The sequence below is a fragment of the Sphaeramia orbicularis genome, chromosome 11 (assembly GCF_902148855.1).
Source record: "Sphaeramia orbicularis chromosome 11, fSphaOr1.1, whole genome shotgun sequence".
NCBI classification, from domain to species: Eukaryota; Metazoa; Chordata; class Actinopteri; order Kurtiformes; family Apogonidae; genus Sphaeramia; species Sphaeramia orbicularis.
In genome coordinates this window covers 45173448-45317626 of record NC_043967.1, presented here as the reverse complement: position 1 = coordinate 45317626, position 144179 = coordinate 45173448, and the positions used below count along the sequence as shown (strand labels likewise).

The 144179-nt window shown below is 38.4% G+C and overlaps 2 protein-coding genes and 1 pseudogene across 3 annotated transcripts; 1 reads left to right on the top strand and 2 right to left on the bottom strand.

Moving 5' to 3' along the window:
• Positions 1–22060: 22060 nt before the first annotated feature.
• LOC115428572 (homocysteine-responsive endoplasmic reticulum-resident ubiquitin-like domain member 2 protein) lies at positions 22061–33804 on the top strand. The gene is made up of 9 exons (XM_030147693.1): positions 22061–22148; positions 22665–23009; positions 24674–24751; positions 26208–26321; positions 26503–26633; positions 29208–29321; positions 29430–29717; positions 30311–30425; positions 32678–33804. The coding sequence occupies exons 2-9, from the start codon at positions 22863–22865 to the stop codon at positions 32843–32845; spliced, it is 1155 nt and encodes a 384-aa protein (XP_030003553.1). The 5' UTR covers positions 22061–22148; positions 22665–22862; the 3' UTR covers positions 32846–33804.
• Positions 33805–49473: 15669 nt separating this feature from the next.
• Positions 49474–101157, bottom strand: LOC115428489 (sodium bicarbonate cotransporter 3-like; annotated as a pseudogene).
• An 8591-nt stretch (positions 101158–109748) lies between these two features.
• On the bottom strand, positions 109749–113934 carry eomesa (eomesodermin homolog a). Of its 2 annotated transcripts, XM_030146548.1 has the most exons (7): positions 113061–113934; positions 112480–112634; positions 111616–111737; positions 111243–111401; positions 111037–111098; positions 110211–110929; positions 109749–110083 (listed from the first exon to the last, which is right to left on the bottom strand). In XM_030146548.1, the coding sequence occupies exons 1-7, from the start codon at positions 113768–113770 to the stop codon at positions 110070–110072; spliced, it is 1941 nt and encodes a 646-aa protein (XP_030002408.1). In that variant the 5' UTR covers positions 113771–113934; the 3' UTR covers positions 109749–110069. The 2 variants fall into 2 exon arrangements, with proteins under 2 accessions (XP_030002408.1, XP_030002407.1); XM_030146547.1 differs by having other exon boundaries at positions 109749–110929.
• Positions 113935–144179: the final 30245 nt, after the last annotated feature.

Sequence of the window (144179 nt, the reverse complement as noted above, 5' to 3'; positions counted from 1 at the left end):
CACGTCACGCGACGACACGTATATTACATGTTTATAACGCGTCACGCGACAACACCTTTATGACATGTTTATAACACATCACGCGACGACACGTTTATGACATGTTTATTACGCGTCACGCGACGACACATTTATTACATGTTTATAACGCGTCCCGCAACGACACATTTATGACATGTTTATAACGCGTCACGCGACGACACGTTTATTACATGTTTATAACGTGTCAAAAAGCGACACCTTTATGACATGTTTATAACGCATCACACGACGCATTTATCACGTGTTTACAACGCGTCACGCGACGATGCGTTTATCACGTTTATGACGCATCAAAACACAACACCTTTATGACATGTTTATAACGCGTCACGCGACGACACCTTTATGACATGTTTATAACGCGTCATGCGACGACACCTTTATGACATGTTTATAACGCGTCACGCGACGACACGTTTATGACATGTTTATAACACGTCACGCAACGACACGTTTATTACATGTTTATAACGTGTCAAACTGCGACACCTTTATGACATGTTTATAACGCGTCACACGACGCATTTATCACGTGTTTATAACGCGTCACGCGATGATGCGTTTATCACGTGTTTATGACGCATCAAAACACGACACCTTTATGACATGTTTATAACGCGTCATGCGACGACACGTTTATGACATGTTTATAACGCGTCACGCGACGACACATTTATTACATGTTTATAACACGTCACGCGACGACACGTATATTACATGTTTATAACGCGTCACGCGACGACACCTTTATGACATGTTTATAACGCGACGACGCGTGTATCACGTGTTTACAACGCGTCAAGCAACGACACCTTTATGACATGTTTATAACGCATCACACGACAACGCATTTATCACGTGTTTATAACGCGTCACGCGATGACGTGTTTATCACGTGTTTATAACGCGTCAAGCAATGACACCTTTATGACATGTTTATAACATGTCACGCGACGACACGTTTATGACATGTTTATAACACGTCACGCGACGACAAGTATATGACTTGTTTAAAACGCGTCACGCGACGACACGTTTATTACATGTTTATAACGCGTCAAACAGCGACACATTTATGACATGTTTATAACGCGTCACACGACGCATTTATCACGTGTTTATAACGTGTCACGCGACGATGCATTTATCACGTGTTTATAACGCATCAAAACACGACACCTTTATGACATGTTCATAACCCATCATGCGACGAAACGTTTATGACATGTTTATAACACGTCACGCGACGACACATTTATTACATGTTTATAACACGTCACGCGACGACACATATATTACATGTTTATAACGCGTCACGCGACAACACCTTTATGACATGTTTATAACGCGTCACGCGACGACGCGTTTATCACGTGTTTATAAAGCGTCACGTGACGACGCATTTATCACGTGTTTATGACGCATCAAAACACGACACCTTTATGACATGTTTATAACGCGTCTCACGACGACACCTTTATGACATGTTTATAACCCATCACGCGACGACATGTTTATGACACGTTTATGACACGTTTATAACGCGTCACGCGACGACACCTTTATGACATGTTTATAACGCGTCATGCGACGACACTTTTATGATACGTTTATAACGCGTCACGCGACGACATGTTTATGACACGTTTATAACGCGTCACGCGACGACGCATTTATCACGTGTTTATAACACGTCATGCGACGACGCGTTTATCGTGTTTATAACGCATCAAAACACGACACCTTTATGACATGTTTATAACGCGTCATGCGACGACACCTTTATGACATGTTTATAACGCGTCACGCAACGACACCTTTATGACATGTTTATAACGTGTCACGCGACGACACCTTTATGACATGTTTATAACGCGTCACGTGACGACACGTTTATGACATGTTTATAACGCGTTATGCGACGACACGTTTATTACATGTTTAACATGTCAAAAAGCGACACCTTTATGATTTGTTTATAACGCGTCACACGACGCATTTATCACATGTTTATAACGCGTCACGCGACGATGCGTTTATCACGTGTTTATGACGCATCAAAAAACGACACCTATAAGACATGTTTATAACGCGTCAAACAACGACATGTTTATGACATGTTTATAACCCATCACGCGACGACATGTTTATGACACGTTTATAACGCGTCACACGACGACACGTTTGACACGTTTATAATGCGTCACGCGATGACACCTTCATGACGTGTTTATAACGCGTCACGCGACGACAAGTTTATGACACGTTTATGACACGTTTATAACACGTCACGCGATGACACCTTTATGACATGTTTATCATGCGTCATGCGACGACACCTTTATGACATGTTTATAACGCGTCACGCGACGACGCATTTATCACGTGTTTATAACACGTCATGCGACGACGCGTTTATGACACGTTTATAACACGTCACGCGACGACATGTTTATGACAAGTTTATAACTCGTCACACGACAACACGTTTATGACACGTGTATAACGCGTCACGCGACGACACGTTTATGACACGTCATGCGAAGACGCATTTATTACGTGTTTGCAACGCATCACGCGACGACACGTTTATGACACGTTTATAATGCGTCATGCGACGACACGTTTATGACACATTTGTAACGCGTCACGTGATGACGCGTTTATGACTCGTTTATAACGCGTCACGCGACGACACGTTTGACACGTTTATAACACGTCACGCGATGACACGTTTATGACACGTTTATAACACGTCACGCGACGACACCTTTATGACATGTTTATAACGCGTCATGCGACGACACCTTTATGACATGTTTATAACGCGTCACGCGACGACACGTTTATGACACGTTTATAACACGTTTATAACGCGTCACGCGACGACACGTTTATGACACGTTTATAACACGTTTATAACGCGTCACGCGACGACGCATTTATCACGTGTTTATAACACGTCATGCGACGACGCGTTTATCACGTGTTTATAACGCGTCAAGCAATGACACCTTTATGACATGTTTATAACATGTCACGCGACGACACGTTTATGACATGTTTATAACACGTCACGCGACGACACGTATATGACTTGTTTAAAACGCGTCACGCGACGACACGTTTATTACATGTTTATAACGCGTCAAACAGCGACACATTTATGACATGTTTATAACGCCTCACACGACGCATTTATCACGTGTTTATAACGTGTCACGCGACGATGCATTTATCACGTGTTTATAACGCATCAAAACACGACACCTTTATGACATGTTCATAACCCATCATGCGACGAAACGTTTATGACATGTTTATAACGCGTCACGCGACGACACATTTATTACATGTTTATAACACGTCACGCGACGACACATATATTACATGTTTATAACGCGTCACGCGACAACACCTTTATGACATGTTTATAACGCGTCACGCGACGACGCGTTTATCACGTGTTTATAACGCGTCACGTGACGACGCATTTATCACGTGTTTATGACGCATCAAAACACGACACCTTTATGACATGTTTATAACACGTCTCACGACGACACGTTTATGACACGTTTATAACACGTCACGCGACGACATGTTTATGACAAGTTTATAACTCGTCACACGACAACACGTTTATGACACGTGTATAACGCGTCACGCGACGACACGTTTATGACACGTCATGCAAAGACGCATTTATTACGTGTTTGCAACGCATCACGCGACGACACGTTTATGACACGTTTATAATGCGTCATGCGACGACACGTTTATGACACATTTGTAACGCGTCACGTGATGACGCGTTTATGACTCGTTTATAACGCGTCACGCGATGACACGTTTATGACATGTTTATGACACGTTTATAACACGTCACGCGACGACACCTTTATGACATGTTTATAACGCGTCATGCGACGACACCTTTATGACATGTTTATAACGCGTCACGCGACGACACGTTTATGACACGTTTATGACACGTTTATAACACGTCACGCGACGACACCTTTATGACATGTTTATAATGCGTCATGCGACGACACCTTTATGACATGTTTATAACGCGTCACGCGACGACACGTTTATGACACGTTTATAACGCGTCACGCGACGACGCATTTATCACGTGTTTATAACACGTCATGCGACGATGCGTTTATCGTGTTTATAACGCATCAAAACACGACACCTTCATGACATGTTTATAACTTGTCACGCGACGACACGTTTATGACACGTTTATAACACGTCACGCGACGACATATTTATGACACGTTTATAACTCGTCACATGACGACAAGTTTATGACACGTGTATAACGCGTCACGCGACGACACGTTTATAACACGTCATGCGAAGACGCATTTATTACGTGTTTGGAACGCGTCACGCGACGACACGTTTATGACACGTTTATAATGCGTCATGCGACGACACGTTTATGACACATTTATGACACATTTATAACGCGTCACGCGATGACGTGTTTATGACTCGTTTATAACTCGTCACGCGACGACACGTTTATGACACGTTTATAATGCGTCACGCGATGACACGTTTATGACACGTTTATAACGCGTCACACGACGACACGTTTATTACACGTTTATAACACGTCAAGCGATGACACGTTTATTACATGTTTATAACGCGTCACGCGACGACACATTTATGACACGTTTATAACGCGTCACGCGACAACACGTTTATGACTCGTTTATAACGCGTCACGCGACGACACGTTTATGACTCGTTTATAACGCGTAAGGCGACGACACGTTTATGACTAGTTTATAACGAGTCACGCGACGACACGTTTATGACACGTTTATAACGCGTCAAGCGATGACACGTTTATTACCTGTTTATAACGCGTCACGCGACGACCCATTTATGACATGTTTATAACGCGTCACGCGACGACACATTTATAACGCATAAGGTGACTACACATTTATGACGCGTCACGCGACACGTTTATTACATGTTTATAACGTGTCACGCGACAACACGTTTATGACACGTTTATAACACGTCACGCGACGACACGTTTATGACACGTTTATAACGCATCATGCGACGAAAGGTTTATAACGCGTCACACGACGACACGTTTATGACATTTTTATAACTCGTCACGCGACGACACTTTTATGACATGTTTATAACGCGTCACGCGACGACACCTTTATGACATGTTTATAACACGTCACAAGACACCTATATGACATGTTTATAACGCGTCACACGACGACGCGTTTATCACGTGTTTAATACGCGTCAAGCGACAACACGTTTATTACACGGTTATAAGGCGTCACCCGACGACACGTTTATGACACGTTTATGACACGTTTATGACACGTTTATGACACATTTATAACACGTCACGCGACGACGCGTTTATGACACGTTTATAACGCGTCACTCGACGACGCGTTTATGACACGTTTATAACGCGTCACGCGACGACACCTTTATGACATGTTTATAATGCGTCATGCGACGACACCTTTATGACACGTTTATAGCGCGTCACGCGACGACACGTTTATGACACGTTTATGACACGTTTATAACGCGTCACGCGACGACGCATTTATCACGTGTTTATAACGCATCACACGATGACGCATTTATCACATGTTTATAACGCGTCACGCGACGACGTGTTTATCACGTGTTTATAACGCGTCAAGCAATGACACCTTTATGACATGTTTATAACACGTCACGCGACGAAACATTTATGACATGTTTAGAACGCGTCACGCGACGACACGTTTATACCTCGTTTATAACACGTCACGCGACGACACGTTTATTACATGTTTATAACGCGTCAAACAGCGACACCTTCATGACATGTTTATAACGCGTCACACGACGCATTTATCACGTGTTTATAACGTTTCACGCGACGATGCATTTATCACGTGTTTATAACGCATCAAAACACGACACCTTTATGACATGTTCATAATGCGTCATGCGACGAAACGTTTATGACACGTTTATAACGCGTCACGTGACGACACGTTTATTACATGTTTATAATGCGTCAAACAGCGACACCTTTATGACATGTTTATAACGTGTCACACGACGCATTTATCACGTGTTTATGTCACGCGACGATGCATTTATCACGTGTTTATAATGCATCAAAACAAGACACCTTTATGACATGTTCATAACGCGTCATGCGACGAAACGTTTATGACACGTTTATAACGCGTCACGCGACGACACGTTTATGACATGTTTATAACGCGTCACGCGACGACACCTTTATGACATGTTTATAACGCGACGACGCGTTTATCACGTGTTTATAACGCATCAAAACACGACACCTTTATGACATGTTCATAACGCGTCATGCGACGAAACGTTTATGACACGTTTATAATGCGTCACACAACGACACCTTAATGACATGTTTATAACGCGTCACGCAACGACACGTTTATTACATGTTTATAACGCGTCATGCGACGACACCTTTATGACATGTTTATAACACGTCATGCGACGACAGCTTTATGACATGTTTATAACGCGTCACACGACGACACATTTATGACATGTTTATAACGCGTCACGCGACGACACATATATTACATGTTTATAACGCGTCACGCGACGACGCGTTTATCACGTGTTTATAACGCATCACACGACGACGCAGTTATCACATGTTTATAATACGTCACGCGACGACGTGTTTATTACGTGTTTATAACGCGTCAAGCAACGACACCTTTATGACATGTTTATAACACGTCACGCGACGACACCTTTATGACATGTTTATAACACGTCACGCGACAAAACGTTTATGACATGTTTATAACGTGTCACGCGACGACACGTTTATGACTCGTTTATAACGCGTCACGCGACGACACGTTTATTACATGTTTATAACGCGTCAAACAGCGACACCTTTATGACATGTTTATAACGCGTCACGTGACGCATTTATCACGTGTTTATAACGTGTCACGCGACGATGCATTTATCACGTGTTTATAACGCATCAAAACACGACACTTTTATGACATGTTCATAACACGTCATGCGACGAAACGTTTATGACACGTTTATAATGCATCACGCAACGACACCTTTATGACATGTTTAAAATGTGTCACGCGACGACACGTTTATTACATGTCTATAACGCGTCATGCGAAGACACCTTTATGACGTGTTTATAACGCGTCACGCGACGACACCTTTATGACATGTTTATGACACGTCATGCGACGACACCTTTATGACATGTGTATAACGCGTCCCGCGACGACACGTTTGACATGTTTATAACGCGTCACGCGACGACACGTTTATTACATGTTTATAACGTGTCAAAAAGCGACACCTTTATGACATGTTTATAACGCATCACACGACGCATTTATCACGTGTTTACAACGCGTCACGCGACCATGCGTTTATCACGTTTATGACGCATCAAAACACGACACCTTTATGACATGTTTATAACGCGTCACGCGACAACACCTTCATGACATGTTTATAACGCGTCACGCGACGACACCTTTATGACATGTTTATAACGTGTCATGCGACGACACCTTTATGACATGTTTATAACGCGTCACGCGACGACACGTTTATGACATGTTTATAACACGTCACGCGACGACACGTTTATTACATGTTTATAACGTGTCAAACAGCGACACCTTTATGACATGTTTATAACGCGTCACACGACGCATTTATCACGTGTTTATAACGCGTCAAGCGATGATGCGTTTATCACGTGTTTATGACACATCAAAACACGACACCTTTATGACATGTTTATAACGCGTCACGCGACGACACGTTTATGACATGTTTATAACACGTCACGCGACGACACGTTTATTACATGTTTATAACGTGTCAAACAGCGACACCTTTATGACATGTTTATAACGCGTCACACGACGCATTTATCACGTGTTTATAACGCGTCAAGCGATGATGCGTTTATCACGTGTTTATGACACATCAAAACACGACACCTTTGTGACATGTTTATAACGCGTCACGCGACAACACCTTCATGACATGTTTAAAACGTGTCACGCGACGACACGTTTATGACATGTTTATAACGCGTCACGCGACGACACCTTTATGACATGTTTATAACGCGTCATGCGACGACACCTTTATGACATGTTTATAACGCGTCACGCGACGACACGTTTATGACATGTTTATAACACGTCACGCGACGACACGTTTATTACATGTTTATAACGTGTCAAACAGCGACACCTTTATGACATGTTTATAACGCGTCACACGACGCATTTATCACGTGTTTATAACGCGTCAAGCGATGATGCGTTTATCACGTGTTTATGACACATCAAAACACGACACCTTTATGACATGTTTATAACTCGTCACGCGACGACACATTTATTACATGTTTATAACACGTCAAGCGACGACACGTATATTACATGTTTAAAACGCGTCACGCGACGACACCTTTATGACATGTTTATAACGCGACGACGCGTTTATCACGTGTTTACAACGCATCAAGCAACGACACCTTTATGACATGTTTATAACGCATCACACGACAACGCATTTATCACGTGTTTAACGCGTCACGCGACGACGTGTTTATCACGTGTTTATAACGCGTCAAGCAATGACACCTTTATGAAATGTTTATAACATGTCACGCGACGACACGTTTATGACATGTTTATAACGCGTCACGCGACGACACGTTTATGACTCGTTTATAACACGTCACGCGACGACACGTTTATTACATGTTTATAACGCGTCAAACAGCGAAACCTTTATGACATGTTTATAACGCGTCACACGACGCATTTATCACGTGTTTATAACGTGTCACGCGACGATGCATTTATCACGTGTTTATAATGCATCAAAACACGACACCTTTATGACATGTTCATAACGCGTCATGCGACAAAACGTTTATGACACGTTTATAACGCGTCACGCGACGATACCTTTATGACATGTTTATAACGCGTCACGCGACGACACCTTTATGACATGTTTATAACACGTCACGCGACGACACCTTTATGACATGTTTATAACGCGTCACGCGACGACACCATTATGACATGTTTATAACGCGACGACGCGTTTATCACGTGTTTATAACGCATCAAAACACGACACCTTTATGACATGTTCATAACGCGTCATGCGACGAAACGTTTGACACGTTTATAATGCGTCACACAACGACACCTTAATGACATGTTTATAACGCATCACGCGACGACATGTTTATTACATGTTTATAACGCGTCATGCGACGACACCTTTATGACATGTTTATAACGCGTCATGCGACGACACCTTTATGACATGTTTATAACGCGTCACGCGACGACACGTTTATGACACGTTTATAACTCGTCACATGACGACACGTTTATGACACGTGTATAACGCGTCATGCGACGACCCGTTTATAACACGTAATGCGAAGACGCGTTTATTACATGTTTGGAACGCGTCACGCGACGACACGTTTATGACACGTTTATAATGCGTCATGCGACGACACGTTTATGACACATTTATGACACATTTATAACGCGTCACGCGATGATGTGTTTATGACTCGTTTATAACTCGTCACGCGACGACACGTTTATGACACGTTTATAACGCGTCACGCGACGACACGTTTATGACACATTTATAACGCGTCACACGACGACACGTTTATTACACGTTTATAACGAGTCAAGCGATGACACGTTTATTACATGTTTATAATGCGTCACGCGACGACACATTTATGACACGTTTATAACGCGTCACGCGACAACACGTTTATGACTCGTTTATAACGCGTCACGCGACGACACGTTTATGACTCGTTTATAACGCGTAAGGCGACGACACGTTTATGACTCGTTTATAACGCGTCACGCGACGACACGTTTATGACTCGTTTATAACGCGTAAGGCGACGACACGTTTATGACTCGTTTATAACGAGTCACGCGACGACACGTTTATGACACGTTTATAACGCGTCAAGCGATGACACGTTTATTACCTGTTTATAACGCGTCACGCGACGACCCATTTATGACACGTTTATAACGCGTCACGCGACGACACATTTATAACGCGTCACGCGACGACACGTTTATAACGCATAAGGTGACGACACATTTATGACGCGTCACGCGACACGTTTATTACACGTTTATAACACGTCACGCGACGACACGTTTATGACACGTTTATAACGCATCATGCGACGAAAGGTTTATAACGCGTCACGCGACGACACGTTTATGACATTTTTATAACTCGTCACGCGACGACACTTTTATGACATGTTTATAATGCGTCATGCGACGACACCTTTATGACACGTTTATAACGCGTCACGCGACGACACGTTTATGACAAGTTTATAACGCGTCACGCGACGACGCATTTATCACGTGTTTATAACGCATCACACGATGACGCATTTTTCACATGTTTATAACGCGTCACGCAACGACGTGTTTATCACGTGTTTATAACGCGTCAAGCAATGACACCTTTATGACATGTTTATAACACGTCACGCGACGACACGTTTATTACATGTTTATAACGTGTCAAACAGCGACACCTTTATGACATGTTTATAACGCGTCATGCGACGAAACGTTTATGACACGTTTATAATGCGTCACGCAACGACACCTTTATGACATGTTTAAAATGTGTCACGCGACGACACGTTTATTACATGTCTATAACGCGTCAAACAGCGACACCTTTATGACATGTTTATAACGCGTCACACGACGCATTTATCACGTGTTTATAACGTGTCACGCGACGATGCATTTATCACGTGTTTATAACGCATCAAAACACGACACCTTTATGAAATGTTCATAACCCGTCATGCGACGAAACGTTTGACACGATTATAACGCGTCACGCAACGACACCTTTGACATGTTTAAAATGTGTCACGCGACGACACGTTTATTACATGTCTATAACGCGTCATGCGACGACACCTTTATGACGTGTTTATAACGCGTCACGCGACGACACCTTTATGACATGTTTATGACGTGTCATGCGACGACACCTTTATGACATGTTTATAACGCGTCCCGCGACGACACGTTTATGACATGTTCATAACGCGTCATGCGACGAAACGTTTATGACACCTTTATAACGCGTCAAGCGATGACACGTTTATTACCTGTTTATAACGCGTCACGCGACGACCCATTTATGACACGTTTATAACGCGTCAAGCGATGACACGTTTATTACCTATTTATAACGCGTCACGCGACGACCCATTTATGACACGTTTATAACACGTCATGCGACGACGCGTTTATCGTGTTTATAACGCATCAAAACACGACACCTTTATGACATGTTTATAACGCGTCATGCGACGACACCTTTATGACATGTTTATAACGCATCACGCGACGACACCTTTATGACATGTTTATAACGCGTCATGTGACGACACGTTTATGACATGTTTATAACGTGTTATGCGACGACACGTTTATTACATGTTTATAACGTGTCAAACAGCGACACCTTTATGATTTGTTTATAACGCGTCACACGACGCATTTATCACGTGTTTATAACGCGTCACGCAACGATGCGTTTATCACGTTTTTATGACGCATCAAAACACGACACGTTTATGACATGTTTATAACCCATCACGCGACGACATGTTTATGACACGTTTATAACGCGTCACACGATGACACGTTTGACACGTTTATAATGCGTCACGCGATGACACCTTTATGACGTGTTTATAACGCGTCACGCGACGACAAGTTTATGACACGTTTATGACACGTTTATAACGCGTCACGCGACGACACCTTTATGACATGTTTATCATGCGTCATGCGACGACACCTTTATGACATGTTTATAACGCGTCACGCGACGACACGTTTGACACGTTTATAACGCGTCACGCGACGACGCATTTATCACGTGTTTATAACACGTCATGCGACGACGCGTTTATCGTGTTTATAACGCATCAAAACACGACACCTTTATGACATGTTTATAACGTGTCACGCGACGACACGTTTATGACACGTTTATAACACGTCACGCGACGACATGTTTATGACACGTTTATAACTCGTCACACGACGACACGTTTATGACACGTGTATAACGCGTCACGCGACGACACGTTTATAACACGTCATGCGAAGACGCATTTATTACGTTTTTGCAACGCATCACGCGACGACACGTTTATGACACGTTTATAATGCGTCATGCGACGACACGTTTATGACACATTTGTAACGCGTCACGTGATGACGCGTTTATGACTCGTTTATAACGCGTCACGCGACAACACGTTTATGACACGTTTATAACGCGTCACGCGATGACACGTTTATGACATGTTTATGACATGTTTATAACACGTCACGCGACGACACCTTTATGACATGTTTATAACGCGTCATGCGACGACACCTTTATGACATGTTTATAACGCGTCACGCGACGACACGTTTATGACACGTTTATAGCGCGTCACGCGACGACGCATTCATCACGTGTTTATAACACGTCATGCGACGACGCGTTTATCGTGTTTATAACGCATCAAAACACGACACCTTCATGACATGTTTATAACTTGTCACGCGACGACACGTTTATGACACGTTTATAACACGTCACGCGACGACATGTTTATGACACGTTTATAACTCGTCACATGACGACATGTTTATGACACGTGTATAACGCGTCACGCGACGACACGTTTATAACACGTCATGCGAAGACGCATTTATTACCTGTTTTGAACGCTTCACGCGACACGTTTATGACACGTTTATAACTCGTCACGCGACGACACGTTTATGACACGTTTATAACGCGTCACGCGACGACACGTTTATGACACGTTTATAACGCGTCACACGACGACACGTTTATTACACGTTTATAATGCGTCAAGCGATGACACGTTTATTACATGTTTATAACGCGTCACGCGACGACACATTTATGACACGTTTATAACGCGTCACGCGACAACACGTTTATGACTCATTTATAACGCGTAAGGCGACGACACGTTTATGACTCGTTTATAACGAGTCACGCGACGACACGTTTATGACACGTTTATAACGCGTCAAGCGATGACACGTTTATTACCTGTTTATAACGCGTCACGCGACGACCCATTTATGACACGTTTATAACGCGTCATGCGACGACACGTTTATAACGCATAAGGTGACGACACATTTATGACGCGTCACGCGACACGTTTATTACACGTTTATAACGTGTCACGCGACGACACGTTTATGACACGTTTATAACGCATCATGCGACGACAGGTTTATAACGCGTCACGCGACGACACGTTTATGACATTTTTGTAACTCGTCACGCGACGACACTTTTATGACATGTTTATAACGCGTCACGCGACGACACCTTTATGACATGTTTATAACGCGTCACAAGACGACACCTATATGACATGTTTATAACGCGTCACACGACGACGCGTTTATCACGTGTTTAATACGCGTCAAGCGACAACACGTTTATTACACGGTTATAACGCGTCACCCGACGACACGTTTATTACACGTTTATGACACGTTTATAACACGTCATGCGACGACGCGTTTATGACACGTTTATAACGCGTCACACGACGACACCTTTATGACATGTTTATGACGCGTCATGCGATGACACCTTTATGACACGTCTATAACGAGTCGCGACGACACGTTTATGACACGTTTATAACGCGTCACGCGACGACGCATTTATCACGTGTTTATAACACGTCATGCGACGACGCGTTTATCATGTTTATAACGCATCAAAACACGACACCTTTGACATGTTTATAACGCGTCATGCGACGACACCTTTATGACATGTTTATAACGCGTCACGCGACGACACCTTAATGACATGTTTATAACGCGTCACGCGACGACACCTTTATGACATGTTTATAACGCGTCATGTGACGACACGTTTATGACATGTTTATAACGCGTTATGCGACGACATGTTTATTACATGTTTATAACGTGTCAAACAGCGACACCTTTATGACATGTTTATAACGCTTCACACGACGCATTTATCATGTGTTTATGACGCACACAACGACACGTTTATGACATGTTTATAACGCGTCACACGACGCATTTATCATGTGTTTATGACGCACACAACGACATGTTTATGACATGTTTATAACCCATCACGCGACGACATGTTTATGACACGTTTATAACGCGTCACACGACACGTTTGACACGTTTATAATGCGTCACGCGATGACACCTTTATGACGTGTTTAAAACGCGTCACGCGACGACAAGTTTATGACACGTTTATGACACGTTTATAACGCGTCACGCGACGACACCTTTATGACATGTTTATCATGCGTCATGCGACGACACCTTTATGACACGTTTATAACGCGTCACGCGACGACACGTTTATGACACGTTTATAATGCGTCACACGACGACACGTTTATTACACGTTTATAATGCGTCAATCGATGACACGTTTATTACATGTTTATAACGCGTCACGCGACGACACATTCATGACACGTTTATAACGCGTCACGCGACAACACGTTTATGACTCGTTTATAACGCGTAAGGCGACGACACGTTTATGACTCGTTTATAACGAGTCACGCGACGACACGTTTGACACGTTTATAACGCGTCAAGCGATGACACGTTTATTACCTGTTTATAACGCGTCACGCGACGACCCATTTATGACACGTTTATAACGTGTCACGCGACGACACGTTTATGACACGTTTATAACACGTCACGCGACGACACGTTTATGACACGTTTATAACGCATCATGCGACGATAGGTTTATAACGCGTCACGCGACGACACGTTTATGACATTTTTATAACTCGTCACGCGACGACACTTTTATGACATGTTTATAACGCGTCACGCAACGACACCTTTATGACATGTTTATAACGCGTCACAAGACGACACCTATATGACATGTTTATAACGCGTCACACGACGACGCGTTTATCACGTGTTTAATACGCGTCAAGCGACAACACGTTTATTACACGGTTATAACGCGTCACCCGACGACACGTTTATTACACGTTTATGACATGTTTCTAACACGTCATGCGACGATGCGTTTATGACACGTTTATAACGCGTCACTCAACGACGCGTTTATGACACGTTTATAACGCGTCACGCGACGACACCTTTATGACATGTTTATAACGTGTCATGCGACGACACCTTTATGACATTTTTATAACTCGTCACGCGACGACACTTTTATGACATGTTTATAACGCGTCATGCGACGACACCTTTATGACACGTTTATAACGAGTCACGTGACGACACGTTTATGACATGTTTGTAACGCGTTATGCGACGACATGTTTATTACATGTTTATAACGTGTCAAACAGCGACACCTTTATGACACGTTTATAACGCGTCACGCGACGACGCATTTATCACGTGTTTATAACACGTCATGCGACGACGCGTTTATCATGTTTATAATGCATCAAAACACGACACCTTTGACATGTTTATAACGCGTCATGCGACGACACCTTCATGACATGTTTATAACGCGTCACGCGACGACACCTTTATGACATGTTTATAACGCGTCACGCGACGACACCTTTATGACATGTTTATAACGCGTCACGTGACGACACTTTTATGACATGTTTGTAACGCGTTATGCGACGACATGTTTATTACATGTTTATAACGTGTCAAACAGCGACACCTTTATGACATGTTTATAACGCTTCACACGACGCATTTATCACGTGTTTATGACGCACACAACGACACGTTTATGACATGTTTATAACCCATCACGCGACGACATGTTTATGACACGTTTATAACGCGTCACACGACGACACGTTTGACACGTTTATAATGCGTCACACGATCACACCTTTATGACGTGTTTAAAACGCGTCACGCGACGACAAGTTTATGACACGTTTATGACACGTTTATAACGCGTCACGCGACGACACCTTTATGACATGTTTATCATGCGTCATGCGACGACACCTTTATGACACGTTTATAACGCGTCACGCGACGACACGTTTATGACACGTTTATAACGCGTCACGCGACGACGCGTTTATGACACGTTTATAATGCGTCACGCGACGACGCTTTATGACATGTTTATTACGTGTCATGCGACGACGCGTTTATGACACATTTATAACGCGTCATGCGACAACACGTTTATGACACGTTTATAAAGCGTCACACGACGACGCGTTTATGACATGTTTATAACGCATCACACGACGACACGTTTATGACATGTTTATAACGCGTCACGCAACGTCACATTTATAACGCGTCACGCGACAACACGTTTATGACACGTTTATAACTCGTCACGCGACGACGTTTATGACGCGTTTATAATGCGTCACGCTGTGAGGCACGAGTGCTATCTACTGCACCAAAAACACACAAAAAAAACCACAACATAAGTATGCCAAACTGCAGCAATCAGATCTTTCCGGATTTTGAGTGAATCCCGAGATACACCTACACACATGCACACACAGAGGCTACTTGGCTTTTACAACATAGATAAATGGTGATAAATCACTTAAGAAAGGTTACATATAGAGGAAAAAATCATTTGGGAACAGTCAAAGTAGCAGTGGGTCTTTATGGGTTAATGGTGAAATTACACTGTAGGCCTTCAGTAATAAGGAAGAGGAAAACAGTCCTCAAAAAGACATGACCAGAAACACCAGTTTTTACCCTCGGCCTTCGCTGTGGGTTATTGTCATCAGTTTGTCATCCGTCTGTCCATCCCTCTGTTCGTCTGTATGTGTAAAAACTTTGCTATGGACGGAAGGCTGAGGGTTTTCAAGTGTGGGCGTGTTATGTTGTTGTTCTTTATCCAGTTCAGGGTCATGGACATACGTTAATGAAGACACACACTGTAAAGGTTCCAAAGCCAGAAGATGCAATATAAATTACATTCATAACTGCGAACGATTTTTCAATTCTCCTCACTATATGTGCTTGGAAAGCCTGAGAAAACTGGGCCACCTGTGGAAAATCTGGGTCTCGAAGTGCTCTATTTTCTAAAGAGGTTAAACTGTGTGGAATTTAACCTCATCCTAACCTGGAAAACTCCTGTGTATTTTGAGGAGCAATTTGTTGTGGTTTGATGTGTCCTTGTTCTGTACTTCAGTCGTCCTTACACTGATGGGCAGCATTAAAGAAGGAACCTGACAAAGACATGAATGAATCTCAGGAAATCGTAGCCTGAGACCTTTGTGTGACACGAGGGCATTCACCGTCTGTTGAGTTTTACAAAACAAGAAAAAAAAAAAAAAGGTTCTGTTTCCTGTTTTTCAATGAAAGTCTTAATGGGGCTTCATGTTACCCTTGGATTCTATTGTTGTAAGTTGGTTGATTTTTTTATTTTATTTTTTCAGGTTTAGTGTTGTGGTGCAAAACCATTTTTATAGGCATGTCATAGTTTGGGTGCACTTGCTGTAAAATGTGAAACACAATCATTCTGTGATTATGATTATGATTTTGTTTTTGGGTTTTTTTATTGATTTATTTCGAACATGGATATGATACAAGCTTCCTGATTACTACTGTTTGACTTCTTTGCACAACATAATATAGAAATGAAAATTCAAGGAAGCATAAAATAATGATACACGCAAAAAGAAAAAGAAAAAAAAGTCATATTCAAGAAGCAGTGAGAGGAAGCATAGCTTATTAGCTCTAACCCCTTTGTCTAAGCCAACAATATGTACATATATACATACATATACACATATATATACACATATATACATACATACATACATACATACACATGCACACACACACACACACACACACACACACACACACACACACATATATATATATATATATATATATATATATATATACGCATATGCACATGCACATGCGCATACACTTACATATACATGTACAAATTCATATATACACTGTTACATACATGCACATATACATTCCCATAGGCTTCTCTGCCTCTAATCCCTATGCCATATCAGTGAGTAAAGGACAATAGTCAGTAATGATAATTTATAACTGCTAAACAAAATATTTTTGTACATTTTCTTAAACTGGTTCATATTTGGACTTTGCTTGAGTTCCTCACTTAGATTGTTCCATAGCTTAACACCAGAAATAGATAAACAAAAACTTTTTAAGGTTGTTGTCCTGTTTTTGATTTTGAAGTTATGTTCCCCTCTTAACTGATAACCTCCCTCCCGATTTCTAAAAAAAATTTGGATATTTTGTGGTAATTGCCTGTTTTTTGCCTTGTACATGATTATTGCTGTTTGGTAAGATACGATGTCTGTGAGTTTCAGTAGTTTTGATTGCCTAAAAAGTGGATTTGTATGTTCCAAGTACTGAGCCTTGTGTACAGTCCTTACTGATTATGATAATGATTATAATGATTATGATTATGATGATGATGATGATAATGATTATGATTATAATGATTATGATGATGATGATTATTATTATTATTTTGTGTGTCATATCTGTCAAAACTCAAATTATCTTCCACTCTTTACCTGCAATAAAAACTAAGTCAATGATAATTTTACTGTCATCAATTTATCAACACTATTTTCACTCTAGAAGTGTAATGACTTGATTTTTGTCCAAACCCTGAAATGTATGTGTTTAAGGCACAGTATCTCAACAGGTTTCCCTTCAGATCATGCTCCATAATTCAAAATAACATGTTTAGCATTTTACATATTTGCTACTTTCTAGTGTTTTATCTGTTTTTATTATGTTTAATATTATACATGCTGTAAATAACAGGGTGCCATAGTCGCCAGCATATCTCCCTCAAAAAGAATTAGATTAGACTTTCTTCATAATGAATGCATCATAAATATGGCTGCTTATATTTGTTACAATCTAAAAATGAACAAAAATGATGCCAGACCATAGAGACACCAAATACATGATTAGATTTTACGTAGAAACTATGAGATAAAACAAGATTAGACACTTGTGAATAGGGTCACCAGGACAAAGGCATTTTCATCCCCTGCCCCACACTCCACATACTATGACAATGTCCCACATATGGACAGTTTTGAAGGGGAAACATGAGACACTCACACAGGACAATAAAAATGTGAAACTTTAGCTTCCTATAATTCTTATGTTTACTTAATGTGAGAATCAGGGACGTTGCATTCAGACAAGATATATTTGTTAAATCCTTCTCTTAGACTGAAGGTTTAATCTGTGCCCTACAAGATAATTTGAGACCATAATTTAAGACTCACAGCATTGATAACATGTCCACATAAATATCAACAAAAGGGAGATAGATTCACTTTGAAGAGCAGTCTACTTTCACACACTGCAAAATAATTTACACTCTCATTTCATTCACTCTCCTTGCTCTTGCCTCCAAACTCCTGCCTGCAAGGTGACATTATGGCATTATGACATTATTATTCAGGAGTAATGACATAATAACCAATCTAAACCCAGAAATAAACAGAGGTAAATGCGTGTGAAACACAAAAGCAGGGTGAACAATTATGAACAAAGTGATTCTAAAGAGTACATCAGCATTTAAACCAGTGTTTCCCAACCTTTTTTGGCTTGTGACCCCATTTTAACGTCACAAATTTCTGGTGACCCCAGACCTTCAAAACGGAGACTTTTTTTCTTTTGTTTTTTTTGCTAAAACTAAAATACTTTGCTATACTATGTTGCAAATAAATGTTAATTTTAGACAACATTTAGTCTATATAATGTAAAGTATTTTGGACAGAGGCAGAAAAGCCAGGTGTAGATTACTGCACAAAGTGAGAATTTAATTTTCCTTGGTCAGGATATGTACAGTCAGTCCAGCTTGGATTTACAAGGCTGACAATTAATACTGAACAAACAAGAACTCAAACTATGAATTATGAAAGAACTGCAGCATCTGAAACTGACCACAATGAACATTTGAAAGATAAACAGAACCACAGTGCTTCAGTTTCAGCTTCACAGTTTGTCATGTCTTTTATATTTTGTGATTGTCTCTCACAACTCACAAAATTTTTTTTATTAGTACGTTTTTATTTTTATCAATTACTAGAAATTTCAGGCGGCCCCATTTGAATTCCAGGCGACCCCACGTGGGGTCCCGACCCCAAGGTTGAAAAACACTGACTTAAACCATAAATACATAACTTTTAACTGTATTAATACAAATTTCTACATAGCTCAGATTCCAGCAATTTTGCAAATGAACTACTGTGTATAAATATTTAATGCTCTGGTCAGGGTTCAGGGGTCAAGGAAATGTTTATTACCCCAAAAGGTCATCAGTTTTGCAGCCAGCAGTTACTCATCCCATATACAAGGAACAAGAGATAATAAATACAGGGTGTCCTAAAAAAAAATTGACATCATTTCATCACCTAATAATTTTTTTTAAATTTGTTTGGTCTTTTTGTGTAATCATTTTCATTGTTCTGCTTTCAGGGATAGACATGCTGTTTACTAAAACAGAAAAGGCATTCTGTGTATTGAAGTATGCCCAGACTCAAATGTGAATGTGCAACGTAAATTTGTTAGAACCCTGCACTAAGGGTTAGGGTAACCTAACTGTACAGCGAATGTGGCAGGAACTGCACTACCGACTTACATTGAACAGCTGTAATAACTCTGGAACATTATAAAATTACCATCCCCCAGAATTTTTTGTTTGACATTTGTAGAATAAAACATTTTATGTCCAAAATAAATCCTATTAAGTATCATTTCTCCTGACCATGTAGTCACTCTGATATGGACATCTCAAATGATGTCAATTTTTTTGGGACAGCCTGTATATCATAATGACCTACATGGAGTTGTTTAAAAAGGCAATAGCAATAGGAATAAAAGAGGTCTTAAATCAGTTGGTCTTGCTTTTTTGGCAACATATACCAGTGGTCAGAAGGAAGAAAACTGAACTGGGCTTTTTTTTTTTTTTTTTTTAAAGTAACGTGTAATTCATTATACAAAACTTCAAATCACTACTCAAAACTCACCTGTTCAAACTTGCATTTTCTTGAGCCTCTTTCTTTTTCTCTCTGTTCTTTTTGTTTTGATTGTTTGTGAAGCGTCTTTGAGTGTCCAAAAAGCACCATATAAGTGTGGTGTATTATTATTATTATTATTATTATTATTATTATTATTATTAAAGTATCCAGGTTGTACTGTAGTATCTGTAATAGAGGCAGACATACTCCTCTACTCAGTGTAAGAGCTTTATCGTATGTTTTATTTGTGGTAATTGAAATGTGCATAAACAGCTGGATATGATCAAACCTTGTCGTATAAAATCTTGATGACTCTGTGTCTTTCAGTGCTTCATGGTTAGAATATACCTATAGACTATCATTTATTTTTTAATTTTTAATTTTTTTTATTTATTAGGGACAGTGCATATTAATGAACATCTACAACAACTGCAGCTGTAAATGTGCCAGATTGTAGCAATAGTGCTAATTTCCATCTGTAGTTCCTAGGCAAGTGACAAGAAAAACTACAGACAAAAAGACAAAACATCACAAAAACACACAAAACAACACAGTGAGTTATGATTCAACCAGTTCATTCTATCAAGAAACGTGTCATTATATCATTATATCAAGAAATGTGATATATCATCAATTTATTCAATTCAATAAAACTACCCACATGTTTTTATTTAGGCTACATAATGATCATTTCGTTATTCATTTCGTGTTCAGTTATTCTGTGCATGGCTCTGTTGTAATGCACAGATTTGTCCAGCAGGTGTCAGTATAGAGCACTAGTGTTGGTCACAGCTGAGGCGGTGTCAGTAGAAGAAGAGCAGCAGGTTCAGTCAAGGCAGGGGCTTTAAATAGGCTTTAACGCTCTGTGGGGGTAAACAAGGTAGGTAAACTGTAAGTAAAACCATTCACTTTGAGACGATTTTTTTTCTCAAACGGGGTCGTTATATTTTAGCCAGCTGTGTGAAGTGTCTAAAAACTTTTCCCGTCTGAGGTGTCAAATAGTCATAGCAGAAAACCTAAGCTAGCGTTAGCTTAGCTTGTTTTGACATAGCATTAGCGTCACCTGAGCTAGGATAGCAAAAGAACTCTCATCCCAAACATGTCAAGATCTGTTTTATATGATCGTAGAACTGTACGGATATGGTCTTATATCGGATTCAATTGGCTGTAGTGGAAATTTATGGTATTTAAATCTAAGGGGATCTAAGTCATGACACAAAGGCTTATTCGTTTCCAGTTATTGTTATTATGCTAAACATTCGACAATATATAAATAACCCAGTCCAAATATCTTCTTGTGTAGTTGTAGTAAAACCCAGTTTTGCTATTAATGTCACATTATACGTCACAAATTGTAGCTATTAAGGTCACATATTTCTTGTTCTCCTCTCCTTAGGTTCCAAGTGTTTGACATCTAAAAAGAAAAACTGCAGAGAACCTTTTGCAGTTGCTGGTTAAAGTGATTATATTGAACCATATATTGCTCTAGTGGTACCAGAACGCCACGAGAAAATTTGAAGGACTGCATTCTATACCCAACAAGGGTATTCCAGCTCTTTTGTTGGTTTCTGCTGGAGACAAATGAGTCTGAGTCATGGATCAAGCTGTTGTGGACGGTCCCGTTACCCTTGTCATCAGGGCACCAAACCAAAAGTACGGTGACCAGACCATCAACTGCTTCCAGAACTGGACTGTGGAGAAGCTCAAAGCCCATCTGTCAGATGTGTATCCAAGCAAACCAGTAAGTGTGTAGCTCTGGTGCTTTTTTTTTTTTTTTGACTTTATTGTGCAACCTCCACCCACTGATGACCTTTGAATAGCAAAGAAAAGTTACAACCTGTGTCTGTTTGTCCTTTTCTGCAGCTTAACAGTGAAATAAGTTAAAATGCAAGGGGAGAATAGTAGAAATATACATCAAATATTCCAACTACTGCTGGTCAGAATGACCAGAAACATATTTTGTTTAGCGTTATGGACAATTCACTCTCAAGAAATTTATTTCTGTCACAAGAGAACATTATTTGCTTCATGTGTGCCATGTCAATAAATCACTAGTAGGCAAGGTCTGGTGAAATAGTGAATATATTCTATTCCATGTACAGGGTGTCCCAAAAAAATGACATCGGAGTGACTACATGGTCAGGAGAAATTATGTAAAATTTTGTGGGACACCCTGTATATACCTTTTTGCCACAAACACCATTATTCACATTTTTCCAAAGCAAAAGCCTGATTAATTGCATCTGTTCTGTGCATTGCTGAGCCCTAAATCTGGTGACATCACAAACTATTAAACTCAGATATGATTTAGGTCAGAAGAAGTTAAGAGATGTCTTATATAATGCATTTAATCTCAGTTTCCACTCAGTCAGTCTCAGTATTTTACTTCAGTATATAATCCTTCTGATAGTTAAGTTAGCCCACAGTGGTATTAAGAATAACAGTAGAAATGATGGTAATTGAGCCTTTTATTTATCTTACCACATTGTCAGATGGTGAGAAGTTGACTTATACAATCTTTGCTCTCATTATAACGACATGGAAATGGAAACATTAATTAATAAACATAAGATTGTCTTTATGAGGGGTTATTTCAGTTTAAATTGGTGCTGCATTACATATAGTTTGCACTATCAGTGGTGTCATCATGTTGTGTCTTTAAACCTTGTTCCAATGTCAGACCTACAAGTACAGTTGTGTACCGATGAAATGACCTCAACATTTTCTGGCCTGAGTTTCTTTTTTTTTTTTTTCAATAGTTCTAAACCTCCTGTTTATGACTCATAATGCCATTAATAAGCACAAAACTGCTGACAAAGGCCTTGGATCTAATGTCATACTGAAAGGAGGGCTTTGACATTCCATATGCATTGTGTTTCCTAATCTCACTGTTCTTTCTTTCCTTTTCCTTTCCTCTGCTATCCTTGTCCTGATGCAATCATTGAAAACATACAGGGACAAACTGTTCCTTTGTATAACTAGAGAGTAATCTTAGCAAGGGTTGTACTTAAAGTTGGTGTAATTTACCTTTGGCATATTTAGCAGTGTATTGAAATAAGAGTTTTCCAGTTGCAAGTGGGGCAGGATTTCAAGCCGCCAATTAAAATTTCTGAATGGTTGCGCAGTGAATGTAGGCTTAGGAGGAGACACTGTGACCTTGTTGTACTAGCTGCCGTTTTAATCCGCTGTTAAGACCCACTTATCCTGATTGAGGTTACTATCATCTCATCCTCATTACTTATTTAGACAAAATTACTGCCTTTTGATCCCGTGATCTGCAAGTTCACTGTGTTTCTGCTTAAATATAATTTTGTTATGTAGTTATTTTTATAGTTTTTAGTCCTAAATGTAATTTCAAGTGAAGTGTTAATTAGATGGTAATAAATATTTTCTTTTCTGTGTCAGAGCTCCAAAGACCAGAGGCTGGTGTATTCTGGGAAACTGCTTTTGGATCATTTTACCTTAAAAGATGTACTCCGGAAGGTAAGTTTTCAGTGAAGGTCAAGGCCCGATTTTCATATTTATTGAAGTTATTGAAATCATTTAAATGTACAATTGGGTGAATGTGACTTTACTTTTATTTCATGTGTTATTACTTAAACAAGTTATAATGTTAGAATGCCTTGCAGATAAATGGAGGCTGATGCAACAGCATATATATATTTGTCTAGGGTCGATATAACCTGTGGAAGTAACTGTTTACATATTCTTTTCATCATTACATCATTTTTGAAATTCATTGGTTATGTACTACTGTGAATGTTCATATTGTTTTATTGTGCTTGAATGAATCTCACTGATGCTATTTTTAGAGTACAGTGAATACTATTGTCTTGTAGGGATTTAGACACTAACAGGTGTCTAAGGGCAGCTCACTTCAGTCCACATGAACCAGGTCTTTGCGTTTTACTGTGACAGATTCAGCCTAACTCTATTTTGCTCTTAATGTATGTTTCACTGCCGCCAGCTAGTCCTTGCACATTTATTACCTGTTAGTTTGCGTAATTATATGAACCATCTCTTTTCATTTGTATAAAAACAGCTAAGTGAACCTAATAGAAATAACATATTTCAGTCACTATTTCCACATCATTTTCTATAGTTTGAGATTTAACTGGGGCTTTTTTAATGTCTCCGTCTGCTGTAGAGGCAGATCATTTTGACTGGTGTCACCATCAGTTATTTATTAGGATATGTCAGTAATGGGCTTTACATATTTACATTCTTGATACCAAATCTGCCATGTGAAATTTTACTTTACAAACCCACAAAGACAAAAAATATTTTAATATTAAATATAAATGTTAATGTTGTTGGGTTTTTTTTTGTACAGTACATCTTAATTAGATCTATCTGTATAGTGTGACTAAAAATTTGAAGTTGTTGGTTTATACCTCAACGTAAACAGAAAAGGTCAAACTATTAATTGCATTAATTTCTACTGGACTTAATCGCCTTCTAGAACTTCAGGATAATTACAATCCAAGGTTCTATCGTAGGTCGTTGTAAATGACAGAAATGAGCAAGTTGGGTTAAGACTCTTGCATTTATATCATTTGAGACGTGATCTAATTTTTTTCCCATGTCCCATTTTTTACTGGTTAAAAACATCTAAGGAGCAAGAGAGGAAGATTGCATTATGGCAACAAAATGTTTTTTTATTTGGTTAATAAAATACTGGCTAACAGTGTACATTAGAGTTATGTCTCTTAGCCTCAGGGCCTCTGCACTATTAACAATGTAATGTGTTTTAAAGAGGATTTTACTTTTTAATGCAATTGAGTAGAGTTATTTCATTTAGAAAGTCAATGGAGTGTAATATTATCTATTTATAAATATATAATGGTTTTTACTTTTAAGTGTAAGTTCATAAGTTTATGTCTTTTCCTCTTGGATGCATGACATTGTGTTTGATAACTGGTTGTACTGGCTTCTACAGCAGGATGAATACCATATGCTCCATCTGGTCTGCGCCTCACGAACTCCCCCCAATTCCCCGAAGCCTCCCCGCAGCCACGGCAACAAGCCTCAAGAGAGCTCATCCGGTTCCACGGTGGGTTGGCCGCATGCTGTTCACACATTTCCATTCATTTCATCATCATCATGTTTCCTTTCATCAGCTCACTGCTGTAATCTAAACCTCTCGCAGGGTTTTCAAAACGTCATTCGCCTCTCTGAAGAATAATGGGAAAATTATAACAATACTGAAATTTAGATTTTTTTTTTGGTTACAGACCCTTCAGAACTCTAATAGCCCTCCTCTTCCTGGTCAAGATGCTCAGTCGGCTGCAGAAAACAGTGATGGACTCAGACACCGAGCTGGAGCCTTTCCATACCACCAGATGTACCCAGGATATATGCACAGGTACATCAAGTTCTCCTGGAATAAAGACAGTGTACCACTGATGTTCAGTATTGCAGTGTAATTATGTTATATTTCCAAAAGAATTAGAACCATGGATGTGTGTGATGGCTTTACAACCAAAGGATAATCCATGTAAAGTGGCATTTCATCTGTTGTTCATGCTTTTGCCTTCTGCCCAAAACTGTCAAAACTTTAAATATCTCACTTAACATTAATCCACAGACTGTATTCAAAGGGGTTGTATATAGTGTTTGTACTTTGAAACAGTAAAAAACAAGACCTAAAAGTATCATAAGTGTTCAGAATAAAGAGTTCTGAAGTTCTGCCCAAGATGCCATATTATTGGATCGTAACCATTAAGAAACAAGTGTTCAGAGAACGCAAACTTCCCCCGAGCACCCCGAACGGTGTGCATGTGTGGATCAACTCTTTCTTTTTAAATTCAACAGTTTCAAGGTTGTTCCATACAGCAGAAAAAGTTGACGCTTGGTACCAGTCATGTGTATGTTAAATTATATTAAATTCCAATCAATATTTGTTGAGTTATAATGAAAAATGTGTCGTAAATGGGATTTTCAATGTTAAATTGAAATGTCCACAGAGTCCACATTCCACAGTGGATGTGGACAATTTTGTGCCAGATACAAGATATTGTTATAAACTACAGGTGGATCAAATTGGAGGCTAATCGGAGTCGTCTGGAATTTTTTATGAATTTTCAAAGATTGCTCAATGATGAGAGATAGGAAAATTTGAGATTTGTGTGACCTTGCTGTGACCTTGAACTTTGGCCTACTTGGCCCAAAATTGAATGGGTTTGTCCCAGGGTCTAGGCCTATCTGTGGGTAAAATTTGGTAAAGATGGTTGGAATAGTTTTCCCGTAAAGTTACAAACAAACAAACACACACACAAAGCAAAGTGATCACAATACCTCCTGGTGGGGGTAACAACTTTTAGACACAAAGACAGTGTCACAGTGATAAAATCTAGAATCACTGTTGTTGTTTTCACCGCTGGACTGTAAATAAAAAGAATGGAGTTTGATGATGAAATGGCAGGGTTTCTTGTACACGGGAGAGTTTGTTTATGAGGCTTATGAAGGTATAAAGTTATTATGTGATGTTATTATCTTTAAGTTGGCCATTTGCTAAGTTTTTCCAGTAGTTTTTACTATTTAATTTGCTGTTTTAATTCATCTAACATGGATACCTTTTGAGATAACTGGAAATAATTGAGTTGTGGGAAGATGCAATGACAGTTAAGTTCCTTTTGTTTGTCGATCTATGGTTCAGACTAAACTGTGACAGGTCTGACTTTGTTTGGACGATTCCAAATAGATCTTTAGTGCAACTCAAACTATACAAAATACGGAGGTGATTTGTGGTTTTTACCTATCGGCCAACTTCTGGCCAAAGGGGTATTGTAACTGTTATGCTGTCTGTCTGTCTGTTCAATAACATAATCGCATTATACGAAGAATGCATTGAGATATCTGCACCAAATGTATACTGTGGATGCATCTTGTCATGGAGCACGAGCCTATTGAAAATAGGTGACCTTGACCTACTTTTTCAAGGTCCAATGGTCTTGTGCAGTTGTAATATCTGAGTACTTTCTAATATAAATATGTATGTAATAAGTTTTACACAAAGACAATCAAATCTAAATTATAGGGCAGTAACTTTCAACAGAATCTTGCACTATATTTGACTGAGGGGTATTAAAAGTGCGCAGCACGTTATGTTATTGTGGCTGTTTTGTGTCTAAAAACAGAGCTAAGCTAACAGAGCTATAAAGTAAACTATCAGCTGATGAAGAACATGAAGCTTATACAGGGGTTGGACAAAATAATGGAAACACCTTAAAAAATCAACAAAATATAATTTAATATGGTGTAGGTCCGCCTTTTGCGGCAATTACAACCTGAATTCTCCGAGGTATTGATTCATACAACTTGTGAATTGTTTCCAAAGGAATTTTAAGCCATTCTTCAGTTAGAATACCCTCCAACTCTTTTAGAGACGATGGCAGTGGAAATCGACGTCTTACTTGAATCTCTAAAACTGACCATAAATGCTCAATAATGTTGAGGTCTGGGGACTGTGCCGGCCATACGAGATGCTCAACTTCATTAGAATGTTCCTCATGCCATTCTTTAACAATTCTAGCTGTATGGATTGGGGCATTATCATCTTGAGGTGAAGGTGTTTCCATTATTTTGTCCAACCCCTGTAAGATACAGTGTTATTTTGAGGGACTATCAAAATAAACAGCTACGAGTTTTATTTCGAAGAAGAAAAACCTGATACCATAATACAGATGTGCGTAACCCATGAACTTTATACTTTATTCAGTGAGTGATACAGTCTGTGGATACATAGGGTTGATTTATTGATAGTCATAATTGTGTTCTGGTGCACAGCTTCACCTGGTGAGAGTTTGGAATATACGGGATAATACTATATACAACCCCTTTTAAGGAATGTTTCTTTCTAAACATTATATCTGTAAGTAATTAATCCTGGATGTCAGTTTTTGTCTGTGATCTAATGTCCTCATGTCTCTTTTTGTAGCTGGACTCAGTTTTCTGCTCAGTTGACTCCTCCCACAAACACGCCTGTTTATTACAGTCCCATGTCGCTGGTATGGTGGCAGCAGCTGTACGCCCAGCAATACTATATGCATTAGTAAGTCTCTCCACGTTTCTCTTGTCTCAGTTTGTGCTGAATGTTTTGCAGAGTTTCTGTCTAGGCACAAAAATCAAAACAACACGCTGTCTGTGTTTGCTCCTGCAGTCAGTTATTGGCAAATTCCTCTCAACACATGAGGCCAGATCAGCCTTCGACTCGGGCTAATCAGCCTGATTCTCAGAGTCAGAGACCTCAGGCAGATCGCCATGGCAACCCAGAAGTCCAGATGAACGCGCAGGGCGGGGAGATCCTCAACGAGGACGAGCTGAACCGGGACTGGCTGGACTGGGTGTACACATTTTCACGTGCTGCGATATTACTCAGCATAGTTTACTTCTACTCGTCCTTCAGTCGGTTTGTCATGGTGATGATGGCGATGGTGGTGCTTTACCTGTGAGTGCACCTTTTAATTCCACCAGTCATTACATATATGCTGCAATATATTACTTTGAGGTTATTTATTAGAAGTCAATACAATGCTGATACTGCTGTTTTAAGAGGTGAATAGAGACAAGTGCTTGAACACATCATTATAAAAAACCTTGAATTATTCAGTCATTCATGACAGCATACCCATGTTAACCCTTTAAAGGGCACTCATTGAAAAACTGATATTCAGAGTTTCAACCTTAGTGTGTTGTTGGATATTGTCATTTACCTCCTCTTGCCATCAAACATCTGAGCAGCACTTGCTAAAAAGTAAACACATGCAATAAATCAGCTGTTATAAGGTTATAAACTGATAAAAATCACTCATATTCACTGTTTACAGCTTCAGAATTTCTATAAAATCTCTCTGAATCGCTGTATAGTTTTAAAAAAAGCAACGTGCTTCTTGATCTCACTGAGGCACAGGATTGGCCCTATGTTTAATGTTTGCAGAAATTACCAAAAATAGTTACTTGCCCGATAAAGGGTTAATTTAATCCCTGCTTCATGTCGCACATATGCTGTTAGTCATGTCATTGTACTGCTTTTGTCCGCAGCCACCAGGCAGGCTGGTTTCCTTTCAACTTAGAAAATGAATTGCAGCTTCCTGGTGAAAGAGCCAATCAGGACGACGTGGACGGAGAACAACCAAACCAGGACTTACAAGAAATGGTAGCTATCTCACTCATCCATTAGAGGTTCACCATTCCTGATGTTCATGTTTGCAGCTCATAGCACTATTTTTGTAAAATATACTGTTAGGGTTAGATAACTGAATCTAAATGGGCTGTAGGTGTACATGTGAGAGTGAATGGTTGTTTGTCTGTATACGTCGAGAAAATGAATAGAAAATGGTAGAAAATGAGTAACTGAATGAATGAATGAATGAGTCTTGAAAAATGGCTAACAGAGGCTCTTTATTGTTTCCGCACTTTATGTTTAAATGGCCTTTTGTTGGCAGCAAATTAGTATGTTCTAATTTCTACAAATTCTAATAACATCTTCAAAGACGATGAAGTCAACCCATTTTTGTTGTTTGTGAGTTTTATATAGGGACCACTGGCTTTGATAATACTAAATCATCATCACCACATAATCATCAGTAGTCATGATGCCATGCTTGAGTGCAAACCAACATGAAAAAGCCTTCGGTAGCTGCTTGGTTGGATGTACATACAGCTGTAGTAAGACACTGTGGAGCTCATCACAGCCCTAAATGAAGGCTAAATAGACATTAGAGACAGACTGTTTTTATTCAGGATCTCCAGTACAGGTTCTCGGTGCCAGTGATGGTCATACATGACACCATCCTGATACTCATTTCCAATTCCATTGCATTTTCACATCGGTTATTTCATGCTAATTCCAGCCATTACATGACCTGAAACTCTCAAATAATGTTTATGAATGAATGACTCAACAAATATTTACACACAGTTCTATTTTTTTTTTTATTCCTCTTTGCCTACAAGTCATACATTTCAGACTGATTATTAACTGTGCGTTTTTAATGGCCTTTAGTACAGCTGTGTGGTGTTCAGCTGTTTTCAGTACTAACCAGGGTTCCTGTGTGGTCTTAAAAAGTTGTGAATTTACAAATTTGTTTTTAATACTTTATAAAAGTCTTAAAAAGTATTACATTTGATATGGTAGGGCTTCAGTTATGTTGCCTTAAACTAATTGGCTGTATTGTGTTTAAATATGTCTACTCAGTTCCAACTTGACAATTTATATTGAAATCAGGAACCAGTTATCACTAATTTTGCAGCCCCTGGTGAAAAATGACTCAGAACAGTGGGAATCAAAGCGCTAGAGTAAATAAATGCATTTTGCTAAATTGCCGGAGTTATGAATTTTTGCTAGTATGGCCGTGAAATGGGCATTAATAGTCTTAAAAAGTCTTAAATTTAACTTGTAGAAACCTGTAGGAACCCTGAGTAACACACAAAACAACAATGAAGAAACTGCACCCTCCTACTGCCACATTTCCCACTGATGTGTTTTAACCCTTTAACGCCAAACGTATCATATTTGATACATGAGTTTGGAAACCCTCTACATGATCAGTGTGATGTTTTATTTCTTTAAAAACCTGATGTGTACAATTAGATACATGCAATACACAGATAATCCACCAGGGGGAAAGAATTCATTCACCAGAGGCCTTTCCAGTGACACTACAAGATTGTCATTAATGAGGAAGAAGGCTGAACTTTGTCAATTTTGAAAAGGAATTACCAATTTGTTGGACATGTTTGTGTTACAGTGTTTTTGTTTGTTCAAAAATAATAATATTTGAGCATTGAGACCTGATGTATCAAATATGATACAACATTGAAACTCATACATGGAAATTGATATTTGAAAAAAAAAAAAAAATTGGGTTGTTCAGAAGGACCAATAAAGGCTCTAGTTTCAAAGAACTGGAATTTTCTGTCAATGATTGAAAGGTTCAGGCTTTACAGGGTTAAAGTATTTCTGTGAGTGGGTGTAGATTGTAAACACTCATGGAGGCTGATGAACACTGGAGTTTCTCTGGATGACTTTAAACCGAAAATATTTATTAGGATGAGCAAGACCTTGACAAAGTATTTTCATGTGCCCATTTTCATGTGCCCATTTTCATGTGCGTTTCCCTAGATTTTAAACATAACTAACAGTTTGCCACGTCCTTGGCCCAGATATGACTAAACTGTGCTTGTGGATTCTGTATCAGTATCTACAATGGAGCCCACAGTAGACAGATATGTGCATGTACGGTACATTCTGCTGATGTTTAGTTGCCTTGAGTTTACAACATCACTGACGTCATGGAGACCAGCAGCCAGCGGACCTGCGTTCTGATTATCTTTTAACCACAATGCAAATCTAAAATTAACACCGCTGCATTCTAAAGTCTGAAGCGCTGTACGTGTCATGTGTAGGAAGGAGCAGCGGATGACGGCTCAGATGACGACGGGGAGAGCGGAGAGGAAGGAGCAGAAGATCCAAACAGCGTCCCTCACGTGGGTTTCCTGTCGTCTACGTGGTCCTTTATCATCACCTTCTTCATGTCGCTCATCCCAGAGGGGCCGCCAAACGCCGCTAACTGAACACCCCACACCCGAACCTCTGGAGGGCGCACGGTTTTCTCCACAGAAGCACATTTGTTCTTTAAGAGGAGGGTGAATATCCTGCCTGCTTGGGGACACTGTTTCTGTTGCAGTGCAGTGTTATTTCTTCCCTGTAGTGCACTCACATCTAAGACCAGGACCGAAACGGAAACGACCGAGCTAACCTGTCACTAAGACACGCAGAGGGAGTTTTTGTTTGTGTGAAATAAAAACCGTCAGAAGAGAAGAACATTAGCCGAACAGCTGTAAACCGGGACTGTTAGTGATGCCTTGTAATCCTAGTTAAAATAATCCTAGTGTGCCATGGCGTTGTTTCTGTATAATTTATAAAATAGGGACAGCAGGCACATATTGAATATCGAATAGTAATTACAGCACTACTTGTGTTTAATAACCTGGATCTCATTTTTTCTTTGTAAAAGGCTGCAGTATTTGTTGTAATCGTTTCATCTGAATTGCAATGGATTTTTTTATTTTTTTTTTCAATTCTTGTTCTGGTTGAAAATAAGGCATTTTCAAAGTGCCGCTTTAGTTCAAAAAGTAAAAAAAAAACAGAAGCGAGTAACAGCTTCCATGAGCGATTTTTGTCTGAAACCTTTAAAAATGTGTGTGAACACATTGTAAACTGTGGTTAAGTGTATTCCAGAGTGATGTTGGCTACTGAAAGTTGAAGAGCTTTAAAAGCATAGAAGAAGCAGGAGAGGGCGAAGAATTGATTTTTCCGCTGCTCGTGGAACGTCAGAGGATGGTTGTGAAGCGTCACGAGGATGAGAAGGAGTCGGTAAATTCCCTGCCGTTGTTGTGAGATTCAGATTCATAGTTTATGCAGGAGAAAGGATGCACATTTTGAGTTTGTAAAAATGGCTGTGTCTGTTACCTTAAACATGCAGTGAATATTAAAATGCATTGTTTATTAAACTAATCTTGAAGGTAAAGTAGTCGTGGCTCTGAGTCTGGATTCTTTATATAATCATCACCTGAGTTTGGTCAGAAAAATAATGCTGATCATTATTTATGTGAACCCGTCAGCCATCGCACAGATTTAACACTTTGAGGATTTATTAGTTTATATCGAATATGCAACAAAACAAAGTAATCCTACTTAGTCCTTACAAATGAAACAGATTATAAGAAAACAAACAAAAACCTGTACACTACCGTTCCTAAGTTTTGACTCAGCTCATTTAAATGACATGAGATGGACCGCAGATGGACAACAAGTGCACAGCATCACTGGGAACTCCTTCAAGACTGTTGGAAAACATTTCAGGTGACTACCTCATGAAACTCATCGAGAAAATGCCAAGAATGTGCAGAGCAATAATAAAAGCAAAATGTGTCTATTTTGAAGAATCTAAAATATAAAACATGCTTTGAGTTATGTCACACTTTTTTTAACTACATAATTCCATATGTGTTCATTCATAGTTTCGATGCCTTCAAATCTACAATGTAAATAGTCGTGAAAATAAAGAAAAATAGGACCAATGGCCCTGTAGCTTACCGGCCAAATTAAAAGCTTTGGGAAATGTATCCGGATGGCATTTATTATCACCCAGTTCTGTGTATTTATTATATTACAGAAATAGCCCATGTTTTGGTCATATTCCAATCAGATGTGTAAAAAATTCTAATTCCAACTTGATATCATTGATACTGATTTATTGGATCAATCCACTTCCTATCTCTTATAATGGGAAACTTTTTCAAAGTCACACCAAATCCAGAATCAGATCCAGATCGAAATAATGTCAATACCTTGTGTTGACATGATCATACAGAAGCTGTATACCAAGTTTGAAGTCAATCAGAACTGGAGTTTGGGAGAAGAAGACGAAATTTTTTCCCCATAAGAGTCCATGTTAAATTTTCCGTAAGTTCTCGGATCCAGAAGAAGATCCTGATCAGCATGTGGACATTATGTTTTGGTCATCTCCCCATCACGTCTGTAGTGTAGAAATTTACACTTGATATCATTTATATTTACTGAGTTATTGCATCCATCCACTTCCTATCGCTTATAATGGGGAAATTTTTGAAAGTGGCACCAAATCCAGAATCAGATCCGGATCCAAATAATTTCACTAACTTTTGTTGACATCATCATAAAGAAGCTGTATACCAAGTTTGAAGTCAATCGGAATTGTAGTTTTGGAGAAGAAGACGATTGAAATTTTTGTAACTGACGACAGACGACGACGACGGACGCAGCATGACAACAATAGCTTACGGCCTGTCAGCTGGTAAGCTAAAAACCAGGTGAGTCCAAACTTTTGGCTGGTTGTGTACATATACATGAAAACAAAGTATGACTTCATCTGCACATTCGAAACAGAGTGGAAGGAAGTATAACTTATTTAATCCCACCCTTTCTCCACACTACAGTCTACTGTTTAGTTTCCTCTCAGCTTAATATATGAAAAGTCAAGTCCCTTGGATCAGTTCACCTCACTTATCATCATCACATATACATTCATAAATACATACACACCAAAACTGACATACCAGAAAAGTTAAAAAAAATAAAATAAAATACAGTACATACATACATCTTTGAAGACTACCAAAAGCCTCGAATGATGTAAAATATTTAGTACCTTTTGACACATTAATCTTATCAACGTATGTAAATAATTCAATTAATTGCAGTTTCACACATTTTCATCATCATCAGATATGACCCATTTGGACATTAGTGAACATGGAAACACCATCACCTCCTTTTACATGGACACTAATACTATGATCGGTACTCAATTTCTGGAGTAATCAGATTATTCAAGTCATCATGTAAGCAGCATAATATAATATAGTTTTATTTTCCATTTGTACTCAATCAGGTACATAGGATTAATAATATGCAGACGTCTATCAGAGTGCAAATATAAAGGTTTAAATATACAATCAAAAGTTAAAGATATAAGCAGTATAAAAGTAATCAGATTAACACACCTGGATCTCTCCCCACTAATCTGATGTCTTCATGCATGTATACAGGTTAATCTGATTTATTTGGTTCTACATTTCCACATGCGTAAAAACAATTACACTGGAGAAAAGGGAAGTAATATAGTCAAATGTGAGTGGAAGACAATAATAGGAAGTTTGAGTCTAACATCACTACATATGAACGTACGTGCAATAAACCTGCGGCATGATCAGCATGTGCACAGCTGTAAATGATATACACAGGGTGGGGAAGCAAAATTTACAATGAACATTTAGTTGTTTTTTTCTCAGCAGGCACTACATCAATTGTTTTGAAACCAAACATATATTGATGTCATAATCATACCTAACACTATTATCCATACCTTTTCAGAAACTTTTGCCCATATGAGTAATCAGGAAAGCAAACGTCAAAGAGTGTGTGATTTGCTGAATGCACTCGTCACACCAAAGGAGATTTCAAAAATAGTTGGAGTGTCCATAAAGACTGTTTATAATGGAAAGAAGAGAATGACTATGAACAAAACTATTACGAGAAAGTCTGGAAGATACTATTAAAGAAGAATGGGAGAAGTTGTCACCCGAATATTTGAGGAACACTTGCTCAAGTTTCAGGAAGTGTGTGAAGGCAGTTATTGAGAAAGAAGGAGGACACATAGAATAAAAACATTTTCTATTATGTAAATTTTCTTGTGGCAAATAAATTCTCATGACTTTCAATAAACTAATTGGTCATACACTGTCTTTCAATCCCTGCCTCAAAATATTGTACATTTTGCTTCCCCACCCTGTGTGTACAGCTTTCTTGTTTGTGGGTATTGTGATCACTTTGCTGTGTGTGAGTGTTTGTTTGTTAGCAAGATAACTCAAAAAGTTATGGATGGATTTTGATGAAATTTTCAGGAAATGTTGTTACTGGCACAAGGAAGAAATGATGAAATTTTGGTGGTGATCGGGGGGGCGGGGGGGGGGCAGATCTGTCTTGGCGGAGGTCTGCGCTCTCCGAGTGCTTTTCTTGTTTTGATTTTGCTCTTCTTTTGCTCTTGTGTGCTTTTGTACTTTGCTGCTGTAAACCTGGAATTTCCCCTTGTGGGACTAATAAAGGCATATCTTATATTACCTTAATTAATTAATTGTAACTTAATTTTAATGAGGACATTTTTATAATGCCAGATGATTTCATGTATAGAACATGTTTGAACCACAAGAATGTCATTAATTTTCCCCCAGGAAGACAAGCAACCACTACGGTGGAAGCAAATGGGGATCCCCAGTAAACAATAAACAACAAACCTTATCTTATCGTACTTGTAAAGAAATCCGATAATGGAGTGAAATGTCTAAACCAGAGTTTTTAATTATAGTATTCCAGATGTGATTATTACAATTATCTGATGAGTCCCAGTCTTCAGACTTTAATGGTCATGTAAACAGATGCTGCCTTCAGGTTCTGCTGATCAGGTGTGAGTGGATGCACCTGTTTCCTCCACAGCTGAGGGGGGTTGAGTGGGTGTGGATATAAAGAGGCTGACACTCACTCTTCAGTTTGGTTGTGACCACTGAGGAAACAGGACCTCTGTGTTGATCTGCCCATATTACCCAGCATTGCACTCTGCTCCATTCAACAACAACACCCCCCCCCCCCCCCAACCTTCATTTGGTTTCCACTTAGTCTTTGCTTTTGTGGCTTTAAGGACTTCTTTGTTTATTCTTCATCTGTGTGGTGAGGGGTTCTACCCAAACCACTTTTTAGAACCCTTTTTGGCCCATATTTGTATAGTGTTTTTGTAAGTTCCCCTTAGTTCTACCCCCAGCCTTCACAATGTGTGGCAAATGTAACAAACTGAGGGCTCATCAGGGATCTGAGAAATTTAAGTTGTGGGTGTTGTATGGGGTATTTAATTTACTTGCGATCACCAAGGTTATTATTGTTAATGAAAACAAAATGATGAAAACTAGAATTGGAAAAAACATTTTTAACTGAAATAAATAAAAACTATAATTTAAAGAAAAAACAATAACTAACTGAAACTGCATTGTGTGCTTAGAAAACTAATTAAAATGTCTGAAAATTATGGATAAAATTCCTTTTGTTTTCGTCTTTGTCAATGTCGGATTGATATGAAATAGCCATAGATTTATTTAGCTTGAGCAATTTTAGCTGGCGGCACCGTACGGCACTTCACGGTCCGTCACTTCTTGCCACTTGTCGTTCAGCGTTGGCTCCTCGTCCCCACTCTACCTGGAAACATGGAGACTAAAGTTAGGAGAGAGCAGCAGAGTCCTGAATGGGATTTATGTGAATATGACGACGAGAAAGATAAAAGATATAAAAAAACTAAAACTAAGCATTTAGGGAAAAAAAAAAAGAAAGAAAACTAATAAAAAACTAGCAAACGTGCTCTAAAAACTAATTAAAACTAACTGAATTACAGAAAAAAAAGTCAAAACTAAATAAAACTAAACTATAATGAAAAATCCAAAACTATTATAACCTTGGTAATAACTACACAAATATGGAGTTTATTTGGAGTCATTTATGGAAGAACCCTCATGGGAGTTACTTAACGCATGCGAAAAGCCCAAACTTATACAGACAGATGCTGCCTTCAGGTTCTGTTGATCTGGTGTGAGTGGATGCACCTGTGTTTCCACCACAGCTGAGGGTAATTGTCCTGAGTGGATGTGGGTGTCATAAGGCTGACACTGTTCAGTTTGGTTGTGACCTCTGAAGAAACAGCAGCCCTAATTTGATCTCCCCGTATTGCCCTTAAAAGAAATGAGCATATGTTTTTTAAGGTTTTTTTTTTGTTCCCCACTCACCAATTAATTTGATTTCCACCTAGGCTACAATCAGACAGCAAATCTTAATGCACAATTCAGATTTTTTGGTGAAATCCAATGTTTTTGTGTGCACATTCAATGCGACTTCTATCAGTTTTGAGTATGAACTGAATGTGACCCTGAAGTGACCCGCATGCGCAAAAGAGGTCCTGATGGAATACGTGACCACGCAGGCACGCACTGTGTTTATGGAAGGAAATATGTTTTTCCTGCCACTCCTTCTCCTGGGACGCAGAATTGTGACATTTGTTGCATTTCAATGACGTAAAGGTTGGATAAATGCGACCTGGCCGTTCAGACCGAAGTCGCATTGCAAAATACCAGATACGTATCAGATTTAGGACCACATATGAAAGTGGCCTGGGTCGGATTTAAAAAACTGGGATTTATGCTGTTGAAACAGATCGGATACAGGTCACATATGGGCAAAAAAATGGGATATAAGCCACATTAGTCTTTTTTGTGGGTCCAGTTACTTTTTTTTTTTATCTATCCTTGTGATAGATTTATTGGGTGCTGAGGGTTTTTACCACCTTTTTAGAACCATTTTTGGCGAATACTTGAATAGTGTTTTTTGTTAGCTCCCCTTAGTTCTACCTCCAGTCTTAACTTGATGTACGGGAAACATAACAAATTGGGGGCTCATCCGGGATCTGAAAGAAATCTGTTTTGTGAGTGTTTTGTGGTGTATTTAATTTACTTGTAACCTGGCCATTCAGACTGAAGTCACATTGCAAAATATCAGTTACGTATACGGATTTAGGACCACATATGAAAGAGGCCTTGGTCGGATTTGAAAAAATCCGATTTGTGCCGGCCGCTATGTCTTTAATGGATCAGATACAGGTCACATATGGGCAAAAAAATCAGATATAAGCCACATTAGTCTTTTTTGTGGGTTCACTTACTTTTTTTTTATCTATCCTTGTAATAGATTTATTGGGTGTTGAGGGTTTTTACCACCTTTTTAAAACCTTTTTGGCCCATACTTGAATAGTGTTTTTTGTTAGCCAGACAGGGTTAGACAGCACATGTCATGGCCTCACGCAACGGTTAGTTCCCCATAGTTCTACCTCCAGTCTTAACTTGATGTACGGGAAACATAACAAATTGGGGGCTCATCCGGGATCTGAAAGAAATCTGTTTTGTGAGTGTTTTGTGGTGTATTTAATTTACTTGTAACCTGGCCGTTCAGACTGAAGTCACATTGCAAAATATCAGTTACGTATACGGATTTAGGACCACATATGAAAGAGGCCTTGGTCGGATTTGAAAAAATCCGATTTGTGCCGGCCGCTATGTCTTTAATGGATCAGATACAGGTCACATATGGGCAAAAAAATCAGATATAAGCCACATTAGTCTTTTTTGTGGGTTCACTTACTTTTTTTTTATCTATCCTTGTAATAGATTTATTGGGTGTTGAGGGTTTTTACCACCTTTTTAAAACCTTTTTGGCCCATACTTGAATAGTGTTTTTTGTTAGCCAGACAGGGTTAGACAGCACATGTCATGGCCTCACGCAACGGTTAGTTCCCCATAGTTCTACCTCCAGTCTTAACTTGATGTACGGGAAACATAACAAATTGGGGGCTCATCCGGGATCTGAAAGAAATCTGTTTTGTGAGTGTTTTGTGGTGTATTTAATTTACTTGTAACCTGGCCGTTCAGACTGAAGTCACATTGCAAAATATCAGTTACGTATACGGATTTAGGACCACATATGAAAGAGGCCTTCGTCGGATTTGAAAAAATCTGATTTGTGCCGGCCGCTATGTCTTTAATGGATCGGATACAGGTCACATATGGGCAAAAAAATCGGATTTGGGCCACATTTGCCTGCAGTCTGAACATAGCTGCTGAGAAACTGCATTTTACCAGAATTCTTAACATGGGAGTACAGGTTTAAAAGTTAATACAAATTTTATATAAGTAGATAAGTTGGTTCACCAGCACATTTACATTTGTGTGGGTAGAAAACATTGATATCTATCTATCTATCTATCTATCTATCTATCTATCTATCTATCTATCTATCTATCTATCTATCTATCTATCTATCTATCTATCTATCTATCTATCTATCTATCTATCTATCTATCTATCTATCTATCTATCTCTATTTTGTGGGTGTTGTATTTAATGAACTTTTAATCACTATACATATATGGGGTTTTATTTGGAGTCATTTATGGAAGAACCCACATGGAAGTTACTTAACACATGTGGAAAAACCCAATTGTCCTTTTAAAGAAATGACCATACAACTTTTTTTTTTTTTTTTTTTTTTTTTTTGCGCCTAATCCCCCAGTAATTGGCAATTGGTAAGGGTTTCTACCACCTTTTTAGAGCCCCTTTTGGCCCATATTTGTAGAGTGTTTTTGTTTCTCTTAGTTCTATCCCAAGCCTTATCATTGTGTACCAGAAACATAACAAACCCATGGAGTTTAATAAATGACAGTAGCTGTAGAAGCTTACTTTTTATGTCAATTTAATGATATATTTTTGCTGCAAAACTCACTTCCCTCAGTTTTCCCTGTTTTGACATAACCCTTAAGTTTACTTTTATGAACATCTGCATATTCAGTAAATTAAATGTGGGAAAATACCTGATTTTTACTGAAAACTGTAAAATGCAGAGGAAAATATATAATAATACAGATAAATAACTTAGGAAAGCTTAAATGTAGTGAAAAAATAATTTGGAGATCACAAGAAAAATAGCTCTAGACAGTTAAGGGTTTAAGACAATAATCCACCTGAACATATTCATGGGTAAAATATTTCTCTCACACCCGCAAACACACATCGCACATTTATTTTACAGACTGGGAATGTGTGATCCAGTTTGATGATTCCTAAAAACAACTGCAGGCCTGTAGCAGCTGTAATAAACTAAAACTGATCTTAACCCTTTCACGCATGAATTATGAGAACCTTAGTCAATGTTTTTTTTTCTTGAGTGATTTTATTCTTCTTTAGGCATGACAAAAAAACAATGCAACTGAAATTTTTTTACAAACCTATTTTTCATGGAGTTAAAAAAAAAAAAAAAAAAAAAGTCCACTCAGCCAGACATTTTTTAACTCCATGAAAATGTAAATAACTAGTGTAAAATGCAGTTTGTCATCTTTTCATGGTCATCAGATATGACCCATTTGGACGTTCACAGGCTCTGTAGTTACCATGGAAACAATGTCATCTTCTAGAACATTGATTCACCTATAAAACCCATGGAGTTGGATCAATGACAATAATAATAATAATAATAATAATAATAATAATAATAATAACTTTGCTGTTCTTGATAAACCAAATCTAACATGTTTGAGTGTAAATCAACTCCTTGTTATCATTATTAGACTGTAATTAACAAAAGTTTTTCTTTTTTTTTCTGGCATATTATCTCCATGAAGCGACTAGTATTGGAGTTCACTACAAACAAAGTTAAGGATATTTCTTTTTTTTTTTTGTCTTTTTTTGTCTTTTTTTGTCTTTTTTTGTGTGTCATTTTTGCCATTTGTAAATAAAACTATGTCTGGTCATTTAAAAAAATGTGTTTCAATTCAATTCACACACAAAAAAAAGTTAAAAAAAAAAAAAAAAAAAAATCCCAGCTGAAAAAAACAGCCCAAAATTTTTAGATATCCATAACTTTTTGTTTGTAGTGTATGTTAAAATGTGAGAAAACATCAAATTAGCAGCATTAAAGGTTTTTATTTCATAGTTTTCACGCAGTATATCAGTAAATACACATTTCGTTGCTTTAAAAATAAACGCACACTTTTGCAACTCCATGAAAAATAGCTTAATTAAAAATAATAATAATCTCATTGTTTTTTAAATGCCTAAAGAGGAATAAAGTAAAAAAAATCTTGATTAATGTTCTCATAATTCATGCATGAAAGGGTTAATGATGGATTTGCTGAAGAAGTCACTTTTTTTTTCTTTTTTCCCTGTTTCTGATTTAATAACTTTTTGAATTTACTGAGTTTTAATGAACATGAACATGATCAGCAGATTAACCCTTTCATGCATACTGGTCACTACAGTGGACAGCTACTCTACAGCTGTTCTCTTATATTTTCATGGATTTTGTTGTTCTTTTCTGTTTTTTGTTGTTGTTGTTGTTGTTGTTGTTGTTGTTTTTGTTTACACATATCTTTATTAAAGTTTTAAGACACTACATATCTTTTCTGACATGAATTGGTAAAATTATGTAGGTCTCTCTTGAGCATAAACCCCCAGAATCACAAGCCCTCTCCATAGTTTTCACACAATTTATCAGTAAATACATGTTTCTGTGCATCAAAAATTAAATGTGTGGTGTCCAGCTGAATGGATATTTTTGCAACTTCATGAAAAATAGGTTCATTTTATATATATATATATATATATATATATATATATATATATATATATTTTTTTTTTTTTTTTTTTTTTTTTTAAACAAATTAATTATTTTTTATTTTATAATTTATTTTCCAGAAGAAAATTTTCAATCGCATTGTTGTTTTCATGTCTAAAGAGGAATAAAAACACTCAGGAAAAAATTTTGATGAAGGTTCTCATAATTCGTGCATGAAAGGGTTAAATATAGGAAAATACCTTTTCTACACTGAAAAACATGCTAAATACAGAGGATAATATAATAATAAATAGTGAAAAATACTTAAAGGTAAAATAGAGAGGAAAAAATCATTTGGGAACTGCCATCAAAGAAGTGCTGGGTCTTTATGGGTTAAATATTAATAACATTTTCCTTGCCTTTATATTCACTCATGCAGGTACTGTTATAGACGTCCAGGTTAAATTACATTGTAGAAGAGCGGTCCACTGTAGTGACCACTGTGCATGAAAGGGTTAAAGTTTAATTATTCTCCATCCCCATCTGAGACCTCATCCAAAGTAATGTCTGCAATGATTCTCAACAGTATTATTTCGACGGCAAAAGGTTTTTCTTCCACATTAAATCATCCAAAAAGGTAAAATGTAGTTGGAGTGATCATCATGGCAGTGTTTGATCAGTGGGGAGTGGTGTGTGACAGACCTCTGCTGCCATCTGATGCCTTAAATATGGAAAAACATCCTTCCATCCAACTGTGTGAACTAGTGTTTATCCCTTTTAAGATATGAGTAGAGCTATAAATCAGGAGGGCTCCAGTTGCCCCATTTCAAAAAATATTATTTTGCTGCTCAAATACGATTTATTTTATCCTTGTTTGAAGGTGACAAAGTTCCATCTTGGACATACATTGCTTTTCATTCTTTGAGAGATAATGGTTTTTGTGATTTTATATATAAGTACAACTCAAAAATCTTGCCTAAATTAACAGACAATCCAATTCTATTTCACCTTAGTAAATTATGGTATGATATACATAAAAGCACTGGACAAAAAGTCGAACTGTCGTCAAAGTCTCCTTTGAAGCAAAGCCATCTCATTCCATTGACTCTGAACAATAAGATTCTGGAAACCTGGTATCAACATGGAATACATAACCTGGAGGACTGCTTTGAGAAAGGATCTTTGACTTTGAACAACTGAAAGGCAAATATAATTTGCCAAACAAGACCTTTTTTTTGTTTTCTCCAATTACGATCCTTTCTAAGCAGCACATTGGACAAGAATACTGTTACCCAACCTCACGGAGCTTGAAAAATTGTTGCATAATGGTGACCCATGTAAATTTATTTCTAAAGTGTACTCTGTTTTGATAAAAGAATGTCCTAAACCTGGAAATTGGACCTGGAAAAAATTAGGTATACAGTCTGCGGGTTAGAGGATAAATATGATAGAACCTGGTCACAGTTTATAAATCATATCAGGAACTTGCCTTTTTCCTGACTTCTTGTTTTTACTTAATGCATTTTTTTTTGTCTTCTTTACTCTTTTACTGCCATCTTAGTCTTCTCAGTGCCCACAGTTTGACCGCTGGGACAATTTTTTTTTTTTGGTTTTTCCTTATGCAAGAGGTCCAGAATGTTGGTGATATGACCAAAATGATCAACATAAATTGGTTTGAGTCCTTTTTTTTTTTTTTTGGTGTTTTGTTTATCTCTGTTTGTATATGGATGTATTTGTGGGGATGCCACCTGGATGGGGGGGGGGGTAAGTTTAAGAGCTGGATGGGAGAGAATCTGGCGAGGAATCAAGAACTGAAACACAGATTAAACTACATGATGTGGATCTCCAAAGCTGAATGGGAGTGAGCTGCTCCAGGCCCTCACATCAGAGGGAACTAACTGAGGATCTGCAAAGCCTTGTTTACTCCCATCACAGGAGAAAAAAAAAAAAAAAAACTGGACATGTTGTTGCCAAGCACCTTTTCTGTCATTTTTAATATATTGTGGTTATTATTAAAAAAAAAAAAAAAAAAAAAAGAATGTCCTAAACCAAAGATGTATAAATCCAAAGAAAGGTGGGAATCAGACTTAAACATCACAATTGAAGACGCCCTCTGGTCCGATTTGTGTGAGAACAGCATATCAGCCACTATAAACTCAAGATATAGGCTTATCCATTACAACTTTCTGCATCAGTTATATCTGACTCCAGAAAAAATCCATAGATCTAAACCTGAACTCTCTGATGTATGCTTCCGATGTGCAGTAGATATTGGCTCATTCTTACATTGTACTTGGTCATGTGTGAAAGTCAGAGATTTTTGGCTGGGCTTGTGTGATATTTTGTCTAATGTTACCGAGAATTCAATACCCCTGGATCCTGAAATTTGTCTAATTGGAAATTTTATGAAGATTAATGAACCACTAAACAAACATCAAACAAAATTTCTCGAAATAGCCTTGGCAGTGGCTAGAAAAATTATTGCTGTTACATGGAAGTCTGATTCTCCCATTCCTTTAACCAAATGGTACACAGAGATGAACAGTTGTGTCCCTTTAGAAAAAATAACATATAGCCTAAGAAAGTCATGTAAAACTTCTGTCAGAATTTGGCAACCTTACTTAGACTATGTAGGTGCAACTGTAATTTAACTGGTCTTATTGTGTCATGCCATGTGTCCTTTTGAACAAAAAGTAAGAGCAGGAGCCTTTTTTTTTTTTTTTTTCGAGTGAGCAGAGGAGGAAGGGAGGGGGGCAGTATTTGTCACATTTGTTTGTTCCATTGTTCTTTCTTCATTTGTAAAATGAAAATTTGAAAACCAAAATAAACTAGAAGCACTCGGAGAGCGCAGACCTCCGCCAAGGCTGATCAGTGCCCCCCCCCGTGGGCCCCCCCACCCCCAATCACCACCAAAATTTAATCATTTCTTCCTTATCCCATTTCCAACAAACCCTGAAAATTTCATCCAAATCTGTCCATAACTTTTTGAGTTATGTTGCACACTAACGGACAGACAAACAAACAGACAGACAGACAAACAAACAAACAAACAAACCCTGGCAAAAACATAACCTCCTTGGCGGAGGTAACTAGAAAAGCACTCTGAGAACGCAGACCTCCGCCAAGCACAAAAATTCCCCACATAATCGGTGATACAAATCCTACATTTATTTTTTAAAATAAAATCCGCCTTCTGGATCAGATTCGGATCAGCCTTTGAAATGTGATAGAGGACCCCATTGTCAATTCCTGAGTTAAATTTCATGAGTTTTGGTCAATAATTAAGCGAGATATTGGGGAAACGAAAATTTTGGCCCCATTTACCACAATGTTAACGAAAATTTCAAAGTGATCCAGAATCCAGGATTTCTTCTGGATCACCCCCAAAAGTTAATCATTTCTTCCTTATCCCATTTCCAACAAACCCTGAAAATTTCATCAAAATCTGTCCATAACTTTTTGAGTTATGTTGCACACTAATGGACAGACAAACAAACAGACAAACAAACCCTGGCAAAAACATAACCTCCTTGGCGGAGGTAAATATTTAAAAAACAAAAGATATGAGTAGAGCTGGATCAATGCTGAAATGTGTAAATTATACATAGACCTACACATTTGTAAGACTAATATTTTAATGTTGACAAAATGCTAGTTTCGAGACTCTATGTGGACAGTTTCTGTGTCGTAGAGACGACGATTCTAGTGGATTAATCAATGAAAACCAGTTTGATGGTTCAGTATTGATCCAGATCAGTGTAGAAAACACCGTTGTGGTTCCATACTTCAACACAAACAAGACAATGACCCCAAACATACACGTAAGATCTGAGGGTTATTTAGACAGAAAACACTCGGATGCAGCCTCATCTGTCATGTCCACAGTATTAAACTGATCTGGATCACAAGGACAGAGAAAAATATCCAACTGGTCTAGAACGCTGTTGGCAAGTTCTACAAGAGGTTTTATATTTCAGCCGAACGTTTGGAGAACGTACCTGTCCAGATGACAGATGAAGTCAAACCATCACAGCTGATAATATTTGAACTGAGTTGTTATACCAGCATCTGTACAGGTATATGTTTGGTCAAGATGAATCTTCTTACTGTTAAATTACCAGTTGTGTTGCATGTAAACAAAAGGAATATGCACACATCTGTCCAAAATAAAAAGACTGTTTGAGTACAAACTAGACGTACTGTTTCCATTTTATGCACCTTTTGCACTTCTACTACAGCTTTACTTACTTTTCAGTGTTTCATTACGGTAAACTGTCTTGGGTCAAACTAACAATGCAGAAAGTAGGGAAAAAATGTTAGGCTTAAAAAAATTACAGCATTTTATACAAGACACATGAATGCAGCAGTGATATGAGTAAAAAAAAAAACCAAAAAAAAAAAAAAAACATCTCGTATAATAAAACACTGTTGAGGATAATTTTACTGCATAATAACTTTTATTTATCATCTACCTACATCTTGCAGATAATAGTGATTTGTACTTTTATTTATAAGGTGTTCAGTGTTCCACAAATAATACAAATAGTAATCAACAACAGGACAATAAAACACATGGAAAAACAAGATGAAGATTGAAGTTTGTTTACACCTTCTATTTGTGCAAATCAAGCAACCGTGACAAAAACTGTCTCCCTAGTTTCATTGAGATTTAGTTATTTATAAAGATTAAAAGCAAATGAAGTAAACAAACAAAATTTCCAAGCACTTTGGCATTTGTGATGAGTCTACGGTAACAAAAGGAGTCACAAATACACATCTAGCCTCTGTTCAAAACCACCCATGAAAAAATAGGACCAAGGGTTCTGCAGTCCAACCGCATATTTAGAGACATTGACATTTGTTTGACCTTTCAAGGTCACTCAAGGTCAAAGGTCATGGCACCAAATGAAAGCTCATATGTGACTTCCAATCTACTGACAATCCTAATTATATCAATATCTTCAACTGTTTTTCGAGTTTTAACACTTTGAAATGTTTCCCATTATAAACCAATGGGGATCTTTAAAATTGAAAAAAAATCACAAAAAATTCAAAAATTTATGTTTCTCAATTCTTTGAACAAAACTGGTAGACCTTACCCCAAGGAACCTCTGCTATGAATTTCAGTTGATTCTGGCTGACTGCTTTGGAGAAGACGTTTCTAGAAATCTGAACATAGATAACCTTGGGTTTGACCTTTCCAGGTCAAAGGTCATGGCACCAAATAAAAGCCCATATGGGATTTCATATTTACTGCCAATAGTGTTTATCAGTATCTTCAACAGTTTTGAGTTATAGCACTTTGAAATGTGTCCCATTATAAACCAATGGGGATTTTTAAAATTTCAAAAATTCATAAAAAATTTAAAATCAAGATTTCTCACTTCTTTGAATAAACTTGGTAGACCTTACCCCAAAGATGTGCCACAACAAATATCAAGTCATTTTGACTGACAGTTTCGGAGAAGATTCTTGAAAAATTGGTTATGGACAGACAGACGCCAACTGACACCGATAGTCCATCAGACCCTTTGGACCATTGGACTAAAAAAATCAACAGTATTTATGATGCAGTTTAAGGGTTAAATGAAGACAGAGGAGTCACCATGTGTACACCTTTATTGCTTTGCACCGGTCGGCCATGACAAAAAGTCATCATTCAAGCGAACAACAGGATGCTATGTGCTTCACAAATAAAACAAAAATAAATATCCTTGTCAGTGAAGATGGAGGTTACAAACTCCACCTTTCTGTTGTCGATAATTAGTTTTTATAAGTGCACATTTGATCAAGTATTAAAAGAAGGGGCGACATAATGGGGGGGGGGGGGGGGGGGGGGGGGGGGGGGGGGGGGGGGGTGGGTGTAAATTTATCATTGTGGGTTCACTAACATTTAGAGCTAAGTTCTGTTTTACTGCCAAATGGGAACATAACCTTCAAAAATGCAGGTAATGGAGATTAAAGTTGGGTCGATTGTAGATTAGGGTGACATTCATTTCAAGAAGTACCTCAAGATTGATTACAGAGCTTTTATGTGGTGAGCAAATACTAGCGATGTGACAGTAGAACACACACAAACAGTATTTAGAGTTACATTTGTAAATTGAAGGTAAATCCAGTTACATGGTTTCAGTCGGTTGTTCAGGTTACACACAGACGCAGAAGAAAACACCACAACAGACATAAGCCTCAGAGTGACGGTCTGTCTTTGGCGTTGTCATGCCACGTGTCGACCTGTACATACGCTCTGGACACTTAAATTATCAGTACAAGACTTGCACATTAAGAGCTTTGACAAGGCACATAAGCTAATGTCCGTATAGTCACAGTAGCTACACAACAGACGGAGCCGATGAAACAGACACGAAATCCTTTCACAAATAAAAATAAAAATACAAATCATCATTGCCTGAACATTAGCTAGAGTCATGGATCCATACAGTGCACAGTATGGAATACTTATTGCTAAAACAGGACTGCACGTAGCAAAATAAGAACAACTTCATAGAATATAACCATTTTTTTTTTTACATTTACTGTAGAAATATTTTGCATAAAATGATTTGCAATGCTAAACAAATTTTCTTTACATCACACGCACATACAATTACCAACAATAATACAGACAGTATAAAAACAGGTGCAGGTATTCTCCTATTTTTTTTATTTTTCTATTACGCACCCTGTTATAGTTTGTGATTTACAGTATTTCTTATTAAAATAGCGATGAAAGGAATACAGTGAACAGTTAATTATCACTGCCTTGTGACAAAAATATTGAGTGACGGCCAGAAATCCTTCGAGATTCCTGAGTTTTAATCGACATTTGAACAAGAGCTCCATAAATACTTTGGGAAAAAGAATTAACTTTTGTATTAACACGCTATATATTTCATTTTAGGTAAGAAACTATACTGGCAAACGCAAAGTGCTTACTGTACAGTACAGACTTTATATGGCCTCTGAAGTAGGTTTCTATAATGTTACAAATCAAAACAACACAGTGTACATACATACATACATACAATGATATTTCTGTAACAGCACATATGGACAGTGAGGTTTACAGTGAAAATAACTGAACTTCTGAGCAGCAATAACAGTAATACTGAGTGACCCCCCTCGTGACAGGAGACGGATTCAAAGGGAATCCAGTAAAAAGGAGCGCAGTAGTAGTGTGGTGTAGTACTAGTTGAAGTAACATCTATCTGTATGTATCAGTACCTCTGTTTTGGTTTGTGTCTTTTATCGTGCCAGACGTAATATGAAAAATAACCAGCTGACACCGGCAGTACCTGAATGGCTTTACTCGAATGGATTTTGGAGCTGGTGTTGTTAAGTGAGGACAAAACGATGAGGCATGACAAAAAAAAAAAAAAAATGTACAGTACAGTGATTGGAAAAAACAGAAAAACTGAAATGAAAATATACAGCGGGATAAAAGTAGAATTTGACTCAAACAGTCCAAGATCCCCACCAGTGAGGCCCTTACCTTTGGCATCGGAGGTTTCTATGGGTGTTTTCAACACAAATTGCTAAATGGAGACAGTTTCCCAAACAGTGAGCGTCGGTGGGCAGTAAGAGCAAACAAATAATCCATGTTTCCCCGGAGATGTGCACGATATATCGCGGCAGGCGTTTGTGTTCGCGCTGTACGTTTAGGACATGATTGGACTCAGCCCCCGGGGGAAGTCGCCTGTCGTCCTGGAGGGAGGAGCTCTGCAGGCGGGTTGTGCTTCTCCACTTCTATGCTCCTTCTCCCACTAGGACAGTGCCCGTCAGGGTAAAGTGTTGTGTGGGACGAAGGTATCTGGAGGGAAAGAAGGACCCCCTCCCCCTTCATCACAGGAAGGTCTCTGCTGTGGAACCTCCTCCTGGTGTGTCTGGGCTGACGTCCACTCTAACGCACGCCACCTTCTCCTGACTGTTGTACAGAACAGAGCAGACGGGACACGGGTGAGATGATGCTTGTGCACAGAGGGGCCAGTTTTAAGCAGCTGTCGTTATGAGGTTTGGGAAAACAGATGAAGGATGGGACTCGGTTCACGATGCTCTTAGAACATGATTCCATGGCCTAGAGAGTAAACTGTAAATGTTCTGCTTATATAAGGACTGTGTTAAAGTATGCTGCTTGTAAAAATGACTTTGAATATCTATCAGCTTCTTCTTACATTTTCTAATGAGACTAATACCTAACACTGCCTTCTCTGTGGACTTAAACACACCCTCCCTTAGTATCTTAAAGGGGCTATATGTAGTATTTCTACTTACAAATGTTAAAAAAAATGACCTACAATTTTCATTAAAGTATTAAACAGCTCTGAAGTTCAGCCAAAGATGCCAAAGTATTGGATTGTAGAGAGGCGAACTGAATATATTTGTGACCACTAGAGGGAGTAGTGAGTCACACTGCCTGTCTCCCATTGTAAAGAAAACTAACACCATGGAGCCTTTGACCAAAGTATCAGAAAGTGACCAGATGGGATGAGAACCATGAAGAAACAACTTTTACAGTCAGGAAAAAGTGCTAAAAGCTAGAAACACTGTTGTTGTTTTCTCCACTGGACACAGCTCTACATGAAAAGATGGAGTTTGATGCTGAAATAGTGCCATTTCTGTCAAAAAAAAGTTTTAGTTTGAAGAAGAAAACTTGATATGAATTTTTAAAAAAAGATGTGTGTAAATGAGCTTTATACTTTATTCAGTGAGTTCAGTCTGTGGATACATAGCATCAGAGTCCTGCCCCAGGTCAAGTACCCACGGGTACCAGACGGGTAACCAAAACACGCAACAAAAACACGCGGGGACGGGTAAAAAAAGAAAAAAAAGAATTTCCACGGGTACAGGCACGGACACAGGTAAAATTAAGTGTAATGTGGGTGGGTAGCGGGCAAGGGAGTGGAAAAATAAAAGATTCATGGTTGAAAATAATTTGCAGGACATTTAATGATGATGATCATCTGATTTCACTGTGGTTGATCCACAGCCCGTTTGTTTTATTGTGAAGTGAGCCTCACCTTTGTTTACATCTGGCCACAGATGGCATTGAGCAGCACATATTACAGATTTATTGATGGCATGTGGTTTAGCCAAAAATAAAGCCCTTAAAAGTGAGTTACTGTGTAGACGTGTTTAATCCCAGGTTGGGTCGGTTTGTGGGTCTAATGTACGTGGGTGCAGATTGGACATGAAAAAAAATGCGGGTAGCGGGTCGGGTTGCGGTACTCGGCTTTGCGGGTGCATGCAGGTTTGGAAAAGTGGACCTGTGCAGGACTCTGCATAGCGTTGATTCGCTGATGGTTTCAGTCCTAAGTGTGTTCTGGTACATGACTACCCCCTGCTGTTGACAGTTTGGAATAACAATACTACATAGAACCCCTTTAAAATGATCTTCCTGAATGTTTACTTGAAATGATTGTGAGGGTAATGCACTTTGGAGTGGGACTTCTGAAAACTGAAGCATAGCTACCTTCTGCTACGTCTCACAGGTTGGACACATGAGTCTGCACTTGAGTTTACTGCTTTCCACGCCGCACTTTTAGCCATTTCATCAGAGATATTTACAACCAAGGGGTCAGACACAGAACTACACACCAAAATGCAAAGAAACACACAAACACACACACACACACACAGACACACACGTGAACACAAAGAGAAGACGTATAAATGTCAAATCAGTGCAGGACACTTCAAACAAGCAGACACAACCATGCAAAGAAACCAGTGATTAAACCAAAGTGACGGCACAGAGCACATCCAGTATGAGCCCAAACAAGGAGTTAGCTTTACAGGCAAACCTCGTGAGACACTCATTATGGTTAGTCACACAAGAATAAGAGTAAAAAAACATTCGAGACCATTTACCCTTGAAAAAACCATAAAAAAAGATAAAAAACAGAGGCTGGTGTTTCTGTTTTTTTTGTTTTTTTTTAGCTGATCACTGACAGTGTGGGTCATGCGCTGTGTACGGATCAGTGAGCAGGGTTAGAATGCAGCCATGTGGGTCAGATGTTTGGCATCAGACACACAACCCTGCTACCTCTTTTTCCGTTGGGGGGTTGTAGGAGGGCACTAGTCCTATTCTGTATGATCTGTTCAAGATGGACATAATATCACACAGCTGACTACCAGATCCAAGTGGTAAACGACACCTACAATGTGTAATGTACAGTATTTAAACTACATCTACATTCGTCTGCACGAGTCTGGACTTGTTTTACCAATTGTTCCTAAAATAAAGATAAAGAGATTAAAAGGACATGATCATTTGTGCTTTTTCAAGGCTCTACTCACCTCCCTGAGAGGGTTTTCACTGGGATGTTGAGCCGATTTGGGTTTTCGTAACTGACCTTCAGCCCCATCTCTTCCTCCTGTTTTCTGGACTCTTCCTCCTGAGTGAAAACAACATTGTGATTATGGTTCGGCAATTACACTTATACACAATTCATCTACAACCTGTCCGTCCATGAGAGTGGTTCTCTCCATTGTGGTGCTCTCCGAGGTTTCTCTTTTCCCACTGGGTTTTTGGAGTTTTTCCTTGCTGAGAAGGAGGGTCTAAGGACGGGGGAAACCTGGAACACTATTCCATTTCCTTCATCTACTGTTTATTTGACTGTTGTTTATTTTCATATCCAATGAATTCTGTAAAGCCCTGTGAGGAAAACTTGTGATATAGGCCTCTACAAATAAAACTGAATTGAATTCTTCGAGCCTGTGAGTCTCAAGGGTGCACTCCAAAAAAAGGGTGTCTAAAAACAAGACAGAAACACTAAATCTGAGGAAGAAGGTACACAAAACAAGTGAAATATCTGTCCATGCAGCGAGATAATTTCACTTGACAAGATTTATTGAATTAAGATTGTCATATCTAGAAATAAGTGTCTACAGACGTATGGACACTTAAAATAAGAAATTAAATCTTAAAACAAGATAAATTATCTAACACTTCTAAATCTACTTTTTTTTATCTTGGTAAGAACCAAATAATTTGCAGTGTGGGTATACATGATTGCATCACTCCAATTTGTTCATACAAAGCCTGACATTACTAGTCGTATGTCTACTATCAAGATGTTTTTTAGTAGCTACAGTAATGATAGTGACTGTTACAGTGATTATCAGACTGAAAAATAAGATCTGTATGATCTGGAGTGACTTTGATTTACAGCAGTGATTTTTACCAGCTCTTCACGTGCTTTCTTCTTCTTGTCATCCTCTTTTTTCTTCTTGCTTTCTGGTATCAAGTCGTCCAGCCAGCTCAGCTCTCTTTTTGTAAAGAAAAAGTCTAGAAGCTTCCGGACAAATACTAGTGCCAGAACCTGCAGAGGGAAACATTCAAGATTCAAGAATTTTCATCATCATTATGCGAACATAAAGTTTTTCTTACAGGTAGTTCTTGGTTACATAAAAAAGAAAAATTTAAAAACACTCAAGAATATGTATATCAGGAACATGTACATTATATATAGAAACGAAAGGTAAAACACAGTATGTACAGCCCAGTGCAATAAACAGTATACACAGTTAGGATTAGAGCTGCACAATATATCATTTAAGCATCGTTATCGCGATGTATGTGTGCATAATAGTCACATTGCAGGTCCTGCGATGTAGGAGGCAAATGAACTCAATGTGCTCTCATCTAATTTCAGGGGCACCTGACACACACTGCACGCAGCGATCCACCAATCACAATCATTCTTAATCAGTTTGGAGTGAGTCGCTGGTAACAATATTGAAAAATGAGCAACGAACAAGAGAAAATCACAGTAAATGAAGACTTGGTGCCAAAATGAAAAGCAACATCAGTTATCTGGAATTATTTCAGCTACACAAAGGATGATATTGAAACACATGTTCTGTGTCGACAGTCCCTTGCACCTGTTGCCACAACAAGAGGAAACACAACTAATTTGTTTGACCATTTATGTCGGCACCACACAGCTATTATAACCTCTGGAGTATTTTTTCATATCGCAATATATATCGCAGGGTTAAAAATAATCGCAATATCAGTTTTTTCCAATATTGTGCAGCCCTAGTTAGGATGCAATTGTGTGCAAATAAGATCTCACTCTGATCTCAGAAATCACTCTGGGAATATTAATCACGTATTCTGGCAATATTCATTCCATTTATTCTATTGTAGTTCTTATGAAATCAACTGTAGTGTAACATTCAGTGATGGTACATGATTACTGTGAGTTAGTATCTGTTCTTTGTCCTTTGTGTTTTCATGTAGAGGTTAATTGACGATATTTGAAAGCATTACCATCATGGGGAACACAACAGCTGCTGCTGAGGCCTTAATGACCCACAGCAGCACCAGACAGGTGAGCTGCACCAGCGTGAAGATGTGGACCTTCCACAGCGGCACATAGCGCAAATAGATCAGATCAGGCTGATGCTTGGCAGGCATTCCAAATAACTTGATCCTGTCAAAGAACTAGAGAGAGCGAAGAAGCTTGGTGAGAGCGATAAGGAACACTCATGAAAGGGACTGTACAGATGAGGGGTGAAGAGGGATGGAGAATATGCAATGCATTATTCAGAGGAGGAGAATCACTTAACAAAAGCCTTAGAGGAGTCTGATTACACGACAATCAAAGGTTTAAACTACAAGGGCCAACCTTATCTTTACTAACAGCTGAAGACTGCAGCTGCTTTAGAATAAAACAGCATATTATCTTCAAAGACCAGCACAGCAGTCTTACTTGAATGCCTTTGAGGGAGAGACGCCCATGTAGAGAAAGACTCCATACAGTACTGGCATGGAATGAACTGCAACGAGGAGACATCCAAAGACTGATTAAAACATAAAACATTAAATATTTAACCTATAAAATAGAAGGGAATGGCAGTTGTGACATCGGATACACCAGAATCCACTGGATTGACGAAAACATATTGTGTAACATTTTTAATGGGTAACTCACTCTACAACATGATATAAATACCACTGCATTCTGTAATACCTCTGTAAATGGGATAAATGTTCACCTCATTCTGTCATGACCACATTCTGTAATCTGCTGCAGTTTGCATTCATTAACAGACTGAACATTTGCCTGCATTTAGTTACAAAATGGCTCTGGCAACTGCATTTTGATAAGATGAAGGTCTTTGTGGAAAATGGCGAAAATAAATAAAAACCCAGAGAGGCTTTTATTTCCAGCAGGGTCAAGTCTCTGAGATTAGTTGTATTTGGACGATTAATACGATAAATGCTTGACCTTCTCATTTATTTTATGTATGTATTACACATTTTTACATAAACTGAGATCAGAACTGGCCATTTCAGTGGTCTATCTTAACAACCGAGACATGTAATTGATCATAACTTTTCAAAATATGATACAGAATTATATTTACAGATGATATAAAAGTGCAACTCCTACAATAACTGTCAAAATCTTATAACCAAATAGAACTACTGAACACAATAGAATGTAGCAAAAGATAAAATACAAGTGTTATAATAATGAGGTGAAAATTCATTACATTTTTTAAGGTTATACAAAATGTGTTGTTACACCACACAAGTGAACTGTTTACTGTGAAAACAACACAGTGTTTCCATTAACAAGACTGTGGTGGCCTGCTATAGTGTATTTTACTCTGCCAGTCTTATGATAAACTAAAAACATTATGGTAAACAATCTTACTTAACTATGTTGCTAACAATGTAAATTGATTTTGGCACAAACTTATAGTGTGCTGTTAGTTACAACGCAAGGTGACAAAAATCAAACTAAGCAGCCAAACTACAATTGGTAATATACACACATGTGCAGCAAAACCAGCCTCTGATACCATGAGACCTGCAGCAATGGATTTATCTACCAATATATCAACTCAATAAAATACTCTACAAGTATCTGATGAGCAAATAAACCACAACAATAGTAATGTTGATAGTAATATTTACTCAACTCATTACTGTTTGTCGGTATTCTGTGTTTAGTTTTACAGTGAATATAAGAGCTCATCAACAGGTAACAAACAATCAGACAAACCTAACATCCAATTAAAATCAGCAAGCAGGTTATGAAGCCAACAGGTTTTCTGTGTGAGTCTGTGTGTTTATAAAAATGACTGTGTCTGTGCTTAGTTTGATTTTGCTCAAAATCTCTGACAACACTCAAACCAAAAATCAATTTTCTCACCGGGTGAAAAATAACAGCACACGCAGGCAGAAGTCAGAATTAATTATCACAGTAACAGGGATGCTGTCAGTGTGTTATGGTGCATGAGCAAAATTATGAAGACCTCAACAGTGAAATGTAATAGTTTTACAAACTAGTTTCAAACACCCTCAGGTCTTTTTAGTACATCTATGGTGTGTGCATGTTTTTTTTTTGGTTTTTTTTTTATATGATAGACATTTTGACATTGTCATTCAAACGGATGAGAAGCTAGGATGATTGAATATGTTGTTTTCTTCTCTGCATCTCACCTTGAGCACTGAAGTCATGAAAACAGAACAACCCATGAGCACAAAGATCATAAACCCAGTGACCCGCTGCTCCCGGATCCCCAGAAATTTTGGCTGTTCCCCCGGAGCCGAGCAGCCGGACTCCACCTTCAGGCTGTTGACATGGGAGATGGAGAGGACGGTAGCAGCCACAAACCACGGCAGACCCATGATGGAGCAAATACCCAGCATTACCGACACCACCAACAGGTCCAGGTGGTAGCCACAGCCTTTCTGTAAGACACACAACAGGGAGACGAGAGACGGCGAGTGAGTCCCAAAGCTCTACCGTAGTTATGAGTGACTGAGGAGCAGCTGTTCTCCTGAAGTTAAAACCAATAAAACAAAACAGGACGCAGGAAAAATTTAATTTGGCTGTGCATAGTTGGAATTTTGACTCTCGTATGATTGCCTCATGAATTTTCAAGGTGGGCTATATTTATTTTTAAACAAGCAGAACCCTGAGGCACACAAGGCAAGGATCGTGAAAATGTTAGTTCAACCAAGACGGATGAGTGAGTTAGAGAGGTAGAGAACAAAGAAACAGGCTGAGAGGGGATCAGAACAGAGGAGTTAGGCAATTATACTACGTCCGCGGAAAAAATTATTAGACCATCATAAGTCATAAAAAACAATGGTTATGCAATCAAGTACTAACTCCTGTGTGTATCATGTGACTAAAACAGACAGAAAAGAAAACATGGAATGCCTAAAAGCACTGTTTTTGTCAGTACAATGCCAAAGATACTGATGTAAGAACTGAAGTGATTTTGGTTATTATCAAGAAAACCATGGAAAATGGATAGATATCAGCTCTGACATTAAACTCTTATGATTTATTTTTGTTGTTTTCATTATATTTATCCAAACAAATGGACCTTTAGTTGTACCAGGCATTAAAATGAACAAGAAATTGAAGAAAACAAGGGGTAGTCTGATAATTTTTCAGCAACTGTATGAGGCTAATTTCTGCTAGTTCTAAGTCATATTTTTGGCCAAATTGTGATACCTGCGTAACTTTACTCTCCTAACACTGCTGCTTCATTTTATGCAAATATCACAATTTGGCCAAAAATATGACTTAGGCAATTATGCTATGAGGCAAACTCCAACATAAATAAACTTGTAAAGGTGTGTTTAACCTTGAGTTTGTGCTCCTTGCGGTTGATGATGACGGCAGTAATCTGCTGGTCCATAAATATGAGGATGGTGCAGAGCAGTGCAGGAAGTGCAGCCACCAGCAGCGTCCACCAGGGGTTTCCTCCCAGTGGGTCCATGAGCCAGCCTCTGTTCTTTGACGTTGGCTGCAGGGGAAAGCAGATTCGTGATGTTAGTGTATGTGTACATCTGTGGAGAACATGAAGAGACCAGTTTCAAATTTCAACCTTTCAAACCTTAACTACACTGAAAACATGAAGTTTGGCAAAACCCATCAAACAAAGCCAAACTGTCATATTTTGAGTGCAGCACTCAACAAAAATGTGCCAGAGAGGTGACAAATGAAAGCTGTCAGGGTCATTCAATTAAATACTGATTTCTGAACTGTTTCAACAATAAATCATTCATGTTATTGAAAAACACAAACATTTCAAGGTCTGACGAAGCATTTTTGTTATGTGGGTCAGTTTGTGCACATACATGCTCTTTATTTGGAATATGGAAAAAAGCTTGTCTTAGTAGTTTTTCAGAAGAAATTGTTTTCCTTAGACATATACCCCAATTTTAACCTAAACTAGAGATATACTGTTCTCAAGAATCCAAAAAGACTAAAAACTATTTCACAGGGAGCTACTGGTATTAGACAAACCAGAGGTGCTCATGGAGAGGAGCATGAACATAGAAAAAAAAAAGACAAAAATCCAGTGAGTTTTTAACTCCAGGCCCAAATAATTAATTACAGGCCCTCATGAAATAAAGGCTTTTCACAATTTCTAATTTTTCCAACCGAGTGCCTGGATTTTTGTCTTTTTTTTTCTAGAGATATACTGTGTTTACGAAACAATTATTGTGTAACTATCGAAGAATATATGAGGACTTGAGCGTTGGGCGACACAATGTCACTGTTTGTTTCTTTATTTAGTTTTTGTGGTTATTTATCCCCTTAACAAATAATTTTTCATTATAAATACAGACTTTCAGCCCATTTTTACATGATCTTTGAATAAACAGATTCAATCATACATATTTATGAAAAAATCTTTAATATTAACATAAATATCTGGCACTGCCATCAGGGAAAACATGTTTTTATACGCAGATACCGAGTGTTTTACAAAAGACCTTAGACCTTTGCCAGCAAAAGTATAAATTTATACAGGAAAAGTCCTCTGCTTGTCAGTTGAAGACGTAAGTCCAAGTTAATGTAATGACATATATGAAACGTTTACCTCAAAGCGGTCTGGAACATTGAGTTTAGGAGAGGGGATCCCCATTAGATAGTCCACCACCACCATGATCATGATTGTTATAAACACAGCAAAGTCACTGATGGTGGAACGTATCTGCCAAATACACAGACACACAAAGAGAACTATTTTATTAGGGACTGCAGATGAGCATACATGCTGTCACTCTATTTCAATTAATCCTCAAACACAGTCACAAATAGATGGTACATCAGTAAGCAGCATCTAGCAACAACACTCTTTTATTACAAGTAACTGTCAAGAACAACCAAAGTCATTATTACTTTTGTGTCAACAGTACAGCATTAGAAATCAGACAATACCAACACCTGCCTCCACAGAACACCAAGTGATAACAGACTGCCTGGTGCTGTGTGGGAGGACACAAGAAGATCTTTTCTTTCTCTGTGTGAGACTGCTCCTGCATATTAATGATTGATGCAATGTAAATATTTATACACAGAGGGAGGCTTTTAGCCACATCAGCAAACAGTGACAGGTACAGGGAGATAGATAGTCACCCAATATAGATGTATATCTAATCAAGTTTACATTTAATCCTGTGACCGTAAATGTCTATGGTTCAACGGAGAAATCCTACAATGTTCTCACCTTTGTGGGGAAGTATCTCTCAGTCTTGAACTGCTTGAGGAATGAGGACAGGAAGAAAGTGGTGAAGAAGAGGATGATGGACCAGAAAAGAACGTCTGGGATGTAGGGTCCGTGGTGACCACAGGCCGGACCCATGAACTCACCATGGAGCATCTTACACGTCTAAGAGAACCAAAGGACATGGATCTATAAGCTTGATTGATCACCTGGACAATTACTGTTCATGTGTCTGACTAAATCAGTATGTTTGTGAGAATGTCTGTACAAAGCATATTAATCAATGAAGTAAATAAATAAATAAATAAATAAATAAATAAAAGTGCCTGTAAGTGTAATGTCTGCCTTCATCACTAGAGGTCACTGTGTGTCCTCACCGAAACATTGAGGCTGCTCCATGGGATGGATTCTGGGCTGTATCCTGACTGGTTCCACACCTGCATTACTTTTTGGGAGGCATTGACTGGAGCAGAACACTGACACCTGGGATTCAGGGAAAAAATGCTAAGCACAGTGTTTCTACAGAAAAACCATTTGTTTTAATGTTTATTTAAAACATAGCAAATGTAATAACATCAGCCATTTTAATGTATTTTTCCCCCCGGGAGGATATCAACCATAATAATTAGTCTTAAGCAAGGGGCAGCAATCTAAGTAGAGGACCATTTCTACAAAGAAAACACTGTGATATGTAACGCTGACTAATCACACATACTGCATTCAGAATCAGCAAGCACCAACATCTGACCTAACGAGAGCGAGTCCTGGATACATGAGCAGTACATTCACACCATTTGGCTAATCAGATGAAGCCCCAGCTTGCTGTCAGCTACCCTCAGGTTAATTGGAGTCAATTTGGTTGCAACTGCAAGGGTAGCTAGCATGATGTCTGAGGAAGGACATAAGAGTGAGGAAAATGTTACTGCAACTTCCAGAGGGAAGAAATAAAATATTCAAAAGGGAGAAAAGAAAGTTTCATTCATTCATTATCTGAACCCGCTTTATCCTCACTAGGGTCACGGGGGTCACTAGAGCCTATCCCAGCTACTTATAGGCGAAGGCAGGATACACCCTGGACATGTCACCAGTTCATCGCAGGGCTGACGTATAGAGACCAACACCAATCAGTCTCACATTCACACCGATGGGTGATGTAGATTAACCAATTAACCTATCAGTGCATGTCTATGGATGGTGGGAGGAAGCCGGAAAAAAGCTGCAGAAAACACAGTTCTTGTTTATCACTGTGTTGTAGCGATGGGGAGGAAAGGGGGCTAATTGGTTTTGGTCCAGGTCCAATGTGTTAATAAACCAAGGCGCGCAGGGTTAGAGGAAAGGAAGATTCAATTTCTTATATGTGTGGCCCTATTTAAATGGATGTTTGGTTTAATAGGTTGAGGATCATGTGCAATTTCTGTTCATGTTGTGAAACAATTTATTTCATTTAATTTATTCATTTTGGCAGAGGCCTGTTTAAATATTTGGGGTCTATATTAGCATTGTATCTATAAAGCAGGAGGCATAAATATATTGAAGTGTGGTGTATATGATCTTTAAGCTAATATGCACCCTTATACGCTTACACAGTTACATCGTTGTGGAAAAAAAAATTTATTAGACCCCCCTTGTTTCTTCAATTCTTGTTCATTTAATTCCTGGTACAACTAAAGGTACATTTGTTTGGACAAATATAATGATAACAACAAAAATAGCTCATAAGAGTTTAAGTTAGAGCTGCAGATCTATCCATTTTCCATTGGTTTCTTGATATAACCAAAATCACTTCAGTTCTTACATCAATATCTATGGCATTGCACTGACAAAAACAGTGCTTTTAGGCATTGCCATGTTTTCTTTCTGTCTGTTTTAGTCACATGATACACACAGGAGTTAATACTTGATTGCATACCATTGTTTTTGATGGTCTAATATTTTTTTTCCGCAACTGTATGTATCTGTCAATTGTCACACCATCACTGTAATATTATTCTTCTAAATAAAGTTACCACAACATTACAGACTTTGATCATATAATGCAGGCCTAATCATACGCATCCCTCCTTAATGGACGACTTCTAATTAACTCTGAATTTTGATGTATAGCTTGGAAATAATTATCATCCCACTGTAACAAGGAAGTAAAAAGTCACACTGGAATTTCTTTAATGTGTAAAACTATCACTGTTTCTTGTGTGAAAATGTAAACGAACATAGCAAAACGGTTGAGAAATGTTTGTCTTACAAATTTAATAAGAAATAACCTGCATTTAAATCAATGACAGGTCTTTTTTTTTACTGTAACAAGTAACTTATAACATATGATCTCAGGTTGAAAAACAATATAGCAACAATTACTATTCCAGCCAAGCTATCAAAAGAATAGTAAATGAACGTTCTATTCTCTGTGTGGTATGAATTAAAATACAGAGGTGTACTACTTACGAATACGGGTAAGGTTGTCCAGGTCGTTGTGCATGTTAACAGGGTAGTGTTCTCCCAGGTGGAAGAGTTTCTCGAGGGCCTCGTAGATGAAGATGATGCAGATAAGTGCAGCGAAGGCCTCCTCTGTGAACCGTGTGATGTAGCAGACCAGGGAGCTGGCGTCTGTGGCCACCAGGACAATACAAAGGAAGGCTGTCCAAAGACCGATACTGGTCCGCAGAGACAGTAGGACAGGCCGTAGTCACTGAAAAGAAAGAGAAGGGTTACATGGTTCAAATGCATCATCGGATTATTCTCTTAGAATCCACTAGGTGTGTTAAACTATGTCAGCTATTCTAACTTATTAATACTTTGTAACACGTTCTAATAAGAGACACATTAACTATTAAACTCGTTGCATCTTTCTTGATAATAAAATATGTAGTAAACGTCCTATTTTTCATGACCACACACTACAATACTGAGCCAATAATTAACAGTTTTACTTCAACAACATCTTAATTCCTGTTTTACTGCATTAATATTCTTTCTTAATATCGGGCCTTCAATAAAATGTTTGAGTGTTACTAGTTTTGACATAAATAACTCAAATTGAAATCTTTCTAACTCTGAATATGATCCCCATTCGTAAATGAAGTCGTGTGAAAATTTTTAATGTCCTAGTAGCTGTAGAATATATGTTCATACAGAATAAGGCCTTAAGAAGAGCTTTATAATAACTAAATAAAGAGCCAATGTGTTACTAATTCATAAGATACTAACTACCAACTCTTAAAATCTTTGAACTATTTTGTGGCAACTCCAAATGAGTTGTTACCTAACTAATCTGCATTTTTCAGTTATTTTTTCAGCTGTATTTAATTTACTAGACATTTAGATGCCTCATAAAGTATAAATCCTAAGGTTACATATTGAAACAGAGAAAACCAAAGAAAGTGTGACTTTTTCATCAAAATCTATCACTGTACATAAAACAAGTGTCTACAACTGCTGTCATTTGTCAAATTACATGGGTTTTATTATTGAATCAATGAGCCTGTTTTATATGCACACTATACTCTGATCATTACGCAATTTCTGGAGTTATCAGATTATCAAGTGCTCACGTACACAACATAATGTGATAGCTAGTTATCTGATTATGAAAAATCGGATTAATATACTGGATTTCTCCCTAATACTACCATCACATGGTACAAATCTGGTAAATAGACCTCTAACATCCAAACCAGGGTTTTTCAGTTATTATATTTCTGAAGTACATGCAAACATGTTGAATTATTACAATTATCTGATGACTCCCAATTGTCAGATTTTTATGGTCATGTAAACAGGCTCAATGTTGCAGAGTTGATGATGTTTTCATGTTCACTACAGAATGTCTGAATGTCTAAATAAGACACATCTAATGTCACTGAAAAACTCAGAAACTGCAATTGACCTGAATATTTATTGATAGAGTTAGTGGTTCAACAGATATTTAACATTTTAGATCAGTACATGTCTTTGGTCGCTAGCAGCTGTTTAAGTCATTGAGGGGTTGATGGTTAATATGTGTACCCAAATATAAAGTGTTCCTAATATCTACTGTGTTTCACCACATCACAGGTGAACTTGCTTGAACTTACTTGCAGAACTTGAAGAGGATCTTCTCAACACTAAAACAGGCCCTGTGCTGCCAAGAATAGTGAGGGGCTGGCCTGCAAAGAGGGAGTACGCCCCTCCTGTCAGTGATGCCCCAAATAGAGACTCTATGGCACTCTGTCGACAGAGAGGAAGGAGTGAGGAGTGAGTGAGAAAGGAGGACGGGGGAGATAAACCCACACAAAGGAGGGCTGACCGGGAAAGGCTGGAGGAGAAAAAGATAGAGACGAGGAAGAGAGGACCCCGACCAGAGCACAGAGAACTTGATTAACAGACCCTCGGGGTTTACGTCTGAGAGGCTAGATAAACTGCACGAAGCATTTCCACCCTGCTGACTCTGTGTAGCCCCGCCTGCTTGAGTTTACTCAGACGCATCATACACGCCAGCACAGACTGCGCCTGTGCCCAACAGTCCCTGGTCGAGTAAGAACCATCCTTGTAAAGAAGGAAAGGCAGACAGAGAGAGCTACTTATGTAGAGAATCCTGTTCACATGAGGTTAAGGCAGCATTAAAAACAGGTAGTGACTCTGCAGTGCAGATCAGTCCAGACTCACTATGTTGCCTTTTGTTGCCTCGCCGAGCAAACCTCCGAATGTGATGACAGGAGACATGGCAGGCGCAGTAGAGGAAGAGAATGGAGGCGAGGCACTGCAGACTCAGAGAGTCTCTGATGTCGCTCCAGTAGAAGGGAGCCTTGCGCTTGACGTCAAGGACAGACCTCCAAATAACCTGGACAGAGATGAGGAAGGAAGATTTCAATGTTTCACTTTATAGAGTACAGTATAGAATTACAAAGTTTAATTATATAATGGTACTTGCTATTGGGTTCACGCATCTAGAGCCAAATATGCTCATTCTGGCCAGGGTAGAATATGTCTTGTGGCTATTACATCCACTTGAATAATCTAATCAGTTCATCCCTGAGTACCAGTGCATTTTTGTATGTGCCAAATAAAAGAAATTCCAAGAAGCCATTTATGAGATACATGTTTTAAACAAAATATGGACAGACAGACAAAACCTTCCTATATAGGATGTGCAAAGGCATCTTAAAAAACAGGAAAAACTCTCATGTGTGACTCAAAGCCTTGTGTTTCCAATGAAAGCTCTGCTGTGGAACTTAGGTGTAAACAGATACTCTGGTTTTCAATTTCTGTCTGAGAGTGAGTATTTAAATAACACGCAAAGTGGTTGTGGAGCGTATTGGGCGAGCAGCCAACATTTACACTGGCATCATGCTCAATCTGAAACACAGGCTACCACATGAGACTTAATGTTATTTATTTTAAAGAAGGTCAGTAAAAAAAGAAAAAAAAATCTTCATAAGGTCAGATCTCTCCTCGTGCACATGCTGTACCACTTCTCTGCTGTGAGTTTTGCGTCTCTAAACTTTGACTTTGAGGGAATCTATTTTTTGAAACCATTTTCTCACCTTGGATAACTTCCTCTTTTCTCTCTGACACCTGCCTGATTGCTCTGCAGTAACGTCTACTTTCATTTTTCTTCTCCCACACCTCTGGAATAACCTCTGCTGCTTTCCTCCACAGCCCCTACTGATTCTTTTTCATGGTCCCTGTTTCTTGTTGCTTTCTTTACATTAGCCTCTTGCACTTTCTTACACTTCTCGATCCCCCCAAAGACTCCCTGGAGGCATGAGCCTTTTATAGTAGTGGTGAAAAGGAGTGTAATTCTGTAAATAATAAAGATCCTCCTGACTTGTGTATGTGTGCAGAAGTGTGTGTCTGCCTGAGGTTTCACATAAACCATTCTCTTTGCTGCGTGGTCTGTTCTCTTCAAATACAGTGTGAGTTATCCATAAATGTCAGCATCTGTGGTTCACTGAGCGCAATGGAGATGCATTTCCTCAAACAGAAAGTAGTGTTACATTTCATAATTTTAAAAGAAGACCTCAAAAGCTGCATTTTTAAGGAGTCACTTTCTGATCTGCTGGTCTACATTTCAACACAAAACTACACACTGAACCTCTGATGATGCTTCATAATTAATTCCCTCTTCCTTGAAGACCTTAGTCAGGCTAGATTTGTCCTGTTAATAAAACTGCCTCATCAACATGACATATTAATATGTCCATTTGTGCAAAGAAGATGCTGATTCAACTAGGACTCATTTTAAATGTTTCAAATAGCACAAGTTGCAATTAAGTATATATTATTAAGTAAGCCATCCCCAAAAAAGGTTCTATACTTACCTTCCAGTCCTCTGCAGCTCAGGGCCTGCGTGATGGTCCATCCTCCTTTTCTAGCCTCCCCAGATGGAGATGCAGTACCATTGAGCTGGGATGGTCCTCTTCCTCTTCATCTACGGTTTCACGATGGGGTGATTTTGTGAAATGATTTGAAGGAGTTGAAAGAATGTACAAACATTAATAACTTGAAGAAAATGTACAAGGAACTTCTGCTGAAGAGGTATATGGAAGAGGGGTGGATGTTTTGTTTGCCGACGTGAATTTTCTCCAATTATCTACAGAATACAGCATACCATGATTTGCAAACATTGCATGCAAACATTACTGCATGTTTAAAATTATCCGAAATGTTATTTTTGTTATTTGCATGTTTTCTCCTTAGTATTTTAAGCTCTTTCTTCAGTTTTTTTTTTCTTTCCAAATTGCATGGCTGAAAATGAGAAATTAAAGAGTAAGTTGTTTGATTTTTCTCTTTTTTTGCAAATGATTAATTGCAGCAGTAAGTGATGGCAGGTATTGTATTACGAGGTTGATTTCACAATTCTATTTGAAATTACTACTGTAAAAGCACAATTATTTTGCTAAAGAGGGTCAGAAAATATAAGATTGTTCTATTCATTCATAATGTGGTCAATTTACTGATGCGTAAAAGCAGATTTAATTTTTCTGTCTTATCTAAAGAGTGAAATTAATAAACTGAAACTAACACTAACAATGGCATTTTAATAAACACTAAGTGGTAAAAATAACATGTTCAGTGACCTAAAGTGTTCACAGAGCATATGATTACACAAGTAACAAGGCTGACAAAGAAACAAAACCTTATAGTCACCATAACTGTTTGAGGCTTAAAGACAATTACCACTGACTTACCTTTACACCAGCATAACATCTGTGTAAACTGTATGTGTCTAACCAATATGTGCTCAGTATGCTTGTATGCTGATTGGTTATTGCGCAGCTTTGTGGTTAACTCTTGTAGTCACCTGCGATGGGACGTTCTTGGGGGGTTCAATCCGGATCGTGGGATCCCATTCTCCTGGAGGCAGCACAGTTACCTGATCAAGGAACTCATCTATCCCAGAAAGGAGATCAGTTCTGTCTTTGGCCTTGTATGCCACGTCATGGAAAATCTACAGGGTTGTGATGAAATGATGTTAGGAGTCATTTAATCAATACTATAATAATCTCTGCAAGGTTGCATTCCAAGGTTACAAATGAAAAATTTCCAGTCCAACAGGAAAGTGAAATTGAGTTGGGGAGAAAAGCTGGTGTAACTAGTGATAATAGGATCAATGTTTTCCTCTCTCACCTCATCTGTCATCAGCGTGGCCATGGATCTGCCAATCTCATGGTATGTAGGACCTTTGCCATGAGGACCCAACAGCAGGAAAAGAAACCTTTAAAGTGAGATACATAAATAAAAAAAACAAAAAAAACATTGTATTTGCTTACAGGAGCAAAAAAACTAAGTTATAACTGAAGTAACAATTCAAGAATTATGTTTACCATTGGGTCTTTCCTTCCACATGTGAAATATGAAATCATTATAAGCAGGATTTCTGGTAATAAGCCTCAGTTTTTCCAGCATCATCTCACCTCTGTCAATATTTGTCTGTGTGTATTTATCCCCCACAATATAAACATGAAAATGATCTAGAAAACTATATTTTATTTCATTTTTTTCAAGTTATAGCCAAAATGTGTCGTTATTGATATTCATTTGGCTTAAAAATTAATAAAACTATCCCCAAACAGAGGTATTTACTGCATGAACATGCATGCATGAAAGAGGTTATATCCCAAAATAAATGTACTGGAGAAGGAGAATAAATACTTGAAGACAAACAAGTGTCTGAAAGCCTATTATATTTAACCAAGACTGTTCAGGGAAAGAGATTTCTTGTATTAGTGGCAATGTTTCAATTAAATCCAAAGCAAATTTGATGTGAAGTTTTGAAAAGTCATAAAAAACTAAACTGCAAATAATGAAATTATGTACATGTCCATATGGTTTGGAACGGATAATTCAGGCTGCACTGTGTCGCCAGCAGGCAGAGCTATAGGCTACGTTATACATAGGTCTAAAAAACCCCAAAAGATGCAGAGCATTCCGTTCTCGCAAAATCTTGCAACACAAATCTTGACTCAAGGAGGAACAAACATTCAAGAAGATAAAGTAATGATACTTATGATGAAATAATGGTGGTTACCCTTAAAAATGTGATATCAGTGTAGTATTATTTAATTTAGACCTTTTTAATCTACTTTCCTTCATCCACACAATGTTTTTGACCCTTTGGCCCACGTAGGAGCGGGAAGTGAGCTGTTTTATGTAACTGGTGAAGTTTACAGTATGTCATCTCTGTAAATGGACCATCTTTGCTTCTGTTATATTTTAAACTTTGACCTGGTGTCTCATATTTTTCTTTTCATTTTCAACACTTTTCCACCCTAAGCTGCTACAGAAGGTCCATACATTGCTGCATAAAATCACTCTAAAGCAGGAAGTAAAGTACTTGACACCTAAAATTCCACAGGAATAGGAACCCCAGGTTATAAATTCATGCATAAGCAATTAAAACAAAAACTGCTTTTGAAATATGTTTAATTTACGCCTGTGTCATTGTATTTTTGCCTCATGTGCCTGATGTGCTGATGTGTTGATACTGTCTAAATTCTATACTGCCTGTATTTATGGAATTACCTTAGGTTGTTTGAGAACAAGGGTTAGGTTTTAGCTTAGGTCGAAATAGGGATTGTCTTCATAATCAATTGTACTGTTTGCTTAATGTCTTGGGCCCCTGTTTATAAACTGAATTGTTACCCCGTTGTTCAACCAAACCTACACCCATGTTTTCAGATACACCATAGTTATTATATATTGTTACATATAAAATACGGATCTTACAAATTAATATGACCAATTACTGTTAATTACAGAGTGTTGTATTACATTGATTTCTTTCATCGAATATTAATTTGAAGAATGATTGTCCTCATCTATTATTTATTTTTCTCTTTATTATCATAGTACCTTGTGGGCACAGGCACCTCAGTGAGGCCAGTAATAAGGACCGCAGGCGAGAGCCGTACAAAGGCAATTATGGGCTTCTCCAGGAAGTCCACCTCGCCCACCAGTACATTGGAGGCTTCAGCACCGGGAGGGATCTTCTTCATGAAATTCATGTCCACCTGAAACCAGTGGAAACAGGGGTGCTGAGAATTTGGATCTACGGATGAAAATTAAAAATACTCTGCAAGACCAGATAAAAAGGAAAAATAATGAGACAAGAACAGAGACGTGCAAAATGTGGATGGCAGCAGGTCGTTGGGATGCTTTGATAATGAATTACAGATAAGTTGGAAGCTAAATTAATCCTCCTAGTACTGAGCAAAGATTGTCCATGGCTGTAATGTCAGTCATTATCATGTTCCCCTAAATACAGAAACACTAGAGTTTTTTTTTTTCTCCCTGTGAGAGAAGACAGCCCTCATCTCTCCTTTGTATCCTGTGACTCATGTAAACAGCGTACCTTGTTTTTTGGCAGTCATAATGGATGGTTTTATAATAATAACTACTAATGGCGGCCTGCCATTTTACTAAATGCATGAAGAAGTACAAAATGGTAACATGGATGAAAGCCATGCGAGGGAAGAATTTAATAAGTAAACAGTTACACAACCAAAGATTTTTACTTTGGTAACCAATACTTATTCCATTAGAGATGAAGCAATGACTGGAGAAGCTTCGTATTTTGCCCAGAAGAGAAGGGCAGATGGGTAGGTGATGCTGACGGACTCATGGCCGTTTCACCGTGATGGACTGTGTCTGGCTCAGTACTGTGGTTAGGTTACCTTGCTGAAGTCGACACTGCTGCTTTCTCTACTGACCCCTACTTTGGACGGCCTCCTCTCCACTGCCTTGTTGCCATCCAGGTTGTTTGGGACAGAGTTTGGAGACACCAGTGGTCCTGGGGGGTAGACACAAGGTTGATGGACAATGTTGAGTACTAAGGAGTCAGGAGGCTGGTCAGAAATAGCTATATGGTTCATTATGACACATATGTATATCAAGCTTCTTCATGTCTTTTCTCTATGGTGTATAATGCTGACAACGAGCACCAATGACAAAGTATTTATCTACCAAAGGTTCAACACACGGGAGGCAATTTTACATAAGTTCTACTCATATTCAATCATACAACAAATACACATTTTAAAACTACTATTACATATTCACATATCTACAATTATAGAGCAGGGCTACAGGTTTTAGACAAAATGTGTTGTTTTTCTTGAGATATTTATAATGTAATGTACTTATTTCTGTTGCCAAGCGGTGCTTCCTCACTTCTTGAGGTTTAAGTTGAATTTTTGCCATTCCTCATGATTCTTTTCACTTTTTGTTAATAGTAATGTTACAGAACAATAACAAACAACACACCTGTTTGGAGGTGGAGATGTTTTAACACTGCAAATTTTTTTGTTTTAGCAGGCGCAGATTCCATGTGAGGTAGTTATGTGTTAATGTCACGTCTCCTAAGTTAGTGCATTATTCTAAGAGTATACAATACTTTTCCTCCACTTGATAGGAATGAAAATCAACTCTGACACTGTACTGAAACTGAAAGAATCCCTTTCACGACAATTTATTGCTGGATGTGATATGGAGCAACCAGACTGCGATGCCTCTCCACAGGGTAGAGGGAATATTTCACAGAATAAGAGTGATTGCTCCCCGTCTGTTGAGCTCATTACTCTGGTGCTTGAGTCAGTCGTGCTTAGCTGGGAAACATGTAAGCTTTGAGTTGAAGGTGAGTGAATGCATCTGATGGGCCTGACAGTACAAATTCATCAGACATCAGTGCATTCAAGTGTTGAAGCTTCAGTATTTTTGTGCATAACTGGCTGCACCATTCAAGAACTGGTCATTTGACTTGAGCCATACAAACGCTAGCACTTGTGATGACATGAGAGCGCAATATGAAATGAGGGAGGAATGTACTGAAACCAAAGGATAGCAAATATGTACTATCCTCTGCAATTCTGGAGTAACAGTTCTTTTACCAATTTCAGTTTCTTAAACACATTTTCTAATCGTATATCAAAATATTATCAACAAAAATACATTTCAGAAGTATAAGCAAAGTGTCAAACTGTTAATTAAGCTCAGTTAAAATCACTTGTGTCATTACTGCCAGCATGTGATTCCATGATGATCCATACCCTTGAACAGTACCCTGGAGTAACCCCAGTGGATGCTGGGTAGCTGTGACTGGTGAACAGGAGCATGATTGCTCACATACCCGACAAAGCCTCTTGGAATAAGGGAGGGATTAGCTTAGGTTGCATCCGCCAACACACTTCATTCAGTAAGGCTAAGCCCTGGAATGCTCACCCATACCAGCCTTTTAAACAGTGGCGTCACAGCGCTATCTGTTTTGTATGCAAAAGCACAGAAATAAATGATTGAAATTACACAGATTATATCACGCTGGTAGCATAGGGCTATTCAACAGAATGAAAGAAGATTAATCTTTGACGTTATGTACTGAATTTTTCTGACACACATTTCTCATTTTGCTTTCATCAAAGTGTTAAACATGGCGTTGCTGGTAATCTGTATGTCTGTATCTTCCCACAACTCTCAATCGGCAGCTATGTAATGACACTAGGTTGGCATAAGTCAAGATGCAACCATTTTCCAATAGAAAATAGAAAAATGGTACGGTCTGACTGAAGCTAACCTTGATGACATGTTCACGGCTACAAGATATATCACTGGAGAAGAAAAGTATCGGTGAAAAATCTTTAACGAGAACAATGAACATTAAATTAGACAACAGAGTGAATGTCTACCCCTAATTTCCTAAAAAAGATATTGATTTTTTTGTTCATGCTTTAGTCCAAATGAATATCGGTGCCAAATTTGAAGACTTTTTTTTTAAACCAATGCAGTTATATCACGTTTCAAGTGTAACACGGACTGACCTGACCAACTGACAGACTGACCTTCCAATACAGACATGTCATGGATGGGTCCCAAATGAGCACCTTCCCTGACTTTATCGACTTTACTGACATTGGCTTCATAATAACAGCCTGTAGACTGAGTTGCGGTTGCTTCAATGCATTGCTTCTGCTCTTTAACAGTAGCAACAGGGTGCAACCCTAGCTACTGTTATCTTAGAAATGGAGTGACGAATATTAAGTAAACGAACAGCATTTGTAAATGTTAAATACTAATCCTTTAACGTTTTAACTGTATTAACGGTATTTTACCTCTGACCATACCCATACCCATTGGTACCTGTACTATATATAAATGGCCTGTAACTGTTACAGTGTATGCTTGTGAAAAAGTGCCTGAACATTTGGCTGACACCAGTTTTTGGTAAGACAAATTGCTGCAAATAACAAAATAAGGCCACTTCTGTCTAGCCTCAAACTGTAGAGCAGTACCTTTGCTCTAGACGCAGATAAAGGTGTCAGACTGACAAGCAAACCATTTTTTTAGGTTCTACACTACACCATATTAGACTGTAATGATCATGGGTGGAATCCCTCTCTGAAAGCCCACACACTGAAGACATTGAGACGTGTGCTCTTGGGAAATACTGTGTATTTTCCTCGAAGGGGTGCAATTACAGAAGCCCGTCAGCTATAATAAGACCACCCCAACCTTTCAGATTCACCTCCTACCAAGTGATTGCTGGCTTTAATGACCCCTACTTTGAAATGGAACCATTCCCAGTATGAGACAAACGCAGACGCACATACACGCACACAGTCTATTAATAAACAGACAAGACATGGTTTGGGAAGAACAAAAAGTCACTGTAGGTGACAATTTGATTGTACATTGAGTACAACTACCCAGGTCTCAAGCATATATTTAGCCATGCTGCTGGCATGCATTTCCCTTATTACTCTCTTAATCAGGTAAAAGAATGTTTATACTTAGGAATTGATGATGAGGAGGTGCACTGGTGTCAAATGATGCAATGGGAAAAGCACAGTTGGATGGCATTTATATCACAGTATGCTCAAAATGGGACAGTCACCTGAGGATAAAACATGTTATAGATAAAAGTATTTGGGGCTTAATCTGTCATATTAAACATCACACCAAATTAAAAAGGACTACAGAGGAGGTAGTGATATCCAAAGATCCAGGCTTTGTATTCTGTTACAACAGAAGTGTTGAGATGCTTTAAGATTCTACAATAGATTAATACTCATATAGAGAATCTCTCATTGGCACATCAAACCACTGAACTAACCAGAATTTGGAGTTTTGACTTTCTTTTGTTTAACTGAACAGTGATTTACTGTGTAAAATCATCATCAGATAAGATAAAATGATGATTAAGGGGAGAAATATGAAAAAAAAATCTCATTAAATCATTAATCATCATTAAAGTCCTGTGGCTTGATTGATAGGAGTGAGGGTGGCAATAAAAAACTGAGAACATATGGTGCAGTATGCGAACAAGATACCAGATAGACTAGAATATTTTGTCAGACTGCCATGCAGCCACAATGGGGGAGGTGTTAGATGGACAGGCCCAAGCAAGGCATAGACACTGGGGGATGTTTTGGAAATGTGTATGGCAAGAGAAGCAGACAGCAGAGCAGTGAGTTATACTGGCAAAGATAGAGGATTAGTAGATTGAGAATGGGTCAGTAAAATAGATAGTAAAGGAGGAAAAGCAAAAACCATGAGGCAAAGAAGACAGTGGTGTCAACACTTTGTGGACAAATACAGTGGCAGGAGCGTCTTAGCGAGTGAGCCTTGCTGTGGGTTATAGATGAGATGGCCGCAGGATCGGGAGGGTTGGAGGTAAACGGGAAGCAGAGCTTTCATGCTAGTGCTAGTGTTCTCTGTTCAAGCCGTGACTCACACTGGCAGGCTACACAGATATTTGCCTTCTAAGGGCAGCAGCTCGAGGCCCTGGGATGCCGAGGATGCTCGACGGCTGAGCTGTGGCGATGCTGCTTCTTCCTCTGCAGAGTTGGGCAGGTCGTCGTCCTCAGGAGGTGATACCACCACCTCAGGGATGCCTTGAGGGCCGAGGCCAACGCCATAGGAGGTCGTAGGGCTTTGGGGCGGAACGCCGGAAAGACGAAGGGGTATTTTGTGGGGTGGAAAGGGGCGTGTTGGAGGAAGTAGAGGGTAGAAGGTGGTTGAGCAGGATGGAGACTTTGGACTCTCGTCTCTGGGACAGGTTGGAGCCAGCGGAGGGCTGACCTGGCTTGTGGAGAGAAAGACGGGAAGAGGACAAGCCCTCTCCTAACAGACAAGACAATGGCAAAAAGGAGAGAAAGGAGGGAAAGGAGGAGGAGGAAGGGAAAAGAGGTGGTAGAGCAGAAAGGAAAAACATATGAAGTAGGAATACATTACAGAGATGGCATCTGGAGGAGACGTAGCCAGAGGGGGTGGGCAGCACGAGCGTGGCAGAGGTGGAGTTTAGAGAGGTTTGTGCTTGCATAAAGGTGAGCGAAAAGCATGGCTGTGTGCAGAGGACACAACAAATGATTAAGTGAAGTGTGTAGGAGGGTTTGTAAGGATCCAACAACTTGTTTCCTTAACTCCAAACAAACCAATCACACAAGATATGACTGCAAGAAAGCAAAACGTAGATTCAGAGAGGCTTGCATGCAGAGAGGATCAGTATGCAGTGCGATGTCAGTGCACGTGTGCTCGACCACAAGCACATCAATCGTCATAAATGCACAGTATAGATTCAGGTGGAACAGGACACACATATTTCACACTGCAACTCTTACAATCACTCAAAAATACCCAACCATTAATATCTTCTAATCAATTTTAACATCTGACATTTGCCTTTCAGGTTTGATGATATGAAATCGCAAGCCCAACAAGGACGACAAGCACAGAAATGGATGTGATATTTGTGTCATTCTTAACACCTCAGACTGACACCCATCATCTTTAAATGCACATCACACATTAACACTGCTGTGGCCATGCCCAGTCTCAAAAACACACAATGCTGACTTAAGTTGCAGGTAAAGCCTTATTTCTTGAATGTCACCTTAAGGAGTAAAAACAATCATTATTCAAACCCCAAGCCAGGCCAGCCGTACAGGTTAGCACAATCAATAGCACCCAGATTTCTCTTTCAGTAGGGGACTGACTGCTTCAATGTAGATCATTCTCTAGATTCTACTCACTTTTCTCATCCACCTTCTACGCTGGCATTGGGGGATTTGAACATTTTTATTTAAGAAACAGTTCCCCAGACACTGATGGAAAATATGGAGGAAAAGAAATTCGAGTGCGTCACTGAGTCTCACCATTTTTTCAAGCAAGAGTGGGTCAGAATGTTTTCTTGCCTATGTCAGCAATGGAGCGCACCAGAGGGATGCGATTGGCTGAGCTTCCTCTCATTCTGGTGGTGGTGTTTCTTCAGCATGGCTTCCCGCACCTTGTCACGTAGGTCCTCTTTCAAACTGGCCTGAAGCCACCATGCTGTCCTATAACCATTTCTGAGCCACACAAACACACATGAAGAAAAACAGAAGTTAGATATGGGCCACAGTGAACATGATAAAATGCAGCAGAAATAGTAGGAAAATACACTCCATAATTACCAGCAATTTCCTCAATACTGTTGGCTCTCATATCCAGCATGACTGTGCCATTGAGTATGCAGCTGCGTAGTTCGAATAAGCTGTGTAGTGACGCGTACCACATAAGGTTTACTCCCACTCGCTCCACCGCCATCTTCTACATCCTCCTCAAACTTCAGCCATCTGTAGATAAACACCAGCCAATGTATTCAAAGGATTAGCCGCATTAGAGTTCAAGAACAACGTTTGTTTCTATGTGCACGGCTTGCCTAATTGTTTTTCTGATTTTGACTGTAACTTAAAAGCCCTGGAAGCTGAATGACTCATAAGTCCAAGTAAATCAGTGATGGAACATGTTCTTAAATTGTCAGCCAAGTGAAGTTAAAATTTTCAAACCTGCGGTTTTACTAAACTGTTCAGTATTAACCACATCTTCTGAAATTACAACTGAGCTTATGGAAGATAAATAAAATAATGTGTTCAGATTGCTGCAGATTCTGAGGGATGCAAAAGCAAACTTTAAGGCGTTCAGTGATGAAGAAAGAATTTTAATCATGCAAAGAACTTCCTACCCGCAAGCATGATTAGTTCTGCATGAAACACACATAATCTGATAAAGGTTTCCAATTTACTTGTAATTTTCAGTATACATGATTATGCTACAAAGCGATCATACAGCCACATTAAAATGGGCTTATCGTTTTGTTTCAGCGTTCACATCTTTCAGACCTGGCAGTTTTCCTTCCACTCAGTTGCACTGGCCGTCTCTGAAGGACAACTCGTCTAGCTCAGTGAAGAGGTCATGGGGGACATGCTCCAGGTCATCATCCTCCGTCCCCAGAATGAACTGGACCCGCTGGAGGGGGTATCTAGAGAGTAGGCAAAGGCAGAAGTCATATTTACAATGATTTTAACAACTACTGACAAATCCATAAGAAACAGTGGTGGATGCTTTCACATACACTTCATATACAGTCCAAGTATTTTCCTTGTAGTGACTTACCGATCTATGTATTCTCTATAAAATACAAGATCGGAGACACAGCAGGAAATATGAGCAAAGAAAAAAGAAAGCGTAGTAGATGAAAAAGAATCCTTTACAGTAAATTGGAGAGAAAGAAAGTGCGTGTGCCCGAAAGGAAAACAAATATACGAATTGCTTCTGAGACTGGAGAAAATATACTATATAAGGTCCAATAAGATCACAGCACATTTTGTAGGCACTGTAGGCATACGTCTGCGGCCTCCGGCTGGTAAAATGTTTAGAGGTGGAGTGTAAACTCAGATTCTTTCTAGCAACATTCTTTTCATGTTTAATTAAATTAAGAGGACAGTACCAGGACATCTGGAACCAGAGAGAAAACAGAAATAGATATGGTAGATTACAACTCTGTGGGGACGCACAAATTGAATGACTGGAGGCAAAAGAAAGAGTGCTAAATTACTTTACACATGGGGTACACTGTCTGGACTGATGTGTAATTTCTGACCTTATGAATGTACTTTATAGTGAAGCAATTCAATGTAACAACAATTTAAAGGTGCATTAACCTCCTGAGACCCAGTAAGTAAACATTTTCACTATTTTACATGAAATAATTCCTTAATTGGAATAGCATGATTCAACAGTTTTTTTAGATACATTTTTTTTTATTTATTTATTTATTTATTTTTTATATAATGTCCTCTCAGTGGACATTTTTATGTATTTATTTATTTATTTAAGTAACACTATGAAACTCTTGTCCACTATAGAGGACAAAAATGCATTGCTGGGTCTCCAGGAGGTTGATAAAGCTTATCAAAATGAACACATTCTACATGACTGTAATGAGTTAAAATGTATATACATGCTTGAGCATATAGAGTCTGTTTAGTATGGAGGATAAAAGAGCTGAACGCATGACCAAAACCTGTAAAAAACCTGTTTATGTACTAGAGGTAAATAAATGGGCAATGAAAATGTTTGTGGAAGCAGTGTTGGGTCCAACTTTGCATATCTCCCTTCAAAACACACACTGATGCAAAATATATATGAGGATTTCAGCTGACTGTACATCATAACTGAAGCTTCGTTGCAATATGTGATATTTATTATTATTTTCATTATCATATGCACTAGTCATCACTCAATCCTAGGGCAGTTTCAGAGCTGTCTTTGTATTTGTGCGTCGTGCAGTTCAGGTGACGCTGCAGCTTCCCACACAAAAGCATGTCCACCAAGCTGAAAATGTCACAGCCTTCAGTCACTGTCTGCGGCCTTTCCCAGCGGACTTAAAATGCCTTTTAGAATCGAATGTTTTATTCACAAGGGTATGAAAGACCGAAGGAAACAGCAGGTTCGAGCAAAGTGGTGCTATAACCTGTTAATTCGAGGGGTTGGTATGATTCATTACAAACCACAACACTGTGCTATGACGCAGCATTTTCCAGTCACTTCTTTACTGCATTGGTTGAAAGTAAAACATTATGTTGTAGTGACATTTTAATTACAATCAATCACATAAATCACACTTGTTCAGTTTATTGTCAGAGAGGAGTATTAATCCAGAAACAAAGCTTGTAATAAGAGAATTCAAATGTTTTCCTTAAAGTATTTACAAAAAAAACAATTATCGAGTTTGAAAATTAATTGTCGAAAATGTATTTTATTAATCACTGCAGCGCCAATTGGAGAGACATTCATGGTATAACTTCTAAATAGTTTCTGACCATAAGTCGGGATTCTCTGCCATCGTCCTTCCCCTCCTCTGAGTCTTTCTCTTTCTTCTTTCGGTGGTGTCTGTGTCCTCGGTGGCGATGCCGGCGCTTGCTCTCCCTACCAAGAGGAACATGGACGCCGACGTACACGGCTCTGTGGCCTGGGGAGAAAAGAAAGGACAGAACCAATGCAGACAACTTTAACAACCATCTAATTTCACAGAGAAAAACAAAGATAAACTGAGGAAATTGTGCTTTGTGACCCATTATACTATACATACTGTAAGAGACGTAAGGTGGGGTGATAAATGTGAACTCAACAGGTAAATAAACACAATCCTTTCTGCAGTGTTCCTGTAAATTCACACTTTGCCAAGACAGTGATCAGAAATGCCCACAGCCACTGAGATTTTGCTACTACTCTGGGAACGCCCCCTGTTGCTCATTGGCTGTAATAGTGGTAGATTTCACTTTTAGAGTCAGAGCTGTGGAAAAACACATCTTTTTTTTTTTTTTTTTACACATACAGGACAAATAGCTAGAAGACCGAGGGGAGATATTTGCTAAATCGAACAAGTATAGGACGGTTTACTCCATTTTTACCTTCAAAGAATATATTAATAGAACAATTTGCTTCTATACACAATTTGATTTGTCTATTTTCCTACTTTCAGAGGTTTTTGTAGATAAAAACTCATATTTTATTTGAAGCAGCTCCTTTTTGTTTCCTGGTCACCCATTATGCACATCAGATTACTGCTTCTCTTACCAAATAGAACACACAAATCAAAAGTGCAGTCGCAAGTCAGATGTCTCCCAGAAGGCTTACAATTATACAAACAGAATACTAAATTCAATAAGTGAGATTTAATTTGAGATTGTTGAACCTTTATGAAAATGACAGCTAAAGAAGGCATTTTAACCCTCCAATAGTGAAAAGCAGCACAAGCAGAAGACCGACACAGATTCCAGATACATTTTCTCCCCCTTTCTTATGACATAAAGAGTCAACTTGAAAGAATCCAGACTATAACATTTAAATTTTTCACCCATCTGTTTTCCCCCAGTGTTTAATCTACTTCCCCTCATTATTGTTACTGCCCCACAGGAACTGTGTTCTGAGATGCAAACGTCCTATTTTTGGCCTACATTCTCTGCCAATATTCATTTTACACAGATGAGTCATATCTCTTTGATTTGAGAGGAACCCAGAAGGAATGAAACCAAAACGCAGCACTCAGGGGAAGGCATAAGTGGCATCCATATGAGCAAGAGGAAGAGGTAATAGACAGAAGATGAAAGAGCATGCAGAGGAGAAAAACCTGACAACTCAGCTGGACAGAAAATAGTAACCTCTAGGGATTCACAAAAAAGAAAAAATAGTATAAATGGACACTGAATGGAGGAGTGTGGTCATTCATATAAATAAAAAGTACCAGTAGGAGGTTCAGCTCAATATGAAGGAGATACAATGATGATAATTCTGCTTCAACAGGACTGACACTAAGGGTGTTTTCACACTGGGTATCCAGATCCATGCCATACCTGGACACAATCACACCTTTCCCGCAGATGTTGCATTCACAAGCACGTACTGTGGCCAGTGCCCGAGTACAAGTGAGTGTTAAAGGGTCGAAACAGTAGGTGGCAGGGTGGAAGGAATTCTGTCGCTATCCAACAAACATGGAAGTCAGAAAAAGACAAACCCTTACGTCATTAACCGAGTGACTGTTCTGATCATTTGTCTAGACAGGCAATACTTTTCTGTTAGCCTGTTTGAAAGTGAAGAAGAGCGACCTTCGTTGTCCCAATACATCACCAAGTGGTTCGGTCGATAAGGCGAGCCCGTGCCGTGCGGATCCGAGGCTTTTTCAGGAGACAACAGGAGCGCCGTTTATGGTCTCATGGTGATTAGGTCACTTCCGAAGTCAGAGTGGTGATTAGGTCACGTCTATTCTCAGGCACAGATCGCTTTCACACTGCAACGTACTGTACTGGAGTCCACGCAGTCCATACCTGGACAACCTTTTCAGCTGGACTCGGGTACGGTACTCGAGCACGGAACGTTTGCATTCACACAGATAAAATTAAGCGGACTTTGGGGTTAAACGTATTCGGATATGGACTCGGGTACGCAGTGTGAAACGCCCTAAATCAAAAACTCCGCCTGTCCACTATGTAATCTTACTGATTTCATTTAATCCATCACTTAATCACATAGTCTTAAGATGGGGCTAGGTAATTGAAATTACTTAAATCTACACCACAGTGTTAAAAAGAAGATTTACATCAAAAGAAAAGAAAATCCCAACAAAAGAACCCCAGTATCCTAGTCCTACGTAATGTTGTAACTTCAGCATGAAAGGAAAGACAGCAAATGGAAAGGCTTGTATTTACTTTCTAACTCCTCCCTCTCGTAGTTTGTGTGAGTGGTGAAGCTGGTCTTCCCGTGGTCAACTATTGCCTCCTCATCTAGACCCTGTAAACAACAGAGAGAAAAGATAAAGATACATGATATGGTCAAGTACAGCAATTATTGTTCCATCATTGATTAGAAAAACAGTATCTCCAAAAGGGAAATTGTTAGCTGCACTTCTTCTTTTCTTTTTTTCTTCATTTTCTTTTTATGGTTAAACATAAACTCAGACATCCAAGACTGTACTAGACTGTAAAAGCTGAGTCCTTGGAGTCTAAGAGATATGTCTGCTGAGGAAAAAGATGAAGGAAGAAACATTCTCAAACATTATTATTCAGTATTCAACAGCTATTGCAAATAAACACCCATATAAAAGATTATTAAAAAGCATGTAACAAAAAATGGTACGTGATGATCATGGGCATATTGTTTATTATACCATCTATTGAAGAAGGATTTAGAATCAACAGGAAAAGTGATATGAGATGCTGAGATTCTACAGCAATTAGAAGCATGTCTGAAACTAAGTGCTGGAACATGGATCATGATTTTATCAGACTTCAGCTTTGGGTTGGCTCCAGACAGAGTGGTTTGGCTTTGATTAGACTGGAGAGAACGCAGTGCTGTTTGGGCAGTCTGTTGACAGTAACTTGAATAGCTCTAACACTACACTACATGGTGTAGAACTGTCATAGTCTACCAGTGTATCTTCTTTGGAGAAGTGACCATTTAATAGAGCCGTATAGTGTAAGTCCGATTTTTTTTCCCCAAAGGTATGTACATGTGAACAATCCATCTTGAGTAGCTGCATTGCAGGTAGGAGTGTGATGGACAACGAACTGTTTGTAAAACAAACACAGTTGTTCCTGAATGAGTCACTTGAGAAATCCATCAAGTTCGACCCAGGTAGTAAACACAGGGGAGAGGTGACTAAAGTGGTTGTGTCTTATTTAGCTAAAGAAATCAAGATGAAAGGTTGAGTTATGAAATGCTAATGTCAACTGTACAGCCACAATCTGACACAGCCATCTAAAAATATTTTCCAATTCTGACATTCTGTCATTCCTGTCACTGCCAAACCTGTTGGAAAAGGAAAATATCTACAAGTTATTTTTCACTGTCAATTACAACTTATTTTAACTCTATTATAACTCTCCAATGAACCAAGGTATTCATTTATTCATTCATTCATCTTCTGAACTGAGTAGTCCTTGAGAGGGTCATGGGGGTGCTGGAGCCTATCCCAGCTCCCTATGGGAGAAGGTGGGGTACAACCTGGACTTCCAGTTCATTGCATATAGAGACGAACAACCATCACTCTCACATTCACACCTATGGCAATTTAGATCAACCAATTAACCTATTAATGCATGTCTTTGGATGGCGGGAGGAGGCTGGACTACCTGGAGAGAACCCACGCAGACGTGGGGAGAACATGTAAACTCCACACAGAGAGGTCCCCCCAGGGAATCGAACTCAGGAACTTCTTGCTGTGAGGCTACCACCATGTGACACCGTGTTGCCCTGGTATTAATGTAACTAATATCAATAAAATAATGCCTGGAAAATAGTGGTATCTTTAAAGCAGCACTGTATTTTAATTGTGCAAACAGAGAAATCCCTCAGCTCTTTATAGTCTGTATTCTTCCAAATGCGGATGTGATCTTTTGGTCAGATTACCCACCTCTGTGAGAAAAAGGCCAGGTTTCCCTGCAATATCAAGAGACTGGCTACACTCATTAAAAGAGGGTTACAACCTTTGAGAAAATAATTAGCTTGATATTACTGTCATGGAAACATCAAGAGATGGAAAAATCCAATTAGCGCACACATACAGCTGCCAAGACAAACAGAAGTAGAGGCAGTATTCTTATCAAATTACAGCATCCTGAAACAATGACCAACACTTCTGAGGACTGTAGCATATTAAACCGATCCTGTAGGACCTAAGTGGATGCACTATCTTTACCCTGTTGTTGTCCTTATTCTAATGAATCAACCTTTAATAAAACTGAAATGGATTACAAAACCATCAATCTTTATTACCCAAACCCAGTATGGTCCAATCACTAACCTTGATATTAGCAGTCCCCTGAGTCCCTGGCCTTACGTGGAAGGACATTTAAAGCAGCGACAGAGACAGTGTCTCCAATTACTGCAGCATGTTTGGCAATAACAGAGTGTAGTGTGCTGGGAGAAGTCACTGTAGGTCTACTAACAAAATACAGAAACTGATACCCATGTTACTACAGGCCAAAACCACAAAAATAATGAGAAAACCAGGCCCTTATGACATCGAACCGTAAGAGGGCTTCAATAAAAGAAAAAATCAAGAAATAAAAAAATGACTTTAGATTCAGAAACTCAAAGAGCTGCTGCAAATTGCTTCATGCAAGACAACACAGCACACACTCCTTTGTTTGAAATTCTTGTCTCGTAGCTTAAATAAGCCAGACACTACCAGCTGCTCCTTAAGACCACAAAAAAGAGACCACACAAAGAGAATCAATATATGCTAAGCTAGCTTGGCTTCACGACCAGTTTGTATTTCAACAGGAGGAGAGGCCTATTTTAGACATGCAGTCATATAGAGTGTATAAATACCAAGGATGTATAAATACCAAAGGGGAGCAGTGAGGTAATGCTAACTTTAGGTCTGACTGTCTGACTGAGACGAGTGGGCTGACTTCAGATGACAGAGTAGGTAGGTACAATCTGACGGATGAATCGGAACTTGAACATCATTGCAAATTGCTACATACTGGCAAAACATATGACAGGTTACGTCAGGATACCGATCATCAAGGTAGAAAAGTCCAAAATAATCACACAAATTGTGGAGATTGTGTGATATTCAATCTAATATGGGGTATTGTTAAAAAATAAATTAACACCAGGGCAGATACTGGTAACAGAGCTTTGATACTAATTTTCTGTTTTAACTACAAAGGAAATTACATTATACATTACAAACACTGGTTCATTGGTTTGGCCAATTATTCAGTGCCAACAGGACATTTTGCATGTGTATTGTTGCAGACAGATGCTGCCTTCAGGTTCTGTTGATCAGGTGTGAGTGGATGCACCTGTGTTTCCACCACAGCTGAGGGTAATTGTCCTGTGTGGGTCTGGATATAAGGAGGCTGACACTCACTGCTCAGTTTGGCTGTGACATCTGAGGAGTCAACAGCCTCGTTTTGATCTCCCCATATTGGCCTTAAAAAAAGGAAAAAAAAAAAACAGCATTGCATTCTGACCCCCCCCCCCCCCCCCCCCCTCAGTCATTGGTTTTGTGGGTTTAAGGACTTTTCGGTTTTTGTCTATCACTGTGATAGATTTAGTGGGTGGTGAGGGTTTCTATCTAAACCACATCTTAAAACCCTTTCTGGCCCATATTTGTATATCGTTACTTTCCCTTGGTTCTACCCCAAGCCTTCACTTGGTGTTTGTGAAATGTAAAATTATCGAATGTTGGCTCTGATGGTGGCTGATGGCTTATATCAAACTTTTAAACAAGAAATACATACTAGGATGGAAAAATTAAAAATCAAACCTTCGGATCTTGGGATTTTGGAATTAACTGGATTTAGTTTGGTCTATTGTTGGTCTACTTGTTGTTCAGTTATCTTGGTTTCTAATGAAGCCAGGAATAGTACTACAGTGTTTTGGGTTTTTTTTTTTATATTGGTCAGCATCCTATTACACATTACAGTATAAAATGTTATATTTTACAGGTTTTTGGCAAATTTTTATACTGAAAGTTTCATCAGAAAATATCAACTCATTCATTGCAATGACAAGTCAGTAACCTGGCATTTTTCCCACTCACTGTAAAGTAGTTTTACAACATAAATGAACCTATATGGTATTACTATAGCCTGGCCAGCCATCCGGTTTTCTCAGTGTACTCAATACTGAGAAAACAGTCTTGAATTGGGCCAATCACTGTGAAATATGCACTATCTTTTCTATACCAACCAATCGCCAGTCTGGGGGTGGGTGTTTCGCAATGCGTCATACACACCGACTTCTTTTTGTAGTGAGTCAAAGTCAGTTCCAAGTCCGCAAATCTCTATACAACTGTTGTTGGTTGTTTACTGGATTCAAAAATAAGGATTGAATTACAGATTGCACTCTGTATACTCTATTTTCTCTGACAAAAGTGACAGTAATCATTCACCAAAATTTTTACTCCACCATTATCGTATGCCAAGATGAAAACATGCTGAGGTTTGACAATAGGGATCTGCTCATTGCATAACTATGTCATATCCATCTCATCTGTGATTGGCTTTGGCTGTGCGTCTATTAGTCCTGCCTTCGTATTTGGATTCAAGCCTCACGATTCCAGACAGATTTCTCATTGAGAAAGACGGCTGGGTGGCCAGGCTAGTATTAATATAAATGAAACTAGTCCTTAGGCATTCAAATTTGGCTTCATGCTAAATTTTCCCATTAACTTGAGCAATGCTGGTTTACTATCTTATGGACACTTGAATACAACACAGCCCAGAGTTTGAGAATCTTTTCAATCCATTCATCCAATCTCAGAATGGCAGGACTGTCAAGTAAGAGAAAATAGAAACAAAAGGTGGTGATGTTAGCCACATGCTCAATGGATACATGATATCTGGCTGATATTGGCTCCTTGTGTTTCTTAGTTTCAACATGCCAGTCTTTCCACTGATCTCAGAATTCTAATGGAAAGCACGTACACGTGTTCAGCACCTGCTCTCCCTTTTTCATTACTGGTTCCTACTATAAATATGTCTTCAATGACAATCCGATTTCCATATATATATATATATATATATAATATATATATATATATATATATATATATATATATATATATATATATATATATATATATATATATATATTACCATAATCATTTCCTCGCATACAATGAATGATGCAATCTATGACTGTGTGTGTGTGTGTGTGTGTGTGTGTGTGTGTGTGCATGTGTGCGCTTCCCAGCTGGTGGATTTGCATGATAATCAGCAGCATTGCTCTGTGACAGTGTCTTGATGAGCAGTGGTAATAATCAGCTGCACAGAGGCAGAAGAGCAGCAAGAAATTAATCTAAGACTTGGTGCTGGCCATTGCCACCCACAGCAGATTAAGGGCAGGGAAAACTGATCAGACTGACTGTATGAGTGGGAGTCTTGCATGATGGTGTTTCTGGAAAAAGCACTGGAAACTAGTGACAGCCTAAAATCTGACACATGCTTTAAAACAATAAGTCAGTCGAAATCTAATATCTGTAGTCTATCACACTAGCTACTGCATATACCACGCTTGGATGTATATGAATACTGTAATTACTTAATATTCTATTGACAAAAAAGAAAATTCATTAACTCAACAATTAATAATGCAGATCTCTGGCCACTGTTTGGCTAGTAGCCACAGTTCTCATTCTACTTTCCATGAATCACATGAACCATGTTTCCGATCAGGGTACAAAAAGCTGGTTTGAACCTATTCCTGCGTCATTAGCACGGTCTTATTCTTAAGCTTCTTAAAATACCACTTCCACAAATCTGTTAATTTGTTTACATGTAAACATTATTTATTATGCATAGTGTGCATGTTGTTGTCATGTGTGCTTGGGGAAATGCATGCACGTGTTAAAGTCTGTTGTGTGCCATCAGTCTCACATTGCTTGGTAGTATTTCAGAATACATGAGGCAACCTGTCACATAGCTTTGACCGAAATAGCCCCCTCGTACGACAGTCACAGCCCCTCGGCCATGGAGGTGATGGGCCATTATGCCCACAAAGCACAGCTGTGGCTGTGGGGACATGTACCACTGGGGATGGATGAGGGCCGAAGAACACCTGCCAGCTGAATATGAAAAGCCACTACAGAGTTACATCAACAGAGGCATGATAACAAAAGTCCAATTTATCTCTGGCTGTATCTGCACAGTAAAGACTAAATGCCATACTCTGCTCTATTTCCAGTTTGGATCATCATATGAGATCATGTGCATCTGCTGGCAAACACTTCAAGTTCTGTAACATTACACTACTAAACCTTAGTAAATCCAGATTAAGCATGCAGTCGCTCCCCATACATAAAATCAGCGTTTGAGCTCTGACAACTAAATTACAATGCGTAACAAACACTACAAGATACAAGCAAAAAATAATCCCAGTGGCATGAACTTAACCTATCAACTGTAAATGTAAATCTAAGCACAGTTTTCTGAATGTATGTGTGCTGCAATGCAACATTAACTTCAGTGGATACAGACATCATGCTGTTCCCTCCATAGACATATGTAAATATATTGGCCCCTAGATCACACACCAACGTCAACACTATACTGGACAGTGCCATAGTGGCCTGTAAACAGATGCATGTAAGCAGGGGAGCTTCACTTTTTCATGACGTAACCCACTATAATTACATCTCTCGACTTATTTCAGTGATTCAGTCACTGTCATATTAAAGGAGATAGAGATGATTATTACATAACACAAAAAGAAGTTTGTCTTCATTTAGCTAGAATCTGTGTTTGGGCTGTAATTGCTACTTGACACTTGAGAGAATTAGGTGGATAACAGACACCCCTGAGCACCTAGCAGTGATTAGAGATTAAATAACAGGAAGCAGAACTATTGTGTGCTCCAGATGGATCAGAAACTGCTTAATATTAGAAGAACTCATTGAAACTGGTTAAGAAATGTAACTGATGCATAGTGAATGTCACCACAGAAAATACCACAACAGTTTGGAGATGAGATCTAGTGAAAACAGTGTTTAATCCATTCTAATTCATTGTCAAAGGAATACAGCAACAGCAGGTAACTACTACATACAAACATTGTCATGTTAAAAAATGTCACTCTTCTTCATTGTCTATTTGCACCTCAAATGTGAAAGGCTTTACTTTAAATCTATTCTGCAACTGTCTTTTTTTTATTTTTTTATTGGATTTTTCCATTCACCCTGCACTGCATTATCTAGTCTGTCTTGGATCATTTTGAAAGAGTGAATGATGCTTAACAGGCTAAAATGCCCCTAGCCACCATTAAAGTAAAAATCTGCATCTGTGACAATGTAGAAGTTTTGGTTTGTTACTAAACTGAAAGGAGAGGCAGTTGTCACATCCATTCATGCTGCTTTTAAAGAATTCTGAAAATAAACACTAATTACAATTCCTGGAAATGCCTCAAACTGCTATTACAATTCTGAATATTCATGACTAATAGGACTTAATTACCACAGCATAAACTGTGAAATTCTCTGTAATAAATTATCAAGACAAATAAAAGACTATGCTGGTTTTATATGACCACGTATGCTTTTCACTCATTCAGATCATTTGACATCTAAATACCAACAAAGTTGCAGGAGCCTGAAATAACTTAAAAGTTTTTCTATTCTAACACTGATGAAAAGGCATGTATGCATGCGCCCATCAGAGAGAGACTCGCTCAATAATTAATCAAGTTTCCAATAAAAACAGACCTTTTGTGTGCCCTTTAGATAACACAAAAAGAGACCATATCATGAGCACTAGGATGAAAGTCTGGCATTATTTTAATCATGTTTGCATACAATGATTTTCAGCTTTTCTTAGGTGTGTAAAATCACATGCGTTTCTTTTGAGCTGAAGGATTTAAGGCCTGGGCTAACCTTTTTTTAGAAGTAAACTCAGGGCTTACCATGTCTCCTTTCTCTAAACAAGGAAGGTGCACAAGTTGAACTTAATGTCAGACTCAGTTCTGCTAGTATGCTGGATGTTCGTGTAATTCTGTCCAAAGTTTGCCCTTCAACAACCTGCATTTCTAAGTCTCTCTTAAACATGTGCGGTTTTTTTTGTATTTTAGAAGATCACACAAGAGCAGGACCAACAGTCCCCTCTAATTTTAGTTCCCTGCCAGCTTTGCATTACTGGGCCCTGGTCCAATTGATAAAGACTGATGTAAGATAGGTGTTACATGGTGAGACACATATCCCCTGAGATTACGGACTATCTCTGCTTCACTCTGCCAAATGCACAATTATACACTGTGGACAAGAATGATGTACTGTTACAGGCACTTAATATTACATTTTATCAATAATTGTTTTCTTATACATCAGGAAAATGAGACAAGCATATCCATTTATGACTGTGGATAAATGGCACACAACTCTAACTGTATGAGCTATGTGTATTACATAATTGGGTCAAACTTATTTAGGTACAGGTAGCAACTGGGCTTTCCAGGTGTTGAGGTAAATGTAAACAGAGAAACAACTAAAAGGATCTTGATAACAGACATACTTCCACCAAAACGCGCAGTCAAACACCTCATCTTCCAAAGTCAGAAAAAAGGAAACAATTGTTTTTAGTTTTTATGGATTTGATCTTTAAGCAATGCATTATTTTGATTAATAAAAGTGGTTTCTTCACTAACTTCTCAAACCATGTGCTACCTTGGTACCTTTTTGCTAACTCAAATGTCTTGGTCAGGGGCAGCTCCTATTGTTCTGACAAGTGGGTCTATGTCCACCATGATGTTACTAAAATTGTATTGTTTACGTGACATAAGAGAATGTAAACACACGTGAAGTCGTATTTTAGGCTATAGGGTACACTAGATTGTTTACACAGCACTGATGCACATGATGAAATGTTCTCCAAACTCATTACATGAAGTTTGGAAACAAAAGGAGATAAAATGTCTAAGATTCACTACACAGATCATGTAAGGTCAGTCATGACTGTATGTACATAAATCTTTCAGTCAAGAGCAGAAAAAAAAATGTCGGTGCAGAAACAACGGGGGAGCATAAACAAAAACAACACAATCTCCATCATTACACCAAAAACACACTTCCCTGCAGAGGCACAGCAGATGGAAACCGTGCTGGTTGCCTGCCTTACAAATATTTTCTTTTCTCTTTATGTTTACACCCATTTTTACAGTCAGTCCTTGTTTGTGACTACCACCACATCTTAATTTCGGCTTTCAGTACTTTTAGGGCGCACTGAATGGAAACAGACATTTTATTTTCTTGTCATCTATATTAACAACATGCACCTTGTTTGGATTCAGCTACCTTGGCAGACCTATTTTTCAGCCTCCTTTTCCTGACACTCTACATTGCTCTCTTTCATCCTGCTCTCCTTGTCCCGCTCCTTTAAGCAGCCATAACTGTTCCCGTTGATTTCCTCTCATTCCTGCTCCTTGAGGCGATTAAAGAGTAAAAAGAGAACACTTCCAATTCAAGAGACATGTTGGCTGAGGCAACAGCTTCTTGCTTTTTTTTTCACCTTACCCTATTTATACTCTGTTCATTTGACCAGAATAAAAAAAAAAATCTGACCACCACCTGCTCCATTCATTAGCGCACTACTCCAGTGTACAGTTGAAGAACACTGAAGGACAAACCATCATAAACAAACCAATAACACTACACGCAGCCACTGGGTCCTGCTCAAGTGCAAACCACGACTGTTGGGCACGCATAAACGCACACGCATACACACATCAGACCAGACGTACCGTAAGCACATGCTCCCCTTCGCCCTGTTCATCCATTTAGACTAAAACATCCGCAAACCAAAGGCAGCAAGGATGTTAGCCAGCTCCTTCTTTCTGATGGTTATCGCTATAGTGGTATGTGTGTGAGCTAAGCGCTAACAGAGATACTGTCGCACTTGTCTGTTCCCTCTTCCTCCGCTCATCTCTTTATACAGAGACAGGAAGAGAGAGAGAGGGAGAGGGAGTGAGCTGCTTCAGAACACAGTGCTCTGCTCCCTGTCAGCCCGCTCTTTGCTCAGCAGCCAATCCCACCATGCCACCATGAATATTTTATTCACCCAGCCAAGAGCTTAAAAATACACACATGCAAACCTTCACATGGGTGACACACACACACACACTCACATTTGGAGGACAGGCAAATGCTCACCCGCTGAGGTATTCAGGTCACAAATGAAGACCTACCACCAACACAGATAAATAGAAACAAGCACACGTGTCGGCTAGGCATTCCTCAGAGGGTGCTATGAAGTGAAAAGGGGTATATAGCGACGTATTCATTGAGATTCCAAATGCCTCCTTGACTTTGACTTTGACATTGACAACCCGAACCACAGGCTCAAGGTTAGACATGCCTGTCAACGACCTGTAATTTTACAAAGAACTATGCCTCGATTGTTTCTTGACCGTAACATGATCCATTAATTGAACATAAGGAAAATAAATCTCATACATTTTCAGAACAATACTCAAAAAAGCAGAGGAAAGAAAACGAGCCTATACTTAAATCGGTGAAACACTGGGAAACCCAGACAGATTCTGTGGCTATATGAAATGTGAGGTTGGGTTTCAACAGTCTAACCACTAAGCCATAAAGGTAAATGTGAAACCAAACCTATAATTACCATACTCCTCATAATTTGGGATATAAAACAGGAAGGCAGTTTAGTAGAAAGGGTGACACCTAATGGCTGATGTGACACTGGGCTGATGCACCAGGTAAATTTGAATGACCAACCTGAGATCTTTTATTATAGTAGACAAGTACCATATAAATGTGTAGAATGCAGCAAAACCACACAAACTGGCAATTTGCATAAAATTTTATCATTATTTTGATATGCTGCATGAACAGAAAACACAAATACAGTGTGTGCATGTGGTTCATACAGCTGCTGTCAATTCTGGTGTGGAAAGACACATTGGACTAAACATTTTTAACTTCTACAGTGAAAAATAACTTGAAATGTATGTCAAAATTGGTTTGTGGGAACACTCTTGATGAACTTAGGTAAAAAGTTGTATGAGAAGTGATGAGTGACAACTGCTATGAAAGTAACCAGTGCTTTATATTGTCCATTAAAGCATTTACTTCAAGGATATTCCGTGATTCATTGGTCGATAGGGGTGTAACGATGCACTTGTTTGCATGGGCCTTCGATACAATAGTGTACCGAACAAACACATGTAGCCTATGTGAAGAATGCAAACACTCGGGAAGCAGGGTGGATACAAGCAGAACCCATGAGCAGGGGTTCCTCTATATACATTCAGCGTATAACAGAGGCACAGAAGCCGGGTCGGACATTCGAAGTATGTTAAGTTTCACTTTTGGTTTTCGGTATGTTGCAACTCTGTGGCCCAAAAAAATTCCACGGATTCCTTTATAGCAAAATGTTTTTTTATTTTTTAACTCAGTCGCAAAATCAATTGAACCTGCTCCTCTTCTCCTTCACTGTGACGCTGCTGTGGTGTTACTGTGGGGTCATGTTCACAGCACCTTAGGGAATACTGTGAGGCATTCAAAAACAATACAGTAAATTTCAGGGTTTGCCACACTGATCATTCAAAAATGTAAAAATACATAACATGTTGGGTGCCTGTTAATGCACAAATGACTGAACAATATTTTGTAAAATGATCTTGCCCCACAGGTAGTTATGGAACACACACACCGACAATGTATCAAACCTATACCGAAAACGTGCCAAACCGAATTTTTTCTGTACCGTTACACCCCTATTATTTGACATACCCAATACTTGCAGCTTTTCATCAGATACAAATCACAGGTAAAATGTTTCTGGCACAGGTCAACATGTGCAGCTCTAAGTTCACATACAAGGAGGATTAGAGGTCAGAGAATAATTCCCCAAAGTCTCATTCATTGTCCATTCTGTTTAACAGCACCAACAACCAGAAAACGGCTACCAAGACTCTTGAAGAAGCTGGCAGTGCAGTGAGGTTGATGGGTTTTCCAAGTTTCTCTGTAATAGGATGTCCTCTCCAATCCTCTTTGTAGCTACAATAGAAAGAGGCATTACAGTATTTTGAGTATTACAATCTTGGGCCCTTCGATCAGCTTTTCTGGCTTTTACATTAATTGTTTTTTTGCATTAAATTACCTTTAATTGCACTGTCCAATAAATTCCGAAACTTAAAAATGTCAAGACGAGGCTTCTGTGTGATTTGGTGAGGAGTCTTGTTTTAATCATTGTTGGCAATATTGCAATTTGCAATTTTCAATCTGCATCTACATACCTGGTTGTCAGGGAAAATGAGCAGGGAATACTAATATCTACTGCTAGTTTCGAAAGGTTTTACAATGTCAGCTCAGAGATACAAGTAGCATAAAGAATACAACAAAAAAATATACCAATATATGTACCAACTCTTTTGCATGTTTTACATAATACTTCACAAATCCTACTAAATACAGTCCTTTGAATCACACCCTTTAGCAATTATATACTGGCGCAAGATTATAATCAATTACTTGTCTACTTCTGTTGGGAACAGTTGGAAGTATGTTGTGTGTTAATTGAAATTAAATACACTGGCTCCACAGTTAAAACTGATGAACAGTTAAGTAAACAGGAGGCAGGTCTGTTCATCATACAAATCACCTCCCAAGTAGCAATACACTTAAATGTATGTAAACATGACAAATGAATGTTGAAATAAAAATCATTGACTTTTCCTGATTAACTGGATCATTTGATGAAATACAACTAGGGCTGTGCAATTAATCGAAATTCAATTACGATTTTGATTATTACACGCAACGATTACAAAAATTATGTAATCGAGAAAAAACGATTATTAATTTTGAGTCGTTTTAATTCACGTGCACGCAAGCTACCATGAGCTGCTCTGCCCCGCCCCCCTCTAAGCTACTGCTGCCAGCTAGCCGGCAGGTCCACCCCAAGAGGAAAGTTGTACCTAGCGGTCTGGAAAAATGGCAGGAGAATCACAGCAGAAGTGCTTGGTAAACAAAAAAGGCAAGTCAAATTCAATTGTATGGAATCACTTTGGGTTTGATGAAGAAGACGAAGAGCAAAAACACATCACGTGCAAAAAGTGTTTCGTAGTTGTGTCTGCACCGACCGTTAACACAACAAACCTTTTTAACCATCTAAAGTTTAACCACCGCCACCTTTATCATAATCTTATGAAAAACCTAAAACACATAAAAACAACTCCGTCTACAACTTCGTCCGCAATGCAATCTTCAGTTTCTGAATCTCTTTACGCTGCAACTCCCGTATTAACTTAACCTAACCTAACCTAACCCGTACAACCCTAACGTACATATTCTAGATGGCTGATGTATACAGAAGGCCTTAATTGAAACCTCACGGCACGCCACTGAACTTACTATGTTTCATACTACATTGAACATACTTGAATTTATAATTTGCACTTTACGTGAGCTTTTTTTTTTTTAATTGCTACAGTTCTATGGCAAGTCTATAGCAGTTTAATTACAGTGCACTGTTTATTTACAAAAGGAAACATACTTGAATTTACAGTACACTTATTTGCATTCAAAGATTTTTTTTGTTTCGTACAAAAGTGAACATACTTTGTTTTAGTGGTTAAAAGCTTTATTTATGTTTAAAGAGTATATTTACATTGTTTTGCAAGAAAAAAATAAACAACTTTAAGGTTAACAAATAATCGTTTTTAATAATCGTGATTTCAATTATTGCTAAAATAATCGTGATTTTTTTTTTTTTTCTATAATCGAGCAGCCCTAAATACAACTGTCCTATGAATCAAATACAACTAGATTTATCTCTTATAAATGTTGTTCACTTCAAAAACCAAATGAAAGCTTGTTCCTCTCAGTTTATTACAGGCTGTTTTCATAAGGAACATTTTATTCCACCAGAAAGTGGCCTGCGCACCATATTAGCAACCTGCTGAAAGGCTCTCTGTTTTGTAGGCCTATTAGACTATACCTAATTCCTTTTATCGTATTAACATAATAGTATAGCTGAATGGAACAAAACACCACCAGAGTGGAAAAGAGGCTAATTTTGTGTAATTACCCATTCAAACTAATGCTATACACTGAGTAAGCTTCATAAAACACTCACTAACCCTGGCAGTAAGTGTCAGTTCAATAATAGTGCAGGTCAAGGAACTCACACTGGCTGGACAAAAACCCACTTCTAGTAATGGGACGACAGGATGTAAAAATCCCTTTTCCTGTAGGCAGCTTGGCAGTTCACATTAAATACAATTCAACACTTTAGCGTCGGCCCAACCCAAAAAATCAGAGCGTAAATACCATGGGAATAACTGTCAAAAAAAATAAAAAGCACTACAGTATAACATCCTGATGCCCCCAATTCAAGCTTTTTTTTTTTCCCTTAATTCAATTTTTTTTCCCAATTCAAGCTATTAAATGAATTATCTTTGAGTGAAACAAAGGAGCATAATTTTCTTGAAACCATAAGATGCTTAAGTTCATCATAAAATACTACAGTAAAGCTCAAAACGGAACACTAAAACATTATTAAGTTGCCTGACAATCAATTAAATAAAAGTTCGATGCTACATAAGCACTAAATTGTTGTGCCTGTGGGTATAATCTGTAGTGATTAAACACAACAGGCTCCAAATATATTAAAAAAAGCACTCTGCAATAAAACAGTAATAAAATAATCTGTTCCACTGTGGCCTATTAAAGGTCATTAAACCAAAGTCAAAGGGTAGCTCCTGTAAAACACCATAAAGCTGGGAGTCATCATCAGCAGAACAAAGGTATCACCAGGGTTTGAGGCGGAGGTGGCAACATTATCTTCACTTGACTGAACAAGAACAGAAAATAATAATTACCACATTTAACCTAGGATTTACCGATCCGATACTGATGTCAAACACAGATCTGATCCTGACCCAAATAATGGACCAGATATAGATGAGATAAATCAGTCTATTAATTTCTGTTTATATACTGTATTATTCAGCACACAAAAATGGCAATATCCCACTTATAAAATCTAATACTCAGCAATAAATAATTACAAACAAAAATTAATTAAATTACTTCAGTCTTGCCAGAAAGTAAATCTCATCTTTCACCAACAAAGGATCTGAACTCTATATATTATTTCACACTTGTTACACCAATAATACTTTTTACCAAGTTGTGGGTGTATCATTATTTTGCACTTTGTAAAGTTAGAAAGCAGCGTTTTCTTTGCTATTCACCCAGTCTCTTCCATACATAGTAGGGCTGCACTATATAAAAAATATTGTTAGCGTGATGACGGAGTGTGCAATATTCATGTCGCAAAGATGTGCAAGTGTTAGTGCTGGACTAACTTTATGTTTTGCACACCGTGGGGTAACAGAGTGGTTTTCTCTATCCCTCTAACATGCTAGTTTTTCTGGCAAAAAAAAAAAAAAACTGAAGTAATGCTACTGCTGCTGGTTGAATACAAGTTTACATGTTATTAATGTTGAAAAGATGTGAGTATTTTCAGAGCACGACTTTGGGCAAGGCCTGAACAATTCTATTTAAAGATTTTATTTTTATATGCAGTATTTACCAAACTAGACAAGCGATGGAATATTGTTTCGTTAAATCTTACTCTGGCACTTTTGTTACTATGAAATACATCCGTGTCATTTACACATTGTTGGGTCAAAACACAATAATGTCTCATCAGAGAGCAAACTTTGAGTGACTGTCATTCCAACATTTATTTCAATATAAAGTAGCTCCTTGTTTTGGATAATCCCTTATGGTCCGACTAAAGCAAAAATGAATTTAAAATTAAAAATGTGGGTCATTTAGCAACACTAATCTGTCAAATTGTCTCTAAAATGTCCCGTCAGAGATTTCGAATACTGTGTTCTGACTGTTATATGTGAAGAAAATGACAAAATATTTGCCTATGTTTGTGTCTGAAAGTCTAAGGCAGCAGCATCACCAGGTTCTTCGACAGAATTGTGTAACTGATTGTAGTAGCGCAGTATTTTGTCTTAAATTATAAATAATTGAGTCAGCATACAAACAATTGGCTCATTTTAACATTGTGAAGGAACATTTTTCTTAGTAGATGAAATTGGTATTTTAGGTGAACGAGAAATATCACAATAGCATCATTATTGCAATGCTGTACACCCATAATCACATATCGCAAGTTTTGCCAATATCGTGCAGCCCTAATACACAAAGACAAACAGATTAATCAAGTACTGCTACTGGATCCATACTCAGTGTTGGACCTTGTACTCAGTCAATCCCTAGCCATAACTGTACGGTAATTTAACTGTTGCTTAAATACTTAGTCACTTAATTCCCTGATTTTAATTAATTGCTAGAGATCACAGATTTACCGAGCATGTCTCGCAGTTTAGAAAAGGCTTAATGTGGTAAATGGTTTAAGGTTTTAAAGCCTTTCTACAGCACTGAACTGATGTCATAGTTAGAAACCAAGTGTTTTCCATAGACATCAGAGTTGTGTTTAGACCTGGAAGTGGCTGCTCTGCAAGTTTTAGAGTTTTAGGCGTAGCACCCATCTCGGCTTACTTTTGTGGACCTCTTTTGAAAATTTTCTTTTGTGGTTTTCAGTCTTTTTTATCATCTGTTCCAGCTTTTCCACATGCTTTATACTTAGGAACATTGGGTGTGTTTATGTATTTTCACATCATTTGGGGCAGGTATTATTAACTTATCTAAGTCTTCCACAAACTGAGGGCAGATGTGATATGACTATGTATACACTTACATGAATAAACTAATTGACTAAGTAGTGTGAAGAAGCCTTAAGCCACCTTTATCTTTGTTGCTTTGTAGACTTGAAATGAGCATACATATTTATTTCTCATTCTCTTTACTTCAAATACAATAAAATACAGGAAATATGTGCACAGCCTTAAGACACATAAACTGAACTGGGTTCTAAAGGTTAAACTAACTATTTAGTGACCCCTGACCCCATGACGACAATTAGAAACATTTGACATGTGTTGAATGAAACCTGGTATAAAACATCATAAAATGAATGTAATAAATGTCTCTTGTCTGACATCTTAAGTGCAAAGGGAGGTGACACTAAATGTTTCCACTTTGGTTTACAGAAGCCCTGAATCTTTTGTTTTTACTGGTAAACATACTTCACATATATGCAGATTGGCTCTTAATACAGAAACTGAAAGTTTAGTTTTTACTGCTGTAAATACTTCCCTGAGAAGTGAGACTGAGAAATGCACATGTGGTCATTTTAACTTTACTAAACCAACACACCTAAAGTTGACCTTGGACTTTTGCACAGTACTATATGTTGCATGCTTTGGTACAATCAACAAAACATGAGAGATCTTACATTGTTCTGTGGTAAAAGTATAAGAGGGTCCATGGGAAGGTCTTTTGGGAGATTTGTTTTCCAGTTCTCTCATTGCTCTTTGAAAATAACCTGATAATACTCAATTTATAGTTGAGTAATTTCACTCCCTACACAAGACTAACGTAAAACTCTGTATACTGGCAAAATCCTGACCACAACTACCACTCAATGCCAATAAGCTAAGACAGTGTTTCCCAACCTTTTTTTGGCTCATGACCACATTTTTAACGTCACAAATTTCTGGCGACCCCAGACATTCAAAACTAAGACTTTTTTTTTTTTTTGCTAAAATTAATTTGTTTTTGATCATGTAATAGTTTGCTATGTTGCAAGCAAATGTTAATTTTAGGCTATATAATGTATATAATGCACCTTTTTGGTGTCTGCTTCTCACTTTCTCTTGGAGATGTCTTAGCATGGCCAGGAAGGCAAAGAAATCTTTCCATTCTCTACTTGGCCCGGTCCTCTGACTGCGGCTGTGTCCGGGCAGATTGAAGCATACTAATGCACTCAGTCACATGATGGGGTCAATCAAGATATGCCCTCTCAGATATTATATCTTGCATTTTATTTGAACTTGAGTTTTATTAAGAAAAGTGTGTGGTGTTTAAATTATATTCATTTATTCATCTTCTGAACCCGCTTTATCCTCACTAGGATCACGGGGGTCGCTTGGAGCCTATCCCAGCTACTTATAGGTGAAGGCGGGGTACACCCTGGACATGTCACCAGTTCATCACTGGGCTGACATATAGAGACAAACTGTCACTCTCACATTCACACCTATGGGCAATTTAGATTTACCAATTCACCTATCTGTGGATATCTTTGGATGATGTGAGGAAGTTGGAGTACCCGGAGAGAACCCACACAGACACAGGGAGAACATGCAAACTCCACACAGAAAGGTCCCATCCCCATCAACTGGTGTTGGAATCAAACCCAGGCCCTTCTTGCTGTGAGGCACAAGTGCTATCCACTGTATAACCTTATAGCATACTGAATCACTAAAAAATATTTTTTATTAGAATTTTTTTTTTTTTTTATCAATTACTAGAAAATTCTGGGGACCCCATTTGAATTCCAAGTGACCCCATGTGGGGTTATGACCCCAAGGTTGAAAAATACTGAGCTAAGATCATTATTTGAAAAAAATATGAGCTTTTTTCTCTCAGGTTAACATCTTTAGCGAGAGTTTTTAATTATTGTGTAATAGTAAGCATACACTGGTTGAACACTCAAACTGCAGCATGACACTAGTGTGATCCTCAGGATATGCATTTTGACTGACAAAAATTAAATAAGCCAAATTTTATTTGGCATAATAAGATTGAATAACCTCCTAAACTGTCCCAGTGGCACATCAAATCCATCTACTGCTGTGCATGGGGGACAAACACACAGCTCTCCACTAACCCTTATGGGGCAGTAAACAGGGTCAAGTTTCCTCAAACACATGCATGCACATGTATGTCCAAATACCTTCACTGACATGAAACAACACTGTGGGCAACCCTGAACACAGCCTAAAAAAGAAACAGAGTTCTCATCTGTGACTGTAAAGTTACACCCAGCAGACAGGATGTGACTCTACTCCCACCCACAAAAACTGGGGTGAGACACAGACATGAGTTTGGTACTGACTCTACAACCTGTTTAACTCAGCCTGGGAAAATTACACTACTGTCAGCACACTTTCTTTTTTTCCATCGTCTACTTGCATGAGCTTTCACTGTAAATTTAGCAACATTTCCTGACTTGGAAATGTCACAAAAGAAGGTTGTTCTATTTTGGGCGGATTTGATGCAAATGAGGCTGTATTTCTGTGCTCTGAATCTACCTGCACATCTTATCAGCTGATTATTTTGGACGTATATGGTCAAGTAACGGAAGCGTGGACCTGTTAAACGTGACAGAAAATGCGACAAAGGGATTATGAGCAGTTACAAAACACTAGCTCTAATGTCAAGTTCAAGACAGCAATATTTCCAGTTAGTTTAGGAGCTACATTTTGTGTTCATTCACTACCGTATCTGAATATTTACTGTTTGTGTATAGCTACTTTATTAGCCAACTGAAAATTACAAAAGGGGTGAGCGAAACGGGCAGAAATAATACGTTTATGGAAAATATATATTTATATGAGTGGGTTCGCTGACTTTTTAAGGAACCTGTTTTATGATTTATACCCATGCCACGTGTCAAAATTAGAAAGCCGGCTAACAATAGCTGTAGCCGGATGGTGCCTCATCGGATGTGAGTCCAAGCATCCATCCCCACCAGTACTTCTCCTAATATGAGGAAAAAACGGACAAAGAGGCTCACCAATGTAACGGTGGGCGGGCTAACGGGTAAACTGGACCGGCTGGGGTACTCACTGTTCTCAAGAGTGGCCTCATTTGTTCCAGGGGTTCGTCCATTTCACCTGCCGCCGGTCCTGTGGCCACCGTTAGCTCAGGTTTTTTGGGGTTTTTTTTGCCCGTTACGCGGCGGCGGAGACCGGGCTGGCTGAACTATGAAGACTCACTCAGCTTTCCATAACGACGCCCCGAAGCCACGCCCCCACCAATATGATTGACAGTAATTGATTACCAATGCGCTTTTAATACCCGGCGTTTTCAGCCAATCGTATTTTGAAACGTCATAATAGGGCTGGAGGCTGTTTCCTGGTCGCCCCTCAGTCCCAAGCGGGCTTTTTTGTATGAGGCATTTCTTTAACCTCCATAACCTGGACTTGACCTTCCCTCAGCAGCCTGATTTCTATGTAAACTGAGCTGGAAAAAAAGGGATTTGAAATCAGAATATGTTGTTTACAAATTCTAATATGGATTATGAATTTTATTAGATCTGATGATGATGATGATGATGATGATGATGATGATGATGATGATAATACAGGGTGGGTAAGCAAAAATGTACAATATTTTGAGGCAGGGATTGAAAGACAGTGTATGACCAATTAGTTTATTGAAAGTCATGAGAATTTATATGCCACAAGAAAATGTACATAATAGAAAATGTTTTTATTCTATGTGTCCTCCTTCTTTCTCAATAACTGCCTTCACATGCTTCCTGAAACTTGCGCAAGTGTTCCTCAAATATTCGGGTGACAACTTCTCCCATTCTTCTTTAATAGTATCTTCCAGACTTTCTCGTAATAGTTTTGCTCATAGTCATTCTCTTCTTTCCATTATAAACAGTCTTTATGGACACGCCAACTGTTTTTGAAATCTCCTTTGGTGTGACGAGTGCATTCAGCAAATCACACACTCTTTGACATTTGCTTTCCTGATTACTCATATGGGCAAAAGTTTCTGAAAAGGTATGGATAATAGTGTTAGGTATGATTATGACATCAATATATGTTTGGTTTCAAAACAATTGACGTAGTGCCTGCTGAGAAAAAAACAACTAAATGTTCATTGTAAATTTTGCTTCCCCATGTCGTAGTAGTAGTAGTAGTAGTAGTAGTAGTAGTAGTAGTAGTAGTAGTAGTAGTAGTAGTAGTAGTAGTAGTAGTAGTAGTGATGATGATGATGATGATGATGATAATGATGACTGTATTTGTATAGCACCTTTAAAAACAAAGTTTACAAAGTGCTTTGACAGAGGGCACAACAGCAGGATACACGAAGCAAGTAAAAACACTAAAACAGAAGCAACACAGCTAGAGAGATGTATGAACAAATTAATAATCAAACAGGATCAAATTTAAAAATTAAAATTCAAAGTTAAAAAGGGACAGACATCACATAAAAGCAAGTCTATAAAAATGTGTTTTAAGAAGTGATTTAAAAGACGTCACTGATTCCGCAAGCCTTATATGACGATAACTTTGGAATACTTTGCACTGCAGAGCATCATTTAACCCTTGTATGGTGTTTGGATCTGTGGGATCCGTTTTAATAATTTCTTAAAAGAAAAATAGTAATTAATTTCTTTTATTAATTTTTTCATCTCATATCTTGATTATATTAGGGTTTGTTTTGTTTTTTTAAATAAAATGTAACTAAAAACTAGTAGCACTTTAATTCATAAATGTGATCTAGCAAAGGCAAATATTAAATCCTTTTTATGTTGCTTGTAATTGGGATTAAATAAACATCTGTTGTGTATTTTAACATAAAATTATTTGATTAAGTTTAATTACAAACCCACACATGCAGCAGGTCCACCACACCCATGTACACTGGGTGAATAATAAAAATCTGAACACCACACAAGGGCTAACTGAGAGGTGTCAAACATGTGGCCCACAGGTCAAAACCAGCACATACTATATGTATATATATTTAAACTTTTTTCTTTTAAACAGTTTTGCCCCACACACCACGAGAGTTGTCTCTCTTAATTTTGTTGTACATATATATGACAATAAAGACATTCTATTCTATTCTATACAGCCTAATTTGAACAAGTAAAATAAGGATAAGAATAATAACCTATAAAATATGAATAATCTGAAATGTCTTAACAAAAGTAGGTGCAATGTAATGTTTTTGTGTCTTTGTAGATCCACTGTGATCTGTAAGTTGTAATGCACATGTGTAAATGGTAAGCTGAGGCATAATTGTTAAAATTCCACTAAAGGATCATTTGTAAATGTAAAAATTTTCATAACAATTTTACTTTTTCCACAGTAAAACCTAGAGAAAAATTAGGAGCTGACATTAATTATAGGTTATTATGCTGTTATTTTACTGGTCTGGGCCACTTGAGATCATATTGGACCAAAATGAGTTTTTGTTGTGTCTTATTGTTTTATGCATATTTATGGTATTTGACTAAACTGTTTCTATCTTATAATTTAATCATACGTTTAGATGTAAAGCACTTTGGTATTCTTCATGTTGTAAAGTGCTATATACATAAACTTTGATTAAGTTTTTGTTTTTTCAATTTCACTGTGACAGATGAAATATTAGAATAGTATTTTAACCCCCCTTCTGCCCCTTCTAAAGTCCATACAAAGGCAGAATAATGTCATTATGATGCGATTAGTTCTTTACATTAGCATAATAACAATTGTAGCTTTTCTGGTCATAAGGTTACAGAGCATCTAAGTGTGGTGGCCAAATATTCACGGAATGCAGACTGATTTGTTTTTTAGTATGGGATATGTTGCTGAGATGTTGACCCATGTGCTGTTATATACCACATAATCTGAAATAAATAAGATTGCTTCTTTGGGTGAAGGATTGTGCCTCTTTTCATTTGTAGAGATGTCAGTTAATACCTGATGATGGCCACACCAGAGCAAAGATTTACAGGAAATAACCACAAAATAACTGAAAGTATAAAGATCATGTCTACACATCATGTAATAAATATTTCCCACCAGCAGATGGCAGCACTGTATCAATTACTTCTCTCCAGTCTTGTTGCACAGCAGCAGACTGTGAGAAATGTACTACTTGATCCTTTTCATTTATTTTTAAAAGTCTATGAGCTGTTTATGTTGTCTTTCATTTTTACAAAATATGCAGCCAAATTGACAGCGATACAGCTGATTTTTTTTTTTTTTTTCTGAGCAATCTTCCAATTAAAGGTCAAATGTAAAGGTTTTTCAAGTCTCTGCCAGAAACATAGATGTAAAGAAGTTACATTTTATGGTTACATGATGAAATAATCATGGTCTTTGCAATTCCTTGTATTAGTCTACACCAGAGAGCCATTATAAGTTAACTTTTCTTCTAAAAGTGTAGGGATTTGTGCAGATTCTTGAAAATAGAAAGCTCTGCCAGTCACTAAACACCTTAAGTAACAGTACAGTAAGAACAGAGATCATGCAGGTGCAAACAGTGAAAGTAGGATGCTCTTTCAGGAGAGCTCATAGGTGTCTTCCTTTAAATAGAGCCCATTCCTCACCCGCCCATCAACCTCAGGCATAATCACGCGGCAGCTCAGAAATAGAACTCTGAGGTGGGAGATCAAACTATCACCTCTTAATTGTACCCTGAGTCTTAAAGATGCTGAGAGCCCATTAGCGCACAAGAAGTGTGCTGTGTACAGCTCCTCAAACATGCATCCGCATAATGCAGCTGGGAGATGAGTCAGAAGTTAGACAAGTGGAAGAAGCACCACACTGGCATCCACCTGTGCTGGGACTCACATAAAGAGATGCAGACTGTAAGGTGTGGTGATTATGAAAAAGAAAGTTTTCTTTTTGGAGGCTTTAAAAAATGCAAAAGTAAAAGTGTGGTTTGACTTAACTCTTTGCTGAAGAAGGCTTCTGATTGCTTCCCTCAAAGTGACATCCAGTTTTGTTAAACTTTTACAACTTGTACAAAGGTTATGCATGTATTGTTCAAATAACTGAACAAAGAAAGAGGCGGTGGAACGGAAAGTGTAACATCAGTGTAAGCCACCAAATGAATATTGACTGGCATGTTTTGTCCAAGGCAACAGAAATTAAGTGTCCCCCTTTCCCAGTAGGTTTAGTGAATGCTTTTTTTTCTCTCTCCAGCAGTGAGGCCTTCTGACGGTGCCAAGAGAGAGAGAAGGGAATGTGAAATTCCCAAATCTGTTGGAGCGCTCCATCAAAGTGCCAATGCATTGATTTTGACCACAGATCTTTTCTGCCCGGCTGCCTCTGTATGCCCTTCCTCAAACATTGCTCTCTAGACCAGGGTCTAGTGGGAGCCTTAGTGCCCCTGAATCCTGCTCAACTCCTCTGGGACACAGCGGAGGAGGGGAGGGGTGGAGGCCAGTGACCAGCATGGTGTACCGAAATTGACACAGGGATGGGTAAATGGTGGGAGGGTAGGTTTGTGTAGATGGTAAATGGGGTGGTGATCAGAAGGGGAAGGTGGGAAGAGTAAAAGGAGAGGGTTCAGTCCTGTTGAGGTGCGTCCCACTGCCCTCCAGAGGGAACGAGGGTCTGAAATCAATGTGCTGTTAAGTGCAGCTTGGCTGCGGGATACTCTCCCAAACATTACCCATGCACCACTGATTCAAGGCCCTGCCTGCATGCTGCACATGTGGTCTGAGGGCACCAACACAAGGCCGTTCCACGCCTCTAGTTCCTCTCACCTCTGTGCTCTCTGCCAACACTCAACGCCCTTCTCCAAACAGTTGTGGCCCTGCTAACTTGAGACTCATCTCACACCAGGGTCTCACTCTACCAGACCTGTGAGCATTACACTCGTACTGTGGCCTGCCCACCCCCCAAATACTGATGATGAGCCAGTTCCAATTGAGGTAGTGAAACTAAATAAGACAGCGTGTTGTACACACAAACACCAAAAGTTTGCTAAACGGGATCTTTGTCACGATAATTAGGACTGTCAGTGCCTGTGACTCCTAGTTACTGATGCAAAACACGCAAGTGCAGGTATTAGCAAGATCACATTATGGCCAAGTGCAATTTCCATTTCAAAGGACCTGCATTTTTTTTTTTTTTTTTAATAAAATGTCAAAACATAGCATTGTACATTAAGTTTGTGGTGCCACAGAGATACTGACCACAGACAAAATGTGATGTGAAGGAACAAGCTTACTTGGTTCAAACTCCAGAAAAAATTACATTTTATTAAAGTAGAAACTGAAACACTCAAACAACCTCAATTATTAATATCACAGGCTTGGAAGATGTGTTAAACAATGAAATATAATGTCTTCCTTTGTAAAACACTCAGCTCTAGTGCATTCCAAATCTATAACATTATATTGGTGCCAATATACACATGATCATGAGAACATAAAATGCCAGTGTTATTTCAGATTTAATATGACCTTGAAGTAGTATCTGAAACATTCAAAGTCTGAGATGTTTAGCCATAGTAAAAAAAATAACTAAATAAAATAATGGCTGTTAATTAGATCATGGATGAATAGACAGAACAGCCACGAGACTCAAACTGTCCCATAGGAGCAGTTTTGGTGTAATGCTGACTGGCGTGATAATCATTTAACGGAGGTGACATTTATCAACACATCAAAAGGGGAAATATAGTGTGAAGAGGAAACATAATCGCCACTGTCTCCATCTTGCCTGTCGGTAGGATACTTTAAAAGGGGTGTCTACAAAATCTTGACCCAGACACACGCCTGCCTGTGGCTGCATTTAGTCAGTGAGAGCAGTAATAGTGTGTGACTTAAGGTGAGGAAAGTGCCCCAGGCCTTCATCTGTGTTTAGATGTCAGGCCTCCTTGCGTACAATGTCTCTGTAGCCTCCTTGGCCTTTCTTACATGAACTCTCGACATGGACGGCCTGAGGGAAGGACACAGACACGCGACTGTTCACACACAAAACAGAAAGTAAGAAAAGGACAACTTAAGTTTGTCTAATACACTATTAATTAAACACACACTGCTTGTTCCCCCCTCTGCCTCCACCCACGACAAACCTCAGTCAATTAGATTGAACTGTCGTTAGCAATGTCAACAACAGCAGTGCAACAGTCAATTCTTCACGACCCATCCCAATGTGCATATCTCCTTTAAGTCAACATGGTCTGAATTTGTGGAAGCATGCTTTGGAGGTGTCTATTGATTACTGTACTTCTTGCATGAATGCTTTGCAAAGGCACAATCTATTGACTTGTTGCTGGATTTTAACATCGTCAGGGATTCCCGATACTTTCTTCTTTTTCAATTATAAAAAAAAAGACTATTAATGATCAAAGGTTATTTACAAGAATACTGTAGAGAAAGTGATTTAAAGCCTGGATAAAGATATGAGACTTATGCAGTTACTGTACATATGTTCTAATATGTATTATATCAAGAAATGTTATTCTCTTTATACTGTATGCTCTTGAATTATGTTGTATTTGTCATTTGAGCCCAGTTCCAGAGACACTTTAATGCATTTTAGGTAATAAAAGGGTTGACATATTGGCTGTAGCATCATCAGACAGAGAAAAATAGTGGAGAATGCATTTGTGTACTTTTACTCATGTCATGTGGTCATAGGTTATCTATACAAGTGTCGTCATATCACTAGAAATTTATCTTTATTCTGTTTGTGTGCTGCCTCTTGGCCAGGTCGTTATTGTAAATGAGAATCAGTTCTCAACTAACTTACCTGGTTAAATAAATAAATAAATAAAGTAGTTTTTCAAATGGGAATTGCCCATTTTTACACCTGAAAACCCTCAAAGACCTAAACAGCTGCCAGTGACCAAAAGCACCTACTGATCTAAAATGTTTAATAACTCTTCAATCATGAATCCTATCAGTACAGTGAAATAATTCAGATAACATACAGTTTATCAGCTTTTCAGTGGTATCAGATGTGTCTTTACATGGAAACACCGTCATCTTCTGCAAAACCAATAAAACTCCATAGTTTGACAAATGACAGTTGTTGTAGACACTTCTTTTCACATTCAGATGATATAATTTGCCAAAAAAGCTACATTTTCTTCAATCTCCTCTTTTTTGATGTATTAACCTTTGAATTTACACTGAACATCTATGGACATCCCCATGGTATGTAACTTAATTTTACAAAAATAGTTCATTTTCTCAAAAAAATGCAAAGGGTAATATTATAATAAATGGTGACGAAATATTTAACGGTTAGATTGAGAGAAAAATACATTTAAAAGATGCCTCAAAAATGGTTCTGTCTTATCAAGACTTCCTCTTTGCATTTCTTGCTCGGTATTTTTCATGGTTTTCCTTGTCAAATTAGTCAAACTGTCTTTACAGTGATCAGTTTCTGATTGCTGTCGTGTCTCTACAACTCTCTCTCTCTCTCTAATGCCTGTTGTTGTTGTCTGGTCATGATTTCTACTCTCCTCTTCACAGCTACTAATGAGAAAAGGTCAAAACAACACGAAACAGGCACGGAAACAATCATCAGATGCTCTGAAATACAATTTGCTGACACACACAAGTGCAAACATTTTTCTTCTCCAAGCTTGAACCCCCCACCACCACCACCACCACCCCTCCACCCCCAGAGTCTTTTTCTTACAGCTTTCCTGAGAGGCCAGGGCAATCAAGCACTCTACCTTGTTAGGAGGTGTTAATTGGAGTTAGTCAGACTCCTCACTTTCTCAAGGAGTCTGACAACAGAATTAATTAGAATACGAGTATGTAAATCAATTCAAATTGGGGTCCTTATGGGGGAGGATTTGAAGTATTTTCACTGAAGAAAACAGGTGCTGAGAACATGAGCCAAGTAGTCTCTATGTGAATATTATGACTTCTCTTTTCATGGATTTTATTTCTGCTGGTTTCCACTGATCTACTTTTGGAGAGGCCAACGATGTACAGTATAAATAGAGCTGTTAAACTGTACATTGACCTCAGTTGGATGGCTAATAATTTTCTACTTGGTCTGCTTTCATATCCTCTAAGAACACACGATGCACATGAGAAGTCAGACGCATTACTTAGGTAAATTATAAAATGTGTGAAAACACCATGGCAACAACAGAAGGAATAGGTGCTTTTGTGCGCTTTGCACCTAATTGGATTTATGTTGCGAGCCATGTCATGTAAGACATGTAAATATCATGTTTAAATCACACTTTGCTCACTTGAATTGTGAGCTATGATGATACCTTGTAACACATATTTGTAGTTTTTAAAGGGATTGCTCAGCTCCGTTGTGACAAGAGCTGAAATTCTTTCAGTCTCCAAGGGCGAAAAACATGAAAATGCATAATTTAACACAGTAAGTGGTCATTTCCTACACACTGGTCTTGTTTACTGACCCATTTATATTTATAATATCTGCATGAGTGGTGCTGTGCATGTAAAAAATAATAAAAACCAAAATAACAATTGATCCCTGATAAATGAACAGTTGAGGCTGAGCTGCAAAACTCCATTAAACTGGTTATTTATGATTTACTGCTGATGCAAACTACCTCCCAAATAATTTTAATGTTAGATTCACATTGCAATATTAATGTCTTGAAGTATTTGTTGCAGGACACAAATGCACTCTTATTATAAAGCGCCATTTTAAAATCTACAAGTCAGACTTTACATTGTGCCTTGAGATGTCTTTTCTGTCCCTGCAACACTCACTGTACATTTTGCTGCATGTTCAAGTTAAAGCTAATTAAGGTGAATTAGTCTGAGAACCGTCCATGTTATATCAATAAAACAGGGAAGAACATTTGGACAATGCTTACGAAAAGCTGTTTTTATTACCCATTTAATAACACCTCCATGAAGACAATTTGTACAAGATACATCACATTCTAAAGTGCACGAATACTGTACAACAAAAATGACTTAAATACGCAGGAAGGAGGAAAAAATTTTTTAAAAAAAATCACATTTGTAAAAAAAAATAAAATAAAATATTGTGAAAGAAATTTTAAAAAGGGACATGCTTTTTTTTCTTTTTTTTCTTTTTTTTTTTTCAAAAACAACAATCACTATGCATGTTTCTGCTCAGGTATGTGAGAGGGGCTGGCCTGGGAAAATAACCTTGTGCAGCTTGCTTGGGGGAACACTAAGCTTTGGCACCTTTAGAGAAAAGAGAAAAAAGACATTAACAAGGAATGGAGAGCACTCAGTAATAAACAAAAGATTTATATTTAGTTTTAATAAATACAGTCTTAGGGGCTTGTGTAGAATGCATAATAACCCATGCCTTTTGGGTTGTCCTTGTTGTACTCCTCCGTAGTCAAGTCCTCACACTTGATGGTTGGGGAGTTCTCTGTGCTTGAGCCCCCGGGGGACATCCTACGCCTCTTGCAGACCATGGAGTAAACACCTGAATCGGTAGAGTCCACTGATTTCAGCGAGTGGGATGTCTCGATCCAGGTAGAAGCCGGGGGAGCAGTTTCTTCCAGGAGCTTGTCTTTAGTAGCCCCCAGCTGGTCCTCCGGAAAGGCTGGAGGGCTGGGACGGGGGGACCAGGGCAGGCCTGTGGTCATCTTGCGCTGATAAGTGCTTCTGGTGCCCCACCCTGCAGCCATGGACGCAAAAGCCGAGTCTGGGTAGTAGCTGAGGGCGTGGGACGTCTGCAGGGACAGGGGCTTGATGCCGTAGGACAGCAGGCTACTGGTGGAATAGTCATTCTCATAGGACAGATCCAGCTTGTTTGTGCCTGGCTGCTGGACTGGGGGGACAAACCAGCGCTGGGCAGAGGCGGCTGAGCTGGCATCCTCGCTCTGCGGCGACAGAAGGCTGTTGGTCTGAGGAACAGCCCGTTCACTGGCGTAGAAGCGGTTCTGAGGCAGGTTGTTGACAAACTGGTCCTGAAAAAAGGGTTGCATGGCGTAACGGGCCCCGGGCACAATTTGGGTGGAGCGAGGAGAGTCTGTAGGGGATGGAGTCAACCTGTCACTTTCTGGAGCTGTGTACATCCTGTTGGAAAGGTGAGAAAAAATCACAGAAAGAATTAGACACAAGCCCAAAGCCCGAGAGTGATGTACCGCATGAAGAAAAATAGTGTTTGAAGTGAGGACACGTACGAGTCATAATTGTCCCGGAAGCCTTTTGCAAATGGGTTGTGATCTATCTTCAGTTGTGTGATCTGAAAAGAAAAAGAAAAAATGGACATAAGAAATATGCGTTAATCATTTGCATCTGAAGTGGGTTAGTTGTATTACACAGAAAAAGTAAAGAAAAATGATGCATTCTGTTGCATAAAAATCAACTGTAAATGACAAACGCTTACATCTGTGTTCTGGTAAGCGGTGACGGCTATAAACTGGTTCTCAGGAAAAGTGAAGGTTTGAGTTCTGGCCTCGTTGCTCATGTCCTCGACTCCATCTTCTGTCACCTCCACAATGTGAAGTCGCGGTTGGTATTTATGAAGAGACTGCAAAACTATCATCTGCAAAAAGGAAATAAACAGTGAGTGCACGGCTGCAAAAACACAAGCTGCACACACCAACTTCTGTTATTGGATATTGTCTAATAAATGCAAACCATCTTTTAATGTCAGTTATTTATGTTCCAAATAATCATTTTCATACAATGTCACTAAAAAGGAAACCATTAAAAACAACTATACATTTAAGAAACACCACACTGACATCAGATCTGACCTGTGTGTTATTGTTGTTGGCTCCTTTATTGTTGGTCAGCTTCAATTTTCCAAAAGAGATTTCTTGCCTCATCCAATGAGCACCAGTGTTTGGAGATTCAGGATGAACATACATTTTATTACCTATAACATAAAAATAATGTCATTATTAATAATGATAACACAGAAATTCATAAGCAAAGGGGGGCTCTGTTATATCTAAGCATGCACATCTGAAATCTCAACAAAGTTCTTGAAATTGTTATTCCCCTAGCTGACATTATTTAACAAGAGTTTCATCTTATTAAAAAGTTGAGGAAATTATAATCAAAATGCAAATGCAAAGGACATTATTTAAGACTAACAAATGATAGTGAATTAGATAGTGAGGGTCTGAGGCATTTTTTTAAATTTCTGTGATAAAATTTAAAAAAAAAAAATTACTCAAATAGTTATTTTCATTTTTTCCATTTATTTTTCTTTTAAAATAATGATTTAAAATAATAAAATTCGTATCAAAGTAATTTATATCTCTTTAACACCAGTTGTTTCAGTTTCCCGAGATGATTTCACGCTTTCAAATTTTACTTAATAGGTGGAGTTTTTTTTTTGTTTGTTTGTTTGTTTTTTAGCACTAAAAATGCAACACAAAAATGCAAATAAGATTTCACAATTCAACTAAAAACTCGAATTAATAAAAAAAAAATGTAAACAAAAAAAATCTTATTTGTGATATTCACATCGAAAAATTCCTTCTCATGTCTTCAGTCGTCATCATTAAAACCCCTGTTGTTTCTGCACTCGTGTTATTAAATTCCTTTAATTTTTAAAAACACAAACTCAGATGTGCCGTTGCACACACAGTTGTGTCATTTCTCTGACTCACCTTGCATATTGTTGTCTGCTTTTCCACAAGTGACCCACTTCCCTCCTTGAAAGCGCCAGTGATTCGGGTCAGCCAAAACAATTTCTACAAAGACGTTGTAATGGGCCGTGAGGTTGAGTCCAGTGATGTTGAAACTGAGGAATGGGAACATCCGCCTGGAAAAGGAAAACACACACAATTAACAGCGGTGTTCAGAAAAGCAGAAAAAAACGAATATTAAAACAGATAGTTGTTTGTTTTTTTTGTTTTTTTTTGGGAGAATATCTGGTTGTCAACATGCGCCACTAATATAATATAATTACTAAATATTTTTACCGGTGGAAATAATGCGGCTGGTGCGTAATTGCGCATTTTTCTAATGTACTAGAAACGAAACGAAAACTTGCAGAACCCAGGGAAGATGTGAACCATGTGCGTAAAATCACACGCGTAAAGAAATGTGGAAACGTTTCTTTTCCCCCCACATAAATCTGTTTTTTGTTGACTGAATGATAGAATTCTACATATAAAAACGAACTTCATATTCTTCAAACCACACGCCTCAGATGAGGCCGTGCGTCCTTGTCAGCGCATCTTCTTACCTGCCCTGTTTGGTTATGATCATCTCGGTTTGGTGCCGGTGAAATTTGAGCCACAGAGGCCGGTTGCACAGATAGACCTGAGCTCTGGCTCCGGCCGCAGAACCCGGCAGAGACATGGACCCGATGCCAGTCCCCGTCCCGGGATAGGAGGGGTATAAACAGCCGGGCCCCTGGCTGAACTGGTACCCTCCGCTGCTAAACTGGCTCCGGCCGGTGCACACGGACGAGGAGGAGAAGCCCGTGGGCGGCAGGACTGATCCGTAATGCAGAGAGGCAGGGTACCTGGAGCTGCTGGTCCCGGTGTACACGGAGCCGGTCTGTCCTGCGTAAGGGAACAGGGAACAGGGACTCGCCATGTCGGAACTCGCTTGGGACGATGAGATGAAGTATCTGTCAGAGCCAAGTTCGTCTATGTTGTAACGCCGACCGCTCGTCAGCTCGTCCTCACCGAGCACCGGGGAGCCTTTCCTCCCATCGGGCCCAGTTTTGCTGAAAGTGTCCCCCTCCGCCTCCGCCAGCATCCCGTTCCCAACCCCGCTCAGGTATTTCTTAGGGGCGCTGCTCGACTCTGATTCGGTCCGGTCGACTTCTTGGTATTCAAGTTGAGATGATGGCCTCGGGCTGTTGTTGGCGCTGTCCGACGACGAAAGGTTGTAAAAGGTCTTGGGCAAATTGATGCTGGCGCTGGGAAGGATGTTCTCTAGCTGCATTGTTTAGATTTTGCAAATAAATAAGAAGAGTTGCAAGAGTCCAGTGAGTTTAATCTCAGCCAAGGAGGAGACGCAACCGGCGGCGCCTTGGTGGTCTCTGTGTCTGTACGCCTCCCTCCCTGACGAATGATGGAAGGAGGTTAAGCCTTCTCCTCACCTACGGATTTCAGATCAGATTCTGGGCTGGACATAAGATTTCAGCGGCTCTTATAAGATGTAGTTCTCCACACACCCAACTGACTGTGTGCGTTAGGGGAGGAGCTTTTGGAGAGCATGCGGGGGCACCAGCCCTCTCCACGGCCAATAGTCGCACTATTCTAATTCAATTACAAAGGGTTGGTATAATAAGAAATATACCAAGATAAAATCTATACAGTCTTTTCGGATTTTCTGTTTTTTTAACGCTGCAAATCCACGCGCTAAACTTATCCAAGGGAGCCATCTCCTCCAGTGGGCCTTCTACATTTTTTTTTAGATCATATTCCAATAAACTAAACAAATGACTGGAACATTGTGGTAGAAATGAAGCAAAACATTATTTCTAACATGCTTAGATAACAATCTGGATTTTTTTTTTTTTTTTACTTCTTCGAAGTCAGTCCGGTTTCCAGTTTGTTCTCCCCACCGCGCACGCACACTCAAAACTTTTTGTACAACACAACAACACAACACCCATTCAGATGTCTGCTTAGATTACATCCACTCACTTACCCCCACAACACGGATCCGTAAAGAGCAGCAAACACCGAAGCCATCCCTCCATACCCAAACACTCCGGCACTTTGAAAAAAAAAAAAAAAAAAACTCCCATATGCACCTTATTTCCTACAGTTGGCCTCCGTCGCCTCTTTTCCTTTCATTTTTTTTTCTTGAGACTAATAAAACCATCGACTGTCAAAACCGTCTGAAAAATATGCAGCCTACCTGAAAATGATTTTTTCCCCCTCCTGTTTTTGATCAAACTTTTCTCCAGCCTAATATATGGGAGGATACTATTTTTCTTGGCCCTTTAATAAACATTTATTACTAATATAAAATCGCATTAAGCTTATAAAAGCCTATATATGGGCCTGCTGTTTTATATATTTATTCAGCAACATTTATATTAATTGACAATCAATAAATGAACGCGGTAAAATATTAAAAGCATTTTTGTACATATTAATCCACGCCGTATTTTTTATTTTATTTATTTATTTTAGTTTATGGAATTAAGGCCTACACGATGAAGGTGACTTATTTTAATCACAGCACGTTTGGATGGAGACGTGTTTTGTGAAAGCGCAGTGAGAGGGTTCCTTTTTCTTTTTTAACAACTAAAATTAACATTGAAGAGGACGGAGATGCTACAAAAGCGTGAACAGCACCATAAACTGCAGCAAATATTCAATTTCCATAACGCACAGGATGGTGCAGTTTTAGTCTGGTACTACTGACAGAATACAACCTGGAATACCGGTGAGGATGCGCAATAAATACGCAATTTTACGTGTAATTTTGGAAAATAAATCTAAATCTAAAGTGATAAAATTAAACCTAACTTTTATTTTTACGCACAAAGTAATTTCAGGTTGACGTGACTGTGTGTGTGTGAGAGAGTGTGTGCGAGCCTTGAACGCGCACGCACTTGCACGCGCTAAGAGAGAGAGAGAGAAAGGGAGAGAGATGAAATAATCAAAGAAACATGTTGCACAAAAAATTGCATCTCGGTCTAACGATAAAGGAGTTTCTTAAACGTAACACGGGGACAGCGCTCTCTAGTGACAGGTTAGAGGAAAAAAACAGGACTTTGCTCCAGCGGTTTGTTTGATTTTTCCAGCGAGAAAGTATCCAATAAGCCCTCAGCAGGCCGCTAACTCTCACGTTTTTTCTTTTTTTTTTTTTTTCCTCCCTCCACACATATCTCACTTTACATCAGCTTCAACCGCAGTGAACCCGGCTCGTGCTTGTGTGCGCATTTACGCACCAGCCTCTGCGTGTGTGCGGACTGTCGTTACGTGCATGCGTGAGTCTTAAAGTAAGTTGGAGGGGGTAGGGGGTGGGGTAGGGGTAGGGGTGGGGGGTGAGATGAATTTGGGGAAAATGGGGATACAAATCTGTGAAAAGCTGAGGGAGAATCTCGGCTGGAGGCAGATTGGCTTGTGTCATAAATGGGACAGTAAAGCTGGCTATTGGGCCATCAGGGGACCGGAGCTACATGCACAGCACACAATCTGTCAATCAAGACCTAGACCCTTCCCAGACTGCACAGAGATGGAAACACCAAACATCTGACTACTGAGATGGAGCACTTTTCAAACGACTTACCATATTCATAACATATTCCTATGGGTTGAATTCTAATTTCCTGTAATATCTAACCTTTTTCCCACTTTTTGCAACAAGTAAACACCTCAGGGAAACGTAGAAAATGGAAACAGAAGCAGATCTCAGCTTTTGTGAAACAGCTTGAAGTCATCAATTACATTTTAGACAGACTTGTAATTTTCAACTTGCTGTGATGCACAAAGGATGCAAAGGGGAGTGTTTGGGCACTTACAACAAAATAAGTCAAATACAGTTATGAAAAAACACATTGTTCCATGTCTGTCTGTCTTTGTTGTAATTTCCAAACACATGGCCGGTGCTGTTCTCTGGACTATGCAGGGATGTTTCCAGAAAAATCCATAGTTGAAATGAAGCTGAGTCTGGATTCGTGGTGCACTTCACCCTTTAACTGTCAACACCTCATTAGTATATTCCAGCCGTATTGCTACTGAACAGTAATTTTCTGTAATCTGATTATAAGTGTTAAGGACAGAATTGCTATCGCTAAGGAAATTTTAGCTTCCATTAAACCTGCACTGATCTGGCCTTTTTGATGTTTGACCAGCATTCACGAGAATATAATTGAAATTGCCTTCATTGGAATTGTTTACAACTCATCACTGGACTTTATAGCCATGTTTCACAGACATTTACAATCCCAAGGAGAGAAAATTACATTTTAGACAGACTTGTAATTTTCAACTTGCTGTGATGCACAAAGGATGCAAAGGGGAGTGTTTGGGCGCTTACTACAAAATAACTAAAATACAGTTATGAAAAAAACACATTGTTCCATGTCTATTTGTCTTTGTTGTATTTTCCAAACACATGGTCGGTGCTGTTCTCTGGACTATGCAGGGATGTTTCCAGAAAAATCCATAGTTGAAATGAAGCTGAGTCTGGATTCGTGGTGCACTTCACCCTTTAACTGTCAACACCTCATTACTATATTCCAGCCATATTGCTACTGAACAGTAATTTCCTGATTAGAAGTGTTAAGGACAGAATTGCTATCACTAAGGAAATTTTAGCTTCCTTTAAACCTGCACTGATCTGGCCTTTTTGATGTTTGACCAACATTCATGAGAATATAATTGAAATTGCCTTCATTGGAATTGTTTCACAACTCATCACTGGACTTTATAGCCATGTTTCACAGACATTTACAATCCCAAGGAGAGAAAATCTTGCTAAAACAAATAGTAAAAACACAATGCTGCCCTTTTAATGGCCATGGCCTGAGGTACGTTGGTTGTTCAAAATGACTCCAAACCATCGGTTACCATTTTAAAGCTAGAAAACAAAATAAAGGTGATTTACAGGGCCCCTATAAATAAACTAATTCCAAATGAGGTGGATGTTTAGGTCTTACTCATAAAGGAGCTCCCACTTGTGACCTGTCAGCATGTTCCTTGACCACCTATAAAAGTCCAAGTGTGTCTGAGATGACCCTCTTTGGCCCCAGGCCAGGGCCCGCACGACAGGGGAAGGGAAGTCTTACCATATTGTTGTCAGAGTAGATCATCAACAGAGCACATGAAAGGAATACATTCCAGGTTTTATGGGCCAAGGTGGCTGCTGAAGCCTTTGCTCGGGAGTGAATTCATGTACCCCATTGCAAGGATTAATAACGCAAGTCTCATTAGAGATCCTCGCCACCGAGACCCCTGGAGGGAGGGGTGCTGGGAAAAGAACGGAGTGCAATGTGCACCATGCCAGTTCTGCGTTCCTCCGCAAATCATCATGCTCAAGAACATTTTTATTGGAAAGAATTTATTTCACAAGTTTATCAAAGATGTCCCCCAGTATATTTTCCAGTGTGTGTGGATTGCTAACGTTTAATCAAAGCAGTAGTCTTTGGGCAAGAAAAGCTTATGTTACAGACATGCTGCTGTCTTCAAAGATACGCAGGTGACAGGCTTCATGAATTTCTATTTGGGTACATATTGCTTTCATCAATTACTTCCAGTCTTCATTATTTCTTGTCTCCACTTTTTCCTTTGTGATTTAAACAGCAGCATGTTTTGGCTTTTAAATAACAAAGACCAAATGTGTTCGTATAAAAGAAAACCTTCACATTTTTTTGCCACCATGTTTTTTTTAAAGCAAACATCAGAGTATGTAAAATATATTCATACAGGATGTCATGTGTGCTTTTTTAGATGTCATTCCAGGAGAGTAAATTATCATGAAATGGGAATCTCCCGTCTCCAACCAGTCAGAGTAATACTCGTGGGAATTCTCTCCATATATGCAGCATGTTAGAATTCTGCAAAATACATTAAAATCCGTCAGGTTGCATAAAACCATCAGATGCTACTTTGCGTCATATCATCAGATAAGGCTCATTGTCAGCTTGTGCGTGTGTGTGTGTGTGTGTGTGTATGTGTGGTGGTGTGCATATTTTGTACATCTGACCCATGGAAGGAGCAGTGGATTACTGTGTAAATGCATCTGGGGGATACGGGAGCCCAGTATTGTTGAAATGCAGAGGTTTTCGGTGGGTAATGATAATCCACTGTGTTAAGACAAATCTTACGAAAATAAGGTATAGCATACCGACTGCATTCAGACAAATAGGATTGAAGCTGCACTCACTGTATTTGATTCCCCGAGGCTTGATAACATGATTTTTGGATTACTGCATTATAGAAAGTGTCACCCAGGTCCTGTGGGAGCAGTGGCGGATGTACAGTATGGAGCAGTGTGAGTTTCAGGCATTTGTACTGGTCTGATCTGACTTTTATCCTCTGTCACAAAGAAAATTATCTGCACCTTCTGCTATACTACAAACAAACTGTTCTATGTCTAAATCAGTGATGTTTAGCTTTTGCATTGACCCTGAAGGGACATGCATGTGGTTTTATTTGCTTGACTGCAGCTGTATACTGTGGTCTGAAAATAGACAGTTATAATATAGTGTGCATTTGTATTTTGGAGAAAATACAATTAGATGAGGAATCCTATCTGTTAGACTGTCCTGTTAGACACTTTCTAATTTATTCTGTTTAAATGGATGATGTACAGCATTCTTATTGTTTATTTTCACATGGGAGACTTTTTTTTTCACACATAACTTATATAAAAATAGATTTCGGTTTTGATAAAGCCAACCAAAACTGAACACACAAACTCAGAAGAACATATTTGTTTCCATTACATTAACCCTTTCATGCATGAATTATGAGAACCTTAATGGGTTAAAACACAGTAATGTCCCATCAGAGAGCGAACTTTAATTGATTGCCATTCCAACATTTATTTCAATATAAAGTAGTTCCTTGTTTTGGATGATCCCTTATGGTCCAACTAAAGCAAAAATGAATTTAAAAGTAAAAATATGGGTCAAATTATCTCTAAAATGTCCCGTCAGAGAGATTTTGAATACAGTGTTTTGACCCTAATCAAGTTATTTTTCCTGAGTGTTTTTATTCCTCTTTAGGCATGAAAAAACCAATGCGACTGAAATTTTTTTTATGAAACTATTTTTCATGGAGTTGCAAAAATATCCACTCAGTTGGACACCATGCATTTAATTTTTGAAGCAAAGAAACATGTATTTACTGATATACTGAGTGAAAACTATGATTTTTTTTTTTTTTAAATGCTGTTAGTCTGGTGTTTTTCACATTTTAACATACTCTAATATTAGTTAATACTCACTTCATGGATAATATGCAAAAAAAAAAAATACAGTCTAATAACAATAACAAGCATCTGATTTACACTCACACATGTTAGTGCAGATCAGGTTTATCAAGAACAGCAAAGTTACAGTAATGGTATGAATTGCAACGTATGGGATGATGCATAGGTGTCCACTGTGTTGGCTGATATGGAACTAAAACAATAAAATTCATGAACATACAAGAGAACAGCTGTAGAATAGCTGTCTACTGTAGTGACCACTATGCATGAAAGGGTTAAGGGTCACTGTAACAATAATATTAATAATGTAGTATCTGTAATACTAAGAAAATCTCATACTATTGCAGCCCTATTTACATGCGTTAGACATTATAATTGTCATTATGCACAAACCTCAAACAAATATAATATATTAAGGGATTCTGCAATAAGACTAAACATAAAACATCTAATATTCAGTGCCAAAATGCCTCCTTTAAATGCACCTTAAATCCTTCAGATTTGACTGATTCCAAAGAAAGCGCCTGCAGCAGATATGTAACTACTCCTCTCTCTCTTTGTATTGCTTAAGCAGATCACTCAACTGATTTTGACACATGCACAGTATGACTACCTTTTCTACTTTCACACACTGTGTCATCACAAGCAGAACATAAAGCAACAACGTCAAAAGTGGATTGCAGTCCATTGGCCCAGGTCTCACCCTGGTCCCAATTTTAGCATCAACCTTTGTTGACCCACTTCTTCTTCCAGCCATCCTCTCTGGAAACACCAGAGGAATTGACATAAGGGACTAAAGCAAAATAGTAGGTGCTAAAAGTTTGACAGCGCAGACTGGATATATGTGTTCCCTGGAACGTGAGGTGTAAGGGAGGGTGGCGGAGTTGTATCGACTCTGCATCAAGCCTCTGCCATCTCTGACAGGAAAACTCTCTTTACTGAGGAGAGCTGGGATAAGGATGGGAGACAGTCGTCCGTCTGAGCTCTTCAAGGAACCAACCAAACAACAAACCAACCACAGCCATCAAAAGCACAGCAGCCCAGTGCAGCACAGCCCAGCTCACCCCTGTTCGCTGTGCTTTCCCATAGCACTATTACTGCCAAACAAGCTGGGCTTTTATCACATTCCTAACCCTGACTCAGAAACTGCATTTCAGGAGGACCCTTTAATTTTTTTTTTTTTTTTTTTTTTTTTTCTTTTGGACAGGGAACACAAACAGATTTACACCACAGGAGTATTCTGCTGCTGCTCCTGCCTCAATGTGGTTAAATCAGTGAGTCAGAAGTGAGAATGTAGAGTTTTAACACTTCTCTCTCCTGGCTTCTAGAGCAACACAGAGGAAAGCCCTAACTGACTTACTGTCTACCAACCAGAGGCATATGCTAGTGGGAGGAAGGTTATGTAGACATGATTAATGGTTTAAGGTTGACCCCTCGGTGAAACAGGGATGTTGCCTTGGCATCTTCAGTCTACTCTGGGGAGTGGGAACTACATTCACAGTGCTAGAAGGCCCTCAGATGCCCCCTTTTATCTTTTTCTGTCAAATAGAAAATGCTACTGTAGCTCCTTTTTAAAGCCTCATTTACATGACAACTGGCCATGTTTAAGTAAATGTTATCCTTTCTGGTCATTGCTTTGTGTAATTAGATATTACATTTATTGATATAGTGCCAAATCATTACTGAAAAGGGTCCTATTTTTGCTCTGAAGAAATGCATCCAGCAGCCATTAGATATAATTAGAGACCACAGAATGCTTTGTATTAAAACATTTGCAGCAATTTGGCAGCTGTATAATTTAGATGTACTGGATCATGCCATGCACATACATGAAAACACACATGCACATGCAAACACGCATACTCACACACAGTCATATACACTTGTCAGCGCTTGCACACCCGCTCATATATGCACACACAGAGGGACCTCAGTGCAGCGGACACCTTCAATATTGAACCCAGACCCAGGCCTGGTCTCTGTATTTACATGTAAATGGTCTACAACAATCTGCGGCCCCTTTCGTCTGCTCTGTCCCTCCAGCCGTCTGGGCCCGGGGAAGAGAGCTGCTAGTCAGATGGGGGGACCACATCAGATGGGCTCCCGTGGTTATGGAGCCAAACGCTCTGAAGGGAGAGGGAAGAGGCTGCTTGCCTGGCAGCCACTGAAACAGCAGGGACTCCCACATAGCATGGAAGTGGTCCATGGTTTGGTCTTCTACTCTGACTGGAGAGCAACAGAAAGATGTAAAGGATGATGTAAATGGCCTTCCTGTCTGAGAACTACATGTTTTTATGTTTAAGGCAGGGTCTTCTCAGTGCAGCGTACAAATAAACTAGGTGGGACAGTTTAGTCAGCCTAGATGAGTGCCGGGAACCTGGTCTCCTTCTTGTGGGTAGAGGTGTCATATTTGACAAGTGTATATGTGGATGTGGAGGGGTGGGTGTCAATGATAAGAAATTACGAACAGCAGTGAGCATGCATATCCAAGTCACATGGTGGAGGGAAGGAGCCTGTCTGTATTTTGTTCCTTATGATCGTCTGTCAAGTGTTTGTGTGTCCTTCTGTGCTGGTGGGTCAGATATGGTGGAGGTCTAGACACATGGACCAAACATTCTGTCTGACGGGGGGAACGCTTGTTTCGAGGTTCATCTGATTGTGGAGGACCTTGATAGAACAGAACAGCCGAGACAGGCTGGACCCATCCCCAGTGTTAAGTGTCCAGACTTCGTTTCAAAAATCTGGTGAATGTTGAGCGAAAGAAACACTCAGAAGATTCAGACTTTTGGCTTTCTTTTAAACACAATGAATAGTAGCATACAAGTTTTTTTTGTTTAGTTTTTTTTTTTTTTTTTTTTATACTTTCATTGTAGAATATTACAAATCAGGGACGTTTGAGATCCACTCGTATCATGCCATAAGTAATTTAACTATTTTGATTACTGATTACTATTTGATTACTTTCATGCATATTGTTTTAAAGTGACTGAAAACACATAAAATATGAATTTAAATCAACACTGCTTGGTGTTGGAGTCCTTTTCCGATTTCACAAAGAAAATACTGTGGAATTTCTAGAACTTAAATACACAGTTTATGACATTTTCTCATTAAGATCTAAAAATGGCTGTAATGCATCATGTTGGCTTGTGCACTTACACTCGGCCTCTATTAACTGTTTCCACCAATGCTCAAAATCCAAATAAATGTTATTAAATCACTGTAGCATCACTTTGTCACCTGTGAATACTGACCCATCCTGGTTTATTAAACCAACATTAAAGTTATATGTTATTTTTAGCTGTAGCGCTAGAATGAAAAGACATCACCTGATTATACATCAATGAATGTGAAGTGAATAAGCTCTAAGTATTTTAAATGAACTTCCTCAGTGAAATAATGTGAGTGACCACAAACCCAATTTCCACAAAAGCTTGAGTCTGTGATTTGGCAAAAGCTTTATTTGGCAGTGCAGTAAAGACAGGTTTTGATGTTTTCAATGAGCGGCTTAAATATGTATGTAAATATTTACCTTTTATTTAACTTTAGATTTTATTGACTATAACACACTCAGAACATTTGAGCCTGTCATGTTTACCACTGTGTTTACATGGCCTTTCCATTATATTACATTCTGTAGTAATTTTGCAAGTGGAATTTTGTGCCCACGCTGCATATAAGACCTCAGTTCCTCAACACTCGCTGTTGTTTGATTCTCCTCTACATAATGTCTATAAATTTCCAATAGGAGACAGATGTGGACTCCAGACAGACCAGTCAATCACACGCATGTTGTGACTATGAAGCCTCCCCGTTAGAACTGTTGGAAGTCTTTCTGCACAATGAGGCCTGGCATTGTCCTGTTGAAATAACCACAGACTTCCCAGGAAAGTATGTCAACGTCATCACAGCATATGTCTCTAAACTTCCAATTCCCGTGGTACCTTCACACATATGTGGATCAGTCATGCTGTGGGTACTAATGCACCCCCATACCATCACAGATGCCACTTTTGCACCTTTTGCCGATAACAGTCTGGAAGGTTGTTTTTGTCTTTGACACGTACAGTCACGGAAAATATTATTCCACCATCAAAAGTCATCAAAAACAATGGTTATGCAATCAAGTACTAACTCCTGTGTGTATCATGTGACTAAAACAGACGGAGAAGAAAACATGGAATGCCTAAAAGCACTGTTTTTGGCAGTACAGTGACATAGCTACTGATGTAAGAACTGAAGACTACAAAGACTATTCCTCTGTCCACACTAATATGGATATTTTTAGAAACAGGTCCGTTACCTGTTTTGTTAAAAAAATAAATAAATCTGTCATCACAACCGTTGTTTCTGGTGGACCATCACATAATATTATACGTAGTGGAGGCTTTACTCAGCGAGTTATATTATAAACTTCAATTGTTAAAGGTTTGTTTTGATTGTTGAAGTGTATAGAATTATGTAGCTGTTCCTACAACACCAGCACATATGTGAATTAGTCAGTGGACGCTGCGATCTACTGCAGTTAAATCACTGACTTATTCACCTATATGACCTATAGTTAATATTTCATGTGAAAGTTCATTACACAGCCAACCCAGTCTCATGTCAAAATGTGAAATAGCTGCGTTTGTCCACAGTACAAAATGTATCAGTCTCACAATTAGGGCCTGACAATAGTAAAATTTTCACATTTTTTGTCCTATTCTTTTCCATTGGCCTGCGTCCGAGTCACATGACTTTCCAAGGTTATCATCGTTTTTTCTGGTGGGTGTGGGGTCCCAGTTGGCCCTCTCCCACTGGTTGGGATGCGGGGCTGTGTTGCTGGTGCCTGGTTGCCGGGGTCGGCGGCTGCCTCCTGGTGCGGATGGCTCCCTGAGACAGCGCCTCCTCTTTTACTTTCTTTTACTTTTATATTTTTGTTCTGGTCTACCCGTGCTCAGCCAGTCTTCTTAAGTATGTGTGAGCTTGTGGGTTTGCATATATGTGTGTGTGTGTGTGTGTGTGTGTGTGTGTGTGTGTGTGCGGATGAGTGGGTGGGTGTGGGTGGGGGGCGGTACTGATTTTTAAACTGATATGTAAAGCACTTTGTGCTACAGTTTTTAATGTATGAAAAGTGCTATATAAATAAAGATTATTATTATTGTTATTATTATCGTTAACAAAAACTAACGGAATGACGAAAACTAGAATTGTAAAAACATTTTTGTTAACTGAAATAAATAAAAATTATAATTAAAAGAAAAAAGATAACTAACTGAAACTGTATTGTGTGCTTACAAAACTAACTAAAACGTATAAAAATTCCCTTAGTTTTCGTCTTTGTCAGTGTTATATTGATATGAGATCGATTTATTTCCCTCAAGCAATTTTAGCTGCTGGCACCATATGATATTTAATGGTCCGTCACTGCTCGTCAGTTGTGGTTTAGAGTCGCCTTCTCGTCCCCACTCTACCTGGAAAAAATGGAGACTACAGTTGGGGGAAAGCAGCCGAGTCCTGTACAGGATTTATTTGAATACGACGGTGAAGAAGACAAAAGATATAAAAAAAAATAAAAATAAAAACTAAAACTAACCATTTAGAAAATAACAAAATCTAGCAAACCTGCTCTAAAAACTAATTAAAACTAACTGAATTAGAGAAAAAAAAGTCAAAACTAAATAAAATTAAACTATAATGAAAAATCCAAAACTATTATAACCTTGTGACTTTCAACATTCCTGTGAGAACAAAAAACATGGTGGACATTTCTCTAATTTCTAGTGAAAAAAACAATATTTTGAGTTAGTTTCTGCATAAAAATATGTTTTGGTTACATTTCTAGTGAGAAATATATATTTTATTTTTGTAATATTCACTCAGTGAATGTACATAATCACTTGCTTGCTCATAGTTGCGAAGATTATTCAGGTCTCACCAGAATAATGTGAAACTGCTACATTAGTTAGTTGCTAAGGTTGCTGCTCTCACTTAGCATAGCTAATATGCACGTGCAAATTAAAGTTTGACACCAGAAGTTTGTGATCTCTGTGTTCACACCACCCTTACATATTAAAAATCTCCATCTTAGTGACATAAAGTGTTGTTTATGTGCAGATGATTGGCCCAAACAATAGAAAAAAAGATTGTTTTGCAAAGTGTCCCAAGTGATTTAGACAGGGCATCAGCTTTGAGTGGATGTCGTCATGATCCCTTCATCTGGTACTAATAAACCTGCTACTTGTAAAATCCACAATACAATTCTATTCGGTGAAAATATCGACAATCTTTTCTGTTATTTTGTCAGTTCAGGTAAATTGGCAAATAACAGATCTTAATTTTTTGCAGCATGTTCTATTCTAGAACAGTGTTCCTTAAGTTCACTCCCACAGTGTAAATGCATAGGGTTTTTGTGGTGCATCTGCCAAACATGGTGATTGACATCTCGCTGTTTTGATTGAGAGATGTCTAAAGCTTCAGCAGACATAGCGTGTGATTAAAAGTCTTCTCATCCAATGATGGGACCATCTGGCTCGGTGTGGTCGGCTGTTGTATCCTACACATAAGCTTTTACATGCAACAAATATATTCAGATATAATCCATGTGATTGGAAATTCATTTAAGTACATGCAGTATTTTGTCAGTCAGTAATTATATCCTGTTAATATTATATATGTTTGGCTATTTCACTAAAATCTCACATGTAATTAGTTTCTTCGTGGCCATAACTTTCAAATAACAGAAGATTAATGTAAATGAGTCACAGTTTAGGTCTCCCACTACCTGCTGCTTCATTATAAACAACATATTAACTAGACTTCTGGATAATTTTTGCAGCATTTTCTCATTTCTGAAGGAAATAAATGATCATAACACGTAAAAAAAAAAAAGTAACTTTTTGTGTTATTCTTCCAGTAACTGTTTTTCACAGTTCTGATGGATGCATGGTGGGGATCCCCAGTAATGACCAACCTTCCATTTAAGAAGATGATTTGGCAGAGGAGGAAACACCAGTATAATACCTTCCCCCCTAATACCTCCTCCCCCTGGTTGAAGAATGTCCCCCACCTCCTCACGAGCACGACAAGCGATCACACCTTTAGTGCAGAGGCAGACAAAAGGGGAGCCCCGGGCTGATGTGGTCTTCTTATATATACGTATACAAATATATGTGTGTGTGTGTGTGTGTGCATATGTGGGTCTCTATGTGTTTCTAGTGTGTTTCTCTGTGTGTACGTGAATAGCTGTGTGGGGGACAATGCAACACGTTAAACCAATGTGGGAGGTGTGAAGACAGGGGATCTGCTGCAGTCAAAATGAACAAAGAAGAAAACTGCTTTTGCTTTGTTTGCAGGTCTTGTGAAATCGCAATTAATTATGTTCATTGTTAGGCTTTGCTCTTCGTGTTTGCTGTTTACCTATAGGGTTCTTAATTGTCAGATGTCATGAATAATAATGAGAGGTTCTGCATGTCAACAAATACTTCAAGAACATTCACCGAGGCCTGTTGTGCATCGCCTTTTCACCACAACGAAATCTCATTTTCTGTTATGATTTGAGCCTGTTTCATTATTGACACAGCAGAGCACATTGTGAAATGATCATATTAGTGTGTATTCCTGGGAACTTTGACATTTACAATCTTTTTTTTTTTTTTTAAATGTGACGTATGTAGGTGTTGGGGGCAGTTGGGGGCGCAGCTATGGTTTGTGTCACCTGTGTGGTTAGCAATAGCTGGGAATGAGTCACCAAGAAGCAGAGGATGTGAGTGGGTGGGTGGTCTCGCTGCAGCGTAAAGCTATTTTTTGTTTCAATTTCTCAACTGGATTTCACAAATAGCGATTCTAAATCACATAGAGAGCATTATTTAAAAGTCAGAATTAGACTGGCAGAAGATGAATCGTTTTTACAGGTGTGTGTTGGATAAATATAAAAATGGCATATAATGGTGTGGTGTTTGTGCTGCTTTTTGATTTAGTGATTGAGGCAAAAGAGAGATCCAAGAGTGAATCTGGGAGAATTTATTTAACCCTTAAAGACCCAGTGCTACTTTTATGTCAGTTCCCAAATGACATTTTCTCGATATCTAACCTTTCTTAAGTGATTTATCACCATTTATTATAATATTGTCCACTGTATTTTGTATTTTATCAGTATAAATCATGTATTTTCTTGTATTTAACCCTTTCATGCACGAATTATGAAAACCTTAATCAAATTTTTTTCCTGTGTGTTTTTATTCCTCTTTAGGCGTGAAAAAAAACAATGCGATTGAACATTTTCTTCCGAAAAATAAAAAAAAGGAAAAAAATTAAAATAATTTTTAAAAATTTTAAAAATACATTAAAAAAATAATAATGAAAAAAAAATTCTTATGAACCTATTTTTCATGAAGTTGCAAAAATGTCCACTCAGCTGGACACCACACATTAAAGTTTTGACGCACAGAAACATGTATTTACTGATAAATTGTGTGAAAACTATGGGGAGAGCTTTTGATTCTGGGGGTTTATGCTCAGGAGAGATCTACATAATGTTACCAATTCATGTCAGAAAAGATATGTAGTGTCTTAAAACTTTAATAAAGATATGTGTAAAAAAAAAAAAAAAACGAATAAAAAAACAACTAGAAGCACTCGGAGAGCGCAGACCTCCGCCAAGGCTGATCAGTGGCCCCCCCCCCGTGGGCCCCCCCACCCCCGATCACCACCAAAATTTAAACATTTCTTCCTTATCCCATTTCCAACAAACCCTGACAATTTCATCCAAATCTGTCCATAACTTTTTGAGTTATGTTGCACACTAACGGACAGACAAACAAACAGACAAACAAACAAACAAACCCTGGCAAAAACATAACCTCCTTGGCGGAGGTAACAAAAAGAACAACAAAATCCATGAATATACAAGAAAACAGCTGTAGAATAGCTGTCCCCCGGAGTGACCAGTATGCATGAAAGGGTTAATTTATTGATCATGTAGATCAGGGGTGTCAAACTCATTTTAGTTCAAGGGCCAAATTCAGCCTATTATGATCTAAAGTGGGCCGGACCAGTAAAATAATAGGATAAGAACTTATAAATAATGTCAACTCCAAAGTTTTCTCTATATTTTTAAGTGAAAAAAGTAAAATTCCGTAAAGAAAATGTTTCCATCTATGAACTGTATTTGAATATAACATGACCAAATATGAACAACCTGACAATTCTGAAGAAAAATAAATGCAATTTTAACAATTTTACCTTTTAGTTTATCATTTATACATATGAATCATAACTTACAGATCACAGTGGATCTACAAATACACAAAACATTTAGTAACAGGCAGAATATTGGTAAAATTCCACTTACTTCTCTTAAGAAATTTCAGGTTATTCATACTTGTTCAGGTTATTCACATTATTTGTAAAAGGCTAGTCTGTAAATGTAAACATTTTTGTGTAATTTTACTTTTTTTTAACACTAAAACAAAATGAAAAAATGGCTTTTATCATTATTTATAGGTTATTATGATAGTATTTTACTGGTTTTACCCATTTTAGATTGAATTGACCTAAAATGATTTGAACATCCTTGATGGTTAATATCTTCATTGTAATTTTTGTATTTCACAAATTCATCCCACAAGCCAAACTGAACCCTTTGATGGGCCGGATTTGGCCCCCGGGCTGCATGTTTGACACCTGTGATGTAGATGTTCATTAAAACTCAGGTTAAAGTTGAGGGTTATTATATCAAAAACAGTATTGGCTATATGCAAAGTGTCTTTGAATTCCATGAAAAGCGCTATACAAATAAAATATTTTTATTATTATTATTATTATTATTATTATTATTATTATTATTATTATTATTATTATTATTATTATTATTATTATTATCATTATTATTATCAGAGAAAACTGAAGAAATGGTGACCTTTCCAGTAAAATCTATCTTTAACTGAACATAAAACAAGCATTTCCATCCACTGTCATTGATCCAACTCCATGGGTTTTACTGGTGAATCAATGTTGTAGAAGATGACAGTGTTTCAACGTTTCCACGGTAACTACAGGGCCTCTGAACATCCACATAGGTCATATCTGATGACCATGAAAAGATGACAAACTGTATTTTACACCAATCATTTACATGTATTGATAGGATTAGTGGATCAGCACGTATTAAACAGTTTAATCAGTAGATGGTTTTGATCGTTGATGGATGTTTGTGTCTTTATTAAATCCATTTTGAGACCGTCATTTGGACAGTTTATCATACACACCATCCAAAGAATGATGTGGTTTGATGTGAAGTCCAATAATATGACATTTTATCGTTTTAAAGCTGCAGGAGCTGAAATCAGAGAGGGAAAAAAAATACATTTTGGAACTACACACCTTGTTTGTGGACTTCTCTTGTGGCCATTTCTCCACATTTCTGTGTTAGAAGTATAACTAACAGTCACTGGATTATACATGTCAGTCATATATTTATCCTACCACCTTCAAATCCCATTTTAAGACTTATTTATTCTGACAGGCCCACTCAATTCCATAATTTCACTTTAATCTGCTGCCATTTTATGTACCTATGTGTTTTATATATGTATGTGTGTAATTTTAATTGTGTATTTTTTTATTTTAACAACTTTGTACGGTGACCTTGAGTGTCCAGAAAGCCACCAATAGAATAGAATAGAATAGAATAGCCTTTATTGTCATTTGACAGCACAGTACACTGTACAGTACATCAAACGAAATTGAGTTTGATGTAGGGCATCGGGCCGCTGCTACCTAGTGCGCAGCCACACCCCCTTCTTTGAAGATTACAGTGAAAGAATAGAGAGGATAATGCAAGCACATACATAAGACATCATACATTATAAACACAGTGCACGTGGTCACATGATGGAATTGTTTCAATGGATTTGGTGGTAGTGGGGGGGGTCAGGAAGAAAGAGAGGATGAGGGCAGATGGGGTGGGAGGGGGGAGCATGCATGTGTATATGTATGCATGTATGTCTATAAATAAAATGTATTATTATTATTATTACTCTCCCTTCCTGTCTGAAAACACCTGTGATTAAGTAAAGATGAAATAAAATACAATATGCTTCAAGGTAATTATGACATTTTTGCACAATGATACCAAACAACAATCAAACTTTGCCGCTGTGAGTAATTTCAATAAATACATCTGGTTTGTTTGATTTTTGACCATACTGGTTTTTTTTTTCTTTTTAGAGATCAAAATTCCCACACAAAAAAAATAAAAAATAAAATAAAAAAAAATAAAAAAATAAAAAAAAACTTTAGTTCGATGATGGTGATATTATGTTACTGTCAGAACAGCTTGGATCCCAGTGGCTCATCACAGTAAAGACAAAAAAAATGACAGAAATAAATATATATTTGTAGTACTGCTGTCCCATATTTATTTATTCATTATTTATTTATTCATTGTTTATTTATCAGTGACAATACATACAGCATTGCCACCAAAGGGAATATGTAATCCATATAAGATGTCTAGCTTCAGCTAATTTGCAGTGTTTGTCCCTGGTCAGGCTTTTGAATATTATAAAATAATATACTGAGCACTAAAATAATATACTTAATACAATAAAATACAATAAAAACACAATGTACGTATACAATGAATAAATGCTATAAATTAATAAATACAGTGACTCATATCAGACAACTGAACACAATGTAAAGATTAAAACACTAAATAAATTAGACTTTAACATAGGAGAATAGTCAAGGCCATTGGACACACATTAGATTTTGGATGAAACTCCATATTTCATGTGAGTGTTTCAGTATCACTTATAGGGAACCCTTATAAAGAGGCCCATTCCAGTTGTGTCCTATGGGACGTTAAACTGGAAAACAATTGTATTGCAGTTAATGGTGACTCGCATTGATATTTGTCAGATTAAAGGATAATTTTAGTCAAATCAAGAAAGTCTCAGTTTGTTGCAGAGCTGTTGATGTAGCAGAATGTGAAAACACATAAATAGAAACACTACTCACCTAAGAGTCATTAAAGTCACATTATCTGAACTTTCTCTCTCCACTGTCTGAGTTCAGAGTTGCAGATCATGTCTCTGCAGCTTCAACATGACCAGACTTTTGCTGATTTTCACCTTTTATTTCATCACTTTCACCTCATTCTTGACTAATTGGGTGTAATATGCTGAGGTGACGACCATTTGAGTGTTGGTAGTGTATGTAACGTGAGATAAGAGATGCGGTCCATTGAAGAGAGGTGATCGACACGCACATCCAGAAAATGAGAGGTGTGCAGGATCCCAAAAAAACTGATGGAAAAAAAATAAAGGAAGTTCTGCGCAACCTGTGAGTTCCCAAAGAATTTATTAACTAACGTGACGTTTGGGGCCGAGGCCCTTCATCAGTCTGAGGGCAGGTAGGATTACACAGGTGATTTAGAGTGGATAATCACAGTATCACGTGACATGCAATATATGTCATCTTAGAAAAGCAAAACAAAATGTAAACTTTTCGAACATACAATTAATCATAAAAAGTCGACAGTCAAATGTTCCAAATCTCTACAAATACAGTGATCCAGCTGCTTTCAACTCATACAAATACAAACAGATATTAATCAAGTTTCTTTACATTTGTGACGCACCGTCCTCAGCGGTGCTAGTAATTTATGTTAGCTGGTTTTGTTTATTTCCTGTTTAATTTTGGTGAAGGGTTTGGTTCTGTGTGCACTGTCTGTCCTGTCTGCGTCCTGATTCCCTGATTCCTTGATTCCCTGGGGTTTATTATCTCTCCACTCTTCCTATACCCTCCTCTCCTCGTGTCTGTTGTCAGTGCATCTTTCATGCTTGTCAAGAACAGAACTCCCTCTTGTTCTGCTTGAAACATTTAGTACATTTTTTGATTCCGCATTTCGTGAAGAATTTGTATTGTACTTTGATTCCTCGTATGAGATGTATGATTCCTCGTTTTGTGTTAGATTTTTTTGATACCACGTTCGTGAAGACTTTTTTGTTAGAATTTTTAATACCTTGTTTGAGAAGATCTTGTTGTTCATTTTTTGATTCCAAACGTGTGAAGAACGCTTTGTTAGAATTTTTTGAGAAGATTTTTGTGGTCACCTTTGTTGTGAAGAAACCTTTGTCCCTTTCTTTTGAGAAATAAATACTCAAACTAAGCTTCTCTGAGTCAGTCTTGTGCATTTGGGTCCAAGCCTTGTGATTTCGTAATAACATTCATACAAGTCCATGTAACTATACTGCCCATCTGAATGTGGTGACAGAACCACAGCATAAGTGTACAGTTTTCTTATTTACAAATTTACAAAAACAAATTTACAAAAACAAAAATTGTGTTTGAGGTAACACTGAAAAGCATCCAAATAGACATCTAAACTACAGTGTTGGAGTAAAATATATATAAACTGCATACACTGGAGTGAAGTGATCTATGTGAAGAGTCGTATGAAGACATATAAAGAAATGTGAAGAGTCTATAGAAAAGGTCTGAGATCAACATCTTCATTGCACTGAGTCCACTGAGCCATACATGATACTGTCTGTACTTCTAAAATTATTATTATATCATATGTGTAGCTGACCCATGACCCCGTTAGGACTAATGGATGGATGAATGTGTAGTTGATGACACAATTCAAACAGGATCAAAACATTATGTCTTTCACCACTGACTGCAATTTTTATTTTTTTCTAAAAAAAAAAAAAAAAAGTACTCATGAAACAGTAGAACCTCTCTACATCTCTAAATATAAAACAATTCTTTTTATTCACAAGACAGAGATAACATCGTTGGCCACACCTTAATAACTTATTATTTTAAGCAGGTTCATTAACTTTCTCAAAGGTTTGATATTTGACAAGAGAATTGTTACGTTTAAGTCAAAACTAAAATTTGAACCCTAACATTGTGGACTAATATGCAAAAGAAGAATAAGTCTAAGCAGCGGTGGAGGAAAAAATGTTGTTGTTCTGTCATTTTGCAGACAAATTTAATATGATTTTTTGTGATAATCTATCCGTACACTCACGTGCATATATAAGAATTTTTTTTTTATTTTATTTTTTTTAATGAATAATAAGAGTAAGTTTATGACAGACAGAGCTCAGGAAACTCAGTGTTTGTTGATGTTCATAGGTTCCAGAGTCATTTATCTTATTATAATGATCATAGATAGATAAAACTGTATTGATCCCACAACAGGGAAATTCACTGCAAGGCAGCAACAGGACAAAGTATAAGAAAATGTACATGCATAATGTGGTGCAAAAAACAAACAATACAAAAAATAACAATAGTAATAAGTAATGACTCCACAGGCTGGAGCAGTAAAATATAACCTACAAATAATAACTACAAATTCTTTTATTGTTTTAGTGCAGAAAAGTTAAAGTGCAATTTTAACAATATTATGCCTCAGCTTCTCATTTACACATTTGCATTACAACTTTTTTATACAAAGACACAAAATATTTAATAACAGGCATGATATTGTTAAAATTCCACTTATTTTTCTTTCAGGTTGTTCATGGTTGTTTAGATTATTCACATTTTTTGTGAAAGGGTAGTCTAGACATAGAATAGTTTCATCTTGTAATTTTACTTTTTGCTCACTAAAACAAAAAATACAGAACAGAACAGAAAAATTTGAAGTTGTCATCCTCTACAGGTTATTATGCTATTATTTTATTTGTCTGATCTACTTGAGATCACATTGTTGTATATGTGACGCCTGAACTAAAATGAGATTTCACCCTTGACTGTTAATAACTTCAGTGTCATTTTTCACTTTGCAAATTCATCCCACAGGCAGGATTGGACCCTATGGCGAGTCGGTTTTGGACCACAGGCCGCATGATTGACACCCGTGCTGCAGGCTGTATACATATTTACATAAGTAGTCTGTCCACGTACTTTTTGAACCTCTGAAAAGGGAGAAGTTCTGTTTAAAATGGTTGATGCAATTAAATCGGGGGTGTCAAACTCATGTTAGTTCAGGGGCCACGTACAGTCCAATATGAACTCAAGTGGGCTGGACTAGTAAAATAATAACAATGAAAAAAGTAAAATCACATTATGAAAATGTTTACGTCTACAAAGTTACCTTAAAAATCTGAATATCATGAACAACCTGAAATGTCTTAAGAAAAATAACTACAATTTTAATAATATTATGCCACAGTTTATCATTTACATTACAACTTACAGATCACAGTGGATCTACAAATACACAAAGCATTCAGTAACAGGCAGAGGATTGTTAAAATTGGACTTCAGTTAATACATTGTAGGTTGTTTGTATTTGTTCAGGTTATTCAAATTTTTTTTGGAAAGGATGGTTGATAAATGTAAACATTTTCATGTAATTTTACTTTTTTACACTAAAACAAAGAGAAAAAAATTGGGATTGTTTTTATTTATAGATTATAATGATCATATTGTACTGGCTTGACACACTTGGTCTGTGTGTGGAATCTAAACTGATTTTCACATCCTTAATTGTTAATATCTTTGGTGTAATTTTTGCATTTCACAAATTCATCCCATTGGCCAGATTGGACCCTTTGGCTGGCCTGGTTTTGGCCCGTGGGCTGTATGTTTGACACCTGTGCCTTAAAATAAAGCCCAAAGTCCACACTTCAACCACATTTTGACTCACTGTGGGTGCATATGGAGGCAAATATTGTGTCACTCTCCAAATACAGTCATGGAAAAAATTATTAGGCCATCAAAAGTCATCAAAAACAATGGTTATGCAATCCAGTACTAACTCCTGTGTGTATCATGTGACTAAAACTCTGCGCTTTCATGAACTTGAATATATTTTCTTGCTGATTTTCATTGAAAAATACAAAATGCAAAGGCTAACATGACCATAAATGATGATAATTCATGTAGAAAAGGTTAAATGTGGGGAGTAATAATTTAGAAGAAATAGTTCTAAGTCTGTGAGCATGAACTGTCTTAGAGATATATATATATAGTTGTGGAAAAGATTATTAGACCATCAAAATTCATCAAAAACAATAGCTATGCAATCCAGTCCTAACTCCTGTGTGTATCATGTGACTAAAACAGACAGAAAAGAAAACATAGAATGCCTAAAAGCACTGTTTTTGTCAGTAAAATACCATAGATATTGATGTAAGAACTGAAGTGATTTTGGTTATTATCAAGAAAACATGGAAAATGGATAGATATCAGCTCTGAAATTAAACTCTTATGAGCAGGTTTGGTTAGAGAGTAGCTGTTTTTTCACTTCCATTTTAGTAAATAACATGTGTTTCCACCCTTGGTTAAGATACCTGAAAACAGTGCTCAAATTAAATTAGATTAAATACCATAACTACAAAAATAAGCTGGTATTAACAGTGTAAGTAGCCTGTCTGGAGGCTAATGTTAGGGGTCTTCCTTTTCTGTGTAACTTGAATCAAATCTCATTTATTCCAAACGTTTAACTGTAAAGTTGCAGAAAAAAATATTAGACCATCAAAAGTCATCAAAATAAATAGTTATGCAATCAAGTACTAACTCCTGTGTGTATCATGTGACTAAAACAGACAGAAAAGAAAACATGGAATGCCTAAAAGCACTGTTTTTGTCAGTAAAATACCATAGATATTGATGTAAGAACTGAAGTGATTTTGGTTATTATCAAGAAAACATGGAAAATGGATAGATATCAGCTCTGAAATTAAACTCTTATGAGCTATTTTTGTTGTTATCATTATAATTGTCCAAACAAATGTACCTTTAGTTGTACCAGGCATTAAAATGAACAATAAACTGAAGAAAACAAGGGGTGGTCTAATAATTTTTTTCCAAGACTGTGGATCTCAGTGTCTGATTTTTCAGAAAACAAGCTGAAACCCAGTTAGTCTCTTGGTTTGTCTGAGATGAACACGAATGAACAATTCTGCACAGAGTTTATGCTGGACTCCCTCATCAAAATACATATTCATCCAGTGATGTACCTTGTTAACCCATAAAGTCCCAAACATCCACTTTTACTTGTACCAGCCATTAAAATGAACAAGAAATTGAAGAAAACAAGGGGTGGTCTAATAATTTTTTCCACGACTGTACTTACTGTAACATGCTGCACCTCATTCCAGCTTGAAATGCATCATTCTACTAATACTGATATATACGACTGACACGGCTGTAAAAACACACAAAAGTCAGATAATTCCTGACAGTTATGAAGGTCCTGCTCTTTGTCGCTTCCTGATTTTTTACCATTAACAGGGTCACTAGTTGCTGACTCCTGTCTCATCCCCATCTTGCATGTCAGCCAGCCTGTGTGTGTGTGTGTGTGTGTGTGTGTGCGTGTGTGTGTGTGTGTGTGTGTGTATGTGTGTGACGCTGCAGCCTGCTGGCCTTCCTCCCTGCCGAGGCCAGAAGGCATGCTCCCCAAGTCCTGCCAGCTTCACCACAGTCTGAGGCCACTGATGTCAGAATGGCAGGAGCTTGTAGGCGGCTGCTATTAGTGAGTCCTCTTCACGCCGGATTCTGGAGTTCCATCAGCTGGTTGTGTAACTTGTGTCTTGTGGGACAGGGAGGGAGTGGGGGGGGGGGTTGTGTTTGGTGTAGGGGGGCAACTTTTGGCTCGGCGTTGAACCGTGCGAGCTGTCCTTCAGCCACGGTCATGACACGACATTACGCTCATATTTAAAAATCTTCCACCTGGAATATAAACGTAGAAAGCGTCTTTGAGCGAAAACACAGTCCTGATTAAAAACCACCTCTGAACAGCTGTCCTCCCCACGTCTGTGTTTATGGTTCAGTCCTGCCTCCTGTATAGAGCAGCAGCAGGGGCGAACCATCACATTTGGTGCCCAGCGTGGGGGCGGTTGGTGAGCTGTCGAGCTCCAACTATCCCATGGAGCTTTTCTTCTGTCTTTTCAGTACAATTTTGACTAACCTCATTTGCATCTGCTAATTAGATCCTGTTAGCATAATTCATACACATGACACCCTTTTGAAGCTAATGAATAGATACATCTCCAGACAACTCACAAAGAGCATTTAATGAGACTCAACTTACATAAAAAATGCCTGTTACTGTGAAGAAGAAAGTTGAGAAAGAAAATCAGAGGTATTATACTTTGTACCTAAAAGTCAGGTGGGAGTTGAATATAAAACTTGATAATTCAGTGACCTGCAATAAAGCGGATGCGGTTTCTATTCGTTTTTTTTTTTTTTTTTGCATGTACTCTTGTAGTAGGTGTGCTTTTCTTTTCACACTGAATAGGAAGTTTAAATATGTACATGCATCTATTTGTAATAATATGAAAGGACACTACAGATGGTTAGACATGGATCAAAACTGTGATAACTGACATCCATCTCAATGTAGACAAGCTATATGCAAAACATTAATTTATGAATATTCATTAGTAGAAATGGTAAATATGATTCATCTTATACAGCTGGGTATTATCACAGAAGCCTTTGGTAGAATGAGGCTTCCTGTCAGGTTGTCAAAACAGGGAGAAAAAAAAAAAAAAAGCCATACTAAGTACAACGTTGGAGCTGCTGATCTCTCCATTATCAGGACATATTCCTGATGAGAGTTCACAGCTTTCACAGTGATCCCCTTCGAGCTGTGTCACTCCAGGAGGTATGTTTCTACTACTTAACACAGCGAACCAATCTTTTTAGTCTCTGCACGCTCAAATTTGGCAGTGAAGAATTAGGATGAATATGACATTTCTTTAAAATGCATCATTTTTTGGCTCATATTGATATTTACACCATAATAATAAGTCTGTGAGATGGGTATTTAGCAGTACAGTTTATATTTTATGTGTTTAAGATCAGGACAAAAGAAATCAAATGTAACTCAGTTCTATTTATTTGTAAATCTACATACTGAGAAATACATCAAGTTTAATTACTTCCACATTTTTTTCTTCTTCTTCCTGTTTTTTTTTTTTTTTTTTTTTTTTTCCTATTCATTTATTTATTTATTTTATCACTGACTATATCACTGTACAGCCCGATTTGTGCACTTTATTTTTAGTTTCTCATGGATAAGACATGTTAATGGAAGATTATATTCTGATAACATTTCTGATGATATTTCTGTGTATTCTAAATTGTCTCTTGGATGACATAAAAAGATGATTTATTTATTTATGGAAGACTGCAGTAAAATATAATACGGAGGAGATTCTGTTTTTCAATGGTGGACTTTAATATTTGTCGTCCAAACTTTTTCAAGTTACTTTCATTTTCATTTGTGCGTGAGATCTGAAATGTAAGTTACAGAAACCCTCACTGACATGTCACATTATCTGTTGTTTTAATAATAGTTTTTTGTTCTTGACATTTTTGCAAACTTGTAAAGTATAGATAACTGAACTTATTTAATTTGTGTCCATACAAACCAGACACATCCATGTGCATTCTGTTTCATTTAACTTCAGACTGAACTGAGAATCTACTTTAAATGGACAGACATTGAGTAAAATAACATATTCAGAACAAAAGTACAAATATATTCCTTGTAAGTAACCTTAAAATATGCGTGGCTAATTCATCCGTTTCCTTAGATTAGCAGTGCACAGTAACAGAGCGTGTTGGAGTTGTACTGTCATTCTGGAGTGGTGCTCCACCTGGCTGATTGAGTGAGGACCCAGCAGGGAGTCTTGAATCATCTCAGCTGAGGCCTCATGGCTTGGCCTGGCTGGAGCCCTCATGATGTGATACCAAAGTGAGCCAGGCCTGAGTGTGCTTGTGCCGAAGTGTGGGTGTGCTTGTCTGTGTGGCTGTTTTTCTGTGCATGCTTGTGTTTGTCTCTGTGAATGTGTGTCTATACATGTGTATGCATAGTAATGTGTGTGTATAGTACATGCGCGCACTTGTGTTTATGAGGCCGAGCAAGTGCATGTGCACTCGAGTGTGTGTGTTTTGCTCCCGTCTGCTCCCTCCAACCGGTTGATCTTTCACATTTCGCACGGGCAGGAGGGACAGGAGGCTGCCAGGCTGCGCCCGGAGCCTGGGTACAGTACGGTTAGCAATGCCCGGCATTCATTAGCACCTCCCAAGCTGTCTGCACTTTACCAAACGCTCTAGCTAGCTAACATGCACTGGCTCCATGCTCCCTGCTCTCGTCACCCCAGTAAAGGCCTTCACCATGCGTTGGCTCCACTCAGCCACAGCTGAGGCCTCCAGTCTTGGCTTGGGCCATTTCAACTTTGTTACACTTCAGCTTAGTGACACACGAAGAAGTCAGCTTTGTCAGAGTTCAGGGAACTTTATAAAGAGAGGAAATGACTTTTTTTTTTTACAGTTACTTGCTTGTGTTTCACATGGGTTCATATGGAAAACCTTAAGCAGAGAATATGGATGAGAAATCACTATTGCAAATACCATGTTATGTAATTTGCCACCATCAGGTCAGTGTGTTACTCATGATATACCATATGGGTGCAAAATATTAACATGAATATGCTGTAAAGGAGGCTCGTTTTTTGGCAAAACTTCTTATTCATTAACCCTTTCATGCATAGCGGTCACTACAGTGGACAGTTATTCTCCAGCTGTTCTCTTGTAAATTTATGCGTTTTGTTGTTTTAGTTCCATATCAGCCAATATAGTGGACACTCATTTATCATCTCATACACTGTAATTCATACCATTAAGGTAACTTTACTGTTCTTGATGAACCTGATCTTCACTAACATGTGTTAAATCAATTGCTAATTGTTATTAGACTGTAATTAACAGTTTTCTTCATCAAAAAGTTTTTTTTTTTTTGCATATTATTTGCATGAAGTTAGTAATAACTAGTATTAGAGTGTGTTAAAATGTGAGAAAACATCAGATTAGCTGCATTAAAAATGTTTTTATTTCATAGTTTTCACACAGTATATCACTTTCTGATGATGGGTTTTAAATACATGTTTCTTTGCTTCACAAATTAAACTTATGGTGTCCAGCTGAGTGGACATTTTTGCATTTCCATGAAAAATAGTTTCATAAAAAAATTTCAATCACATTGTTTTTTTCATGCCTAAAGATTAATAAAAACACTCAGGAAAAAAACTCAACGAAGGTTCTCATAATTCATACATGATGGGTTAAACAAAAACTGGGGTTCAGCTCAGAACAGTCAGTGTAAGACGGGCCTTTTGAAGAACGCTGTTGCAAGTTATCCAATATTATGGGGAGGTGTCGTGTCCTTATGCAACACACTCTGGTGTAAAATGATGCAAAAATTCTACAACGAAAGATCACACCAGATGCATAAGTGTTCATATACAAACATCAACACCCATTCAGTGCACTATGTTAATGCATTACTGGCCATGAGTGGGTATAGAAGGGACACACACACACACACACACACACACATTTGGATTGACGCCGAGTGGGTACACTTGGTTTTTTTTTTACACTTTCACTGATCATATGACTTAATGACAGTTTTCATGGTGGAGAGAAAGAGCAGAGTGGGAAATGAGAGGTAAAAACTCAGACCTAAGGACTGGAGCTGTGATTGTACAACACACAGCGTTACACAAGGTGTGTCTCACCTCATCACTCATCTCCTTGTTTTACACTTCCATAACTCTCATCTCTCTCTCGCTTCCCTTTTCATATGTTCTCTCTCTCCTGTTTTTCTTGATCCTCTCTCTGTCCCTGAGGCTCCACAGGCTGGGAATACCTCCGAGAGCTGAGACCGGGGTGCAAAGAACACAGCAGGAGTGGTATTTGCCAGGCTTGGCACTTCCTTAGCCAACTCCATTACAGCCTGAACATACTCCTTCTGAAGAACTGCTGAGAATCCCTTCAAACCAAACTTCGAAAACTCTTCAGGGTTTTCTTAAAGGTGTAGGCATGTGGGATCGGTGTCATAAACATGAATTAAACATTCCAGAAAAATTAAGAGTAAAAAAATTAATACATTTTCTACATTCAAAAAGTAATAAGCTTGAGTCTGATTACCTATAGAGTCACCAGGGTATGAAACAAAGACCTGCTCAGTATAAAACCTCAATGCATCATGGGATATTAATTATGTTAATCATGTGTTCAAGTATGATTGACCAAGACAACATGGAGAAACAAGAGAAAAAATAAAACAAATAAATAAATGAAAAACTAAAATGAAATTAAATAACACGTTTTGTGTTTTCTGACCCAATGAGGCACCTATACCAGTTTTTTCTCCTAAATATTCCAGATTCAGAGTCAAATATTTGTGTGTCATATTATCATATTTAGTTGTGTATCTGCATATAGTATAGGCTGACAGCAGCGTGTACCATTAGGAGGATACAAGAGTCCATAAATCACATAAGAACGATGCTTTTGTCTTTTAAAATTAAACTTGGCACAGACAGAAAAGAAAATGTACCTCCTAGGCTTAACTACAAGTCGTGTAATTATTAGAAAAGATTTGAAGGGTGGGTTCACTCTGAGTCTCCATCAAGTTCTTCAAATGTACCAGCCCAAAATGGTAAATGTTAAATTAGACATTAAATATGAGTTGGAGTTACCTGATCAATGTTTGCTCAACCATAACCCATATAATCTACTCTCACTGTTAGTTGTCAGTCTCATTTTCTGTAACGGGGCAGAAAGCACCATAATGTGCGCCTGCAGGCTACCATTAACGTAGGGGGTTTAAAGAGTACGGTAATATGGGCTGAAGGTTTGTGCCATGGTTTCATGGTGCTCGTTTAAGACACACCATGTTCAATCTGTTCTTCCATGAGCAAATGCATCTGTTACCCGGATTCACTGTAGCATGCTACACACCCTGACAAACACTTCTGAAATGTAGTTTCAGGCTAATCATCCCAATGGAAGACAACCCGAGAAAAGCTGTTCCGCGACATCCTGCAGCAGGAGGGGGCTAATGGCATACGATAGGGAATGTATTTAACTACTGAGCTACGTCATTCTCAATACACTCATGATGGAAAGATGGATGGGGAGTGAGCGGAGAATCTGAAAACTAATTAACACTTAAGTGCATGACGAGGCTGTCATGTCTGTTATGCTGAGGAGTTTAACAATTCAGCTTTGTAGATATGATTTTCTAATTTCTTTTTCTTCAGTGTAGATAAACATAGACTTGGTGTCTTTTTTTTTTGTTTTTTTTATTTGCAACTGAATCATGTTTCGAAGTTGTTATGCATTAAGATTAAAACATTTTATTTAATAATTTGCCTTAATTTCAATTACATCTTTCCCTACCAGGAAAAAGAGGAAAGAACGGCATGTCACCAACATAAAAAGCGAGTGAGACAAAGCTGTTTTTTTGGATCTGAAAACATCCGTAGTGGCAAAGCTGCAAAAAGATCACCGCTGACTTGAACTAATTTTAGGTGATGCCATGCGCGCAGGACAACCTGCTGAGCCCAAAATGGGCCTTCGCCATGCCATGACAAACAAGTGGTGGGCGAAAAGAGAAAGGGAAAATTGATAAATGCAGCAACCCACGCCAGTTTTCTTTTCCAAGTGAACAATACCATCATTGTTCAGCAGGGGCTCTGGCACGGCTTACATGGTGGCGGTTGATTGTTTTGTAAAATCAACAACTTAGAAAATAGATTTCTGAGATTCCTGGCTCCTGTTTTTAATGTGGGTAGACTCCATACATCTTTTTTATTAAAACAATGGCGCTTACCACGCAAGAGAAAGGCAACAAACAATTTATAGTTTAAGAAGTGATAAGATTATGTTTTTTTTTTTCCATGTAATAATTCTCCAAAGGCCTGTTTTCATCATCAGATTGGGCCTTTCATTATTTGTGCAAACTGCATCATGTCAGCCCCGTCCCTCCTTGAGCTGAGTTTGGGCAGATGCTAAACACAAACAGCCTACCCCGTCCAGGCTCCGTGGATCCACCCCTCACGCCACATTCACCACATCGGCCTTTGTCTACTTTAATTGAGCCCCCCACTCCATTTAATGGTCTGTTTAATACTTATTGAAACAGAGCTAGTGCTGGAGGTTAAATACATCTTAATGCGCTGCGTTAATCCTTTCATTAAACGAAATGTAAGGCCGGTTGAAAGCTGCAAGATTGCCTCCATTAATTAGGGGGTCTCTGTGCCCCATCGTGCTGCTCAGCCAAGCCGTGTGTCAACCGCCTTAAATGGTGGGAGAAGGCTGCAGAAAGAGAGGCCGCCGGCCGTACAAACTGCTAATACAACTGACAGAAACGGATAAAAGAGGAGCCAGAGTTGTATTTAGGACGGCATCAAAAGAAATCGTGGCTGAACAAGATTCCATGAAAAAGCTTTTGGCAAAATCTCACAGTTGTTGGTAGGAATGAAGATGAGGACAATAATGGGTGATTTTTAGATTAGATATTTGGATATAGAAAATTAGAGAAAGGGAAGAAAAGCGGTAGCAGACTGAAAAGAATATATCTTCATATTGCATTCTTCATGTTTAATTTATCATATTTTATTTAAATACTCGATTTAAACCA

Coding starts and splice junctions, on each gene's coding strand:
- LOC115428572 (XM_030147693.1), top strand. CDS start 22,863: ATGGATCAAGCTGTTGTGGACGGTCCCGTTACCCTTGTCATCAGGGCA. Junction 26,634..29,207: donor TACCCAGGATATATGCACAG/GTACATCAAGTT, acceptor CTCTTTTTGTAG/CTGGACTCAGTTTTCTGCTC. Junction 29,718..30,310: donor GCGATGGTGGTGCTTTACCT/GTGAGTGCACCT, acceptor TTTTGTCCGCAG/CCACCAGGCAGGCTGGTTTC.
- eomesa (XM_030146547.1), bottom strand. CDS start 113,770: ATGCAGCTAGAGAACATCCTTCCCAGCGCCAGCATCAATTTGCCCAAG. Junction 111,738..112,479: donor AGCAGACAACAATATGCAAG/GTGAGTCAGAGA, acceptor TTTATGTTATAG/GTAATAAAATGTATGTTCAT. Junction 110,930..111,036: donor TTCCGGGACAATTATGACTC/GTACGTGTCCTC, acceptor CCTTTCCAACAG/GATGTACACAGCTCCAGAAA.